Source organism: Cavia porcellus, unplaced genomic scaffold, assembly GCF_034190915.1.
Source record: "Cavia porcellus strain 051 isolate PalLab524CR breed Dunkin Hartley unplaced genomic scaffold, mCavPor4.1 scaffold_22, whole genome shotgun sequence".
Classification (NCBI taxonomy): Eukaryota; Metazoa; Chordata; class Mammalia; order Rodentia; family Caviidae; genus Cavia; species Cavia porcellus.
In genome coordinates, this window is record NW_026947505.1 from 16985937 (window position 1) to 17130115 (window position 144179).

Consider the following 144179-nt stretch of genomic DNA (forward strand, 5'->3'; position numbering starts at 1 on the left):
AAATTAGTAGCAAATTTTTTACAAACTGGCAAATTGTTATGGTGGATACCTTGTGTCAACCTGAGAGGTGTAGAAGCTTATCTAAGTAACTCAGCAGCTCTGTGTCCTGAGGTGTAGAGGACAAGGGTTATCCCTCTAGGATGTTGTTCACTGCCTCAGTGTGAGAAGGTCAGAGGTTTAACTAAGTGATTCAGCGGGGGGCCAGGGGTCCTAGTTGTAACATCCTCAGCCAGTGCCAGAGGAGGGCAGGCAGAGGGTGTGAGTGCTACACCCACCCAGGGGCGCAGCCTGCATACAGTTAAAGAGAAGGAACTGATTGCTTCTTCTTCAGAGGAGCTCCAAGCTTTGCTTTCGGCTTGGACATGGTCTCCTGGCTTCTGGCACAGACTGTTGGGCTTCTGCCTGGGACTCCTCAGCCTTGGTCATACGCTCGTCAGCCTTCCGTCACAGAGTCTTCAGGGTTCCATCGTAGACCCATCGACCTGATACAGACTAGCACTGGGCATTGCAGTCACTCCAGCCCTTGGACTGGACGCTTCTGCCTCCCGCATGTAGACACCCTTTCTGGGCTCCCTCATCCAACTCTGTGACTGACTGTTACAAGCCAATCTTGTAATTTCTTATACATTTGCATATCTTATATTATATCTGTTTCTCTAGCAAACCTAGATACAAAAATGATTGTAAAATTTGTGTAAAAGAAAAAAAAGATGTATAATAACAAAATGATTTTGAAAACTAAAAGTGCATTCTCAGGCCTTACACTGTTTAAGGTTTACCATCACCTACAGTAGTTGAGACTGTGTAGTGTTGTTTGAATGATAGTGAGATCAATAAAATAAAAGACTACAAGAAATAGACCTACGCACATGTAGCTAATTGATTTTTTACAAAAGTGCCGAGGTAACTCCATAGGGAAAAATAACATGTTTTTTCAACAAATGTTGGCATAGTTGGATCTCTTTATGGCAGTAAATTGTGTATCATATGCAAAATTATCTCAAATGGATCATAGACTTAAATGTTCAAATAAAATCCATAAAACCTTTACAGAAAATCAGAAGAAAACTTTTATAACTTTGGGTTAGAAAAATGCAACAAAAAATCACAATGAATTTGATACATTTGACTTCACCAAAATCAAAAACTGCAGCTTTAATAAAGATAGCATTAAGAAAATAAAGACAATCCATGGGCTGCTGGAAAATATTTGCAACACCTGTTTCAGACAAAAGAGTGAGTAAAAAATGTAGCCAGCAGCACTTACCGTAAGAAGTCAGGTAATTGACCATAAATTCAAGAAAAGATGCACAATATCACGCTGTCATAGAAATACAAAGTAAAACCAGTGAGACACCATGGTATCTTCATAGGATGACAGAGTTAAATTTTCTCAAGAATGTAGTGCAAATAAAGTCTCGTGCATGTCACATGGTGTATAAAAGGACATAAACACTTTGGAATACCTCCATTCTTATAAGGCAAAATATACACCCACCATATGACCCAGCAAATGTACTCCTAGGTTTTTAGCTAAAAGAAATAAAATGTGTGTATACAAAAAGCACAGATAAAGGTTTTATACATAACCTCAAACTGTTATATAGTTATATACAGTAATGCCTCAGTTCATGAATGCTTCTGTTTCACTGACAATTCGGTTTGCAAACAAGTGTTCAGCAAAATATTTTGCTTCCATTCACAAACTCCACAAACAGGACAGAGGGCATCTGCCTCACATGATCGTGAACTTGGCCATCTTCTCCAGAATCATGGAATGAATTAACTTTGTAAACAGAGATATCACTGTATATAATCATTTAAGATCAGTACAAAAAATAGGGAGTAATATTAGTTTAAGATGGAACTTGTTTGAACTAGAATTATTACTAATTATGTATACTTTTTTTCTTTTCTGTTTTAATTTTAAAGGGAGTAAAACAGGACAGTAAAGTGAAACAATACAAAACAGTGACAGGACAGTAGGAAATCAACAATCATCACTATATTACATATAGTTATTCTCTAAATAGCAGCCCAGGCCTGCAAAGTCAATCGAACAACATAAACGTCAGGTTACTTCCCTACTGCAATGACTGTAGTAATCATCATCTCAGCCTGTGTCGTGTCCTGTTGCTTACGGGGGAATGGGGCAGGGAGGCAGAGGTGCCTTCCTTGCTGCCTCTTCCTGGCAAGTATACCTTTTTTCCTACAGTAGGAAAATTATAAAAATTAGAGGATTTTACCTATATTCCATTTGAAGTTAAAGACTCAAAGTCCTAAATTCATTAGATTTTGTTATTTGAGAAATATTCAGCAATTTGGGTTTTTAAAGTGGTTCTCCTTTGTGTTGTATCTCTGTGTGCATTCTGACCATCTGTTTTCTCTCCTACTGAAATAAACCTGAAAATGCAAAGTCATATGAAACTAAGACTAGATTTTGATCACTAGATATATCAAGAAGTTAAATAAAATGTATGTGTAAAAGACAGGTGGTACTAACTCTAAGGTGGGCTTTGAGTTCAGGTTTGAGGAAGAGTAATCAATGGAAGAGAGCTGGGATGGGAATAAGTAGCAGGTGTTTTCCAAGCTCATCTTTTCTACGAGGGCAAACTTGGATGCTGTTACTTGTCAGAGAAGCAGTCCCCTAAGGTCCACGGTGAGCTCAGGCAAAGAGATGATCTCCAGATCAACCTGCAGGTAGGGACAGAACTGGCTGACAGAAGCTAGACGAGGTGACCAAAGGTTGGTGGGCACTCTTCAAAATCTGAATGAGATCAACTGGGGCCGACACCTGAAGTCACACAAACGCTTCAGTGACATCTAGGTCATTCCAATTCGGAAGACACAGACTACAGCATGCTTAGGACAGTCACAGGCTTTTCTGGCAGCACACTGGCAGGCAGTCGCACTTTTTGGATGAACAAGGACTGATTTGCCATGACTTTTTCCTTTGCTGAGAAAGAAGAAAGGAAGCACACACTTCCTGCATCTACTATGCGCTACTCGGAGGCACTTTCCTGTGACATCCCAGCTTATTCCCACTCTGCTCACATTTACCTAACTGTCACATGTACGAGACTGGTGCTTAGAAAAACTGTCACCTCCAGAGGCTCACATAGGAGGTCATTAGAGTAAAAAATTAAACTAAGATCTGTCTCCCTCCACAAATGGTCTTCTTTTTACATCTTTGCAAGGTTAGAAGGTCATTTATGTCAGTATGTCAAAAATTGATAGGACCATTATGGACTGAGATAGTCTCCCAGGAGATCAATTCAGAAGATGTCTAATGCATAAATATATAATGAGAATAAAACTAACACGAAAAAATAGAGGGCTGGATGTGGTGACATGTGTCTGTAATCCAGAGCCTGAGGCAGGAGGATCTAGACTGGACCTCTGAGACAATATCTCAAAGTAAAAAATGCAAAAGGGCTGAGTTCTGGAGCACTTGCCTCGAGGGGTGAGACCCTGGGTTTATTCCCAGTACTACAAAAAATAAAACCAAGCAAACAAAAGCAAGAGAAAGAAATCACTAGAGGTCTTTAACAACTTAGTACATTTTTTCATTAAATCCAAGAGTAACTTGGAAAGCTAAATTACATTTGATATTGCTTGATTGGCATAAATTGGTTCACTGATCTTTAGTACAATGTGCCTCTGTAACAGAGACTGGGGCAAGTAAAGTAGCATAGGTTTATAATCTCAGTTACTGGTGAGGCTAAGGTAGGAGGAGCCCAAGTTCAAGACCAGCCTGGGGGACTCAGTGACATCTTGTCTCACACATATAGATTATATCCCTACTTACGAGACTGGTCTAGGCACTGGGAATACAATAGCAAATAAAAATAAAGTCTCTGCTTTTGACAGAGTATTTTAAAAGGTAGAGGGTAGGAAATTAAAACATTGATTTAGTGACAACTTTAGAAATGAAAATGGAGGGTTTTTTTTTTTTAGAAAAAACAAATTGATTTATAGGATACACAATGTCACTGAAAACTCTGATGAATGTTTAAATGTTAAAAAGTTTATAACAGTAAAACTCACACTGCCATTAGTCTCTTCCAGAACAGTTTCCCTTCAGACACACTTACCCCATCCCTCTGGCACTTCCTGAAGCAGCTCTGGACGTCCTCTTTTCTGTGTCTCTCACAGTCACTTAGACCTTGGAGAAGAGCCAAGCACACGGAGCCTGATGAGGAGATCTGGTGAGGAAGGGGAAAGGGGACATGCTGTCGTGTTTTCAGGAGCCTGCCTTTCCACCGGATGGCATGCGGCGGCAGCAGTCACTGTGTTTTTGATCAGGCCTCATGAAGGCACTTGCAGACCTGCTTCAGAAAGTGGTGAGAGTGGTGGGGTATGTGTTCAGTGTGAACAGGAGCATCTGGAGGGGAAGCAATGGCAATATGCCATTTAACATGATCAATTCTTTTATTTATTTACATTTCCACTATCTAGTGGGATTGCACTTGGCACAATATTGCAAATCACTATACGATGCTTCAAAAATCTGCAGCCAGCTTGCTGTTATCCCTGAATGTCACTTACACAAGGTGAATCAGTGTTGAAAAACTAGGAATGTAATGCCAATAGCGTCCAAGGAAAGCTTATCCTGTAACATTCTGGAGTGAGCCTGCAGCTCCTCTTACCACAGAGGGCACTGAATTCCATGAAGATTTACTAAATCTCTGAACAAGCTGCATAAGCAAGAAATTGTGGTTGCATTTATTGAACTCATCTAACAAATGTCATTCAAGTGCATCTCTTCCTGGGAGACCCTAAACTGGCTTCTCTACCAATTTTATGATTTGTGTCAAACACTGACTTCCCCGTGGCTGATGTCAGGAAAAATGTGCCTATTCCCCGAAATCATTAGGGAATCACTCCCATAAACTCACACCAGGTGTTGGGCATTTTGCAAGGCTCTGTTATTTCTCTCTTTGCGAACAGGGCTCCATGCCCTTGACTATCTTGTTTAGTGTTTATTCTAGGACAGTTTTTGCCTGAAATACCAGAAGAAATAACTGGGCTAATGGTTGCAAATTAAAAGCCTTGTGGTTGTCTAAGAATTTTGATTCAAAACCCACTTATGTGAGATTTTACCCTGCCCTTGCCCTCTGATCCCCAATCCTTGCCAATACAAAATTTAAAAAAAATAATCTTTGTTACAGTGGAATTTCCCTGCTTTTGCTGAGATTGGGTAGATTGTTAGAGTAGATTGAAATCAGTTTCTGCCTTGAAGCAGTTTTGGTTTCAGAGGCTGGGTGGCTTATACCCTACACACACTAATCATTCTTCAGGCTTCTTGGGGGTGATGGGCAAAACCAGCCGTTCCCTGTACCTCAGTTTCCTTGTTTGAGTAAAAGGAGGACAATAACAGCACATGTACAGTAATGTTGCAAGATTAAAGGGCCTTCTTACCTGTGAGGTCCTAGAAAGTGCCTGGGAAGAACACACACTCAGTGCACATTAGCTCACTCCGAAGTGCCGGCTCTTTAGCTCTCCTCTCCTAACATCATTCTTCTTCCCAACACTGGCTTTCCTGGGATCGTGTTCCCTGACAAAGTCATACAAGACACACCACTGCCTTGGGTTTTCTTTCTGCAGTTTGGGCAGGTTGATCTCCAAGATTACAGTGAACCTGCAGTCAGAAGATCTAGCTGTGTGTCCCAGTTTTAACTATGGTACCTGCCAATGAGTTTGTCATTTTGACCTCCATAAACACTGTCTTTCATTTTAGTAAATGACAAAATGACTTGCTCTGAGAAATCACTTTCTCCACAAACGATGGTAAGGACTGACTGCGATATTTGCATGAACATGGCTTGCAACTGTAGAACTGTGTAAATCTGTATCTGTTGGAGGGCAGCCCTTATCTTTTCAGCCTCCTATTTGCATCACTGGAGACTGCTCTGCTACCGTAAGGCTTGAGGATGACAGGGACCTCTGCTGGCCTCCTCATGGGAGGCTGAACACCCAGGTTTCCAGCGGAAGGGAATTGGGTTCACGCAGGATGGACTCTTTTCCTCATGAGCTCCATGAACTCAGGCCAGGAGCATCCCATGCTCATTGTTTCTTTCCTCCTCTTAGCTTCTTGCTCCTCAGTTACCATAAGTTCATCCATTTCCCTGTCTTAGCTACATTTCCTCATCACTGGGACATAGCACCCAACACTACAATTTAAAGGAGTTAAGGTTTATTTAGGCTCCTGTTTTCAGTTCACATTCCATTGATTCCAAGACCAGATGGCATAAAAGGGGCATAGTGGAGGAAAAGCTGTTTGTGTTATGGGGGCTAGGAAGCAGAGAACAAAAGGAAATACAGGATGGGAGATACAGATGCCCTTCTGGGCTACATTCTTAAGAGACCTGTCTCTCCCAACTGGGACCCCACATCTTAGCAACAAGTCAGACATAGTGTTTCCACAGTCTGGTACATGAGGTCTTTGGGGAACATTCTTGAGTCATGACATCCCCCTTCTTTGTGCACAGGTCAATTTTGCTGTCTCTCTCTTGTCTCTCCTCTTTCTCTCTGTCTGTCTGTCTCTCTCTCTGTCTCTTCCCTATCACTTGATACAAAGACCAGCCTGCTAATCCTGCAGCAAGTTATAGTAGACTAGTGTGTTTGCTGTCTATCCTTAAGTTCAGCTGTCTTTACAATTTATCCCCAAAACTCGAGAGGAAGAAGTTTCCATTAGTGTTGGCTGAATGACCACCATAGCTTACAGACATCTTCACTTCTATGGATGATTGGGAACTGACGAAGAACAGTTTGTAAGCCTACTGTCTTTTGTCACAATCTGGAAAGAGACAGGGATGTCTTCTCACACCCTACCAAACTCCTCAATTTGTAGCAATATCTGATGGTTATCAATGTTATTTTCAAAGACTGTCCCTTTCATTCCCTTGCTGACGTTAAATCTTCAGAATGCAAAAGTGAATTTGGCAAGGTATAACTACATTCCATGTGAAAATAAAAAATGAGGAAAAGTCTATTTAGAGCCAAGAATTAAAACCTTTAACAAGAAACAGATCTTACTGCATTGAGCCACAGCCCCATTGTACTTTCACATTCTGTTGAGACCACAGTGTACTCTCTGTCTCTCTGTCCACATAACATACCACAAGCAGTAGAGGCTGGGTTAACACAGATTTTGTTTGCTATTAAAAACAATTCAAAAATAATAAGAATAACTGATACGCTTCACTGAATATCTATAGGACAAAATAAGCATGTAAAGCACTTGGCAACAGAGAAGATTGAAACCTGCATTCCACTGCTATCTCAAATCAATCAGAGAGACTGCATTCTGTGTAGTGGGACCTGGTCCCATCAGAAGGTTACCTGTGAAGCTTATAGATTCTGTTTCTATGGTTAAACCTTGACTGGTACAGATTTTAGCATTGCAAGTGGATCCATGGGGGAACCTTATGGGTAGCTTCTCTGAGTTGGTTTTATGTTACCTAAATAGATTCTCTGAGGTGACTGTATATTGAGTCACTGATGATCCTGTTACTGGTAATAAACTAATGAAGTGCAGTGATGAGCTCAATCTCGTGCAATTCATGATTGTATTCTTCACCATCCTGAAGCAGCTGTCCTGCAAGAAGGGTGGCAAGGTTTTTCTGAAGATTCACTTATGAATGACAACACAAGGGGCTGAGATAATATTACTGGAGAAAATTGTCCTGAATGTGGTATAGGTGTGATCAACATATACAATAAATGTTTAAGTTAAAACATTTTTATTACAGTAAAAGACACATTACTGTTAATCCTTCTCAAAATACCCCCTCATTTAGCCCATTGTAATTGCCATTTTATGAAGCAGGTCTACAAGTCCTCTTTTGTGAACATCTTTACAAGATACAATCAAAACTGTAGTGAATATAGTTGCTGAGTGCCATTCCATGAAAAGCAATGCTCCTAAACTTATTATGGTGCACATTCCTGCACATCATGCAAGGGTTCTGGCACCATGAGACTTCTAGCTTTTCCCCAAAGTCAAAATTGCCATGAAAAGTAAACATTTTGCGTGAACTCAGAACATCAAGCAAGACAGTCAGAATAGCACAACTGAAGACCCTTGTGAAAAAGAACTTCCAGAACTGCTTCAGAAAACAGCAAGAATGATGTGTTAAGTGTATTTTGAGAGAGATTAATAGCACTGTTTTTTACCATAATAATTTAAAAATTTTTAGCATTCACTGTATTTTTTGATCACAGCTTACATGTTTTATGTTGGTAACTACTAAGTAGGATTAGCTACTGATTGCTAGAATTTACAGATCTAAGAAGCAATGGGTTAGCATTGTGGTTACTCTTCTCTCCTAAGAGTAACCAGTGAAATTTCCAGCCCTTTATTCATGACTCATGATTCTGGTGCTCTTAGACATACTAATCGCCAAGTATGGAGAGCTTTCACAAACAGTATGGGGTCCGCAAAACTAAAAGTTGAGGTGCTACTTAGCTCTTTAGACAACTATGCCAGCAAATCGTCTGGTGAAGAATGGGTCACTATATTGGCTGGGTTCTAAGGGGAAAATGGACCAGGGGGAGCCAGGAGGAGAATGTCTGCAAAGTAGGAGACCTCCTAAGGCATCTCCTAGTTCTCCAGTCTGTGAACAAAACTACATCAAAACAATTCAGGCAGGACTGCTAATGGCCCAAAGTCTTCAGACATACAGGCATAGGTGATGCTATCAAGCAAAGAACCATTACCATCCACGTTAAAGCCACAAAATGCCTGAGCTAGTAAGCTTAAAAAGAAGAGAAGTTTATATTTTCAGTCAATGGTCAGTGGCCCAAAAGCAATGGCAGCACAGCTCATAAGGACAGAAGTGTGAGACACAGAAAGCTGCTCATTTCATGGTGGCTGGGAAGCAAAGAGAGAGGAAAAGGAGGGGTGAGGGCCCCGTATCCCCACCTCACTGAAAGATTTCAACTAGCTCCCACCTCTTACAGTTCTTGGTTTTGGTTTTTTTTTTTTTTTTTTTTGTCTTTTTTCCTTTTTATCGGTACCGGGGGTCGAACTCACAACTGCCTGCTTGCAAGGCAGGTGCTTATGCCACTGAGCTAAATCCCCAGCCCCTACCTCTTACAGTTCTACCAGCTCCCAGTAACACCACTGGGTTAGAGACCCGGCTTCTACCTCATGGGCATTTGGGGAACACTTATGCAAACTGCAGCACCATCCAAAGGACCTGCCGAGGACAAAGGGGTTAGGGAGTATCATGGAAGATAGATTTCTTCACCAGGTATGAAAATGTATTGAGCTATTAGGAAAAGATGGAAACTCAGTTTTCTTCCTTTCTTTCACCATATAACATGGCTCAGCCACAGCTACTACAGATAACAAGGTGAATATGTGCCACGTGGCTATAAGATGAAAATACAACACCTCAAGATGAATAAATGGGTTCTATATCTTCTTTGGAGTAAACGATTACCCTGTTTTCAGTTTTATGAGGAGTTTGTGGCATGATGTTAGACAGGAGCCTCTCTCGCTTTTATCTGTGAGCTTCACATGGTTGTAGGGAATGGATGTAGGTAGCAAGCTGAGCATGAGTGGGATGGAGAGGATTTGTACTGGGTCAGCTCAGCTAAGCTAAAACTACACTTCCCAGAACAACTTTCTGCGGATGCTCCTGCTACTCCCCTGTGAGCTTCCAGCAGCATCAGGGGGCTGCTGCCCATCCCTTCACCATGTTTTCCTTTAGCTTCTCTGACTCCCAGGTAGGTGTCGTCCAGCTTTGTCACAAAGGAACACATCACCAGTAAGAGGCTGAGGGTGAGTAAGCAACCTGAGTCCCGCTGATCAGGACTCCAGACGCCTTCACTTCCCTCAAGTCACACTTCTGTTTTTTGCTTCTGAACTTGGCCTCACTGACCTCAAGATTCAGCACAAAGCAGAGAACAGTTTGACTGAGACTGTTTGCCCAGATCCTATAATTGCATGTTATGCCACATCACACACATAGCATGGGAACACACACACACACACACACACACACACTCACACACACACTAGCCTCTAGCACAATATTTGGCAAGTCATGGGAACTCAAAACATATATTGAACTCAGACAGGAAATAGAATTAATTGAAGAGGTGGCTGGCATGAACATACTTAGCAGCTTAAAAGCAATACGAGTTTATTATCCCACAGCTCTACAGGTAAGAAGTAGAATACATATGGAATTTGTTGTTTCCAGTACTCAGAGGCTGAAATCAAGGTAAAAAGCAGGGTGGGCTCCTATATGGAGGTTCTGGAGGACATCTTGCACCCAAGTCTGCTTTGTGTTGTTCACAAAACAGAACTCTGTGGGTACTGGTTGTTCCTGGCTATTGGTAGGGGTAGTTCTCAGCCAGCACCTCCTGACCCATGGTCCCCTTTATCTTCAAAGCTAGAAATGACTCAAGTATTCAGCTAGACCCTCCTGAGTAATTTAGACCTTCTCTTTATCTTTAGACCAGCTAATTTGTCACCTTAATTACAAGTGTAGAGTCTCTTACATAGTACCTAGATTAGTATTTGATTTAGTAATCAAGTAGTAGGAATCTGGTGGAAGCATAGAAGTCACTTAATTCAGAGCCTGGTCACATTCAGTCCTCATTCTAGAGCTTAAAGCATAAGAGGGAGACCATAGAGGGGAAGGCAAGGCCAGGTCATAGACAGACAGACATCATGTCATGGAATAGAGTCTTCAGTTTATAGGCAATCAAGCAGATTTCAGTAGTTGGATTGTTGCATGAATAAAAAGAAGACTGGAAACTTATCATAGGTCAAGGATGAGATGAACCTGAACTATGAGAATGACAATAGAAATTAATAAAAAGTTCTACATTCCAGAAATGTACACACAGTAAAACAAAGAAGTGGGGAGTTCTGGAGAATTTCTAAGTTTGTGATGGCAAGAGGATACTGTCATACTTTGGTGTGGGCTGTTCTGGAGCTCAATGTATTTGGCACTTCACACATTTTGACTCAGAGGTGTTGTCCAGTACTCATTCTCCAATACTGGATGAGAAGGCCAGAACTTGTTGGTGTCATTGCCTCATGACTCATTTCCAGCCAACACAACTCTTGAGGTACTTGTCATTTGTGGTCTGGAAGCTTCCTGGAAGCCATTTGTGATGAGTATCGAGGCAGCACTGCACTGAGAGTTTGATGGTGATGCTGAGACATGACACACAGATCTTAGCGAGGCCAGCAGGGCATGAGAGCTTCTGATTTGGACAAAGAGCCTGCTAACGTACTTGAGATATTGCAGGAAATGCAAATCAATGTGTGTGTGTGTGTGTGTGTGTGTGTGTGTGTATGAGACAGAAGGCTTATTTTGTTTGGGGCGTTTGTTTGAACCTAGGGCACTGAGTTATATCCCGTCTTCTTTTATTAACTTAATTTAATTTTTAAAAATTGTGACACAGTCTCACTAAGTTGCCCAGGTGGGGTTATAATTTTGATCCTTCTACCCCACCCTGCTAGAATGATGGAATTAGAGGTATATGACACCAAGCCCAATCACTTTTTTTTTTTTTGACAAACCCAGTCACTTTGTTTTCATTTTTTTTTTTTTTGACGCGATAGTGACATAACAGTTTAGAAAGAGCAAAGGAGTAGTTTCATTGCAACATTTAAACACTGGAACTACTCAGAAATAAACAGGAAAATTGATACTCCCTAAAATTAGCTTATGTTGTTATGAGAAATCCAAATGGCAGACTCTTTGCACTAGGAATCTATAACGCAACTTGTTTATTATGCTGGTGGGATGGGGGACAATTAAAAGTGTCCAAATCACCATCCATGACTGAGCCTGAAACAGAAACTTACATACATTTTGTAAGCAGGAAGTACAAAAGCTGATAGCAGGTTATTACTTGATTGGTTCCTTACATTGCCAATCAGGTCATTCTAAATAGATTCACTCAAAAGGAATGGTTTATCATCATGTGGGAACATTCTGGGAAAGTGGGCAGGGGGATCTTGCAGGAAATGCAGTGTTAAAAGTGTCTTTGACTGGGCCAATCTGTTCTGGGCCTGAAGTCCTTGAGGCAACCAACACAGCTAACCTGAATCAGTGCATTATCTGGACATAGACAGTCATGGCTGATTGAAGTGAGCAGGCTTGCTGTGTGACAAACAGCAGGGGCATGGTCACAGTCCTCTAACTGACCTCTAGCGTTTCCTATGAAATACTTACGCTTGGTATTCTATAAGTGTGCCCTTATGCTATAATTGTACCCCAACATTACAAACCTCAGAGATTACTGGGTGGTCCTTAGTAACTGAGTATGCATGATTAGGTGGTTAACTCCAGAGATTATTTTGGATGCAAACTGCATCTGATTATAATATCAAATGACCTTTAACTGTGCTAGTTTTCCATTGCTCTCAAATTTAAGACTATAGATAATGGAGTTAAAGGAAAAGAAAAAAATGGAAGATATTTAGTAAATAAAGAATTGAGGCCATCTCTCTCTCTGCACTCCACATACATCATACCTTCACTTTTTCTGTTTTTGGCATCTGCAGTGTCGCATATAAAGAAAAACAGATACTAGGTAATAAGATTGAGAAATGAGCCACACAGCATAAACCACTCATAGGAGAATTAAAAAGTCCAGCAGCAACTGTAGAATCCTGCTGTCATTACTTACCCGCCGGAGGTTTTGTCTAGAGTAAAGGATTAATGACAGTGGTCAAACTCAGACTTTTCTAAAGTAGAAAGTTATCAGTGTTGATGATTGATCTTACAAGTTGTGAAGTATTTAGTGCATCTTAAGGAATTAGAATAGAAAATCAGTGTATCTTAATTAAAAACATAATTACAACACAAATTAATTGCATGCAGATACTGGATTTTCCTGCTGTTACAGGCATAGCTAGAAACTTCAGTTTTCTTCCTTAGAGCATTTTGATAATTCAATGTCACTTGTAATATTTCAACAAAGGGATAATCTTGTTAGAACTGTCTCCTCTTGAATCCGTTTTCCTCAGAAAGTTAAATATAGCACAGCTCTCTCTTACATGTGTCACACACATGCACCCCACAAAAGGCTTTTGTGCCCACTGCATTCATTCAAACTTGGACTTTAAGTACCTCTTCTTAATCCTCAGCTAAATAAACTGAAAATTCTTTGCATTTTTTTTCAAAGTCAAATTCCGATTTTTCTTTATTGCTCTTGGAAGAATATTTCTATTTCTTTCATTAAAAGTAAGCCACAAGGAAATGCGTTCCTCTGCACAGAGAATGGGAAGCAATCTGCTGGGTTAAACAGAGCCTTGAGAGGTCCACAGCTTGTTGAGCGCTGCAGGGCTGTTTCCCCGTTCACTGAAGAGCTGATGATGCGTGGCTGAGATGAGGGTTTCAGTGTGTGGTGGCTCATTCCTTCCTGACGTCTCATTTTGCTGCCACCCTTCTTGCTGTGGCCTTCATTACCTCTGACCTGGACTGTCCTAATGGCCCAGTAACTGATTTCCCCCAAATTGCTCTACTTCTGAACCAACAGCTTCAGAACATCCCTACAAGATCATTTCCCTTAAGAGCTGTGTGGACCCTGCCTCATCTCACTCCAAAGCTTGGTGAACGCACTCCAATACTTACCAGATTAGGCCCAACTGCTAGTCTGTTACCCTGAAAGCCCTTCCTGCCACCCTTGTTGAAACCTCCTCCTTGTCCTCCACCTTTCCTCTGTGCAATCATAGCCTCTCTCTTTGCTGTCTATCCAATCAGCTCTCCAGTCTCTTTGCCTCCATCATGGTCCCATTTCCTCCTCTATCAATTGCACGTCCATCTTAGACCAATGTTTGTGGATCAAACAAAGAAAATGCCACTGGCCACGCAGTCTCTTCCAACCATGACCCCTTCATTAACATCCTTCCCTGGCCACCATCCTGCCCTTCTTGTGTAAGCTGAGATCTTTTATTCTGACATCTTTATGTGGCATGTATCTTTTATACTGCTTCTTATTATGGTACTATTTGTGTGTTGATTTTTCCCTCAGAATAATGTTTTTTAATTCCTTTAATTCTTGCTCGTTTTGCAAAGGGAAAAGAATTCAACATCCAATTACAAAAGAAATGAATTATCATAACTAATTATAGTATTAAGTATGCTTTGAAAAATTATAATGGCCCTATTGGGAATTTCCCCATCAACTAGAAATTGTTAGCATAGTAGATTGCTATACACACACACACAGACACACACACACAGACACACACACACAGACACACACACACACACACACACACACACATATACTGGTTAGCTTAACATAACATCTGTCACATGGTTTGTGCTCAGTAGATGTTAGCTATTAGTATGATTATGGTAGCTTGATGAGAACAAGACTGTCAACTACTGGTTGCAATATTCACAAATGGCTGGTCCATCAAGTGATGTGGCTTTACAGTGGGTTTAAAATCATGTCTTTTCAGCAATGATAATCAATAGTCACAATATACTTATTATTTTTTATGAAATCACTCATGGGCTTGAAGAATGAATGGTATAGTGGTCAAGAGGGAACAATATAAATTCGGGTTGTGTGGTGTAGGAGTGGAGGGGGGCAGGGCGGTTCCCTTCACTCCATGGAGGTTCACTGAGCTGAATCTCCCATGTATTAGGGTGTCACAGCAAAGTGCGTACATGGTTAGCAGTAAAGTTTGAGTGCTTGGAGAACCCTTCTTCATTGAAGAAAGGAAGATGGGGGATGCTGGCATGGAGCCATGGCAGACGATTTTTAGAGGAGTTGACGGGGTCCAATGCAAAAACAATAGTTTGTAAATTAGTCTGTTTGGAACACAATGGGACAGAGCAGAGAATGGCATTTTCAACCTTAAATCTGTGTGACAGATCTAATTTTTAAGGTTTTTTTGGTCACTTTTAATATACAGGCACTCAGGATTCCAAAAAACATACTTCAAGGGTATTGTTTTCTGAGCCCCAACAGAGGGTAGCAATAACTATGTAAGCTGACTGGGGCCATATCTGGGCATTACTGTGGTTTCAGAATTAGATTGTTTTCACACTGAAAGAAATATACAATATCCCTTTCATCCTAGTTTGACAAATCAGACAACTAGCTATCCAAGAACTTTAAATTGTATAACCAAAATCACCCATCTGTAATCCTAGGCCATGAATAGGAAAATTAGGATCTCAAGTGTCGGCTCTGTAACAAAAGGACAAATGGATGATGTGAAACACCCACTGTAATTTAATAAAAACATCTGTGATAAAGTGTGTACAATTCTAAAATTACCCAGTGTAGGATTTTGCTGATGTCTTCAGTTATTTATTAATTCAGAAGGCTTTGAAACTGAGCTAATGTTAGAAAAATAAAACTGGAGACCACACTGGATCACCTCTGTCATAGAAAAAGTTATAAATATTTTCTTGGCAGATGTTTATAGAAAGATGTAAACCAAGGGGTCATGGCCATAGGAATATACCATTAAATATAGATGAAAATACTACCAAGTAGTCTGGAAAATATTACAATCCATCTTAACATTAATTTGACTTTTTTTTGTAAAAGAAAAATCTCAAACTCTTCCTTCTCTGTGACTTGTGGGAAGCCACCCAGCAGTCCTATTTACATTGTGTTAACAGACAGGCTAGGAACTAGGAGTTCCACGTTACCCATTCACTGTGTTAAGTTTTCAAAACATCTAGTCCTCAATGTCATTTTTTAGTACCTTATCTTTAAATTGCAAAACAGTATCACAAATAATTTTTAGGACATGATTAAGATTTGAAACAAACACTTGAGCAGGTTTCCAGGAGGCTTGCTGCTGCTGTGTTCTCTGTGGGGGTTGATGATGTCTTATAGAAACAGACCAAGAGTGTGACAAAGAGGTCTCCTCTTTGATCACGGGGACAAATCTCAGTGATCTTGTTTGGGAAAAGCTAGTTTGCAGGTTGTGGAGCCCGGGAAGGCTTGGGGGGGGGGGGTGATGAGCAGGCTGTGAGCTGAGCTCAGAGCAGGCGCCCTGGGAGGGAGGCCTGAAAAGAAAGAGTTCTCTTTGAGGAGGGGAAAGGTAAGCAGGAGGACTTGGGAGGAGCAAGGTTGGAGAAGGACAAAGATTGTTTCTGCACAGAACTTCAGCCAGGCTGTTCTGAGTTCTCTTCTTGACTCAGCTGTAAACTTGGCCCCCTTCTGTCTGGGCCTGCTGAGCCCAGAATCCCCTGTCCTGGGGGTCTGACCACTTGGGGTGCCATCAGCAAGAATCCTGCTGCCCTTGAAGCCTCCTCTTAGTTCCACCACTGATACCAACTCTGTTTGTTGGCTATGAATCCCCACTTGTCCTTGCTGTATTCGGGGTTGGGCTCTCTCCCCTCTCTCTCTGTCTTTCTCTGTCTCTCTATATATATCTCTGTCTCTGTTTCTCTCTCTCTCTCTCTCTCTCTCTCTCTCTCTCATTGTGGCAGTTTTGACATCTACTGCAAGAACAGAGTGGGGGGGGGGGGTAGGAGGAGCCGGAAGGAAGAGGAAGCAGAGGGAAAAGAATCGGCGATAAATGGGGTCAGATCAGGCAGGGACTCCAGGGCCATATTAAAGATTTCAGCCTCTGTTCAAAGAGAATGGAGAGGCATTGAAGAGTTCTAAGCCACATAGTGACATGATCAGATTTTCATTTTCGAAAGGTCATTCCTGCTTTTAACAAAGAGCAACAAATCCATCTTAAAAGTCCTTTGCAATATATAAAGGGACATGAAAGAAATTGAGCACACTGATACATATGCAAATCTGTATTGTAAGAGGCTGAGGCAGATCTGAGGGATTTGAAATCTTCTTCAGCCTGCAGCTATAAGCACATCTCCAATCTGCAGTCCCCAACTTTAGGATTGGCTGTGATTGTCTCAGCTAAAGAATTCCGCTGCTCCCTGGGGGTGCAGGGTGTAGGTCTGTGGTCCTAAGCTCAGTTCTTGGTATGAACTCTGGAGGGAAAGTGATTGTTCCCTCCAGTGATACAAGATTCTCTGTGAAGATACGGTGATGTTAAGACGTTATTTTGAGAAAGCTCTTTTTTAACATCCCACAGGTAACCTAGTGGGAGTGGGGATGAAGGCAGCGAGAGTTCATTAGCGACTGTAAGGTTTTAGGCAGAATGGATTCCCTGAGTTAGTAGTAGAAGAACATTTGTTGAGAGAAATAAAACAAAAGTAAGTCCTGGATAAAGAAAGGTCTAAGTGTTGCATATTGTGTAGCCATAAGTTAAGGGACTGGGAGAGAGAAGCAGGTACCTGAAGTCAGAGCTGATTCGCCCTGACAATGGACTCAAGATGGGAGAGGAAACTTGAGACCCAAAGGCCCTGGTGGAAGGTATATCATCCGGTCTCTCCACTGGCCATGAATCTACATGCTGGCGACGCCTAAGGGAACTAAGTGCATTGATGACCTTAGCGTCTTAGGAGAGCCTCTGTCCTCAAATACTGCTTCACTCTGATTCACAGAGATACACATACTCACATGTGTAGCTTCCCTTTGGCTTTTCAGAAGAGCACCTTAAAAATACTTCGTCCTGATGTTTAGAACTTGCCCCAAACACAAATACCTCATCTCCTCACTAAACCTGTCCCACCAATGATTTTGTGTTTCTTTTTTTGTTAAAAAAAATTTGCATATATTACCTTCCACAAGGTTTTCCTCTCTTGGGTTAGACATTGTTTTCGGTTCATGGTCAACTAATGAGCAGAACAGATAAAATGTCTAGCATGGGAATTAGGTAAATGTTGATAGGAAATGTTCAACTTTATGATTTGACTTCTTTCTTGGAGATTTTAGATTTTTTTCTGATTTTGTTCATGGTATGTTATCTGGTTCCATGGTGTTCCAAAATACGAGGAAGTATTTGACAGGTGGGAACCTGAATTGTGTTTAACAATGCTTTACCAATGAGTTATAGGGGCATTTGAAGAAAATGAGCTGGGTGTGCTTTTGTAGTCCATCTGTATGATTAACTGTGATACTAATGACAGCAAACAGAGGGCTTGCTGTCCTGCCAGTACAAGCCAATATTATAACATTAAGAAAATGTCTTTATAAAAGCAGGCTGTAGTCAAGACCTGCTAGCATGGTCATCACTAGATATCAGCATTTTAAAAAGCTGGAAAATTACTTAGCAAGAGTAACTAACATTACGTGGATTTTCCCCTCCCACCACTTGTTCTGTGGGTGGCAATCAGCAGGGGCTGATATGTGACAACTGACCTTTATAGAAATGAGTGAGCCTTAGAGCTGAGCATCGATTGGTAAGAATTTTGCTTTCATTTAGCAGAAGGAATTGTGATTTGCTATTTGGGTCAGAAAAGATTGACGCAATTAGAGTTTTAATTAGAAACATGTGAGTCTTAATTACCTGTTTGTTACTCCTGCTTGATGTCAGTGAAAATGATCCTGCTTGATTCTTAATCCATATTCCACCCCCAACCTACCTCCTATGGCCAGTTAAATTGATTGGATGAAAACCTAGAACAGTTAGTACTGGAAAATCACCTAATGGTAGAGGGAGTGTCACAGACTAAGAACATAAATAATTATATTATGGACCTCAGAAAACGGCTTGCTTTTGTGGGAGGTAGCTATTTAGAGGCATCTGAAGAGTCCTTTTGTGGTTTCACTGTAGGTAGATATGAAGTTGACTTGCAAAAAACAGCCATTTCCATTCCTACCATTTTGTTCCCAAATCTTGGAGTTTTTTAAACAGCCATACTGCAGCTCCAAGCATCGCCACCCTGGCTGGGACACTAGATGGCCTGTCTGGCTAAGGTAATGCTGGAGAATAAAACCCATGTGCCAGTGATACCATGAAATCCTAAAGAAAGCCAATCCTTCATCCATGCCCCCTTACACATACATGCACACACACGCATACACACGTACATACACAGCCCATACTTTACAACCTCACTGATCAGTATGATGCCTACTACATAGTTATAGACTGACAGGTTGATATGATGGAAAGAACTTGGCCCCAAGACCCAAGTCCCAGGATCACCCAAACTAACCTATGTGAAGGAGGCAATTGATAAAGGCTTCCTAAAAAGCCAAACGACTTAAATGCAGTAGCTCACTATTAACTCACTATTAATGCTTACCGAGTGTAACTATGTGCCTGTGCTAAATGCTTTTCCAATATTCAAATCTCAAGCCCACCTCTATAAAGTACTTGTCATTTTCCCTCTTTTCTAAGGAAGAAAATGAACTCCTTCACCTAAGTTATTTTGGTTAAGCCCACAAAGTTATCAAGTAGCTGAATCTTGGCTCTGCAACTCCACAGCCCAGACTTACAAACATTTCTTTAGACCCATAGGTTCATTTACAAGCTAGAGTGCATCAGCAATAGCCCATATTCTAGAGGATACAGGACAGAGAATACACATCAATAGTGGGAAACGCAAGGCCTGGAGCACGGGTGAAGGAGAGGCACAAGGCAGGCAGGGGCCAGCTACCCAGCATCCTCCAGTTGTTCTCCACTCTCTCATCACATCACCTTTTTCTCACTGTGACCATCTGGTTTCCCTTTGAGAAGGACCTCTGTGGTCGCTTCGGGTTCACACAGTGGGGTGATGGTCTCTCTCCACCTCAGCATCCCTAATTTAATCATAGCTGTGAAGTCCCTTTGACCATGTAAATGACCACATCCACAAGTTCTGAGCCTCAGGATGCGGATGTTTGGAAAGGTCATTATTTAGCTACCAAAACAATAAAAATCTAAGAAGCTATAAATCCAATCTTATGCCCAAATGGGAATGGTCATAATCCCCCAAAATGACAGTCATCTGCACTGCTCAGTGTGAGACATGACAATTATCACCATACTTAATATGTGCTCCTAATAACAGAGAAGACAGAAAGCAGTTACTAGGACAAAGTTTTGAAAACTTGTGTTTTCTTTTAACCAGTGATCTGAAAAGCTCATGTTTCTCTGCTTGCTCTGCTGTTTTTTAGGTCCAGTTCACAAAGGAGGGAAGGGCACAAGAAGGAGCCTTCCTGGTCCCTCACGGTGACTCCAGCCTCTTCTCCCCTCTCTCTACTCCACGACTGCGACTTGTTCCTTGACCATTCTGCATTCCTCTGCACTTCTGTCTGCAGCTGTTCCTGCTCCTGCTCCTGTTCCTGCTCTTGCTTGCTCCTGCTGAGTGTGTACACAATCTGTGGCTCTGCATAACGGTGTGGAGGCATCATGGTTGAATTTCTTTGTGCCTGTTCCTACATTAGATTATTCACGTTAGCTCCCTATTTAGCACTGCTCCTTGGAGCTTCCATGTGTGTATGCTGAGACTGAAGCTGGCTCCCTGCAGCAGAATTCCTAAAGCTTAAGCCAACCAGGCCTCCATCTTCCCCAGTGAAGAATCTGGGCTGTGTTCAGCTGGGCACTGACTCAGAGTCACCATCAGGGCCCAAGTCCCGCCATCTGTTCCTGCTGCATCAGACTTGGCCTTGTAGCACCTGGAGCACCACTGTACCTCTCCATGTCTGGCCCACATCTTAGGTGGAAGGCAAATGAGCCTGCAGGCAGAGGGCCCAGACTGCTGTCTTTACATAGCCCGGCCCCAGACCGCTCCGTGGGACTTCACCTGAACTTCGTCTGCTAGAACTAGGCCTATTGTGGCACCACAAATAAGGAGGCTTGGGGGAACTGCACAGTGCAGCCTTTTGGAGGTCCATTGGGAGAGGAAAACAAGGGAAGATGAGGTTGTGAATATTTCTATATGGCCGGGCCATGGCCCTTGATCAGTCTGCTCTAGGATGTCATGACCTGGATCCTTGGGTGCTTGAGGTGAAGAAACCCTTTATTATCTAAAGGAACCAGATAAGCAATTCTGAAGATGGATCAGTATGCCTAAAAGGGCCACCCCAAAAAGTCACAGTACCTGGAGATGTGTCAGAACTGCAATGCAATGAATGATGAAAAGTAGAATGTATTTATACCAAGACAACATTCCTAATGAAAATTCACTGGTATCATTATATTCTAATATGATGCAGTGCTATTAAAGAATGAAAGGATTTAAGGACAGAAGAGTGCTGCAGAGATGGCCTGGCTTCACTTTCTCACTGACGGATGAGGAAGCTAGCCAGGGCCGTGGTGACAGGACTTATTTACTTTTACAGCTGGTGAGTGACATCGCACAACCAGCGTCCAGGGGCCCATGGCCAGAACCAGCATCCAGCCCGCCTGCTGGGCTCCGTATTTACCCAGGGCCCTGCCCGAAGCCACCCAGCAGGCAGCTCACAGTCTCTGTCTTTCCTTTCACACTCGGAAGATAATTTCACACAACTATGACTTTCTCCAGCAGCACACGTTCTATTTATATTTATAATAAATGCAAATTGGATGCTAAGAAAGAAAATTTCTAAGCTCGAAGTGAGGAAAATCCAATGTTTGTATGTCTGTCTTAGTGATGGCTAGAATATATTCCATAGCTGACATAGCTACTTGATAAAAATACAAATAGGAACATCTTGAGACTGTTTATTTTTAAATACTAAAGATGCTAATATCTTCAGTGAACCACAAAATTAATAACACAAGTTGGATAGTTATGTTGCCATAGTAACTTCAAATTCAGGCTTGATTTTGATGTTGTTTATGTTCCTGCCTTTAAAAAAAAAATTCCTAATAGTTTTTCACTATTGAATTTTTAAATTTTACTTTCAAGAAAAAGAAAAAAAATGAAAACAACAGTACAAAATTTCAAAACAAGATTGTAGGAGATCGACAATGTTAGTACACCACACACTGTTACCTTCAAAATAGTTGCTGATGTTACAAGATAAAGGCATGAAAAATTGATCAAATGGTATAGGTATAAATCTTTCTTTTCAGTGAACTAATAGCAATTACTAGTATAACTATCTTAACTATTTTATTTGTGTGTATGTAATTTTTTTTTTTTTGCTTTTCTCTTTCTTCTTTTCTCCTTTCCTTCATCTTAGTTTCTCTCCCTTTCACTAGACCTATTGTACATTTTGGATCTTATTTACTCTTTCATCTTCTTACACTAAGGAGACAATACGATGTTGATACATGGGAGTCTGACTTACTTCACTGATGAGTATGGTCTCAAGTTGCATTCATTTCCCTATAAATGTCTTGAGTTTATCCTTCCTTATAGCTGAGTAATTCTCCAATGATTAAAAGACCACACTTGGTTGATAAGCATTTGGATTGTTTCCAAACTTTAGCTATTACAAATTGTGCTGCTATAAACTTGGGTGAACATGTATCACTGTGGTGTCATGTTTTCAATTCTTCTGGGAAAATACCCAGAAGGGGAATAGCTGGGTGGAACAGGACCACTAATCCTACCTTTTTGAGGAATCTCCTCACTGATTCTTATAGTAATTGTACCAATCTACAACTCCCACCAACAGTGAAGTGTTCCTTTTTCCACAAAGCCCCTCAAGCATTTGTTATTGGTTGATTTCTTGATGATCACCATTGTTACTAGGATGAGATGGAATCTCAGTGTTGTTTTGCTTTTCTCAAATGACCAATGAGGTTGAACATTTTTCGTATATTTATTTGCTATTTGTACTTCTTCATCTGAGAAGTTTGTATGTTCATCCAGCTGCTCAATTTTGAATTTGTGTCTTTGAACTTGGGAGTCATTTTTTTCAGTTCTTCATATGGTCTACATATAAGTCCTTTGTCAGAGGGACAGTTGGCTAAAATTTTTTTCCATTCTCTGGATTGTCATTTTTCTCTGTTGGTTATTTCTTTTGATGTACAAAAGCTTTTTAATAAGATAAGATTCTAGTTGTTGAGTTTTTGAAGTACTTCCTGTGCAGTCTGGGTTTTGTTCATGAATTCTCTGCCTACCCCTATGTCACACAAGATTTCTACCTAATTTCTCTCTATCTAGTAGATTTAATGTTTCTGTTTTAATATTTGGATCTTTGATCTATTTTGACTTTAGTTTAGTGCATGGTGATAGATATGGGTCTAGTTTTAGTCTTTGGTGTGTGTTTGTAGTTGTGTCTGCATCTTCTAATCTTTTTCACTGGTCCTTAGGTCCCTTGCCAGTATCATGCTGATTTTTATCATAGTAGCTTTGTAGTATAATTTTAAGTGAGGGATTATGATGCCTCCTGTCTTTCCTAGTTCTCTTCTGACTCCAGATGAATTTGAGGAATGCTTTATCTAGTTCTGTGAGGTATGCTAATGCTAATTTTCATCATAACTGTATTGTATCTGTTCAATCATTTTGGGAGCATGGCCATTTTCACTATGTTTGTTCTTCCTATCCACGAGCAAGGTATCCCTTTCCATTTTCTGATATCATCTTTGATCTTCTTTTTCAGAGTACTGTAATTTTAACTATATAGATCTTTACTTCCTTTGTTAGATTGATTTCTAAGTATTTCTTTTTTCCTTTTTTTGATGCTGTTTTGAAGGCTGTGGTTTCCCTAATTTCTTTCTCAGTGAGTTTTTTGTTTGTGTACAGGAAGGCTATTGACTTTTGAATGTTGTTTTTATATCCAGCTATGCTACTGAATTTATTTATTAACTCTAGAAGTCTTTTGGTGGAAATTTTGGGGTCTTTTATGTAGAATATCATCTGAGAATAATAATAGTTTAACTTCTTGCTTTCCTATTTTATTCCTTTTATTTCTCTCTCATCTTATTTCTCTGGCTAATGTTTCTACATCTATGTTGAATAGGAGTGGTGACAGTGGACATACTTGTGTTGGTCCTGACTTTAGAGTGAAAGTTTTCAGTTTTTGTCCATTTAGTATGATGTTGGCTATTGGCTCATCATAGATGGCTTTTATCAGATTGAGATAAAGACTTTGATTATTATTATTGATGTTTTTTAAAATTTTTTTTATCAGTACCGGGGATCAAACTCACGACAGCCTGCTTGCAAGGCAGGTGCTTATGCTGCTGAGCTAAATTCCCAGCCCCGCTATTGATGTTTTTAAAGAGAAAAATTTAGAACTTGTTTGATTTCTCATTTAGCTTTCTTTAAACATTAAACAAAATAGTCATAACAGTTTTCTGTATTTTAAAATAACTCTGTGTAATGGCAAGTATTAATTATTGCTTTGACATATTGTTTTAGTAAGTGAACTAATTTAGGAGTAGGACTTTAACATATGTGTATAGTAACTGTTAAATAAAAGATTAGTTGTGTGACCTTGGTAACGATCTGGACTTCATGTCTCTGTTCTTCAGCTTTGCCGTGGAGAGATCACCTCCTCAGAGCTTACGGGACTTCACAGAAAACATCTGCTTTGCATTGCATTGTTGGTCTGTAGCATTGTTATCACTGTCTCAGTCCAGGAAGCTGAGCCTGTAAGGATCATGAGTCAATGGGTTTATTACAGGAGTTAGACCTTTCACAGTTGTGTGGTAGACAAAGGCGCTAGGAACTTATGGTCTGATGGGGGACCTGGAGGATCCGAGGAGTCTGGATCCTGTTAATTAGAGAAATAACAACCATCCAGACTCAGGATGGGGCTCCCAAGATGAGCTGAGAGAGAGGTCTACACATGAAGTCTATGGATCCACAGATTTTGAGACAGTCTTTGAGCTTCTATTGGAAAACAGGGTCAGAAGTCAGGGACGACAGTTGGATGAACCAGAGAAATTTAAGTCAACCTTCTGAAAAGGAGGCTGCTGCGTAATTTTGGCCCCAAAATCCTGCCCAAGTTTCTCTTTTGCTCACTTTTTTACTTGGAACCATTCAAGGACACAGATTCCAGGAAAGACCCATTTAATTAGATAAGTAATAACACAATTTTAACAGTAGAAAAACACTACCTAACATGATGATGAGACCTTTGTTCTCCTCCCTCGGCTGTCACATAGCTCTTCTACATTCCACGCCCATTGTAAACAGCCTGAAATCCTTGGTGCAGTTGGTTAGGTAACAGTCACTTATGAAAACAGCTGAAGATTTCAGGACCATGTGGACAATCTCAAAGTGAAACTGTGGTCTAGAATTAACCTGACTATCGGCTCGCACCAGCCCCTCCCCGCTCACAGATGCCCAGGCTGTGGGAGAGAAGAGGAGGAGGATTTGCAGAAATGGGACAGCAAGCCAGAAGGGAAGGGGAGGCTGTGGGAGGAAGTAGCAGGTGGGAATGGGGAGTCAAGGGAGAGAGAGAGAGAGAGAGAGAGAGAGAGAGAGAGAGAGAGAGAGAGAGAGAGAGACTCCAGGAGATGGGATAATAGAAAATCAGGGATTTGGAATTAACAGTGAAACAGTGGTGAATATACAATCTGGTTGACTGTAAGTATTACCTAGGGAGCTTTTTTCATTATGATGCCATTGTTTATATAGCCAAGAAACACATTCACATATACAGTATTAAAGCCTTAGGATACATCAGATTTCCCTACAACGCACACCCCTCTCCAGCTTAGCAAACAAACACTGCCCAGTGTTGATACTCCCTGACCCTTGGGCTATCACCCCTCCCTTTAGTATCTCTATTATGTTAAATTTAGAGCCTAGAGATGTAAGATTTCTTTTAAAATGGAATGCAAAGTAGAAAACATGATGTGGACGAAGGCAGAGTGGATGGAGTTTGACAGAGCAACTTTTTTTCTGGGGAGAAATTTCACAGCTTTCTGCACACTCAGCATGACCTCCACCATCCTTCCACAGTGGCCAGTCCAGTGGTCCCTGGGCATACTGATAAACATCTATTACTCTGACTCCATCGTGTTATACTTCAGTGTCTCTTACACCAAATAACCTCATTCTATGGTTATTACAACCGAACCAGCAAAGTAACTTCTTCTTCCACTGGCACATTCTACAAATTAGAGACACTAACTGAGGTCATTCCTGTATGTAGAAATCCAGTATTTAATAGCCCTATTGAAGCCTGTTAAGTTTGTAAATGATAAGTTAGTGGGACCTTCCTGTAAAGAGGGATATTGTTCTGTGGCCTTTTCTGGGACTCCTAGATTGGTCTCTTAGGATTGCAAGTGCTAAGCTGCCAATAAATAGAAGTGAGTCATAAATAGAAGGAAAAGGATGTGGAGAGCAGACCGACACATGTGAGAGCAGCTGAGGCTGTGATTCCTTAAGGAAGGGCTTCCTTATCCGACTCTGAATCCTTCCCTGTGCCTTCCGCCTTGCCTGGCACTGAACTGTTTGTTGAATTGTTGCATTAAAACCAGACAGACATAATTGGTCAGCAAAGCCTCCACAGCTTTCTAGTTTAACCATGGTTTTCTATCATCTTCTTGATTCCAATTCCAGTGTTTGAGAACTGCAAGCAGAATGGAAATCCACAGAGAAATCTCTCCAGCATCCACATGTCTGCCAAAGGCGGTGGTGATTCAGCGGTGGCCTCCTGGAAGCCAATCATCCTCCAAGCCTCAGTTTTGTTGCCTCTAAAGCCTCCGAGATGAGCTGGCATTTTTCCCACCGAAGTCTTTGAACTAGTGTTGTCACAAGGCTCTGTAGTAATTCCTAGGACAGAGCCAACAGGAGTTGGGGTAACTGCTCCTCAGGCTCTGCTCACAATCCCAACAGATGAGAAAATGGTAGGCTAAACACAGACAATTCCCAGTCTGGTTGGGTCATCATGGCCTTCAGAAAAGGTTTTGTCATTTTCCCCCACGTTCCACATTTTTGGACGGATTTATTGTGGCGCATGGTCCTGGGCCTCACAGCCTATGCAGCAGTTAATAGATGCCAGTAGCAATTTCGTTTTCACAAACTGTGACAACCAAAACTATCTCCAGCTGTTCGGAAATGTTCCTTGGTGGCACATCTGTCCCAGTCATGAACAATTGCTATAAAGAATGTGCTTACAGTAGTTTTCTTTGAAACATTATTTATAAATCTGCTCATTAAGATACAGGTCCTAGGGGCCATCCCCAGAGCACTCAGAGGCCAGCATTTGTGCCTTAGAGCATTCAAAGAAAGTTTTCCCCTCTAACCTGCAGGAGTTTCTGGCCTTCGCTTTCATGAGATTTGTAACCCATTGTCTTTCCTGATTGTTGGAACAGGGACTTTTGTTTTTGCTATGTGGCTATCTGCTGGCCTCCTTGTCCCACTGACTCCACCCACATTTGACCTAGTCCCTACTTCCCTGGGGACGCCTAGTTCTCCGCACCACAGCCCACCAAGACCAAGGTGGAGAGACAGAACCCTGAGCTCGAAGAAGCGTCCACTGTGAACTAAATCAAAGCCCTTCTCTCAGAATTGATGCTACATCCGTAGAAACCTGTATGAGTCTTCACTCCTACTGTGTGTTTTGCCAGTGAATCTCTTTGAAATCCAGGCATTCTTACTACCAGTGCAGGCATTTTATACTTATGCCTGTACGTATGAACTATTTTAAAAGAATTTCTTTGAAGTATAGAAGCCCCTCTCCTCATGACTCCCATGTCTTGAAGGACAGGGCTTGAAGAGATCATAACCAACCCTTGCACAGATGCTTAGTATAATACTTTCCAAAATAAAATATGGGTGTCATAGGACACTGAAACTCCTCCCTGCACTGATCAATGTCCCTTTAACCCAACTGGCTAGCACAGTTTGGCCAGTCTTGGCATTTGTCATTCACATAAGTGTGGGCAAAGAAAGTTGTTATTATTATTTTTAGAAAGCTATTATTATTATGCCAATATTTTGCCTGGTAGAGGAGGCTCTTTATAAGTATATACCTCTTCATTTTAAGGTTAGGCTTAGCATAGTGTGTGGAGGAATGGTAAGCAGACATTTAAATTTAGATGGAGGATGAGATGTCTGGGCTTTAAATATAAAGTAAGGTTCTTTTTTTCTTTATAGCTAGACAGCCTCCTAAGATATTTCCGTGGGAACATCTTTGGTCTTAACATTCTCTGCTTCATGGAGTGCATGATTCATGGGTGCTATGTGATTGGCGAATTTGGGGATGGGACTCAAATGTTGTCAGAGTGTGGGTGGAGGTGGCTGCAGGATGTATAGTGTATTGATAATGGGTCCCCAGGGCCTGGAGAGACTAAGGCCTCCAATATCAGGAAATGAAAGAACAAAAACTCTCTAGAATTTAACAGAATCTGCCCTCAAATTCTGCTAAATGCTGATTCTGCCAGTATCAAGAGTTAATATTTATAAGGTGCTTACTACATACTGGATGGGCATACTCTCATCTAGTTCTCTCACCAGCCCTGGGAGGGAGGTGTCTGCTTCCCTCCATTGCTGTGGGGAAGACTCTGGTGTCTGTGCAGAGCCATGATTGGAATGGAGGCTTCTCCACTCTGGCATTAAGAGCTGCCTGGGCTTTGAAGAATTCACTTGCAAAGCACACTGTGGGAGTAAAGATTCATACAGGCTTCCACAGATGTAACACCAATCCATTCTGCAAGAAGGAGGCTAATTTAGTTCACAGTTTAAGCTTCTTCTGGCTCAGGACTCTGTGTCTGCCCACTGTGTTCTTGGTGGGCTGCACTGTGGAGTAGGGGACTGGGGAGAACATGGGTGAGACATCAGGGGGACCAGGAGTCCAGCAAGACAGCAGGGGTGAGCACCCCAGGGACCGGGGAGGCACAGTAGAGACCAAACTCTTTAAGCAGTTCAGAGCCACTTGATGGAGTTCTTTATACTGCCTTGGGTTTTCTCCTCCAAAATATTCTCTTTCATCTGAATTCATTCACTTAGAAGGGACGAGAAGAAGTCCATTCAAAGCAATTTCTTCCTGCTGGCTTCCCACAGGGAAGGCCTGGACTCCAGGGCCCTGTGAGCCCCTGGGAGAGTCCTTCAGTCAGCTCAGGGGAACAGAAGGTCAGGGCTAAAAGGGCAGCTGTTTGAAGAAGCAGCCTGGTTGCTTTGCTTAAGACAAGGGAGGTAGAAAGGGAAGGAGGGAGAAAAGGAAAGAGAACACGGTAAGAAGAGGAAGAAGGAGAGAAAGGAAAGAGAGGAGGGGTAAGGGAGGTAGGGAGCAGGACCAAGTGGTGTTCTGATTGGACCACACGATGTAGTGTCCAGTCAAGTAGACTGATGTTAGGATTTGCTTACCCTGGTCTACTCCAGACTTCTGTGATTCTATCTTTGAAATATTTTCTTCCCTTTGCTTTGGCTCTTCCTCCTCACCTGGTCTGGAACATATGGTTCCTCCAGAGGCAGGGTACAAAGGAAGGTGAGGTGACTTGTAGCTGCCAGAATCTTATAGAGTACATAGTATACAACCCTGAAACTCACGTTTCTCCATCAAAAATGCTAGTGAGAAGAACATAAAGTCAAGCTGTGCCTGGTTTTCAGACGCATCACGGGCCTGCATGGGGCACTCCCCCAAGATGAACAGAGCAGGGCTGCAAGGCTGGCATTGCATATCCCTATAGACACTGCTCCTCTTTTTCCTCTGTCCCCACAAGGTCATCTGCAAAGCACCTGCAATTCCTACAATCTGCCTTCAATGCAAGACTCGGGTGGCTGCTTTAGGGTCTCTTGTTGTTGCAGGGTGGTACACCTGCATCCCTCCATGGGGCAGAAATTGGGGCTCTAGTTGACCCACTTACGTTGGGGGCACAGAGCTGGGAAGAGCTCTTGCTAGGCTACACCACCCTGTGCTTTGTCAGCTCCCAGCTCCAGCACACATGGAGTGAATCTGTGGTGACCCCCGAGTTTGGGAAAGAGAACTCTAAAAATATCTACTACAGGGAGAAAGATGCTCAGAGATAAAGGGTAACAAAGGAAGCAGAAGTTCACCTTCTCGGGGACTCAAGTTCCAGAAAAAGAAAAAACAAACTGAAAGGACAGAAACTCAAATTTCTATTCACCCAAAAGAGAGCAGCCACCTCCAGAAACCCCGATGCTGTCGCTTGCTTTTGTATAACACCTGGATTTTAAAGAGTCCACCGATCTTTTCCATTTCAAAATCTTCCCCCTCGGAGCATCCACCCTGAATGGCCACCTCAGAGGTGAAGTCCTCCCTTTAAGAGGACTGAGCTAATTACACTCAGGTCTTATTCAAGTGATTCCTTTTATCCTGTGAACAGTGATCTCGGAAATGAGTTTAAGCGATTTCTGTGGAATTTTCCTAGACAGGGCACGATGACAGTAGAGCAAACCTAATTTCTGTGTCCAAATGTTGCCTATCCTTCCCATTATATTAGAAGTGTTTAAAAAAAAAGACCACCAGGATAACTTCATTGTAGCATTTCAAGTTTTGGAGGCATTAGAAAGGATTTAGCATAGGATTCAGTCTGTGGAGCCATAGTCCATATCTAGAGAAACCCAACGCTTCCGAATGAAGGAATGAAGTAGAAAAAGTCCAAAGGTGGGTGTGTATAACCTAAGACGTTGCTCTTTGCTTTCCATTGTGCCCGTGAGTAGGAAATAGGGGAAATCTTGCTTATGTTCTCTTGCTGTCCTCTTGCAGGATACACTTCAAACATCTCCTTTGCTCAGCTTCCCTGAACTTCTCGTCCTGTGCGAGCGCAGGATACCAGCTGTCAGCACTTAAGAGCTTGTAGAGGTCCCACCCTGCTCACCTGGGTCTAGTGTAGCACTGGGGACTTTGTTCACTGTCTCCATCTTAACTGTCTGTCCTGCTTACATCTTTCCCTGCCTCCTGCCCTGGACACCCTAAGCACAGGTTTCTACGACCATCTAGTGCCATTGTGTGAGACCCTTCCGGTCCTTGGCAAGAGAAAGAGATGAGGTCAATTTGTACACAGACAGGATGGAAAATGCCTACATGGCATGATTTTTTAAAAAGCAGTATACGTTCATAATACATCATTGTTACACTTTTTTTGAGGGGGACTACTCTCCTTCCTAGTTTCTCTTCCCTGATCACCTTCCCGTCTCTCTTTCCTCTATTTTACCCATTCATTTGTGAATAATTCCAATTTTCATATACAGAAACCACATGGTATTTAACTTTCTGTGTCTGAATTCTTTCACTTAACATTATGGCCTCAAGAACCATTCACTTTGCAGCAAATGGCGTGGCTTCATTCCTCAAGTGTCTAAATAATGTTCCGCTGTGTCTGTGGTGTGCATTCTCCTTAGCCATTGCTCTGCTGCTGGGAATCTGCACAGGTGGTTTCCAGAGCTTAGTTATCGTGAGTTGTTTCATAAAGTTAGGCTCTGGATTCAGAGTTCAGGGGTCTATTAAAGTAGTGAACTACCTTTGCGGTTTTGATTTAAACTTCAAAGCCAGCTACTTATGCCTATGTCGAGTTATCCCACTGGAGGCGAGATGACTCTCTCACGGTCCTGCCTATTTCCTGTCACACAGGATCACAGTCAAACTCCACAATCTTCCAGGCTCCACTTTTGTTATTTTTTCCAGTTCCCTACCCCATCCCTCTAGGTTGCCTGTGCTTTAGTGAGTGACACCAAGCGATCTTCATAGGCCAAATGCCCATGTATTTATTTACTTGAGAGTCAGGGCTGCAGGCTGCAGAAGGGATGTTTGGAAAGCACTTTGCAGCTTAGCAGCACCTGAGAATCCCTGGCTATCAGGAGGGGACACTTTGAGTACACTCAGGAGAGGTACCCTGAATTCTGTGAATGCTTGGATGAGTTTACATCCTCACCAACAATGTAGAAAAGGCTTCTTTTTCCACATCTCCTTACCAGGCTTCATTGGTTTTTTGCTTTCTTGATAGCCATTTGGACTGGGTTACAGTGGGGTCTCAGGGTTGTATTGATGGGTAGTTTTGATTTGCATCATTAACAGCTGATGATGAGGCGCATATTTTTCATGTGCATATGGGCCATTCCTACTTCTTCTGAAAGGGTCTGTTCAGTTAATCAGACCATTTTCAACTGGGTCATTTGTTATGGGAGGAGTTAACTTTAAAAAACTTTACATATGCTGGACATTACTGCTCTATTAGATAAATAGCTGGCAAAGGTCACACGAGAGCTGTTGTCTCTCACCTTATACTAAATCAAATGAAAACGGGACAAAGACTTATGAAAACCAGAAACTTTCAATTTGCTGGAAGACAACATAGGAAAACACTTGAAAGCACAGGCACAGGCAAGGAGAAGCCCACCAGCGGAAGAAAGACGCCAAGAATCGATAAATGAGACTCCATCAAACCGAATGCTTCTGCACAGAAAAAGAAACACCAGAGTGAAGAGACACCCTGCACGTGGTATGATGTTTTAAAAGCCCTGGAAGAGCCAGGTCTCTCAAGTTTATCACTCCAATAGAGTTAATCCGATATTTTAAAAGGCTTACGGGATAGAAAGAGCTTGGAGAAGCACGCCAGGGATGGAGACAGTGTTCATTCAGGGCGCGAAAAACCCTCAAGTTTCCCCGGGGCATTTTTCAGAATAGTCTTTCTCCTTCAACCTGCTCTCCTCCATTGTTCTGGACACTTTCTAGGAAAGTCTTGGTATCTGTTCTAATATTTATTACTTCTGATGAAGACAGGAAAGAGCGGAGACTTTTCCTCATCTTCGATTCACTCTTGAATCTTATTAATCTTAATGGAATTCACAAAATTAGATTTAACATCAGTTAAGCTTGATTGGTATCTTTGATTTAAAAAATATATAGAGTTGTACTTACTATTTCTTTGTCTTGAAAGAGTTATACCTAGGCCTCCTATATGATATGATATATTTCATATGTTTAAAGTTATTATGAAAATTGGGATGAAAACACAAAGAGCATCTTTAGTCAGTGAAAGCCTTTGGAATTTAAGCCTGATAAGCTGGAACCCAAAGACAAGATTGGCTCAGAGTATCTTTGTAATCCGGTTGTCTGAAAACAGGTCAGTGCTAGAATTTGATTCTAAACACCGGTGATATGAGAATTTCTGACTGCAGGTTAACATTTCAGGATACTTTGCCACGTCAACCATTAGAGACCAGCCAGTGCTAGAGCACAAAAATAAATATTACAGTTGCCATGGAAACAGAAATCACCTTGGAGATGATTAATACTAGTAAGAACAACAGGGCAGCCGCAGTCACATTGTTTCTGGCTGGATCGGGACAAATCAAAGAACGGCAAACATATGTAAAAAGGCCTAAGAGCCAAAGTCTTTTAGTTAGAATTATTATCGAAGTTTATTATCTGTGTGTAGGGGATTCTCCTAGGAAATAGTTACAGTTTTCATTTCCTGAATAACTTTTTACTAGATCTATTGTTAGAGGTCCTGAATGTCTCCTGGGTTGCAGTAGGGAAGGTTTGATAGGAAAAGTCCATTTTGTAAATGAATAAGCTCTTTTTAAAATTTTTCTATTTTTTGTTATTATGGGTTTTGACCTTTTGAAAATCTGTGACTCTAGATTATTTGATGTTTTAAATGTTTGTAGCTTTTAGAAAGATTGCTTACAAGTGCTGCAAATCATCAAATGCAGGATACTAACAGGGAGACAATTTCTTTTTAGAAAGAAATTGTTAGTGAATTAGCAAAAGAGAACTCAGTTACCTGTACAGACAATAAAAATATTTTTGATACATGGCATGGCATAGGTAGCGACTAGGTTGCCCTGGTTTTAAAAGACAATAAAATCATCAACAAACTGTCCCAGTAACACTCTTTCCTCAGAAAACTTAGTATTAAGGAGAAATAACAAAAGAAATAGCTTTTCTGAGGTTACGTATAAAGATATTAAAATTGAATAATGCCAAAGCTGATTGTTTTAAGGCTTGTGATTTACTTTGTAACACCTCTTCTTGGCCAAAGTGATGTTATTGCAGGTGTATCAGTAATGCTGAGTAACTTGGCCACTGTAACAGAAAATTGCTGGAGATCTCAGAGGTTTTACTTAATAAAGGGTATGACCCAATTCCAGTGAATCCAATTTGGCATTTCATTTACCAATATCAGCCTCACAGCAGGAGGTCATGTGCCTCTTAAAGAGGTCCAATAGCAACTACACAGTATCATCTATGAAATGTTTTTGTCGAAGAACCTAACTGACCATATGCAGGGTATATGTGGTTTATCTGCTTTAAGTAACACTGGTGTATTGGGAACTGATCCATACGATCCTATGATCAGATCCATATGAGATAGAAGAGTTGTCAGATAACACCAGAGGGATGGAATCAAGTCATTCCAGGGTGTGAAAAATGATGCAGGACAAAGGGCCTGGCTTTTTAAAAACAAAGACACTGTAATAAAAAAGAGATAGAGACAGAAGGAATCCAAGAGATGCTTAAGAAACAAATTAGCCAACTGTAACATGTGGACCTTATTTACACCCTGATATGAAGAAATCACTAGCAAATGAAAACTTACTAAACAACTGGGGGATACCAAGGGGTGTTTGAGAATACTGAAGAATTAACACTATTTTGGGTGGGATAAGAGTATTACAATTAAATTAAGACATCTGGGAACACAGGTATTTACAGATAAAATGGTCTGCCTCAGATTAGCTCAGGGTACAGTAGCCAAGGAGGTGAGGGCCACTTTTTAAAAACGTCTCTCATCGACAATGGAGACTTTGCTAGTAAGCATTAGAAATGAATTTCCATTGCTAAAAGTAGTGCTTGCTAAAGGCAAACTAGACTCGAGTGACTGTCTTCCACCGGTGACATCAGCGTAGCCAATGAGATTGCTGAACACTGTCTTTAGGCATGACTGTTTTATTTGTACCTACAGGTTTTACAGTCCAAGGACCCCTTTGATTTCATTCACCTTTTACCCTGAGGGATGGTACCGAATACTTTAAAATTGCCTCTGTTCATTTTCAAATAACTGAATTGTATAACTCTAGATTAGTAACTCTCTTCAGTAGGGTTCAGGGATCTCTGGGTTTCCCCAAGACCTAAAAGAGGTCTATGAGGTTAAAATTATTTTTCCTAATAATACTGAGGTATCGTGCATATGGAACAAACTTTTAAAAACTTACTTATTAATCAAATGTTTATATTAGTAATAAGATGTCTATATTGTCACAGTACTTGGTAGGATCCTTGCCTTCATTTTTTTAAAATTTTTGAAGGTAGTAAAAATGCAACAGCACAAGACAGAACAAAGCCAATCAAGACAATGCAGTGAAATTGTTACAGGATTTCACAGCAGGATACTAGGATAGTAGTAATATATACATGGTATATCTTTTTAACTTCATAATAGTTGTCCAGTCAATTAGGTATAGCAAAATCAAACCAAATATAGAACATTATAAAACCAATTGAGAATACTGAATAGAGCAAAAGAAACATAACAAAACAAAACAAAACAGTGAAAACAACCTTTGCCTTCAAACAGAAGATAGAAGGAAATCCCCCATATTTGCTATACTGCATATGGTCATCCTCCCAAGAGATGCTGAGACATCTATCCCCAGTAGCTATGGGGAGGGAGTGTTTGGTTTTTCAGCCCGTGAGGCAGTAGGCTCACAGGTAATGGTTCTCTTCCTAGTCCACAACTCTGGTGCTTACCAAGAAGGCAGGTGAATAAGCTGCCTGAGTCCCACAATGGCCAGATCTTGGGAGTTCTACCTTCATTATTAATGTCAAAAGACCAAATTATAATAATTTATTTAAGTGTCCTAATTGGCTTTTATTTGAGATTCACAAATTAGGGTAACATTTCTGTGCCAACCCCAAAAAGGAATGTAATCATTATGTACTACAAACATGTATGAATAAAAATAGAAATTAAAAGAATAAAAAATGAATTACGTCACAGAGGCATTTTCTCCCATAAACTGAGAAGAGAGGATGGTTTTACTTTATTTACTTTTGTTGAGCCCCATCTCACTGCCTATAATATTTCTAACTCAGCTGCCTGTAATATAATCAATTAATTAATTAATTGCATGAATGGTCCTTAGATCTCTTTCTCCTGGGAAATGAGGGGATGCAGGATGCTGATGTTAAAGGATGGAGACAGAGATGCGAAGAGGTGAGCAGGGAAGGCTGTGGCACAAGTCGTTATATATTAAAATTTATTCTAGGGCTCCGACGGGCCTAGGAAGAGGTCTGCTTTTCCCAGGCAGGTTTTTCTTGTGGAGCTAAGAATGTATACTCATTTGGGAGAACTTTTCCTTCCCCCTTCCCTCCTCTTGTTTCTTCTTTCTTTCCTTTCCTTTTTTCTTTTTTTGCTTTGAAATAATGATTTTAGTTTGCAGATCTACTGAGAAAGCAAAATATTGGAATATACTCAAATCTATTCATTTACAGGAGACCTGACTTAATAATTTTTGAGTTTCTGGGCTATCTCAGAAATGACCTTTTTCAAAATTGTTTGCTTTTGGTCTTCCTGGCCTGATCCAGTCTCTTTATTCTGCATCCACTGTTTGCACCTCCATGTCCCTCATGCAGGGGGTTCCCTGCACCCCTTAAAGTCTGGAGCCAGTCACAGAGGCAGGGGGATGACCATGCGCAAGTGGATGGTTACCATCCATAGCAGTGACTGAGCTAAGGTCCTGCTGGTAGTACAATGGCCATGTCATGTAGCAGGAGGGATGTGCTAAGTTTTGCAAGGTCCTTAAAAGACAGGACAACATCTTATTTGTTTTTGTTATTCAACCTATTAAATAAGCAACAGACTTTCAAAAAGTGGTGGCTGTCTGACTGTAGAATCATGAGGGCCATTTCACTAAGATATATAATTTCATTTTGTTTTAATGAGTTTTTTAATGTAGTGACCACATATTAGTATTTTATAAACAGTCAAATCATACAAATTTCAATGTATTTTAAAAAATTAAAGAAGGTATTAGAAGCAAAGGTGAATAATTTTAAATTTCAAATCAAAAGGAAAATCTAAATATGATTGAGAGGATTAAAAGACAAGGAAGAGTCCACAGGAAGATTAGATGCTGGGTGAGAAAAAGGGCCGGAGCTGATGCTGTAAGGACCCAGGACAGGGGTTGGAATGGTGAGGACACCATCACTGAGAAGAAGATGATGAAATGGACCAGGTTTAAAAGGAAATGTCTGGAGTTCAGGTTTGGATATGTTAAGCTTCATTTGTCAATGAGCCATCCTGCTGGAAAAGTCAGAGTTTGGGATAAAGGAAAGAGCCTGAGAATTGCAGGCATGAAATATGTTATTTTTAAAGTCAGCAGGTGAGCACAAATTCAGGAGAGAGAACAAAGGACGGATCCCAGGAGCATTCCAGTGTGAAGTGATGGTGAGAAAAGGGGAGACCAGCTGCACAGATTAAGAAGAAACTAGTGAAATATGAAAAAAAAAAAAATCCCAAAAGGATTTGGTGTGCTGGAAACGAGAACCAGGGAAAAGAAAGACAAAGAAGCAGGTAAATTAAAATGACAATAGAGAGTAAGAATATTCACATTTTCCCCGCTACTACTTTGATCCAGGTCTCAACTAAATTTTATTTTTTCTTTGCTTCCAGTATTTCCCAAATCGCTTTGCAGATCACCGCAGAGTTCATATTCCTAGTAAATCTTCTTGATATATTTATCTTACATTTAGGAAGCCTTGCACCAGGACAGGACTGTGCTCTTCAGCCTCGCTTCTATAGTTATCACTGATGTGCTCTCCAAGTTTCCAGGACAGTGTCTACTCCTCTGTACTCCTGGCAGGCCACATGTCCATCCTGAGAGAAATAGTTTGCTTCTTCCCAATTCTCAGTCTTTACCTTGGCTGCCACTTCCCTGTATAAGACTGTCCTTGAAACATGTCCTTGATTCATACATAATTCAAATTGTCTTATCCTGAGAGCATTATCTCTGTTTTAGGATTCCTTCAGGGTATCAAGGATAATGCAGGTTTCATAGTCAGTTCCCAATTCCATAAATAGAAATTGCATGACTATGCACAAAGTACCCAGGAGTCTTTTAAAAACATTTATTTGCTTAATTATGATTAATATTGCCAGGATTCTTTCCTACTCTATTTAGAAGAGGCAATATTTGCATGTGAAATTTTTATTTTTCCACTCTCCTGATATCTGCTTTTAGCTTCCATGTGTAAAATTTCATTCTATTTTAGGTTTACATCAGGAAATGAAGGTAATTTGCATAGTCAGGTAATATTGGAATTCCTGGGTGACCAGAATGAGGACTATATGCTGTACCAATTATAGCACCTTGGTAAATGGAACGTAATCAGCAACTCCCAAGAAACTTACTGTAGATGATCATTGCGAATTGTAAAGTCATGAAATTAAAAAACTGAGTGTACTTGGGTATTGTTTCATTGATGAAATGGAGGGCTCTCCTTTATTGCAAATAAGGCTTGGGACCTTTAGGATGAAAGGCATATATGAAACTCTCTCTCTCTCTCTCTCTCTCTCTCTCTCTCTCTCTCTCTCTATATATATATATATATATATATATATATATATATTCTAAAGGCCACTGGCCAATTCATCAAATATTGAATATGTGATTTGTTTTTTTTCTACTTTTGTTTTAAAAAAAAATATCCACAGCCTCTGGAATTGTTTTCCTCTTTTTTTTCTAGGATCAAACAGATAAGAGCATCACCATATCCATCTTCCTCGAGCTCCCTGCTGTGATTTACTGACCAGTCAATAGCTCACAACCCAGTGAAACTTAAAATTTTATAAGCAGCCACACAGATTCACCCCCGTTTACCAGACTCTTTAGCAGACTGATCCATAAGTAAATGATCATGATGTTTTTCTACAGTTTCTACTATGAAATAGGAAGTAACAAATTCCACCACCTTTCATTGGGAATCTAATATGCATGAGTACTGTGTAAAACCCCAGTATGTTAAAATTTATTCCACAATTTCTTTGGCTTCCCAGTATAGAAACAATTCGGTGACATACTTGGATTGGCAGAAAAGTCCATTCTGGCCAAGGAGACAAATCTTAGCTGAGTATGACGGTAAGGAGTCAGGGAACAAAAGCATCAAGCACAAAGGACATACTTAGATAAACTCCGCCTCTCACCTTCTCTGTGTCTTTGCATTGTAAATACACACTTACAATGGTGCTACCATTTCCTTGCAGAAAGTTCAATACTTAATTTTACCTTACTTCATCCTATCAGAGTACATAGTTGTTCAGAGAACATAGTTATAAAATACTTACCAAGTAGAATAAATAAAGTTGAAAGAGAAGAACACAAATGAATCACAGATTAAATACTAAGTATTTAAATTTCCGAGACCAGGCTCTACTTTTAGAATTAGACCTTTCTGGTGGAGTTTTGTAAAAATACACTCATTTTGTATCAGAATTTCGTAGTGTACATCACTTCCAGAAGAATTCTAGAGTAAGAAAAGAATGGTTTATATTACATTTACTTTATGAGTTGCTAAACATTTTGCTAGCTAATATAAAACAATGCAGTACTCACATGCCAATTTTGTTACTGAAGTAACTTAAGTAACATAAAGTAAGAGACTTCTGTCATATTTTTTAAAAGTGATGATGAGTATGTCACACAGTAAGGGATAATTACGCCCCATATTGAAATGTGGTTCTAGTTCTAAATGCCCTTAAGATTTTTTGCTCATTTATTTTTACTGAACCCTGCAACAGTAATATTGTATAATAAGAAATTCATAAAATTTAAGAGTCTTTAAAAAGTATTTCCTTAACTCTCCAACTAACTGATTAAAAGTTAAATTGGTGCCTGTGGTTACCAACATTGTAAGTGATAACACATTTGAAATTTAGAAATGTTTTAAGAAAAAATATACCTAATGAACACAGAAAATATCTGAGTGCAGAAAAAAGTGACTTTATAATTCACGTCTTCTCTAATGTTGGTCTATAGTATACACTTTTACACTTTCAGTATTTGTTTTTTGAGGTGCTTGAGATCAAGCCTGGGATCTTGTGCATACTGCGCAAATGCTGTACCCCTGAGCTATGGCTCTGGTCCTCAAACCCCAGTATTTCCAAGATGTGTTCAAAATCCCCACACTATATTTTATGCCAGAAATTATGGGTACTTCTGTCTCTACCAGCTCTAAGAAAGTCAAAATATAATAAGCAGATTCTCAGCATAATGTTTTTGTAAACCTGGGTTGACTCTTGCAGATAGAGTACCTAGGAGACATGGATGAAGGTTCTGATTCTGTCAATAACTTGTATGGTCAATAACATCCTGCTGCTTCTGAATGCCAGACGTTTACATTCCTACATCTCCCTTTTGTGCTACAAACAATGTGATCCTATTTACATCACCAACAACTGCATTTTAAACAAACAAACAAAAAAATCTCTAAATACAAACCTCTGAACTATACATCTTCCCAGGGACATAATGTATACTACTTTGTGATGAGAAAGAACCAGGAATTCATTATAAATTTTTCTTATTAAGTTACAAATTGAAGTGAAGGTAATTTTCTTAGTCATTTGTGAATAAAAGTAATACCCATAGAAATGGAAGCAATAAATGAACACATCAGGTCGAAGATTGTACATTCTGCCCAGCGTGCTGAAAATCACCACGTACAGAATGACAAGATCTTATGTGTAGACACTGCCTACCTCCTCTTCATTACCTATTTTCTCTTCATATATACTGGTAGTAAAAAAAACGAAATATAAATATGCAAAGGATCTAAAATATGTTTCAAGAAGAGGAACCAGCCAACTGCCAGTTAAAGTTTGACCTAGTTCTGTCCCTTTCACAGGCCCCATGCTTAGACAGACACTATTTTTAAATTACAGTGATATCAGTGCACCCGGCTCCTAATTCCTGCACTGAAACCAGAACACCCAGTCACCAGAATGTGACTGAATGTGCAGACAAGGAATCAGTGAAGGGACTAAGTTCAAAAGGAGGCCGTTATGGTCGGCCCTAATGAGGAGAGGCACAGGGATGGGCGAGACCACAGGGGACACAGCAAGGTGGCCATCTTGCAGCCGAGAAGAGGGTGCTCAAGGCAACCCACACACTGACCTGGGACTTCCAACCTCCAGAGCTGTGGACAGTAGACTGCATTGTTCTGCCACCCAGTGCATATTTTGTTAAAGCCCTACCAAACTAATACACCCTAGGGACAGCAGCATAGAGGCCTTAGGAATGACAGCTGGAGGCAGAGAGCCCGTGTTCCAGATTCCTAGAGTTTCCCTGGCAAAGAAATGAAGTCTCCAATCCTTTTCAATATTAATAAAACCTAAAGCACTATCTGTTGAGTAAAATGCACTTCTGTGGACTTTTGTGCCATTTATACAGAGAGAAGTGGTATACAGAGAGAAATCAATGAGTTACTTCAGTTTGAAATCAGATCACAAGTAACTTTAATCATCGATCAGGGGATTACACAGGTTTCTAAAGTTGAGTATTAAAGATATACATTGGAAAAGCTTAATATAAGCTCTAAAATAGCACTGCAGAGGGAATGAGGGGAAACACTGAAATTCACTGAAAGTAAGCGACAGTATAATCCATGCCCTACACGCACAAGCAGTGCTGGGGAAAAACTGATTAAGATCTTTGCACACCCTGAAATCATAATGGGTAGGTATATCACTAGCCGAGCTTAGCCTTGAATATTTATTTATTTATTAGTACTAAGGATTAAACCCAGGGCCTTGGCACTCAGCCACGTCTCCAATCCCCTTTTTTTATTTTGAGACAAGATCTTTTTAAGTTGCTAAGTTGTCTAAGTTGGTCTCAAATATGTGATCCTTGCTCCTCAGTAATATTTAAATATTTTAAGAGATGTATTTGTAGATTGGCAGATCTTTTCTTTTACTTTTTAAAAATGTTATTTTCTTTCTTTGAGTCATGCATGATATATATATACATATTTCTGTGGTGGGTTTAAAAGATTATTTTTGAGTTGCTTAAACAAGTTAACTCAAGATTTATCTTTACCTAGTCCCCTGTTAAGTGCCAGTATATCCGTCAGGATACAAAATTGTGCTTTAAAAATGTTTTTCTTTTTATTTAAATTACCCTCGTTTCTTCTAAATTATGTAGCTGGAAGCACATATCTGAGCCTAAGAGCTTTTACGATTGATGGCTGTTCTTAAACCAAACATAAGGCTTTACATATTTTACCGTCTCTCAAAAATTAACATTTCTTGCTTCAGAGAAATTATACTTTTAAAAAATTATGATACCTACATTAAGATGGTCAGTACTATGAAGATTATCAGTGTAAAAATAAATTGACAGTTGATGGGGCATGATATAAGTCGTGTCCCACCTCCCTTGAGGGCGCCTTCCACCCTCCTGAAGGCTGCTTCAGTGCTCTGAAGAAGCCCCTCTGGACGGAGGAGATGTCGAGGTTTGACAGAAATATATGGCAAAAGTTTACATTCTAAGAACAGCGCATCAAAGATGCACTGCCATTACCCCCCTCAGCATGCTCCCCTCACTTCAGACCACATTCCGCCACTCTGGCCACTTTCTGACGCAGTCCTGGAAGTCCTCTTTAGTGGGTGTCCTTAGTTGTGATGTCCTGGCGGCCTCCATATCCTGAAATGATTCAAAATACCTTTCACAGTCATTTTGACTTTGGAGAAGATCCAGAAGTTGTATGGTGCAAAGTCCAGTGTACAAGGTGGTTGACGACATGGGAGGTTTTTAAGAGCCTGCCTTCTTAGTGGAGGGCACTCAACCCTCCAGCATTCACCACACTTACCACATTTCATAAAGACATGAAAAAGAGGGCTTCAGAAATGCTTCTGGAAGTGGTAAGAACAATGCGATAAACGTGTCCCAAATGAGGGGGTGGTATTTTGATGGGGGTTAATAACAGTGTCCTTCACTGTAATAAACCTTAAAAATCGACACATTCATCACATATTTTGATCAAGTCTTGTATTAGATTTTTACAGTTGCTGTAACAAATTACCTCAGAGCTAATGAATTAAAACAAGACTTACTCTTTTACAGTTTTAGGAGTCAGAAGCCCAGATCTGTTTCACTGGGTTAAAGTCACAGTATTCAGCAGGGCTGGTACTGATTCCTTGAGAGGCTGAGAGGCAGTTAGGTCTCTAATTAGTAGAGTTTCTATCTCTTGACTCATGACCGCTTTCTCCAACTTCGAAGTTAGGGCTTTAGCAGCTCCCATTTCTCTCTGGTCACACTGCCACTCTTGTGGTCAGTTTCCACTGTCTTCCTCTCATCAGCATCCTTTTGATCAACTGGGCTCCCCTGAGTAATCTGAGATCCTCTCCCTATTGTAAAATCCTTAATGGCACCACAGTTGCAAGCCTACCTTGCCATACAAGATAGCCTTCACATGCTCCAAGGGTTGGGAAATGGACATATTTGAGGGGCCATTATTCATTCTACTACAGGTGACATAGGGAAGTTAGGCTGAGGTCAAACCTGAGAAAGCCTGCAGATGACACTTTCAGATAGTGACAGCATTTCTGTGGTAGTGTTCACTATGTGCCTACGATCACACCATTTTGGACGTTGTAAGGCATCAACTCATTTAATTTCTAGTCCTAGGAACAGGGCAGGAATGCCTTGGTACCCACTGAAATGTGTCTCAGCACATTGGGCATGTCACCGCCATGCCCTAGGCCATTCAACCCAAATAGCAGATCTAGGATTTATACCCACAGAAGCTGGTTTCATCACCTATGAGGTTGGCCACTCCCCTGTCATGCAGTTTCTGCTGCAAAGAGACACTGACAGGCAGTGCATCTTCATCTGAGAGCAGAGACTTTGGACTCCTGGGGTTAGGAAGTACTTGGTAGTTTTTTTTTTTTTTTTTTGTTTCCCACCTCGTGGCACAGCTGAGGAATCCACGATCTTTCTTGATATAAAAAATAAATTGAAATTGTGAAATTAAATGACATGCTCAAGGCTACATAACAGAGATGACAGAGCCACTGGAGGCATATGGTGCTTTTCACCTACCTAGTTTAAGGTGTCACTTGATCATGTGACATCATAGGCTGCACTGTGCCCCCAAAATTCCTATGGTAAAGTCCCAAGCTCTTGTCCCTCAGAGGGTGACCGTATTTGGAGACAGGCTCTTTAAAGAGGTCATTAAAGCTAAGTGAGTCCTATGGGAGGACCCTTATCCACAATAGCTGGTGTTCTATAAAGAGTGCCCAGCGATGGACATGCATGGAGGAAAGGCCATGTGAGGCCATGTGAGGACACGGGGACAGGCAGCCTTCCGCCAGCCAAGAAGAGCTCCCAGAGGACACCAAGCCTGATGACACCTTGGTCTGGGTCCCGTAGCCTCCAGAGTGATGAAAAAGTAAACCACATAGTCTGTGGTATTTCATTACTGCAGATCTAGCCAACTAACACACCCCGATGAATTACAGGCCTTTACACACTGCTAGCATGGAAGGTAGCTGGCCCATGATCTAGATTCCTGGAGTCTCCCAGAGGAAGATATAAAGCTTCTAAAATAATTTTTGATATTCATAAAAGCCCAAAGGAAAGTCCACAAAAAGGTGGTCTAACCAAAACTTCAAGTTTCATGTTTTTTTCTTTCCAGGTGGAATTATACTAAATCCATATGGTAGCACAAGCTGTCTCACATTAATCTGACACTTGTGATTAGGCATTTATGATTTTGAGCACTTAAAAATAGGAAAATTGTTTATCACTTAATAAGAAAGTTGATTGTTTGATAAAAACTCAGGCTTTTTGATGAAGACAGATTGAGTAGGAATCACTGCTCCAAGTTCCCAAGTTCTTTATTTGAATCTTGCAAGACCTAAGCTGCTTAATCCTCTTCATAGTTTTAGAGCTCTTTGGGAGGAATATAGAGCACATGACACAGCCTGAGTCATCTGTCACATGATGGGTGGTGAGCGCCACTGTTTTCAAACCTGGGAGTGTAGCTGACATTTGGTGAATGCTGTGTTAGGTTATTTTCCTGAAAGTCAGCAAAAAATGCAAACATCCCAATAAAACAAGAGACTAGACCTAGTTCTTGAACCTCATATATAAGCAAAATTTAAAAGCCAAGGCTTCAAATACAAACAGTTGAGTGTTAAGAACCTCAGTGAAAGGTATCTGAAAATCTGAAACGCAGTACTGTAAGGCAGAACTGTACATCTCATTTAAAAAATAACAGCAAAAGTATGAAGAACAGAAAATTCTATTAACAAGAGATTTTTATTAAATGCTTCATAATAAAATATTGAGCCCACTCTATCACGGTATACAGGTTGATGTTCTAATAAATAGCACAAGCAGCTGAGGGGAGCTCATGTTGGTATCACGGGGTGGAACTGTGGGGAGCTTCATGTACAAATATATCTTCCTCTGCTCTCCCATCACTGTACTGCTGTGTTCAGAGATGTTTAGGCTTTGGGAAAGACTCGTAATATTTCCTGAGTAATTCACTCAACAATTCTCAAAAAATATGTTACTTAATGGTACACATGACAGTTTCCAATGGATGTATCCATTTTAGTATTCAGCATCTCCAATAACTGAAAACTACAATTCTAAGTGTTCTATACCATAAGTCTTTGGAGTGGGCATAAGGCTCTCTAGCACAAGGTTAATTTCCAGGAAGCTTAGCAGGGACTACACTTTCTGGTGGAATGAGAAGGTGAGAAGAAATGTCAAGGGCAGCCCACTATTTTCCAAATAACAGGATCTAAGCCTATTGAAGGGGAATAAAGAGTGGGGATAAGTGGATTTTTGGATGGTAACAGATGACTGGAATAAAATATTGAGACACCTAACACCCTAACCAGCATAAAATTTGTCTTCACTCATTAGTCAACATTTTCTTCCAGCACATAATGACTTTAAGATAGCATTTCTACAAACTACATTGGCTCATTCATTTTGCAAGAATTATAATTCCGAATATCTAAAGTTATAGTAAATGGATTTTTAAAAATATTTATTCATTAATATGTCTGGCATTCTCAACTATGGCTCTTGACTTCATGGTTTCCTGGTTTAAAAAAAAACACTAAAACAAAACTCATGTTGAAAGAATACTATCTACCTACAGCTCATAGTAATATTCACTATCATCGTGCCAATCCTTATTACTGAGTTCCCATAGAACTAAACCAATCTGGCCAATTCACATTATTTAGATTTTTCTCCTTTATAGTAGTAATGTAACCAATTAAACAGTAAAACAATTTAAAGCAATTACTTAGAAAACTCCATTTTTAAGATGCTTTTACACTCAGTGATAATATATTGAGTACCTGGGCTGAATTTGGTACATACAGTCCACACTTTGGTACCCTGTTTCCCCTAATGAATCTTTCATTCTCTGACTATGACAACCAATGGGAAAATCTAAAAGTAAAGCAAAGTTTTAATTGCAATGCAAACATTTTTGTATTCACATCAGAAAAAAGAGATCATGCTTTCCAAAGATGGAAAAATAAAATCACAGCCTAAACATACAACCATCCCCATTACAGAATGAGGCAGCCAGTTCTAGTAACCCAGAGAGCATTCGTTTTAGAATGGTTACAACCAATGCCCGAAGATGGAAGCGCTGGTGAAAGTAGTTTTAAAATCTATCCCCTTGGAAAATGACATCTTTTACACGTTAAAACCTGGTTTCAGAAGTCCCTCGCTTCAGATTGTTACTCAAAAACTCGTCATGTTCAAAACTCAAGTTGTTATGAGATCTTGAAATCATAAGAAGCTTCTCCTTATTTGTAAAGTCCTTTTTGATGGCTGTTTGGGGCACAAGCAGCCTGTCCATCGGGTCCTCTTTGTTCTCCAGTTTCATGTAGCCTTTGCTGTTGCTCCGATCCAGCCGAGGCCAGCTGGGATGTTTCCGCTGTTCGGCTTGGACAGTTAGAGTGGAGGATCTGTCTAAGTCTAGGGATTTGGAGTGAGAGGAGAGCAGATGCAAGGATGTGTTGGATCCAAACTGTCTTCTGGCAGCTCCAGGTGACAAGAGCTGTCCAGCCCCAGGTCCAAGGGCCACAGAGGACTTGTACTGACTGGACAGTGACTCCCCAGTGGAATGATTCCTTGGGAGCCCCAAGCTGACGGGCTGGCAGGATTCAGCCTTGTTGGGCAGAGGGACCACAAGGGAGTCCATGGACAAATTCCTTGACCTGTCCTTGAGGTTATCAGCATCCTCAGTGATGTTGTCTATACTGGGCTCATCAATTACACAGTTATTCAGTTTGATCACGGGCAGCGTAAAAGCACTGATTGAGGAAGACACAATCGACTTGGTCTCGCATTTCTTGGAGCCGCTGCTCTTCTCCTCAGTCGTCTTGGGAGGAGGTGGATAAAGACCGAAGACAGACACAGAGCTGTCAGACAGCAAAGGGGGCATGAGATGGCCCAGACTCTTACTTTCGCTCAGCATGAGCTCGTCCTCTTCCACAGAGCTGTCCATCCGAAAGCTGCCCCGCAAACCTGAGAAAGAGGCCACCGTGTTGGCAGCCAGCCTGGAAGCACAGGAGCTCCCGTTCTGCTTCACTTCCTGCTCCCCCATCAAGCCAGCGTAGACACCATTTAGATGCTTCTGCTCCTTGATTCTCAGCGTGTGGATGTCAATGACCGTGGAGTAGATGTCCCTCATGTGTATGATTTTGGTCTCCTTGTCGCGGTTTTCATGCAGAATGGCATTCGCACAGATAAAAATGAAAATGCCAATCCCCATGGTGAAAGGGCCGAGCATTTTCATCTTATCAGAATGTAAATGCTGCTCAAAGAAGCGAACCACTACGCCACCCTGGTTGCGAATGACCTGGGTTTCGTTCGTCGACAGGGTTGTTTCAGCATCGATGAAATGTTCCTTCTGGGGCCAATACCCAAGGACAGCCATGGCGATCCCTATGATGGAGATCAGCACTCCTAAAATGAGGAAGAAACCAGATGGAGAGTAAAGCCGGATCTTGCCACGAACCACCACGACATCGGCCCGGGGCCGCCTCCGGACAGGTTTCTTCTCCTCGGCAGCGGCAGGAGAGGGGCTGAGGTTGACGTGGTGCTGGGATCGGGCAGAGTCTTGTCGTTTCAGGGCCGCCAGGCCAGTGATCACCCCGCCAGTGGCTATCATAGCTCGGCCTTTGTTCTGAAAACAAAGAAAACGGGTGATGATCAAAGTGTGTTCCTGCAGCAGGCTCACTGGTTCCGTTTAAGAACTGCTTAGGTGGGATTTCTGTTGCTACTGTTGTTTCATGCGATGAACCAGGGCAGAAAAATATGTCTTTAAAGGACACAGCTCTGACCGACATTTTGTTGATGGACTAATGGAAAATTGTGGAGATTTTAGTTTTGGGCTGAATGTTGTTAGTATTGGTGAAATGTGCGCTCAAGGTACCTTTTGTTTAAATAATTTTATTACATAAAGTAGTGGCCTAGGGATGACTCTATGTCTCTGTCTGTCTCTCTTTCTCTGTCACTCTAGTCCACATACATACACACACCATAATCATGGTTTTTTTTTTTTTTTTTTTTTTAATGGAAGAATAGAGTATTTAACAGGTCAAATACAAACCCCACACTTACAAAAAGCATGCACTCCAGCAATCTGGGCTTCCAGGCCCACTCTCGAGAAAGTCACCAGCGATCTCTTTGTGTCTCGTTCCCCGTCCCCATTTTCAGCTTTCTTATCTCTCTGCTCCTATGCATGTGACCACCCCTCCTCTCCTCTATCCTCCCCAGACTTGGATGACACTGAGTCCAGGTTCTACCCTGACCTCCCAGATGATTTTATTCCACTTGATTCTTTTCCCTGCACCTCAGTGTGAACCACCTCTCCCTCACAGACCCACCCTTGGCCACCTTCTCCTCTGCATTCATATCTACTACTCCTACACTTTCCACTACTTCCTTTATGCTGATGAGTCCCAAGTTTACATTGCAGCTCCTATCCTGAGTTTCAGCTTCACATTTTCAACTGCTCCTTGGAGGACACATGAATATCCATGCACCGCCAGCAAAGTTGAACTCAGCTTCCACCAGCTGTCCCTCCTGCCTTGTCTTACTCAGAATGGGGTCAGTTCCCAGGCGTGGCTCTTCACTGTTATCCTCCCCTTCCACTTCTCTCCACTTCCAAGCAGCTTCCACCTCTTATCTACCCCTCAGTTCCAATCCTGCTTTTCCCAGCCTAGTGCAACTTTTATTAACTCTGCACTGACTGTCAGAATAACTTCCTGACCTCCCAAAGTAACTCTTCCAATCTACACTTTTTCTTTTTTATAATCAAGTTATTAAGCACATAGCATAATAATTGTCCTATGACACACATCTGAGATACTTTAAAGTATCTCAGATACTCAGAGACATTCTAGACTACCTTAGTTTAATCTGGGGCTCCAGACCCACTCAGTTAACCTTATCTGCTTGCTTTAATTGCATACAACTGGAACCCAACTACAGCTTCGCCATCTGTACCCTACTCCATACTGCAACTTTGTTAAGAATGTTCCAGCTGTCCTGCCCAGATTGCTCCCCAGCCAGCTGCCATCTTTGCATCTTGACTTTTGGTCAGTCATTGATCCTCATAGTCCACTTCCTTTGCAAGATTCCCTCTGGATAACTCATCCCATATCCACCCAGGCTCTCATTCTTTAGAGCAATCAAACACATATTTTTATGGCACTTGACATACTATTGAGTTTTAATTTTTCCACATTTGTGGCCAAACATCAAATATAATTCATGTCTGATCATCAGAAACATTCACTATTGTGCCTTGCACAAGAACTATTTGCTAGAATTCTGAATAAAGGAGTCATTTTTTTCCCAGAATTTGCTGGATGACCATCATAATACTATATTCAATTTTTTACTAAAAACAATAGGAACATAATTAATTCCCCAACAGAAAGCTACATTTTATGAGTTGATAAAATATCTTATTTTATCCTGAATAATCCTCAAACTGCTAAGTTTGGTTGGTAGGGAAACAAAGGATATTTTAAGACCCACAAATTTCTGAGAGGGTGTTAAATCTCATCTTGCAGAATCAAGCTCTTCTTTTGAATTCCTACTTATTATGATTTCTGAATTGTGTTTAAATAACAGGGCTGTGGATGGTACACACAGTTATAGCAAGTTGGTGAATGAAGCCAGTCTTCAGTGGAATTATAACGAGGATTAAAAGAGTTTAAAGTTGGAAAAGCAAGCTAAATTGAAACCCATCACTCATCTATGAAATTTATCAGAGTATGCACACTACAGCTTAGACCTTTTTCAAAACTTGGTTAAAATGTAGTGTCAGCCTATGTTTTCTTGAAGCCAAACCAGTTCCAAATGTTGGAAGAAAATACTTAAATTAGATAGCACCCATCTAACCCAATTATTTCCATATGGTAGGATAAGGGTTTGCTCTGAAATCTTTCTGAATAGATGGATTTCAGAAAGAAAGGAAAACAAAGGCAAAAGCCTTTCGTTTGGTCGAGAAGCAACCACAATGAATTGCATTCCACACAATTCCAGTCCTCCAACATTTATTAAAACATTTTCTACTGGCAATGCCATTTTCCATTCCTGAGGTTGACAGAGGAAAGGGGGTTGGAACAGAAGAAAATATTTTAAGAATGATATGAGTATAGAAAGCTAGGATAGAGTGGGCTGCGGCTGGGCTTCTATGTAAGCCTGTACTGTAAGGAAATTGGGCTAGACAGGAAGAGGAAGCGGGGTAGTTTAACTGCAAAATTGTATAGAAAACGAGATCCAGAGCATTTCAAAAATAAGAAAAGAGAATAGGAAGAGTGAGGGAATCACAGTTTCTTCAGGGTGTCTTACTTGGCCAAGACTCCCATGAATCACCAAACTGAGGTCTGTTTCCAGGGCCCTCCTTTAATAGGATCCATAATACTCAGTGCTGGACAAGACCCTCTGTTATCTCTCACGGACCCAAACTAGCGCTCGAGGGAAGAGCAAAGGTGAACAAATCCAGTCACTGCTTCAAAAAGCTTGAAACCTAATGGAAGACCCAGTGCTGCTACCGAAGACAGAATGAGCTGATTTCCAGGATGGAAATTTCAGGCAGGAAGAACCTTCCCAGCAGGCTTCTTGTAGGAGGTAGCGTTTTCATGCTTATCACAGTGAATAATCAAGTTGGCATCCTTCCCAGTGATGGTCTAGAGAACTAACACAGGCTGGGCAGGGGAATGTAGCTTTCACATTCCTCTGCAGAGGAGCTGGAGTATGACACACATACTATTATCATTAGTTTGGGAAAATCAATCTCAACCAGTGGATGAATGCAATAGTGAGGGGCAGATATTGGGGAATTGCAAAGATACAGAGGCAGCTTCACTGAGGCCCAGAGAAACCATGAAATTGAAGGAGCGAGTGCACAGGCTTCAGTTTTGCTGTGCAGTGCCAGCTGGCCCAAAGTGTTCAGCATGTGTGGAGTCTGCCTGGATTGCTTCTAATATTTATACTGTGGAGCCACATGACCTCCATCCTGCATATACTTCTATCCCTGATTTGTTTTGTATGTGTTTTGGTTGTGGGGGCTGTAGTTGTTACCGAGCTTCCTTATTGCTCCTGAACTCTAACTAGAATCTCCCCTATGCACAACTCTTTTAGTGGACATCTCCAAACCTTCCCAAACTCTTCCCACAGGCCATTTCCAAAGGCTCTTGAACCACAGCAACAACCCCACTCCTGGTACCAAATTCTGTCATAGTTACTTTCTTCTCTCATAGTTGAGACCAAATACCTGATGTCCAAAGTTAGGAAAGGGAAAGTTTATTTCTTACAGGTTGGAGGTTTCAGTACATACTCAATTGGCTCCAAGGCAAAATGACACAGCTAGGGGGCAGTGGTTCATGGCTGCCCCTGCAGCAAAGTGCAAACACCAGGCAAGAGAGAAAAAAGCCACGCTTTCTTCCCACCATTACACTGTATACTGGCTCCACCCCTGGGAAGGTGTAGCACTCATACAACCAATCCAAGCACTAAACAATAAACCAATCACAAACCCTAGATCTGGCCGCCCATGACTGCATAAGGTTTGGTGGTATGAAGAATGTCACCTGAACGTAAACCATAACAGCTACAAAATGAATTCAAGGATAGCCTAAACTGCATAGTTAAACTCTGTCTCAAAAAGTAAAAAAGAAAAAAAAACTTAAAAAAGGAAAAAGAACAGCATTATCCATCGCATACTTCCTATGGTGAGGTACTGATCTAAGTGTTTTAGGTGCAAAAATAGCCTCACAATAACCCTGGAGGTGGTTCTAATAACGTGAACCCCTATTTTTCCAATGAGAAAGTTGAGGTTCTGAGTTTAGGTAACTTACTGAGTATCACATAGCTGGGGTGAGGGGTGGTTCCTGACGCCTGTGTTCATTTCTCCAATCAGAGTGACCATCTGAGGAAAGCCACAGAGCATGCATAAGACTGATGGCCTAACTTTGGGTGAGCATTGGCCTCTTCCATCTGTATAAATCCCTTTCGCTTTCTGCAGATGCAACCCTGAGAGGTCACTCACCCTTCCACTCTCCTCCTTTTTGGTATCACCCTTGGCAGGAAAGACAGAGGACTCATTTCCTTAACAATCCAGCTGAAGAGCTTTATAACATTTCATCTTGTGAACTTGGGTAGAGTCTGTACTTACCGACCTCTTTGGAGTCTGTTTTCCCAAAATTGTGTTGTGCTTCCCAGTTGTTGTTCCTCTGCATGTATTGTAAACCTAGCCTCCAATGCTTTGCCAAAACTTTTGAAAGTTGATAAAAACACACTGAGCAAAGCCTTGTGCTGTTCTACTCCAGACAGCCTCCTTGGTGGGCACTGTTTACCAGTTCACATATTCACTCACACAATTCATAAACACAGATACCTCATATTGCAGTCAGTAAAAAAGGCTCAACACCGGTTTCCTGGCCTGAAGATCAGAGTGAGCAGTAAGCATCTTTATGATGGGGTTGTCTAACTAGCTATAAATAAACCTAACAGAGAAGCAGCCACACTGCATGCATGCTTCCACAGTCCCCAAAAAGATGTTATGATTTTTGTCAAGAGCCAAGTTAGAAAAAGAAATATTGTATGTATTATAATGTTGGAGTACCTATCAATCATCTGTTTTTCCATAAAACAGCCACAATTTAACCAGCAAGATGCATCAAGATCATCAAGTTAAAAATCTGCAAAATACACCTTTCTCCCCACTGTGCGAACCAGGATACTGATGAGCTCTCTTCAGAGCTTGACCATGTTATAGGAATCTGAGATTCACTGTGGATCTCATTTGTGATTTTTCTTGCCACAGAGACATGCAGACTCTTGTATTCCTCCAAATCCTCTGATACTGCTTTACCCTCACTCTCATTTATTCTATGCTTTTCAGCCAAAACCTGTCTCCTGGACTGAGAGGATTCTCGACTTGTGCACCATGTATAACACTATTCCATACATGGTCTAACATTAGGGTTATCCTCTTTTTGTTCTGCTAGTAATTTTAAAAGCCTCATTGTTGCCTTTCACTCCTTTTATTAAGTACATTCTGGCATGTGCTTTTGTTGGCCCTAATCCATGCCACTTTTTCGAATTCTCATATTCTTAAAGGTTTGTTTCCATACACTTAGGATCTCCCCTGACCACTATTCTACCCTCATTGAAAGTATACATCAGATGTGGTTCTTTATGCATTCACACTTACTTACACCTGAGACAGTAATAATTAAGTAGACTTGCAAAGTTAGAGGTGTCAGTGGCCTCTGAATTTAGACAGTCCTTTTAGCCAATGAAGGAGCAGAAATGTTGTCTAAAATCAATCATTTTATTAGCAGAAACAACAGAATTAGTATCCAGCTTTTTCAATTCCCAGCCTAAGGTCCATTCTTGGCTCTAAGCTTCTTTTTCTACTATTTTACATGCAAGTTCAGTGCCTGGCCAAACATATGGGATGTAATAAATGCTCAGTAAGTATCTGTTGACCAGAAACGGATGTGACGAGGATTTGAGCATGATTGAAATGTCTGAGACACGAGGGATGCATTGCTAATAACACTCGGTCCCTGATTTCAAGAAGTATGGAGCCTGATGGGAAAGCAGGCAAAGTAAATATTTAAAATGAAACTGACTAACAGCTAGGATGGGTTTCTGGGAATAGCCCTCAGGAAGCTCTTCCACAGTATCTGGAAGCAGTGGCAGTTTCCGAGAATAGTGACAGTCAAGGAGACTTGGGCCACCAGCTGGAGTCTGCAGTGCAGACAGATCCTTATTGATCCTTGCTCCTGACTGTTCTTATTCTCTGATTTTCATCATCTTCCCACTTGAAATGTGCCTGTTATTTTTGATACAACTGACACTTGAGTATTAATCTATTTGAATTTTTATCCTCATTCAGAGACTTGAAACCTCACCACAACATAAGACTCTCTGCCCAAAGGAAGTAAAAATTAATCTGTGCCTTCAGGACCAAACAAAAGCATTATATAAGAATCCATGTGGTATCCACAAATGTGACAGATGGAAATATTTTCTGTTCAAGCTACAACAGTTTTAGGACTTTCATCCCAGTGGAAACATTTTAAACTTTTAGAATAGATTTTGAACCTATATCCTCATCAGCGTTGAAAGTGAAAATTCCTCTGAGTAACAAATAGTTTAATCATACAAACTTCAAAAGTGATGAGAGCAGAAACAATCTTTTGAATGGTAGCACAATGGTTTGGACCCTGCAATAAAAAGACAGGTGCCCACATCCTTTCTTAACCCCTGGACCGCCATGCAACCTCGGACACATTGTTAAACATTTATCTCAGTTCCTTCCTCTATAAATGACAAAAAAAAAAAAAAAAAAAAGCTCTTAAAAATACACAGTATAAAGCCAGATGTGGTGGCACACATCTGTAATCCCAGCACTCAGGAGACTGAGGCAAGAGAGTTGCTGTGAGTTTGAGGCCAGCCTGTGCTACAAGGTGAGCTCAAAACTAGCTGGAACTCCATAGCAAGATCCTATTTAAAAAAAAAAAAAAAACCACACACAAAAATCAAAAAACAAACAAAATTTACACAGTATACAGTACATGGATGAAGACGATCTGAGAATCTTAAAAATATATACCACTTAATAACCACACTTGAACAACCAAACTCTTGTAACCTCACTTTCCGTATCTGTAAAATAGAAATAGGAACAATACCTGCAGCACTGTTGTAAAGCAACAGATAAGGAAGACAAAGCAAAACTCAGTGTCTGGTAATTAATGTTGTTAACTAATGAGCTAGTGACATCAGCTGTGACTGATTTTTAAGGACAAAATGAAGTAACATACATGTTTCTTGAATGCAAAAAGTTCTTAACAACCAATCGCTGCTGTTAACTCTTCACTGTTCATATCATTCATTCTTTCATTGCTCAAGTAAGGCAAATCAAAAATATATTTTAGCTGAGGAGGTAGCTCAGTGGTAGAGCCTGGCATGTGTAAGGCCATGGGTTTGATCCCTTGCACCAAATCTATCTATAAATACACATATATTAATATATGAAATTAAATAATTCATGATGGCTCACTGTTCTTGAAGAGGAAGTCATGACTGAAAATTTGTTGATGGATTTAGAGTTAAAAACTGAATGAAGAACTAAGTATGGCTGTGCATGTCTATAATCCCAGAACTATCAAGTACAGCCTGAGCAATTTAGCAAGCCTGTGATTTAGCAAGACTCTGTCTCTAAATAAATAACTAACTAAATAAATGCTGGGGATATACAGCTCAGTGCAAAGACATTGGGTTCAATGCCCAGCACAAAATGAATCTGGATGAAGAAAGTGTATTTTAGTGGCAAAAGTATTCATATAATTTGATAGTTGCAGGTTGAGTTTACATAAGAGACCTTATAGAAAGAATACAGCACAGTTTACTTTTTAATTCAACCTATTTTATTTCTTCAAAACTGGAGGTGTCTTAAAACATAACCATAATAAAAACCCAAACCAGTTCATCTAATGATTTATCTTAATAATGCAAGTGGAGCAAAGGCATGAGTGATCCGATCAATTCTGCAAGCATCATTCTGTTGCCATTGAGATTTTTAGGCATAAAACTGCAAACACAGAGGAATGGACAGTCTGAGAATAGGGGAAATGTCAAAAGGGTGATATAATGTAAAAATTTTAAGTTTGCAAAATGTTAATTCTGTGGCAAGAGGTTTATGAATACTCAAAAAATCTTTGTTAGTCTTCCTTGGAGAGAACGGCTTCTTAATATTCAGTATAGCTCTATATTCCTATGAATGCTGGAGCTAAGAAGAAGTACTGAAAATCTCGGTAATTAGTAGAATGAGTCTCAAGTCATTAAATGTAACTTATGGTCAAGTAAACCTGAGTATGCAGACAATGCTAGGAATAGAGAAAATCCTTGAACATCTATACATGTTCACTGTAATTCCTTCAAACCTGTCAGCCTGAAACAGTGTAAAATATGGGCTCAAACCAATTATGAGCTATGCAGCAATGACATGGAACAACTGCTCTCCAAGGACTAAAAGTCATGAAGCCCTGAACACAGAAGTCTCTAGAAGAGCAAATAACAGACATGTAATGAGCTCAGAAAACACCCTGCTGCGACCCTGTGGGAGACATTTTCTGCAGGAACAGAAGAAATTAGAAGCTTATTTTCCCCAAAGTAGAAATATGCTTCCCACCCTTCATTGCAACTTTTCAAACCTGGACATGCTCTTAACAGTAACTGTCACATTCCCAGCAGGAAGGCGACTTAACCTAGTGCAAAGGAGCTATGCTAACGCAGTCCACGGTTTACCAAAATGTGGGACATTAGCCAAGATGTTCAAAATAAATAGTCGAGGCATAAAAAAATTCACAATTTGGACTTTTTACTAAGACTTCTCTACAGCACAACATGTATGCTAACCTCACTTAGAGGTATGGTGACTGTGATTTGCAGACAACAATGGAAAGGAATACTCTAATAAGCATTAATATTCTCTGCATTGATTTTATTACTGAAAAATTCTGAATACACTGTTGACTTCCTGCAGGACCAGGCAAAAAGCTGCAGGCCAAGAAGAGTAATTTCAAGTCTAGCTGCTCCACTTACTATCAAATGTCTGTGTTAGTATCCCGGATCTGCAAGCAACACATCTGTGTAGACACTGTTAAAGCTGCCAAAGGTCTTAGACTCTCGCCAAGACGAAACCATCCACCACCAGGACAAATCTGCCACATAAATACCATTGAGTTGTGCCACGTTTTATTCCATAGCACCAAGCTCTTCATTAAATTTCTTAAAATTTCTTAACCTTTCGAAGCTCAATTAGTAATAAAGCCTTTTTAAAATCCCTATAAAAATCACTGAACCACTAGAAAATGGTTCAAATTACTCCATTTTTACTGGAGAATTTTACCCCTGTCTCATAAATAAAATCAAAGCAGAATTGCCCATAAAGCATGATGTAATGATGTACAGTGTAGGGTCTTGGGAGGGAAGGTGAGAATAAATGTCCCACAATTTATGAAAAGGATGAATCTATTAGGCTTGGAAATAGAAAAATCCTTTAGTATTTAAGGGAAATATTTTATGAGTGTAGTTTTCAGAGAAATCCCACTAGTAAAAACCCAATGGCAAACACATTAGAAAGAAAGAAAGAAAAAAAGAAAGAAAGAAAGAAAGAAAAAGAAAGAGAAAAGAAAAGAAAAATAGGGAAGCTGTGGGGTGCAAGTAACTATTTGTTTTCATTTTCTTTCTCTTCTTCTTTCCATACGGTTAGCATAAGCAAGGTGAATTGAGAGCAATGCAGATTTTTCAATTTTCCATTTTAGAAAAGTATTTGTCAATCTGTTTGTTCCTCATCTGTCTCATACCTATTTGGAAGCTACTTGCTATAGACAATATTTGTGTCCCTCCAGCCCAAATTCACACACTGAAATCCTAGCTCCTGACGTGGAGCCCTTAGGATAGGAAATAGTTATGTCTTAGTCCATTTTGTATAGCTACAAGCCTGAGACTGAGTAATTAGAAAGAAGGGAAGTTTGTTATTGTATTTCTTTTTTTAAAATTTTATTTAAAGAGAAAAAGTAAAAAAACAGAAGGAGGGTACAAGTAATACAGAATTTCAAAAAAAATAAACAGTAAGAAATCACTAGTTAATAGATTACATATTATCATCTTAAAAATAGTTTATATAACAATACATAAAAGTATGTGGTAATCATGATTCCCCATTATATTGCTTTGAAGCCTTATAGTGTTTTCAGTCATTAATTGGAATGGTTTTATTCTGGGTTGTTTGATTTTACTGTCTGTGATGGTATGAGCTATTTTGAAGAAAACAAGACATCATAATAGCTAGTGCTGATTTAATATCATCTGGGTTTGAAGCCCCATTAAGCTTTTGTTCTTCTGTTATTGCATTTCTAGAGGCTGAGGAGACCAAGACCAAGGTGCTGTATCTTGATGCACCGTGACAGGCAGAGGGGTCATATACTAACGCAGGTCCTTCCTTCTCTTCTGACAAATCCACAAGTCCTATGCACTCATCTAACCCTAATGACAGTATGGCAAAGTCCCCACTTCAAAATCCCATCAGTCTTTGAGTTTAGGAATTAAGTTTCTAGCGCATGAATCTCTGGAGTACATGTTCAAACCACAGCGTCTTATGAAAGAGACCCAAGAAGTCCCCGCCCCCATGGCACCACAGGAAGACACAAAGAGACCACAAAGAGACCCGAACCAGGAAACTGAACCTGTCGGTGCCTCGTTATCAACTCCCCAGCTTCCAGAACTGTGCAGTGTAAAATTTTATTGTTTTTATCCAGAGTCTATATTATTTTTGTTACAGCAAACCAACTGAGCTAAGGTAGTTCTCAAGTTTATGATAAAAATAAAACAAGACAAAATAAAAACAAAAAAACTGTACAAGGTGGAACAGTTTACCTGACTTATGGCTTCTCTACTTTCCCTTCTCAAGGGTAAGCATGGGATTGGATTTCTTGTAGGTATTTTCAGAGATGGGAAGAGAGTATCTTCTGTTTCAGAACTGATATGCTCTTTATTTATTGAGAAAATCAGTCTTCTGCTAGAGAAATGTCTGGAAAATGTTTAATTTTTAAAAAACTTTTTTATTGTATCATTTAGCCAACATAAAATTTCCATTTTATGTGATCAACCTTATCCTCGAGTTCACTGATAGTTTTATGTAATCATTAGAAACGGTTTCTGTAATCATGAAAATATCTTGTTTCCTTGCAGTAATATCTTGTTTCCTTGCAGTAATTTTAGGTTTAATGCTGTACATCAGATCCATCTAGAATTTCTTTTTGTGTAAGATTCAAGGTAGAGATCTTTTATTTATAGGCAATCAATCTTGCTTCTCTTAGTTTGAAATACTTTTATAACAATTAATTTCATGTATTTGGACTTCCTAAAATGTTTGCTATGCATTTTGGTCAATATAAAGACAACTCTTACATTAATGTGTGTCTGATAGAACTAGAATGATACAATTTTTTGTATTATACCACATACTTGAATATCTGGTAAGACTAATTATTCTCATTATTCTTTGTCAAAAATTGTTTTCTATTCTTACATTACGTTGCAAATGAATTTTAGAATGTGATTTTTAGAAGTCTGGTCACTAACTTCTTTTGGATCAATAAAAAATCCATTCATAAATATAGGAAGAAACTGACATTATAGTGTTGTAGCAGTTTATCTAAAAAGTTTCATTTTATGTCAGTTTTTTTTTAACATAGACTTTTCTCATTTCTTATTACCTTTGTTTCTTGGGTATTGTCATATCCGGGTGTGCTTTCTTTTATTATCATCTCTATCTTCAAGGGATTGGCCAGATGTCTACTGATTACGTGCACTAATTGTATGCTAAGCTACTTCAGTAAACTTGATAAAGTTTAAAATATTTATTTCATACTTACAGGTTCTATAAATGCAGTTATATCACCGATGTTTTTGCCTCTCTTTTCCCCATCTTGAACCTACAATTGTGTCTTTCTAGCTGTGTCACTCAAGATCCCCAGCACAAAGTCGAACCACGGGGAGACGTGGGCATCCTGGCCTTGCCCCTGCACCTGCAGAGACACCGCTGCTTCCCTCCTGAAGGAGTCCATCAGTGCCTGCTTGACTAAGGTTTCTACCCAAGGTTCTAGGGGACAAACTTCACTGCCTCAGAGTCACTGCTGGAAAGGAAGCTCTTCGCCTGGAGAACAAGACAGAGGAGGTGCAAAGAGAGAGAAAGAGAAAAGAGAAGAAAAGAAAGAAAAAGAGAAAGTGGAGGATAAAGTAGGAAGAGAAGAAGAAAATTATGAACTGTTCATGGCAATGTTAAATATCTGGAAGCATGAATAACAATTATGTTTCCTTAAATGTCCTTACTTCTTTCCATCTCTTTAAAAAAACATTTATCTAGAGACAGGAACTTTCCTCCTTAGACTGTTTGGACTACTGAATCATTTACCAAGTATGTGAGCACAAAGGGTAAAAAATGAGAAGAAATGATTGGAAAGAAAGCTTAGACTTCAAGGAAAGCCTACCATAAATGTAACAGATGAAAGAAGCCATGTTTCTAAAAACATCAGAAATACAGATTACCATTTTATAAGCATATTTTTGGATCAGATTCAAAATACTTTTACATTCAAACACCTGCCATTCTTTACAATAGTTTGTTTCGCTGGTGGTTTCTTGTGAAAGGTAGCAATCCAAGAGAAAAGTGGAAGGGGATGAGTAGCCCATTTGTAAGAGAAAACATTGATATCTAACTCACAACTGAAAAGAGTAATGAGCAAAGGATTTCAAACTAAAAAAAAGCATGCATAAGTAAAAATACAACTTCACTAATAAACAAATACAAAAAAAAAGAGGGATTGATTTTGCCCATTGCTGGTGGAGAATAATGTAAGCGGCTTACAAGCTATCAAGGAGAGGCCAAAACGGTAGATTTTTTTTTAAAGTTAATTGGAGAACGATTTTCCCAAACTGGAACACCCATTCCCTTTTTCTTACATGAGAAACAAAACATAAAAGAGTAAAATAAAAGACAGCTGGAAGTAGGGAGTTAGAGCTTTCTCAAATATGAAGGGGATCAAGAGATGGGGGAAGGAGGTCACAGGGCGAGATGAAAGAAGGATTTAAAATGTGTACATGCACCAACTCTACACAAGAAATGCAAAATTACATACTACAAACATGCACCATAAGGAATATTTTTAAATATTCAAGAAAAGAATAAGTATGTTTTTTTAAAAAAGAAACAAACATTTCCTTTGTTCCTTCCATGAGTCTCACTTCTATAAACACCTCCTTTAGGAAGATACGGACTGGTACACATAACATGTATGAAGATATTCACTGCAGCTCTATAGTAGTAATGTTTACACCATGAGTTACGGTTTGTGTCTGGATGCCCCTTCAAAGCCTCATGTGGTCATGGGGGCAGGCTTCCAGAGTTTGTGATTGATTCATGGCCCAGTGCTGGGATTATGGGTGTGAGTGCTTCATCCACCCTAGGGTGGGTAGCCTACGTACAAAATAAGGGACAGAAAGAGCAGTCTTCTTTTTTTGCTGTTGGTGTTTTTGCTGTCTTCTGCTGCCATGAACTGTTGCCCTCTGCCATTAGTCACCCTGCTTTGGACACAACAGATTATGGACTGAAATCTCTACAATCTTTAATTTTGGGCATTGGGTATATTGTCTCAGCAATGAGAGAAAAGTAACCAAGATACCAAGGAAGCAACATAAAGGCCCAGCAACTAAAAATTGGCTACCTCAATAATGTTGCACCTGTATAGTGGACTATAACACAGATATTTTAAAAGGTTAATGTATTGTAACAAGGAAAATGTTCACATCATATTTTTAAGATTTCAAAAGAAATATAAAGAGTGAAAAATGCAGAGTATGTTCAGATACACACTACGATGATACAGAGGGTAACATCAAATTTAACTACGCTCATGCTTAAAGACTGGGATCAATGATAGGTCTCAGAACATCCATTTTGTAGCATATAACTGTCCTTCTGATCTACTGGCAAAGAATATGCACTGTTTTAATTTCATTTCTGCCTTGAAATGGTACTGAAATCCAGAGCAAAAGGAAAATGATACTAAAGTCTGGAAAATAAGAGTAAAAGACAGATCAAACTAGTCCACGCTTGGAGAATCCAGTGTGCTTGCTAACTTAAGAACAAGAGTAGTGCAGCCTTTTAGGCACAAAATCAAGATTAGAGGAAATAAGCATTGGCCGAAATCAGTAACCAAATTACTAGCTAAGTCAAACAAGCACAGGAAAGAAAAACTCTTGATATATCATAACTAAAAAACAGAAAACAACTGTGCCCACTTAGCAACACCTGCAGTTATTGGTCGCAAGGTAACATCAAGAATAAACTGAGTATTGGTTCCAGCCTTTGAGATGTTTATAATGTGGAATCTGTGTAAGGTGGACAATGTGAAGTGAAGAAGAAGCATGAATTCCACACTGGGAGCCTGGCTTCCCAGCACTGGGTCTTCCAGACTTATTCAAGGCTCTCTCCTGGTCTCCAGAGAAGGCGCTGCTTATTTTCTCTCCTGCTCAGAGAAGTTCTTGCTGTTTTCTGGTCTTCCTTGGTGCCAGTCTGTCCAGCAACTTCTGTAGCTCTGACCTATAACTCTGACTCACAGATGGAAAGAGGCTCGTTTTTGAGGATATCTCAGAGTTTCAGAGTGATTATTCTAAAGCACGCGTGCAGCCACTGACACAAAGCGCAAGTCCTCAGCTGCATTTATGAGTGGGGGCTCTGGAAAAGCTTTTTCCACTTAACCCAATTTGTATCTGTCCTCTCACAGAGATGATGGAGCAAGACTGCACTTTATTCAATCCTCAGGCCTTGAAAGTTGTTTCATGCTTCCGTTTCCCCTTCATCCTTCCTATGCTACACAGCTGTGTTTCCCCACGGCCCCATGAGGAGCAGGCCCCCGGGTGAGGGCCTTTTTGGCAGGGGTCTCACTGCAGGAGCTGGATGAGATGACCAGCAGACCACCCCATTTCTAGGCTTTTCCCTGCTTCCCCTCAACCTGAAGAATCAAGGTTATGCCTGACTTTGTTTCAAGGCATTAAAGTCCCCAGAGTTTATTTAAAATGAGTTTACACCAATGGTGAACAGGCCTATGAATTTAGGCCCTTCAACCTGAATTTTAAAAATGTATCCCACCTTGGTAGTTCTTCATCAAAGTCAAATACCAGTACGCTAGAATGTTGGGTTCTGTTATGTATAAAATTGTAAATATCCACTTAGCATTTTTGTTACACTTTGCAATCCCCCATGATACCAGACCCAAGACAGCCCCGACTCACTCCACCTGTTCTTTAGGTTTACTAAGTTACATACTAGACCTCAAGTTTCACTTTTAGTTGTTTGGAGATTAATCCAACTTTTGTTGGCTTATTCATATATTGGCTCTCTAAGTACAACTCCCCTGAAAAGTCGTCCTCAACATCCTTTTATGCAGACCAGCAAAGGGTTGGCGGACCTGGAATTTGTACGTAAGTAGCCGCTGGAACAAGTCTTCCAGCTCAGGTTCTGACTATACAATGTCTGCAGCCACTCCATCACTTCAAAGTGAAAATAATGTAGAAAATTATATTAAACAATCAACCCACACAGGTTTCAATGCCCTTTGTGCTGAACTATATTTATAAGGCATCTGGATTTTTTTGTTACTTTCCAAGTGATGAAAAAGATGCTTTTTTCTCCTTAAATCTGCATACGAAATGAAGTCACATAATTAAGTAAATCAAATAACACTCTCAATTCTTTTGAACAATGTTCATAATGGATTCAGATTTCTAGCTTAGCTTGATTGGAAAGGACAAAACCTTACTCATTTCTATTTACTTTTGCTTGTGTTGATTCAACTCCAAATCAATTATAATAACTTTGACCTTTCATGCTCCTTTACTTTAGAGACCCATGAGTTTTGTCTTAGACCTTTACTGTGTTTTACATGTATTTCTGGATCTCTGTTGAACACCAACCACATGCCAGAGCTCCATGGCTGAGTCTAATACCCTCTGTGCTTTTACTGCGTTTGCACACCTTGAAGCAAAGATTAAAAGCACTCTAGGCACAGGATGGAAGCATTCAAGGGGCTCAAAGGACAAAAGGAGGCGGGGATCTCTAGGGACACAGGAGTGAATGAACTCACAGGTTTTATAAAGAAGGTGATCCTCTGGATATTTTCAAAAAAGGGAGGAAGAAATGCAGAAGAACAGAAAAGAATTCTTTGCAGGGAAAAGAAAAAAGACAACCCATAGGTTTGATTTAGCTAGAGCCAAACTTGATGAGGTTTAGACTTAAGAGGCACAATTCCTAGCAGTAATGCTCACCCCAAAAATTCAGTGGTCAAATCTCTAGGTCCTGTTGGATGGGGAACTGGTCACTGTCACCGTCCCCGCCATGTGCTTGGTGGTGCTGGAATAGCAATTCCTTCCCCCAAAATAAGCTAAGGACTATCAACTACATCAAACATTTTAGGATTTGTTCAGATTTAAGTGGAATAGAGTTCACTAAACTATGGTCTACAGTCTCGGTAGGATCAAAGTAAATATTAGTTAAATGGTGACTTTTTAATAATGATGAACTCCAGAAAGGAAGAAATAACAAAGTTTTATGCTGAATCTTTCCCAAGTGCCAAGAAGTTCAAAATATTCATCTGGAGACTGAGAGGAAATATGCAAAGGAAGAGTAAAACTTAGAAAGGAGGAGGGAATTCGTATTTATTGATCCCTGATTCTTTTTCAGTAACTCAGTGTATATGATTGGATGTAGTCTTCAGAAAGATGGATGAAAACTGCCAAAATTGTCTCATTTCATTGAGACTTAAAGGGGGCCAGTAACTCCATGTCACATAGGAAGGAAGTAAAAAAGAGGGGATTCAAACCCAGATCCATGCAGCTTAAAGAACAAGCTCTTTGAGTGATAATATGCAAAATAGCAAATACGGGGGTTGCCCTCTGTCTTGGCTTTGAAGGCCAATATTGTTTTCACTGTTTTGCTTTGTTCTGATCAATTGTTTTGCTCTATTCAATATTTGTTTTGATTAGCTTTATAGTGTTCTGTTTTTGGTTTGATTTTGCTATACCTGATTGGATGGACAACCATTGTGAAGATAATAAGACATACTATGGCACCTATTACTGTTATCCCTGTATCCTGCTGTGAAGTTCTGTACCAGTTTCACTACCCTTGATTGGCTTTGTCCTGTCTTTTTTGTTGTATTTTACTATCTTTAAAATACAATAAAAAAAAAAGAACACGGTCTTTTTTCTTCACTACACTGCACATTAACAAAAAAAGAATTAGGAGAAGGAAGCATAGTTTAAAATCCTGACAGACAACAAAGACATGAGAAGAAGAAGGAAGAGTTTTGATTAAGAATTTAGAATTCAATAAGAAAAAATAAGCTATTTAAAGAAAGAATAACAAATGTTACTTACAGAAAGAAATCATAAGCATCTCTAAATTCCCTAGCATAGTGCCATGCCCTTGATAACTTGCAACTATTGATAGTGAGAAAATCAGCTCAACTTTTAACCTTTATAGGGACTCAGTGCTCTCTAACAACTGTATGTGAGAAATAAACACCTCCCAACAAAACATACACACACACACACACATACCACCCAGTGTACAAAGAAGGATCAGATACTGCAAAGCAAATGATGGCAACACATAAGCTAGTTAATTTTTTATGTATTTTACTATTTCAAGACACCATTTCTGATATTTTATCTCTTTATTGCTACAGATTGGACCATCTGTCTCCAAAGCTAAGAGAATATTAAAAACATGACATAAGCTTAAGATGGCTGATAATATTTTAAAGTCAATCATTTAACATATTTCATTATTTTCCCCTAAAGAGTCACATGAGGAGTAGAACCTAAGGAAATGCAATATCATCTTAGCAATGGTTGCATAAAAATTTTCTCTCTTTATACAGAGTAATTTGTCACTGTGTTTCTTTGTGGTCTTTTAATTATATGTTTCCCCAACTAATTCAGGTATATTCAAATAAATGAGTATGATGTAATCATTTTTAAAATGCATGAATCATCCATCGACAGGAGAAAATGTTCAATAAATATGATTCATATTAAAAACAACACAATGTGATAAACTGTGGCATATATCTCAGCTGTGCACACGCACACACACACAAAGAGCTGAAGAACAGAACAGCTACTGGAATGTGAGCAGTGGTCTATATTATAGTACTGATTCAGCAACACAAATAAATATAGAGGTTAAATATATGTATATATTCATCTATATTTTACCCTAAGTTTTCACTAAATATAATTTTAATTTTTCTCATCTATGACACACCACAAATAGATTACCTAAAATATAGTCCTGTTCATCTTTATTCTCAAAACCATGTATATCTTTATTCTCAAAGATTAAATTATTTTGTTGTGAAGTCAAGATCAACTTAAGAACTAAAATTATAAACTTACAGCTGGATCAGTCAACTAAATTGCAATATTCCTTGTGCAAATTATAGACACATTAACTTTTACTCTTATTAACAGATGAAGTAACGTTTTAGAAAATGACTTCAAAAAGGCCAACTGGCTCACTAGATTCCAGAAACATAATAAAAATACTCATGTAAGTTTTTAAGGTAATTGGTTAGAAGAACCCAAATTTCTCTGCTACAAAGGAAGCCATTCCTTTATTATTTTGTCCAGTCTTTAAAAATCCCAGGCGGGCAATGCCATCAGTCTTCTCTATAGGTTCTTCTGGTATGAGGTTATTTCTCTGTCTAGGAATCCACATTTCATCACAAACAATCAAAACATTCAGGTAAACACATAAAGGTATCACGATACCAGAAGGAGAAATAATTAGGCTCCTGCCTGCAGTTCAGAAGCAGCATTAAAGACCACAGTGAGCTATCACTTCACAGCTGTTAGAACTGCTACTACCAGAAAGATAAAAGACACACACTGGCCAGGGTGCGGAGTAAAGGAGCCTTGAAATACTATTGGTGAAAATATATATTAGCATAGATATTATGGGAAAAGTAGATAATAAAAGTCCTTGAGAAATAAAAACCAAAACTACTGTACTAATCAGCAATCCCATTTCTGGGTATAAAGCCAAAGGAAATGAAATCATTATACCAAAGAGCTAACTGCACACCACATTTAATACAGCTTTATCACGGTGGCCTAGATAGACAATCAAATATCTACTGACACATGAATGGATGAGTATTGTGCACATGCGCGCGTGCGCACACACACACACACACACACACACACACACACACACACACACACAGGCAGAGAAATATTACTCAGTCTTAAAAAAAGAAAGAGAAAGCCTTCCATTTGTTACATGAACTCAGAGAACATTATGTCAAGCAAAGTAAATCTGACCCAGCAAGAGAAGAACTGCATAATTTCAATTATATAGAGAATTAGAAAAAGTTGAATTCGTAACATAGAGTATAATAGTGATGGGGACAGGGAAGTGGTGATTCTGAAGAGCATAAAACTTCAGTTATGCAGAATGAGTTACCATACTTCCAGCGATATGACACACAAATCTAAAGTTAATAGTACTCCACATCTGCTAAGAAAGTTGATCTTAAATGTTCTTACAACACACACAAAAGGCAACTAGGTGAAGAAACCAGCTTGACAGCCAGTGTCACTTTGAAGGTGTACACATACGTCAAAACATTATGTTGGGCACCTGAAATACAGGAATGACTCAGTGATGGGCATATGTTGTGAGGTGACTTCCTCAGTGTAGGACATACTGACACAAACCTATATACACCATGGTCTATTGTAACTAGACTACAGACCAGGTATACATAGGAGACACCTGCAGGCATTCTGTGGTTTTATGTATGTATATGTATATAGCATACTCACACACATACATGGTATGCACATGTACACATATGGTACACACAGGAGCCTTTTTCTCCTACAACTACATGAACAAAACAACATGAGATGAAATAAAACACAAAAGAAATGATACAATTGAGAAAACTAGTGAAATGAGATCTGTGACACCGTCAGCATAATATGGCATCCTGTGAACTAATTTTAGTTAACAAGGAGTGTATTCTAAAATGAAACAAAGTGATGACATTTGTTATCAAGTGTGATGCACTGTACACGACTGTACTGTTATTTTGATATGACTAGGAGTACAGTAGGTTTGTTTATATCAACATCACCGCAAACACATGAGTAATGAATTGCATGTGACACTACACAGGACTACGATGTCACTAGGCCATAGGAATTGGGCAGCTCCATGATGATTTTATGGGACCACTGTCACACATGTGGCTCACCACTGTGTGCTGAAATATTACTCAGCACACAGGTGTGCACAACTTCACCTTGGAAAAGAACAATGCTAAGCAACATCAAGAAGTCTTGGGAGGGAGGAAAACAAGAAGTTTGGATCCCACAGGCTGCGCACCAATGGCTACTGGGCTGGGCAGCTGGCTGAGGCTGTGAGCATCTCTGAAATGCAAATTTAAGGGGCCACTTCTGCCTACTGACTACGAAGTCCTCGGCCAGGCGACTCCAGCAATCTGTTCTCAGCTGGCCCTCTGAAGGGTGCCGCTGCTGCCATCGAAATGTGAGAGCCACTGCGCTGGAGAAATTGTCAGCACAGACGCATCCTCCAAGGAAAGGAACCAGTGGTGGGAGGTGATTGCGGGCTGTGCTTCTTCTGATACAGGAAGGACTCCTGTTGAGGAGGGCAAGAAAGCGGGAAGACAAATGTTTCCTAAACCTGTGACATTAGGGACAGAGAGCTGACTCACTGCAGTCAGGGAAATGTGAGCAAAGAGACATGTGTCCTGTCCTGGCAGAAATTTCTAAGAGCAGGCATGTGAAGTGCCACAGTGAACCCTGCCATGGTGACCAGCACCCTTCTGGGTGGCGAAGAGCCAATCAGCTCAGGACAAAGCAGGGCACTGCTGGCCACACCACAATGGAGAGAATGAGTAAGAAACAGGCCTTTGTGGTTTGTGATCTACGATGGAAGAGTTGCTTCTTGCATATTTCCCATTCTTCCTGACACACGCAGGTCCTGGTATTGCATGAATGCTGTTTAAAATGAAAGAGAAGTTAAAATAACTTACAAATATACAGAGAGGTGCTGCTGGAAACCCTGATGGAACTTAACTGCCAGTGTTGATGGTTCCAGCAAATGGGACCTTCGGGAGATTACTTGGGAACGAGATTTAAATCTTTAAGCATTACACAGCATTTGTCCCTTCTGTCCTCCTGCGTGGCCGTACTCTTCCACACAGGGCCACAGCTGCACGGGGTAAGCCCTCACCAGCATCACTCGATCGTGGACCCATCGGCCTCCAGACTAGAAAACAAATTTCTGTGTTTCATAAATTACCCAGTCTGTGTTGTTTTATTATAGCGGCAAGAACCATCTTAAAACAGGTGGTGTCACTGGGGAGACATCTTCCTGTTTACTGTCAGGGCCTCCTGTTCCCAGAGCCAAAGGAAATTAAATTAACCAATTCCACAAAGATCCTGTCCCATTACTCCATTTCGTACCTCACCGTACTAATTCACAATAAAATCTCATGACTAATAATTGATCAGAGACTGAGGTCATCTGAAGAGATTACACATACTGCTTGTGTGACTCAGTACAAAACCAGGAGAAAGGAAATACCATACTACACCATTTCATGGCTAAATGTACCCCGAACTGACTAAAAGTTCAGGTCTTTACTTTTAATAGCTCCAATAACCGATTATTTTTCTGGAGCGAGAGTATTAGCCCTCTCTTCCTTACAGGTTGTTATGACCTAGACTGAATTTAAAAGGCTTATAAATGATACATTCATTGAATTAAAACTAGTAAACAGTAAAACCTCAGCTCTGGGACACTCCTTGATTTATGAGTGGCTCTAGGGGGAAAAAAAGCTGTAAGAATTTGTAGTCACTCTATTTAGAAGAAAAGCTTTCATTTTCATTAATTAGAATGGAAATATTTTAAAATATCCTTCTTAGAATGGAGTGCCTCATTCCAGTCTCTTCAAACAGTACTAAACACTAATTTAATTTTGTCTGGATGACTCAGAGTTGTTTGGCTTTGTTTTGATTGCAAATGTCAACTATGACATGGTTTTGTGCAATACTCTGACAGCTGTGTGAAAAGCAAGGTTCCTGAAGAAGTTTATGATCAAGAATAAGAAACTGGGCTGGGGCTGTAGCTCAGTGGTGAAGTGTGTACTCAGCATGAGTGAGGCTTTGGGTTCAACCCCTAGTGTGAGAAGGGAAGGCAAGGGAGAGGAGGGACGGAGGAGGGGAAGAGACAGAAAGAGCGGGGAGGAAATGACTTCATAGACACAGGTGCCACAAGCAAGTCCACAGGAGTCCAGAGGAGAAATGTGGAGTCCTCTGAGCCACCACCATCAGTGCAGCTGCTGCAGCTTCCCTCCCCAGGTCTTAGTTGTGGGTTCTAATTTTTTCTAGGCCCTAGAAATCAGGTAACAAGTAAACAGGTTTATTGATATCCTGTGCAAATTGAAGCCATCAAAGAGAGAATGAAGCCTTTGGGAATTCAACTATTTGACTTTCGACCCTTTGTATGAATACCACAAAAAAATCTGTTCTAGATTTACATTCCACATACAGTCTCACGAAGAGTCTTTTTTTCTTGTTTTGAACTTGCCAATGTATTTAAATTCCATCACATCTGAATCGTTCTTTCTGCATGCATGCATACGATGACAAATCAATTTCAGCCCAGATAGGAAAAACGGTTGATATTTTCATACTAATTTAAAAAGCACCATCGTTCAAGCTCACATTTTCTGATTTTCATTTTTTTTCAAACTCAGGTTATCAGAATAACTCAGCATCAAAAATACCTGAGTGAAATTTAAATGAGTCTTTCATTCATTCGCTCGTTTCATTTATTTATTTTCATGCATCTGGTGAAGTAGCTACGGAAAATTCCCCATGGTCCAGGGCTCTCCCGGGGCCAGGGAGAAAATGATGAGCTACTTGGACTTGATCTTCAATTCTCTGGATCTAAATCCTGAGTGAGGAATATAGACATTAAAAAAATAATAATTGCAAAAGCCATAGGTATTGGAGAAGGAAAAACAGAAAGACCTGCAACCCTGCGGGGTGCGGCAGGCACTGTGAGGATGGAACAAGGGAAGGTGGGATGGGCAGCTTGTGTGCAGGCTCCAGTGGTGGAGAACTCAGACCTGAACAAACTCACTGTGGTTTAAACAGGAAGTGAGAGGAAAGGTCATAGGGCGAGGTCACACGAGATCCCACAGGTCACACAAGATCCCCTAAGGACTGTATACTTTCCATTCAGAGCTATTTGCAGGAAGAGTTTAGTTCTGAATACTGTTGGTTCTCATATTCCTAGAGACTCACTATTAACTAACTGTATGTGTAGATATACACACAGAGCAATGTATAGTTTTGCACACAAGAGCAGTGCCATGCTCAAAAGGTACGCATTTAAAAAAGTATGAGCCATAATGACGGTCAAAACAAAACACAGTATTTGGATCGTCACACTTGAGTCAACTGCTGACTGATGAGTGTGACTGTAGAAGTAACTTTTGTTTTCTGACAGTATTACTTACTTTATAACTGAAAAACGCAGCGATTTATATGGACTAACTGTCAAACTTAATTTGCCATTAACAAAAAGACGGCTCTCAAAAGTCTTAACAAAAATCGGTGTAATTCTGACATTGAAAGTGTAAAATAGGGGAAATGTGATAATAGCTGGATAAGTATTCAGTATAAGATGCACTCTGAAGCCCTGGATGAGAAAAAGAGTTCAAGGTGTGATGGCCACCAAATTATTTCTAATTTAGTTTTCAAATGGTTCCTTTAAGTGAAGATGGCATTGGTGGTACAGCGGTGAGCGCAGCCTCCTTCCTTTAAGTAAAGATGACTGTCACTAACGATGCTTATCAAGCCTGGATGCCCTTACTTACACAAAGCACTGTAACTCCTCTACACCTCATGTCAGAGTGTTCCGATTAAGTACAGAACCACCGAGACTCCCAAGAATGGTCCTGTGGGCCGAGGAAGAGGAAGCGACTCACGGCACTTGGGCAGATTTCTCATAATTAAATACACTGTGAAAGCAGTGGTCACAGGAGTCCCAGTGTTCTTTCAAGATCCCTCATGTTGGGAGGACTTTAGCTCCTTGTTGTCCCCTAACTACTGACACATAGTTCACGTTTGAGCTCATTTCTTCATCAGGGAGTGATGTGATTCCTGAATAACAAAGCTGGCTATTGGCACGCTAAGCCCTCAGAATTGGGGAGGACAGGTTAAATGTTCATCTCTTCGGGTTTGAATTTTATCTTTTTGTCTTTGCAAGTACACAGGGAAGTGATCGTTTTTCCTGTGATCCTGTCACCTCCTCCTATGGTGCTTACTACGTGCTCCGTGGACAGACATTAAACTAAGCCCCTGCAGCCGACTTTTCTCCTCTCTGTGTCTCTTCATGTCCCAGCTCCCTGGCTTGCCCCTTTAGGATAAAACCTTTTCTCCTGCCTCCTCCAGTGCTCATTGGCAAGTATTTTTGTTCTAAGAAATTATGTTCTAGATGGGATGTTAGAGAAGGACGTTTAGTTCTGGTTGATTATCTAAGAAAAAAAAAGCAACAGAATCTTTTTTATGTATCCCCAACTAAATCACTTCCTACGAGTGAATAGGCTAAAGAGATTCTGTCTTTGTTTCCTTTATGTTTTGGTCCAAAAGTTGGATTAGAAATTCAGTATGCAGAATCTTGGAGACATAGGAGTAGACAGAGACTTTATGAACAAACCCAAACAGCACAGAAAACACTTCAAAGATTCAACAACTGGGATCTCATTTTACTAAAAAGCTTTTGTACATCAAAAGAAATCACCAACAGAGTTTAAAGAAAACCCATGGAGTGGGAAACAATTTTAGCCTACTGTCCCTCAGACAAAGGACTTCTATCTAGAACATATAAAGAATGGAAAAAACAATCAGACCCCCCAAACTCAAAGACACAATCCAAAAATGAGCAGCTAAGATGAACACACACTTCTCAGATGAAGAAATACAAATGGAAAATAAATACATGAAAAAATGTTCACCATCATTGGCACTCAAGAGATGCAAATTAAAGCAACATTGAGATCTCACCCCAGTAAGAATGGCTATCCTCAAGAAATCAACCAATAACAAATTCTGGCAGGGCTTGGGGACAAAAGGAACCCTTCTCCACTTTTGGTGGGAGTATAGAGTGGTGCAGTCACTATGGAAATCACTATGGAGATTCCTCAAAAAACCAGAATTAGAGATCCCATTCGACCCAGCTATTCCCCTGCTGAGTATTTTCCCAGAAGAATTGAAAACATGGTACCATAGTGATATATATTCACCCAAGTTTTTTTTTGTTTCTTTTTTTGGTACCAGGGATCAAACTCATGATTTAATGTTTGCCAGGCAGGCACTTGTGCCACTGAACTCTATCCTCAGCCACTGTTTACCTGGGTTGATAGCACCACAATTTGTAACAGCTAAATCTTGGAAACAATCCAAATGACCATCAATGAAGGAATGGATAAAAAAGTAGTATTTTTATACAATGGAGTATTACTCAGCTATAAAGAAGGATAAACTCAAGACATTTATAGGGAAATGGATGCAACTTGAGTCCATACGCATGATTCAAATAAATCAAACTCGCATGTGTAAACATCATATTGTCTTCCTAGTGTAAGAAGCTGAAAGAGTAAACAAGATCCAAAATGTACAGCAGGTGTAGTGAAAGGGAAAGAAACTGCTCAAAAGGAAAGAGAAACTGGGATAGAGGAAAAGAGAAAAGAAGGGAAAAGGAAAAAATATATATATATGTATTAGTTAAGATACTTATTACTTATACCACTAACGGCTATTAGTTCATTGAAAAAAAAGTTTGTGCCTATATTGATCAATGTTTCATGCCTGCTTCTTATTATATGGCAACTGCTTTGAAGATAACACACAATGTACTAACCATTGCTACTGTCCCACAATCTTGTTTCAAATTTTGTGCCACTATTTTCATTTCTTTAAAATAAAAAATGCCTAAGAAAATAATCTAAAAAAGAAAAGAAAACACTCAGTAAATTTTGGTCCCTAAAAAACCAGGTGTGATGAATAAGAACAAAGTATCATCTAGGCTCACATGGATATTTGCTAGTTTTCTGATTTATTGGGTCTCCTGCCTGAGTAGACTATAAACCCCAAGGGAACATTATCATCCACAAATTCCTAACATGGTGATGGGCACACAGCTTGCACTGAACAGTATTTACTGAATGAAGGTGAGGTCCAGAGAACTGGAGTTGGCCAAGGGAAGCTATGCAAGTCATTGCATGCCTCTGTTCTCATGAGGCTGTGAAACTTCAAGAGACAGTGTATGTGTACAGTGTTTTGCACTGAACTGTTTTATGTCCATGTGAGGAATTACTATCGCTTTTATAAGTACCATTAATGGAAATTCATCATCTTTACTGAAACGAGTAATCAGAAAATTAACCTGGAAATAATCTGGTAAAAATAATACTTTGAACATTTCCCCCTAGGGTCTCAAAATGTTCTATATATCAAATATTTTCCAGAAATTGTGGCCTTTTCATATTTTCAGTCATAATTATATTAATTTTATTATGACTTTTATTTTGGAAGCAGAATCAAGATTTTCTTATTGCTTTCTTCATAGTAAATTAGATTTAACAATTTTTCCATACTAATTGCCACTGAAATACTCCCAAAAGCATAAAATAAGTAACCCTGTAAGAGACAGAAATTAGTCCCCAAATTATATTCATTAATTAGCACTGGAGTCTAGTGTGAAGATGCAAAGTTTTTCTCAGAAGAGAGAATATAATGACATTGTAATCAGTTCCAAAGCTTTAAGGTAGCAACAAGCCTGATAGGTTCCATGTACAGAAATGAGGCCAAAGTTTCCAGGACACAGAGTTGAGAAAAGCCTGGAAAGATGTCCGGAGGCTGGACATCTGGCAGCCTACATAAGAAGGGCTTGCCTCAGTACGTGTTTAAGCAGGTCAATGCCACTCTGTGATCATTAATATCTGTATTACTTGGGCAGCTGCGAGGCTGATGGACCACAAATTGACACAGATGTAAGTACGATGTGGACCAGGTAAGAGGTATCAGAGGCTTGGACCAGAGTTGTGACAGGACAGGAGATTCTGACTAGAACACAACAGAACGGAACAGACTACAGGATGCAGTACAAATGTTCCACAGAAGGGGTGAAGGAAGAGAATCAAGGACAGTTCCATATCCCTGGCTGGGAGGATGGCTGTGCCATTTACAGAGTCAGGGGATGACCGAGAGGAGAAAGATACACCTGCACTGGAGGGCAGCTTTAGGATCCAAGAATCCAGACTTGGGGATGTGAAGTGTGAGATGCCTGAGAAATACACTGCTATGGGAGTGCAGACTCCAGGGAACGCCTTGAACTCTGTTCCGATGTCTCACAGGCACGGCAGTAACCAACTCTTAACACAAAGGAGATAAATGAGAAATCCAAGGAGCAGGGCTTTGAAGGTAGGTGCAAGGTCAAGATCCTGGCTGGAATACAGATTCAGAGGCATCCGTATACAGTCCACGTGTAAACTGGGAAATTCCTCAAACCTGTGGTCACAGATATGCGGGAATGTAAATGAGGAACTACTGGTATTGGATTCTGAAATTTCCATCATGGATTACTTTGCGAACAAAATCTTCTGAACATGACTATTCACAAGTAATTTATGCACATGTATAAAAGATAGCTAGGAATACATGTTCATTTCTCACTGAATACAGAATTAATGAAGCATCAAAGTTTTGCCTTAAGATATGTATCTTCACATTTACAAAATTGATGTGAGAACACTTAAGAAATCATTTATCTTTAATTATATATTCCCGAACCTTGGTTTAAAAGTCTAACTACAGATCTTCTGAGTAAGGAAGATTATAGGTAACTTCTAAACCAACATTCGACCCTGAGTCTCATCGCTATTCCTGTACAATTCATTCCTGAAGCCATTTTGTGAGGCTGAGCAAAACAAAAATTCACAGCAGAGTCGGGGTGCCCAGGGACAGAGAGTACAGTGTCACCACCTGGGGGATGTGCACCCAGAGGGGATGCGTCCTTAGCTCCTGTCTGAGCAGAGTAAACAGGGAAGGGGCTTCATGGTGTCCAGGTACCTGCTCTTTAAGCCCAGGGTGAGCAAGAAATGCCTCTGTGCAGCGCTGTGGACCAGCATGAAGTGTCAGAAGCTGAGGGTGGTGACACGGGTGCCCCGAGGGAAGGACAAGGTGGCCTGATGTGGCTGAGAAGACCAGGGCAGCAAAAGGAAGGAACGGCACTGCAGGGCATCCCAGTGGGGACAGCAGCACCAGAAGTGAGTGGGCAGGATGAGGCCTCTGAGCGGCAACATCACAGGCTGACAGCAGTGAGTACCGCTATCACCCGGATCGAGGGTTCAAACAGCACTCTCCACTCTCCACTGAGGAATCAGCCTTCCAGGGGAACAGGCAAGTTCAGAGCTGAACCAGAAAAATACAAGATGAGCTCACAACTTGGTCCCAAACAAAACAAGACAAGACCAAACCAAACCAAATCAAAAAGGCAAGGAAATGCTCAAAGAATGAAACAGAATGATAAATGGTGGCATATGTCAAACAGTCATTGCAGCCAGCTTCAATAAGCTCCCACCAGTCAAATACAGGACCACCAAGCATCAAATAATTAAAGCATGAAACCTAATAAAACAAACTAACAAATGTATAAACTGAAAGCTTAAGAAGAAATGAAATATGGACATAAATTCCAAGTACCCTCTCACAAAAACACTTAGTGGTTAAGAATGGAAAACAACTTATAGACACTCCCTAATCACATGATCAAAGACACCTTCTCTGGCCCAGCAGGATCTGAAACCATGGTTTACCTGACTTAATCAGAATGCAGTGCCACTTCCGAAACTATCCTGACAACCCCTGAATCTGGCACCAGGGCCATGTCAATCAAACCCAAACTGAGAGGCACTCAAAAACATACCCGGCCTTCCAAGTTCATTAAGTCAAGAGAAGACAGAGGGAACATGCTAGATTTAAGGGACAGTAATAAAGCATGGTCATTAAATATTACTTGGGTGCACCAGTCTACACTCCCACCAACAGTGGAGAAATGTTCCTTTTCCCCCATAGCCTCATCAACATTTGTTATCAGTTGATTTCTTGATGGCAGCCATTCTTTTCTGAGTGAGATGAAATCTCAATGCTGTTTAATTTGCATTCTCAAATGACAAATGATGGTGAACATTTCTTCATGTATTCATTTTTCATTTGCATATCTTCATCTGAGAAATGTGTGTTCATCTCAGATGCCCATTTTTGGAGAGGGTCTTTGAATTGAGGGGGTCTGATGTTTCTCAGTTCTTTGTATGTTCTGGATATAAGTCCTTTGTTTGAAGGGTTGCTGACTAAAATTCTTTCCCATTCTGTGAGTTTTCATTTAACTTTATTGATTTCTTTTGAAGTGTAAAAACTTTTTAATAAGATGAGATCCCAGTTGTTGATTCTTTGAAGTACTTCCCATGGGGTTTGCATTTTGTTCATGAATTCTTTGCCTACCCCTGTCTCTAAGCTTTCTATTTACCTTGTCTTACAGTGGATTTGGTGCTTCTGTTTTAATATTTAGATCTTTGATCCATTTTGATTTTAGTCCATGGTGATAAGACATGAGTCTAGTTTGTCTTCCGCATGTGGAAAGCCAATTTTTCCAACACCAATTATTAAAGAGGCTATCTTTCTTCCAGTGAACATGTTTATGTATAATAGATATTGAGATAATGAAAGGGGAAGTGTTTTAAAGGATATAACTGTATGTATGTTTAAGTGTGCTAGATAACCATGCTACTAAGTTTTTGTTAGTTCAAACACAATGGTTTGTACTGTCATTGTTTGTCCACTTTTTATGCTTTGATTTTGTAACTTGAACAACTACTTCTAAGATAACAATATGTGATTTATCAATTCGTGATTTCCTATTGTTTTTTTTTAATTTTGTATTATTTTTACCTTTTTTCTGTTTTGCTTTTTTTCCACAAAAAATATGTTTTGAGTTGGGTCATCATTCAGACAACTGGCAAAGTCTGAGTGGAATCCAATGCTTAGATAATAGTAATATACCAGTGTTAACACTTTGTATTTGATGCTTATATTGTTATGTAGAGGATCCCTTTGTAAGAAATACTAAAATATTTTGAAGTGAAGGTATTTACTTTCAAGTAGTTTAGGAAAACCGATATCAAGCTATGCTTGCAAAATTTCTGTGACCATGATATAAAAGTGGAATTGATTTATCTCAGAATTCCAATCTACTCATCAAAACGCTTGGCTTGGAACAAACCTCAAGTATCAACTGAAGCCAATATATTGATTTTCCAAAACTTCTGCTGAAGGCAGGTAGCTTCCCTCTAATGGCTACATCTTATAATTCCTAGAACCCCAGAGCTACAACACTAAATAACTTACACTTAATTAAATAAGAAGGTCATGGCCTCCAAAGTCAATCATCACAATTAAGACATAAATTCATTATGCTTCACTTGGGCTTTTGCAGTAATCTTTCTTGTCATGCTGGGTGTTTGAATAACAGACTTGGCAATCCATGAGGAGAAACATCTCACTGTGCATGGGTCCTAAACATCATGACATTACAGTGTGTGAAATCCTTCACCAAGCAGACTGGTGATGATGATGAGGGTGATGATATGGTTTCACAGAAATACGAGATTTTGTTGGAACAATTCTTTCTGTATTTAAGCAATGGCTACATAGTCTCTTTCCACGTAAACCTTTAGGAAATGCACACAATTACCCTGAGACTTTAAACAAATTCTAACTAAGGCACAAGTATCATTGGGACTTTAAACAAATTCTAAAACATAAAAAGGAAACGTTAATGTTCAAGGACTTTCTATCACTCCACACATTTTTAATCCATTTGTATTTTTGAAGGTCTTTTATATGTCTTTTACTGAAGAGCTTCTAAAGCGTTAAGATGAGACCCAAGCAGTAATGCCAAAACCATGAAGTTGGCTTCCAACTCTTCTATAACCCGTGTGGCCCACACAGGGAATTCCTGCTCTTGGCGGACTTACACAGAGGTTCTGACCCAGCAACTCACAAAAGTCTGCCCCAGGGATAAGATAAAATTCAATCCCTCTGCTCCACTAAGACACACGCAGCTTCAAAATACATGATATGGAGCCCAGCATTTTATTTTAAAAAATGCATTATGTAATGCTACTGTTACAGTCATACTATATGAATGGCAATAGGTATAATACAACTTAAAATTAAAAATCAACTTCTATGCTTTTCTGATATCTGAAGATTTTGACCTACTTCCAGAATACGATTCCTTGTTTTTACAGCAGCAGTGGATTATTATTAAAAAACAAAGAGAAAGAGATCTTTTCATACATAAAGCATAATACCCCAGAGGGGAAAAATGCCTTAAAGATCACACAGTGATTCACTATAATTAATGTTGGCCTCTCAGATGCTAAGTCACTGGCTTTTAAGATGCTAAATTATCCTCGCCTTTTATATAACTACCTGCTACACATGAAGCATTTTCTGTCCATCAAATCTCTGAACTTCAGCCAATCCTGCCACAGACAGGATGGGGGGACACATTACCAAGGAGAACTAAGCAGGGCTGTCACTCTGCACTGCCTCCAGGAGCCTACCAGACCAAGCAGCTATAAGTGACAAGCCTGTGCAGAGAAGCCGGGCATGGCCTAGGGCCCCGTTTACCTTGAGCTCATTTATTTAAAATTATTTCTGACTCCATAAAAGAATTTACTTCATGCAGAGGAAGGTATGCTAGTGGAGAAGAGGAAGCATAAAATCACTTAAATAAATATTAAGCAGAGTCTTTGAGGTATCATGTGCCAGTTCATGTCTTATGGGAAGCAAATATGAAGACAGAAATAGGAGATGGCTGGGTAAACACTCATGATAGATAAGGAGAGAGAGGCTGAGGAAGTCCAAGACCACCATGAAGGCCTGGCGCCCAGGAAAGGAAAGAGAGAGGAGAAGGAGGAGCCTCGAAGGCATGTAGCTCTGAGATGGCCTGTTGGAGGACTCTGTGAGGCGAGAATTGGGCTGGCCAATTCTCTATTCCTCTGTTGCAGTTTATATCTAGATTTCCCCCTACAGCCTCATGCAGTCATAAACAGGACCTTGGGGCAGGGTGACTGGATTATAGGGGCTTAGAGCTGACTTGCAGTCAGGACGTGGGTCCTGGTCTGAAGAAGCAGGCCACTGTGGGCTTGGCCCAGAAGGTTCCATCTCTTTTCCTCCCCAGCCCCTCACCTTCCTGTCTGCCATACTGTGAGCAGCTCTCCTCACCATGCCCCTCTGGATTGTGCTCTGCCTGGAAGCCAGCTGACTGTGGACTGAAATGTGAGCTGAAACACCTCTCCTCTTCTAAACTGTGAATGTCAGACACTGTATCTCAGAGACAAAAAAAAAAAATGACTAAGACAAAGACATCCACCATGCTCAATCACTGGCTGAGAGCAGTCCAGAGCCACTGGGACCCTGAGGGAATGGATGACAGATCAGATGATGTGGCACTTACAGGCAGTTGGCCAGCTCCTCCTACCTTGGGTTCTGTCCTGCAGTGAGGTCTAAACAGTGTCCCCCCATCAAAGGCTTCAGCACAGAAACAACTTGCAAAACAGCAAGTGCATGCGACACTAGCCTTTCGAATCAGTCTACTACTGCCTCACAGCCTTTCAAGGTTCCCCAGCATCTAGTCCTCCAGCAGAGCGCGTTCAGCCTTTCACGATCTGGAGCCCGATTTTCCAGCCAAGTGCACCTTGTACTCTTCTCCACGTACCTACCTCTGCCCTGGCCACACACAGCACCCCAGCTTTCACACGTGCCTCACCTCTTCCCGCTGACTTTTCACATGCCTCTTTTTTGGCCTGTCTGCAACCCCTTAACTCAATGTAAGCTGCAGTACCAGCCAAATCCCTTCTGGACTCCAGGGCCAGGTGGAAGCTGAGGACAGGAGTCAAGGCAAGTAGATAGAAGGAGACTGAGCTCAGAGGATACGGGACAGAGGTCGGAGCAATGCCAGAGATTCCTGCCGCTCTAAGAAGAGGCTTATCATAGACTTTCTCCAACATCAAGAGCAGTTTCAGAAAAAACTTGGGCAGGTGCCTCATGAGGCAAAAAACTTGGAATGTCTTTCACCAGGAATGTCTTCCTGGCAAGTTCCTGCTTATCCCGCAATGCCCCAAATGGTTTCTAAAGCCCATGCTGTCTGTTCTGCCCCATCCATCAGAGTTAACAACTCCTTCCTCCAGGCCATGTATTAGGTATTTGGAGCCATTTAGTGTACCCTGGAATTCCTTTTATATTTCTGCCCCTTATAGCTTTATATTCCTTGGCCATGACTTCTCAGCCTTTGCAAGCCATGTAAACATTATGCCAGTATAGCTGTTGTTCAGAAATAAGGAAGATAGAAGGTAGCAAAGTGAGAGAAAAGGTCTGAGATGCAGTCTCTTAAATTTGCTTCAAAAGAGAATAAACTTCATATACAATGGAGTACTATTCTGCCATAAAGGGTAAACTTGCGACATTTCTAGCTACATGGATGCACCTTGAGACCACACTCTTAGGTAAAACCAATTGGACATACCTGTTCGAATACTGCATTGTTTCTCTAGGGCAAGAAAATTAAACTGTAAACAAGGGTCAAAATGTGTAACAGATATTGAAAAATGGGAAAGCAATGTCCAAATGGGGAGGGGAACAATGGAGGATGGAGAGGGAAAGGAAGGAAGGTAGAAGAAAAAAAGAATAAAAAGAAAACTGGAAACAAAGCTTATATAAATAAAGAGAGGTTAAAGGAAGGGGAGAGGAATGGAGGAAAAGGTAAAATAGAACATGTATAAGCACATACTCCCTATGGTGGATGTTATCATCATGGGTATCTAAAATTTACCAACAACAACTTTAAATGTAGCAAATTTCAAAGTTTGAGAGAGTCAAAATCACTTCATGTGATCCTTTATATGCTCTTTCCATTTCTTGAATATTACTTGTGGTCTGATTTGGCAAATAAATTACCTGTCTATTTCGGGTTTTTCCCCCCTTCTAGATGGAGTACAACTTGAAGGCTTAAATCTCTGCAGTGTGTTAAGTATAACTGGCACTCATGGTATTGATCAAATCAATATCTTTATGGACACAGATGTAAAGGGATATACATAAATGAAGCTAACTTACTGAGACAATTATTCTGAAGATACATACCTGAGGCAAGGTTTTGGTCTCAAATTATCTAGATCATTATTTTAATTCTCCTTGATGACCTTTGTAAGTACAGACAAAATACATCTCCTGATCATTAGCAATTCTGTTATTGCAAGACCTTTGTCTGAATGAGAAGCTATTAATCCCAGTGCAGAGCACGTGTGATCTTTCATCATCATGATCTCAAATCATGTGCCAACATGAACCGAATCTCTGGATTAAAGAAAACATTAGGCTATATTTCTTCCAGTTAGGCTTGCTTCTATCACTGCATTTCAGTAGGTGTTTAAAACACATTTCTGCATTTTCAGATGAGAGGTCAGGTTTCTCTGCCTTTTTCCATCTCATCACTGGCACATGCTTATTACAGTACCATGAGACTTCCAGGGCATAATTATAATGTTAGAGGCTTTTACATTATGAAATGAAGGTTTCACTCTATCTATATAAAAACATAATAAATGCTACATTAAAATCAGGTCCAAAGTGCTCTAAACCAAGAAAATCACATTATAAAGCTCTTGAGGTATGTTTAACACCTAGCAGAGGAGGAAAAAACAGCTTAGGCATGAGCTTTGTTACGAAAACTACAAAGAAAGTTTAACAACCACTGAAAGTCACCCTCAAGAGATCAAAGAAAGCCTGCAGTAATCTAAAGTACAGAGACAATCAGCACCAACTACTCTAAGATTTTGTTCTTATAGGAAAGGAGAAAGATCATTAGTTGGGATGGATGCACAATTAAGGAGAAGGGGTTGGCTTCTGGATTTTGTTTCTGGCAATAAGGCCAATGGAGTAGAAATAAACTATTTCTGGGGAGCAAAACCTGAGAGTGAATTTCTATGGAACTCAAGACATGACACATCAGATAGAGCCCATAAAAGCATGTCTGGAAAGTGGAAACCACATAAGAAAAACTACTGCTATACCTATTAACAGAAATGGGCATCACAAGCATAATGCTGAATGAAAACACCTAGTTTTGCTTATATTAAAAACATTTATTATGAAAAAAAAGTACGAGACTACACAAAAGATCTCTTAAAGGACACAAACGTGAAAATCAAGGTGATATAAATGAAAACTCTGGGTATTATCTGGGGGAGGGAGAGGATCAGTACATATACAGGCTTCAGAAATTTTCAAAGGATCTAGTTTTAAACTGGATAGTGTTTGTTATGTTATTATTCTTTAAATTGCACATATACTTGACATTTAGCCTTTACAAATGTGGAACATTAGATACAGGTTTTAAAGTTAAATATAAATAAGACAGAAAAAGACTTGGCTGTATTATAAAGTAATGGAGAACAGCCCAGGAAAAAAGTTAAATACTGGAAATATGAAAAGACAGGGATCTAATAGAGCCAGACCCTGAAAGAGAAATGACTTATGGCTTTTGAGGGGATGGTATGACTTTGGAGATGAGAGCCATCGACTCCCAGAAGTTGGGGTATGTTCAAAGGTGAAGATAAGCTTGCATACATTTGAAGTGGATGGAACTGCTATTGTTTGATTAAAAAAAAAAGACAAAGAAAAAACAATCAAACATTAGTAATTTCATCAGGACATTCAATATGTGGAGAAGCAACCAGTGGCGAGGTAGTAACTGCGTACAGTATCTGTCATCTAGATCAACAAGTGGCCCCATCTATGCCCGTCAGCAGTGGGGTGGGAGCCTTGGGACAAGAGTGAGGGTCTACAGCTCAGCAGTGGACTGGACACCACTGGTGATGGCATCAGTTCACCAACTTGCACCATCTTCTCCAGCAGCACTGAGCAAACCAGTTACTTGAGGCAAACAAAGCAAGCGACTCATTTGCGAGGCTGTGAACCAGGTAACTTACTACTCATTCGCAGTTAGAATGACTGACACAAAGTCAACTAACGGGAAGAAAACCGTAAGAAGAAACCAAAACAAAATCGCTATAGCAGTTGGATTTAAATGCTAAGCATAATTTCTAAGCATTTCTGAAATAAGGAGCTATTCAAAAACCATGGAATGATCCACACCTTTCTACTATAAAAATACATGTTGTCAAAGATTATATATTTCTTAATCAACTTCTGTAACTTTAAGCATTTAATTCGCTTCTGTTAGCAACACTGATCATATGTTGGTCACTTTAATTATTTAAAAAAGACACAGATATCATTTATCAAAATTAAAATAATACAAATCCTTCAGAACAGTATCTAGAGTTTACTGGGTGTTATGGCTTGTATCTAGATGCCCCCTCAAAGCCTGATGTACTCATAGGTGGAAGTTTGCAAAGGCGGCTAGATCCAGGATGTGTGACTATGGGTTAAGAGTGTGTGATAACTACTCTATTGGTTGGATTAGTACAGTTTTGGGCATGGATACAGAAAGGTCCACCCTGGGTATGGGTGGCACCAAACCAATAGGTCTATGACCTGAGTGGAATAAAAGGGGAAGAGAGGTTTGATGCTGGTACTTTGATGCCTCCTATCTGCCATGCTTCGGATTGTTTTTCCTCTGCCACGGTGCTCTGCCTTGGAGCCAGCAGACTATGGATAAAAACCTCTACAACTGTGAGCTAAAATAAACCTTTTCTCCTTTAACTTGTAGGTGCTGGACACTTTGTTCCAACAGTGTGAAAATAACTAAGACACTTGGTATGACACTTGGTTATTTTCTCTGGTCAAATATCTTGTCTAAACATCAGAAGGTAAAAAAACCCTATGATCTACTGTCATCGAAATTAACTATTAATTATTTAATAAATGTCTTACTACATTTTTATCAACAAAGTTCCACTTAGTAATTAGTGATCATTAATGAAGTTACATCACAAATCTCTCAGAATGGGGGAGTTGTATTCTGAGCAACATGCTTTTCCCACAGTGCTGCTGCACTTAGAGATATAAAGAGTAATAGCAGTGATGCAAATAATATTATAGGGTCAAAAGATTGAGATCAGGAACAAGGATCCAGAAGGAAAAATGGGAAAAGTGACACGGGGATAGAGGAAAGAAATGAGAATATTCTTGGATATTTACATAGGTTGGATTTTTATAATAACTGAAGAATATACTACATAAATAAGATTTCTAATAGCAGAAGGTAATATTCTACTTCCTCTAGAAAACATATAATAAGCTTTGTATGTCAACTTTCCATAAAATGAGATAAACTGAAAATCTAAGCCTTATAGAAATTTCTTGAGTTGTTATGAGTTCTTTAAATTGTACATGTTACATTTCATTTTTGCTTCTGAAGCATATTTCCATAGATAAATAGAAAAGTCTTTGACTATGCTGAAAAATTGGAGCCAAAGGAAAGAGGAAATACTGAAGGCACAGAAAGATGGATAATTAATACAGCCAGGTCCTAGAAGAGAAACGAAATGATGGACTCTTGAGGTGGTTAAATGAATACTGGCTCCTCCTAGTAGAAAGCTGGGTGCAGAGAAGGCAGGAGAAACATCCAAATAAATTGCTAATAGATTGAATGAGTTGCTAATAGATTGCTAATAATTGCTAATAGATTGCTAATAAATTGAATGAGATGAAATCACCAAAACTGCAGCTTCAAAGAGGTTTAAAAAAATCAGCTATTCTGCATGATCAATCTAATAAGCCAAAATTATTGCCCACAAATTACTGTTTGGGACGTAGTAGGTAATCAGTACATGAAGCATGTCCTGATGAACACAACTGATGAACTCAAATATTAAGCTTATTTAGGTTGATTAGGCCATCCACATAACTCTCATAAGTATAATAAAAAGTGCCTTTGTAGGTCCTACTTAGTTACTAATACATCCTTAGTAATATGTAAATAGATAAATCTATTGTAGTTACAGACTTGTTTCATTTGGATCTACTAAATCTACACTTTTTACTCAATTTATTTCCACTTTTCAAGCACACTGTTGTAATCTTTCCGCTGTAGGTATAGAATTTCAATTTTATTCTTAGAAAACATTGTTTGTTTCACTTTATTGTTTTCATCATCTTAATTATTCTAAGAATGTAAGCTTTTTCCTTATTTATTCTGGGAAACACTTTTTGCATAATCCTCCATTTGCTTATTACATGAATTATTTTGATGGCAACTTAGAATTTTTTCCCTGATCAAAACACTTCATAAACTCTTTTTGAAAATTTTTGTCATAGAAATAAAACCAATAGCCATTAACATTTTAATGTAACTATCGGCATGTAAAGTAAACCCACCACAGCCAAGTTTAGAATACAAACACCAGAGGACAAATTATAATCTATCGGACAGGCAGGCAAAGGAATACTCCTTAGATTTAAAGAGGTCTTTAAAATCAGAGGTTGGAAATGGAAAAATAAGACACCAACAGTCAATTTACAAAAGAGAAAATCCAAAAAAACTCATAAACACATATACAATATTGTACTGATTAAAGAAATGCTAACTAAGGCAGTGAGATATCACTTTCACTATCAAACTTACACACGAAAACATCTGAAAAGACTGCAGTGGGAGGGTGTGGGATAAGGGTGGAGTTGGTAGAATAAGGCAGACAAACTTTCAGAGCAACCTTGCAATACTTACGCAGCCTTAAAAACACATACATCCTTAGGCCTAAGGAGTTATTCGTCAGGGACACAAAAATATATCTATCAGAATGCCTGCTTACAACACTGTTCGATGTGGTGAAACAACAGAAAGAACGAAATGAATCTTCAATAGGGATTGATTAAAAAATGTATCGTTCAGCTGAAGAATGAATTGGATGAGGCCAATAAAAAGTGTATCTCATCAACACAAGACGATGGCTGGGCGAGTGAACGAAAAAGAAAGATACCAATCAGCATAAGGCCTGCACACAAGAAAGGCAATTAGGTAAGACAGAAATAGACAAAAAACCTGAAATATCCATAACAAAAAATCAGTTAGTACACAGCAGGGTTCTACCAAGAGAGGCATCCTCATGCCCTACCTATTTGCAGGAATGACAAGGAGCCCAGATCCAGATAGGAAAGTTTCAGGTAATGGCAAGGCCCAGGGGCATTTTGGACCTGGATACAGGTCACATCATTTTATAGCTGTTTTATTTACTTGGGTTTTTTCCGTAACAACTGTGGGGTCAGGTGGAGCAGTAGGAAGACCTTACAAGGCCATTCCAGTGCTGCAGCTGGAATTATTTCAGAGTTTGGGGCCTGGAGAGTCGAGCACACTAAAAGGTGTCAAGAATAGTTTAACCACTGACTCAGCAAAATGACAAGATAGCCTATCTTTGCCTGGGGCACCAAGTCTGGGGCTAAGAAGAATCTAAATTAAACTCTCCATCAGGTATAAAAAGCTTAGGGGATTATAGTTAAAAAACAAACTGATCCTAGTCTGAAACCCCAGAAAACATAGTGGAAATAAATAAGTACAGCACAGGAGAAATAGCCGTAAGGCAGGACCCACATAAGCAAACAGTCCCAATTAAAGATGAGCTCACTATAAAAATAAAAGGCACAGGAGGTAAGCTGACATTACAGCAAAATCAGAATAATCCTCAATTCATACCTCAGGAAGTGGAAATAACAACAAAAGAAAGTTTTAAGTGAGTACAAAAGTAAAAAGAGAATTAGAAGAACTAAAAGACATAAAAAATAGCACACTATGGAAAAAACTGGTGAATTAAAACAAAATCTGCAGAGTGAAAAAGGCAATATGCATTATTGTGAGCTTACATTGAGAGAAAGCTACAGATGAATCCACGCTATGGTGGAAGTATTGTACTGCAAGATGGTCCTGAAGAAAATGCTGGGAATACAGAACTGGAGTGCCAGAGATGAGCAGACAGAAGCACAAGGTCCAGGCTGTTTACCTAAGACTTTGAAAAAGCATAGTAGACAGACTAGGATAGAGGTACGGTAATTCAAAGAGATAGAGCTGATCAAAAAATAATAAGTAATCAGATTGAAAAAGTATAGGAAGTCTTGAGAAGAAATTTTAAAAGATTATTAGTCAGTACAGCAAAACTACCAAGTGCAAAACAAGGTAGAAATCTTGAAAATAATTAGGAAAAATATGAAAGTTCAAAATACAGAAGAACAACACTGAGATTGAGAACAGACTTCCAATAAGGACAGGTAGAATCAGAAGTGGACACTCGGGTGATAAAACCGTTAGCCACTGGGGCTGGGGATTTAGTTCAGTGGCATAAGCAACTGCCTTGAAAGCAGGCAGTCGTGAGTTCGATCCCTGGTACCGATAAAAATGAAAAAGACAAAAAAAAAAAAAAAAAAAAACCAATAACAACAAAACCGTTAGCCACCGCAGACCTCACTGAACCACCAGCTCAGGGAGAGGGAAAAGCAAGGTATTTTCAGACAAGAGGAGACTGAGTTCATACTCACTGATGGTCAGTGAAGTAAAAACGAGATGACAAATGTTGGTTAGAAGGAAACTGAACCATTAAAGAAAAAAAATTACATGAAATATGAGAAGTGATAGAGAACTGAGAAAATATAAACAAATGAGTAAATCGCAGGAAGAATCTGTCTATAAAATATAAATAATCCAGTGATGAATTTGAGAAAATAAAAGCTGGAGGCAGTAGAAGGTGGAATTAAGTTATTATAAAGTCCTTGTGTTATGTACAGGAAGGCAGCACTATCTGGTGACTTCAGATTGTTTAGTTAAAACTTGATTTAAACATTTAGGGGAAATCGGCTGAAATATATTACTTTTATAATAATAAAATATGTAACTTTCAAAGCAGCAGAAAAAATAAAAGCCTAGGAAAAGGTAACCAAAGCAGTAAGTCAACATATAAAAATGCCAATGAAAAAAGAACAGAAAATAGGGAAGAAATAAATCCTAATGAATTCCTCATCATAACAAAGGCCCCTAAAATAAATTTTACCAGTTTAAAGACAAAGATTTTCAGATTGGATTAAACAGAAAAACAAAGTTAAAACAGGAAAGACACAAAGAAGTGGGAAAATAAAGCTGAAATATCAATATTAAGATCACACAAAATAGACCGCAAAGGGAAAAAAAGTATTAAGGATAAAAAGTTATTACATAATGACATGGAATAATTTAGAACTAGAATAAAATAATGTCAGATCTGTATCCATCTGAAAACATGGAGAAAAGCAAAATGAACTAGACCTAAAACTACTAGGTGCTAGTGAGGATGTAAACTGGAAGCTGCCATTAATTTACAATCCTACTTTCAAGTGTAAGTCCCAGAGAAATCTTACATGCAGGCACAATGTGCTGCAGTACCATTTCTAATATAGAAAAATTGGAAGCAAATTAACTGCCCATCAGTAGGGATAAATGATATACTCATCTCATCCAAGACTACAGAGCAGTTTAAATAATCAACTAGAGATACAGGGACCCATCTGGTTAAATACCCAAATATGGTACTTACTGACAAAGTGGGCAGGGAACATATGGAGTACCACTTGCGTAAATTTTAAAATACACAGGGCAATCTTCTAAATAAGCATTATATACCTAATAAGGTTTATAAAGGAACAATCAAGGTACCAGTCACCTCTGAGGATGGATGGAGGAGCACAGAAAGCGGTGGAGAGGTGTCGCCAGCACCTCTGGTACACATTATTTAATATAATATCTTTTGTAAATGAGAAGGGAACCAAGTTATGGGGGTGGAGGACATAAAAAGAATTCAGATGTGTTTTCTACAGGTACCAATTCCCCCCGAGAAATGTAACCATTAAGTATTGCAAACATAGGCTGATAAAAATAAAAATTTTAAAAACTATTTTTAAAGTATTTCTATAAGGCTAAATGGTAAATGAAGTCCAAGTAATGGGCATGTGGGTGTTTTTGAGTCTTTGTAGATTTTTGTACACTGAAGAATTTCACTATTAAACATAAAATGTGAGATCAAAAAGCATATTGTAATTCCATTTGTGTTAAATACATTACAAAAGGGGAAATTTACCCTTAGACTATGATAATCTTGAACATGTAAATAAATGTGTACATTCGTGTATATAAATCTATTTTTTGTATTTTTTATCAAAAGGTATATGCTCAAAATATGAATAGCATCAATAAAGACAAAAAATTGGTTTTGATTTACTTTAAAATTTTTTCTCAATTATATTTTTTAAAGTATCTTTTCATAAAACTAAAATAACAACAAAAGCCAATCTTTTATTTCCTCTTGAGAATGTTTTTACAATATTTATCTCATGAATTTTGTGTATTCTGGTTTTGTTTTTTTAAAAAAAGCTAGTCAGAATCTGTAACAAGTTGAGCGATTTTGCAAAGCTCTAACAAAAATATCAGCAAACAAAAATACATCAGCAAAAAGCTGTTGTAAAATATTTCTCCTAAATCTTTTTCTCGTGTCATCACCCACATTTGGAGAACATCCATTGCTCGCCAGGAATTGCTGGCCTTGTGTCCAGAGAGGCTGGAGACATTAACTGGATAAATAAAAAATCTGAGAGTGAAGACATCTTTAAGAAGCTTCAGTTGATTCTCTTAAGCTTGTGTGCCAGCTCATAGCTGAAGGATGTCTAATCCTTTTTAGTGACTCTGATTCTAACACCAGATGTTGTCATTATTCTCCTATTTACTTCAGCAAGTGCCAAAGTACTGAGCTCTGGCCATTAAAAACACCTCAAGCTGGATATGGATGCCTCTTTTGAACTGCCATCACGAAGTGACTATCTTAAATGATCAGAGTGTTACCATCTCAACACATTCAACCACTGTTCAGGGTAACACCTGTCTCAAATTCAGTCTGGCTTCATCTAGCTGGAGTTGCCTCTCTGGCTGTATAACAATCTAGTCCAGCGTACCTAAGGAGGAGGGTTCATCATCATCAGCAGCATGATGAAAAACTTCTCCAGAAGACTGGTCAATCTAAAAATAATTACTATGAACATAAGTTGAGTGTTTTCCACATTTTACTTATTTTTAAAGATCACTTCTTAATATCACGTTTAGAGGGTCTTTTTTTTTTTAAATTACTTAAATGAGTACTTAAGATTCTCACCCAGGACCTGAAACACTTTTAGGGTTATTTTCGATCGAATGAGCTGTTTACATAACGACTCCCTCTGAGAAAACGATTTGTGAGAGTTCTTCCAAGCATCCCTTCACAGGTCTGCTATTAATGTTTCAGGTCATATAACAGAACACACTGTCCGCTGCTGGCGATTAGAACTGCTTTTCCATAGCCTCTAAACTGCAGATTGATTCTGACACATTTCAGCAGGCTGGCATTTCAAGTAAGGGTTCTGTCTACTTGGGGAAGGGAAAAATTACCGAAGTGACCCTCTCCCAGGTAATTTAATCTAGCTGTAAGAAATAGAACCAATCCAACCAGCATAACTCTGTAGCGTGTAAGAATTTTTTTTGGAGAATGGAGAGGAAGAGGTAACTTTTTTTTTTCTAATCCCACATGCAGAAAGAAATTATGAAGATAAATATTGAACATACCTAGTACATAGTTCCCAAGTGCTTACTATTTACAAGATATTGTAGTGTTCTGAAAATAATATAAGACAAAAAGAAAGGACCAGAATCCCAGTTTGGCTGTAGCATGGGCCAGCTGGGTGGCCTTGGGCGGACCATGTCACTATTCCTGACCTTCATTTCCACAGCTGAGAAGTGAAGGCAGCAGATAACATGAACTTTCTGATCCACTGTGTTATATAACTTTCGAATCGTATGATTCACTAAAGGGCCTTGAGACATTTGCAAGAGGTAAGTAAATCATGCCCACTAAACTCTTTACCCTGCATCATACCCTCTATTCCAAAAAAAGAGCTTCTAATACCTATGACTGTTAGAAGCTTGAGAACATAAATTCTATCTTAACTTCAATGCTCTGCATCTACCTTTTGACATCTTAACAAATGCCAAAAAAATAAATTAGCAAGGGTGCTGTCAGCCAGACATGGAGAAAAAAAGAGAATCCCTGCCAAAATCTGTCCTCCCACATACAAAGAAACTGGTAATTGGAAGTAAGAGGAATCCCCCACTCCCAGAGCAGACTGTGCAGAGGCGGGCACCCCTGCCAATACCCCAGCCTCTGCCAGAGCAGCAGTGTGGGGAAAGAAGAAAGCTCTCCCATTCCTGCTACTCCGGGTATATACAGGGATGCATTCCAGGTCCTGGCAGGAATCTGCTGGAAGAAGTATGCATTCCCTTCTGTGGGAGTGCAAGGGAATTTCAGTATGACAGTTGTGAAGCAGCAAAAACCGTGTCAAGCCTTGATCAAGACTCCTTCCTGCTTACCAGGTCTGCATTTCTCACTAAGCAGTCTCGGGTTTGCAGACACAAGGCCAGGCTCAGGAGCAGCATGCCAGCTGCTTTGATAAACAGTAGTCCAGATCCAAATCTCTGGGGGTTGGTAAAAGATCTCTGAGAAAAGGACAAAGATTGATTTCAAACTTTGGTAATGCAATCGCAAGTCCAGGCAACTAAATCACTAAATACAAACAGGGATGGTCTTCATGGTGACTCCACTGCAACCGCAGAGCAGTGTACACCCATGGGAGTGGAAACTCACTCATCATTTTAGACTAGTAAAGAGCCATGTGAGGTGTGCAATCTGGAAGGTCCAGGCAGGAAGAAAAGCCCTTCCTCAGAAGGTGCAGCAAGACTCCAATAGCTAAATTGCAGCTGGAGATGTTTCCAATGTAATTTTACAGAGCACATGAACAATACAGAATATGCTCCCTTGACCAAACAGAATGGGGTTCCTTTGAAGAAACCACAGTTTAAAATGGTTACCGAGGTAACTAAATGATGCCTTGGTCATCACCATAGTGCTGAGGAAACTGTATATTGTTTCCTTGTTTTACATGACAGACATGAAAAATAACCTTCCTGAAAAAGGACCCTTGAGATGGTTGTTTTTAGCTGAAAACTAGTCTAAAGGTTATGCTTATGTGGAAAATGACAAAACACTGGCTTATTTTGCAGCTGGGGAAATGTGATCCCAAGGCAGGCTGGCCTGCTAATGTGATCCTTGGTCAGGTCCTTGTGTGATGGGCATTGACACCGGTGGCCGTGAGACTGACTTATACCATCCGTCAACTGCACAGCCACCTCTGATGCCCAGGCCAGTCATTCCCAGGCCACAAGCAATGGCATGGCTCCATCTGTTGAACAATGTCTTCCACTGAACTTCTGTAGTGCCAGGGACACACCTTTTTAAATAGCACTGTGTTGTTAGATTAGAGCCCCTCGGCCCTTTGGGTATTTCTCTCTCAAGGGACCAAGTTCCTTAAAGTCCAGGACAGTAAAAGGGGGTAATACCCACCCTCGCTTCCCTGTTCCTGTCATCTATTACAGAGTACCACGTTCAAACCCAGATTCTAGCTTTCTTGTTATCTACTAATCCCCCGGGTCTATTCCCTAGTGATGTTTGCATGATTTGTTCACTTGTAATTCTGCTAGTTAATTCCATCCACTTACTCTGATTCTTATCTGTCTGACCCAATCTTACAGAATCCTAGCTTTATCCAACTGTGAAGTTATTAACTACAAACTACACATTACAAAATGGGCTTCTTATGACAAAACTAAAAATGAGTGAGAAGCCAAGATGAAAGACATGTCAACAACTCACAATCAGTGAGGGGTACAGTTTTTTAAAAAGTTATGTGTACAAAGTGCTAGAAAATACATATGTGCAGCCAGGTGTGGTAGTGCGTGCTGTGATACTAGCAATCTGGAAGGCGGTGGCGGGAGAATCACAAATCTGAGCCCAGATTGGGCAATGTGACAAATCAGTGAGACCTTGTCACAAAGAAAAAATGCAAAAAGGCTGGGTATGTAGCTCAGTGTGAAGATCTTGGTTCTATCCCCAGGACAGAAAGTGAGGGATAGAGAGAGAAAGAGAGAGAGTGGAAGAAGGGGGAGGGAAGGGAATATATGTGTGCCAAAGTGTGGCATGGTAAGAGGGCAGGTGAAGGAGGAATGATTTCAGTCACGTGTGGTTCAGTGTTGTTTCTAAGACGAAGAGATGAAGAGGCTCTGCCTAAGACAAGTAGATGTTAGCTCAACAAAGAAGAGAGGAAACAAGAAGGAACCATCAGTTCAAAGCATGGAATCATGAGTGAGTGCCTGCCATGTTGGGATTGAAGCACTAAAGCATGTCGGGATATGATGGTGAGGAGATCTGAGCAGGACACGGGCCACAAAGCGCAAGGCACAGCAAACTTACAAGGCTGAGCTTCGTTATGAAACCAACCTGAGACACTGAAGAGTATTTCTGCCCAGGCAGCCAGGCAGTGGGTAGGCAGAAGGTGAGCCCAGGGGAGCAAGACTGCTGTAATAATCTGGGCAAGAAAAGACAAAGGCCTGCATGAAGCCACAGCACTTGTGATGGGTAAGGACGTGGTGCTGAAATGGCAGAGGGCACTGTAAAAGCACAGGGACTTCTTAGGTGGGGACAGAAGAGTGGTGAGGGAGAGGTAAGATGCGATTTCGGGTATCTGGTTAAAGCATATTTCTAGATAATAACAGCACCTGCCACTTATTACACAGGCCAGACACTGTTTCCCAAATGACTTGGATGTATCACCTCAAGTAAGCAATGTACATGGAGATTGGTGTCCATCTGACAGAGGAGGAAAATGAGACAAGGAGGATAAATGATTGACATAAGGTCACTGAGCCATTAATTGCAAAGCAAGATTCCGACTCCAGAAGCCTTGTACCAACCCTCTGGATAAAGGATCCTAAAGGAAGGGGCTGGGGATTTAGCTCAGCAGCATAAGCGCTTGCCTTGCAAGCGCAGAGTCCTGAGTTCGATCCCTGGTACCAATTTAAAAAAAAAAAAAAAAAAGAATCCTAAAGGAAGTTTAAAGGAAGCAAGAAGGCAAAGTGGTGAGTTTTGCTCTATAGACCCTGGGTCTCTTTTTCTACAGCTTGTGTCATCTGTAAGAGATCTCCAGAAACAGAAAGGGCTAGAGACATGATTCTGGGATCAACAGGCAGGTTGTTGGCTAGAGGTATATTTTGGGGACCTTCAGTGTGGATGTAGGTGCCTGTTGGAGTTTTGGTGTGGAAGGGTTTACAGTTTGAAAGGAGGGGAGGGAGAAAGGGAGGAGCTTTAACCTCTGCCTCTACCTGAAGCCTAATGTCTCAGGCTCCCGATTCCCTTTCACTGCCAAATAACACAGTACATAATTCTGTCAATAGTGGGACATGATGCAGAGCGAGATCTGTGAAGAAAGTGGTAGCATTAATAGCTTCTGCAAACAGGCCTGAAGTTATGGTTGTCTTTATCCTTTGAATGTAAAAATAAAACAAAGCCCACCAGATATAATCAGACAACACGATCATTGGTGACTTTTAAAGCATGCCGTGCTTTGCTTCTTTCTCCATCTCTTGCACCTCTCCTGTGCAGAAGCTCTGGCTGCAACACAGAGAGATACCCAGCCCTGCTCTGTGGGGCTGCCATTCTGGGGTGCGGGCGGGAAGCAGGAAGTCAGCAGTTGCACCAGGAAGTGGTAACTTTGGATGCAGTGTTGTAAGCCTGGGCTAATCCATCCCCCCAAAGTCACTAGACAAGGTCTGAAGACCTTTTTATTGCTACAACTTGGGTTGGGGCATCTAGGAGGTGGAGGCACAAGTGGAACTAAACACCCTACAACGCACAGGACTGACCCCGACCACAAAGTGTGCAGGCCCAGTTATTCATGGGGTGGAGGTTGGAAGTGAAGGGGAGCTGGCCAAGGTCACAGCGGTCGCCACCACACTGCTGGGTGCTCTGAGAACAGGAGCAGCCTCACAAACATCAGCACTGAAGTAACCACCAGGCTAGTGGGTGGACAGCTGATTTTAGCTGACATCTGCCCCTTGCCAGGTAGTATTTTTTCACAGCCTCCATCCATTACCAGTATTGGTAAATACTAGTAGAAGCGATGCAGCCTCCTCTCTGCTAGTAGAAGCAAAACAGTCAAGCAGTGAGGGGGAAAAAAGGAAGCACAGGATGTGTACATTAAAGTGTGCAAAGAACACTAATGTTGGGCTGGGGATAATTTAGCTCAGCAGCATAAGCACCTGCCTGGCAAGTGAAAGGTCGGGAGTTTGATGCCCGGTACCAAAAAAAAAAAAAAAAAAAAAAAAAAAAAAAAAAAACACATACTAATGCTTGTTAAAGCTTTTTCATCCACTTCTTGATTTCACAACTGTGAAATAGCCAGTGCTAGTCTTACTGCAAATTCAAAAGTGGTTCACAGAGATCAAGTGGCAACTTCAGACCGTGCAGAGGTCCTCAGAATCCAAGTCACTCTCCCACTCCTGCTCCCTGGGCAACACTGGCCTACAGGACGCAGGTCACAGTACTGTGATATGCCCAAAGGCACACTGATTAGCTGACCAAAATGGGCCACGTTTGAATGTGCTACAGCCGCAGTGTCGGAGCATCAGAATGCTTCCTGGTGAAACGTGATGGTTGGAGCTAGAACAAGATGGTACTGAAATAATCAAAACTGTATCATTTGTAACCCTATCTATCAGGCCCCAATGTTTTGTAAATCAAAGAAAAGTGAAATGTGTCCCTACTAATTAAAAAAAAAAAAAACTCCAAAAAAATAGTTGAAAGCTATGAAGCATTTCACCTTTTCATATCTTTTTAAAAACAGAGAAAGCACTTAAAGTAATTCTCAGTTAACCAGGACATCTAAGAAACCAAAGTACTTACTTCTGGTCATTCTTGACCAATACATAACCAACATGCATGCAAAAGAACTTCTATTAGTAACCTCTGTGTGTCAACATGAACAGTTTTTACAAAGCTAAACCTTCATAAGTGTGTTAACAAACCTGATGGAGTTTCTAGAACTCTCTTGAAGCAATAGAGACTCCCATACATGAAGTGAGTCCAACAAATCTTGAATTAAACCCTTTACTTAGCATAGATCACTAGAAAATTTCATGAGACATCCTACAATTTCTCAGATCCCTTCAAGTTCATGGACTTCTCAGAATCAAATGTTTGGTATTAAAATCTGGCCTGTGATCTTCTATTATTCTCTCAAATTAGTAGTTCTCAAAATTCTAACAAGCTCCGACACTGTTTTCCTCCCATCCAAAATTCTTGGTCAGAAGGTTCTGGAATCTATCTTAACTTTATATGTCACTTTTGAGCTTATAACATCTTTTTCTTTTGGTCTCAAATTGTTTTTTTTAATATGATGATAGAGCTGCAGGTTAGGAAAGGAGCAATCTAATGTCAGAAGAGTAAGAACTGTGGTGACAGACCCCTCAACTGAGCTCATGTTCTCTCACTTTTCTAGAATGTTGTAAAATACTACCCTATGGATTACTATTACCTCACACAGTGCAGTGGTAAGCATGAGAAAGCATAAATCCCTTAGCGGTGTGTGCAGAGCGCATACCTACACATGCTAGCCACTTTCCTTTCCTGAAAGTTGTCCCTCAAGTTCTAAAACACTTGCTCGTCACAGCCCTTTATGTTGGAAAGGCCACCTTCCCACTGGGGCACACGTACACAGAAGAGGTGGTCCGTGAACCAAAGTTCCGCGGCCCAGTGCTCCTTCAGTCTCCTGTCATTGTCATCCTCACCAAGGGCCTTCACCACCCTTCCCACAATCCTGCTCTTTGGACTCTGGTCAGCAGCATATTACCACTGTGGGCTAAAAATTTGGGGAGTCTGCCTAGTTCTGCTTTCACGCACATCCCGCTGTGTGTCTGGGGACCAATCCCAAAGCTTTGTTTCTCCCATTTATAGAATCAGGGGACTCCATTTTAGATCATCAGGTCTATTCAAATTCAACACTTATCAAAAGATAAGGAAAACACCACTGCCTTATCTAAAGGTAATAAAGCTACCACAACAATGGAATGTAATTATTTTCATATTATTTTATATTTTATACAGAGTGAATTTTATCTTATTTGCTAAATCATTTCTCCTAAAACAGAGAAGCATTTTTTTCTTTGTCTGGCTTCTTCTTAAACATAATTGGTGCTTAAATTATTGCTATATGGTGATAGGGAATGAGTTAAATGGACTTTTAACACATATCTGCAGTGGCTGATGTAATTCACATAAAATGGAGAAACTGTATTTCAGTAAGTACATTTTCATGCTTTCCATTTTCAATCTCAGCAATGTTAGTGTATATAACTGGTTAAGGCATATACTTTTAAGTTATTTAATTATTTTAAAAATCAAACGTATAGTTATAAATATACATTAATAAGTGGTCCTTAGTTCTCGTCACAAGATAGAGAAAGCATTATCATCAAATTCGAATCTCATCAACAGAAACAGAAATTATCTAGGCAATGAATTGCTGCATCTTAAGGATAGATCTCTTGTTCTTTAACAATTCAGTCTGAGGATTATCAATTTAGCAAACATTTATATTGGTAATACCCCAAAGCTGTAGCTTAAGCACATTGCTTTTCACCCAATTTTTCCCAAAGGAGTAAATTCTGATTTCTCAGAAATCATTTTGAAAGCCACTTGATAGCCATTAATCCACGTGTTCCCTTCTCCACAGTATTCCCTAGTCCCATTCACAGTTCCCTAGTTCCAGCTTCTTGATGCAGCTTTACTGGATGCCTAAAACCTCAACTCCAATTCTTTTTTTGTGGATTACAGATTACAGATATGGTATTGCCCACAGGTTTTCCACTAGTTCATGATATAATAAAGTCACTGGACTTTAGTTTTTGAGACAGCCACCTTCATTTTGCAGGACGATGGCACTGGAATGGATCAGACAGGTCAAGCCCTTCTGGAATTAATACTTACGACAGAGGCCCTCTTCCCCTCTCACCTCAACAGCATGCAAGGATTCCTGATGCATGGGCTGCAAAGGAGCCCACGCTTCCCCACAAAGGCAACAGAGGTTCTCTACAGACGAGCACCTGGGGGTGCTGCTGAGGACCCTCAAAAAGTGGGCTTTCGTGCAAAGCCAGTGAAGAAAAGGGCACATTCCTTTTCAGTCATTTTAAAATAACGTTTTAATGTAAGGTGAATTCATTTGATTTGAAAATGTTACCATTTCCTATCAATTCATGTAACACTCAGTGTGCTGGTTTGTTTGGTTGGGGGATTTTTAAAAATTTGGTAAAAAGAAAAAGGAAAATTTTAATGCCAATCACCTGTAATAGCTCTGAAAGACAAGTTTCCTTTCTGGACTGAGGACTGATGCTTAGAAGGGGGAGTGACTGGGGCAATTTTACATCTATGTGGGACTGAAAAAAAAAACGGACATCTAAAATGAAGCAGAAAGTTTTGCATATCACTTTCATTACAGATCCGGGGGATCCTCATTCCCCCTTGGCAGTCTGCATGGCAGACAGTGACACAGCTGCCCTCGTAGACCCCGGTGCTAGCTACCCAGGTGCATGCTTGGGACGGTTATCACTGGCTCTGCGGAAGCAGCTCGGTCCACTGAAGTTGGCCATACCCCCACCCCTTCATCAGAGAAGACCTCAAAACCCACAGATGCTGCCCCCAAGAAGTGGCTCCCATGTCCTCCTCCCACCCTGTGCCTCAATGAGCAGGACTCACTCTGTCCAGGCTCCTCGTTCCACTGTATTAGAGGTCCTTTATCCCTCAGGTTGGGATTATCTCAGAGAATAAAAACTCAAATGCTCTTTCAACAGATAACTGTCCCTTCCAAACTGAATGTGAGCTCTCCTCTACGCCTTGATGCCCACCAAGGTACAGGCAAGTAAAGTAACAAGAAATTTCTAGGTAATTCAAGTTTAGGAATCCCCTTAAAAGAACAATTGTCCTCCGAATACCAATGTTTCAGGCAAATGAGTTTTCTACCTCAGCTGGAGAATAATTTTCTCATCTGTCTAGTTTGCATTTCAAAGCATGTCCAAAGGCCCAAAGGTACCTCTTAAAAACTCATCTAAGAGTTCTGGCATTGATTTATAATAACGTGCAAGTTTACATAGCATTGTGAGTTGGTAATACTCAGACTTACAGGTTTTCAAATAGAAAAATGGCACAGAAGATGACAGGTTACAAGGTTATAAACCTCCTTTGAGTTCAAGCAGAACACAATGTAAGTTTAAAATTACAGAAGGGCAAAGCAAATTAATTTTTGCTCTAGACAATGAGGCTTCTAATTAAGGGCCTTTTCTTTTGGGGATCTGGGTGAAGAAGAAAGGACTGGAGGAGTGGAGAATAATCCTGCTAAAGTCATCTGCTCTATAAAACCATCTCTCAAGTGGTTTTTTTTTTTGTTTTTGTTTTTTTGTTTTTTTTTTTTTGTCTTTTTCTTTTTTATCAGTACCAGGGATCGAACTCAAGATTGCCTGCTTGCAAGGCAGGCGCTTAGGCCGCTGAGCTAAATCCCCAGCCCCTCTCAAGTGGTTTTCATAGTGCACGTTTTGTTCTGCCTCAGGTTAAGTCCTTACTTTCAGGGACTTTGAATCGGAAAAATAAGATAGCTACTTTTTTACTCCATGTAACAACAACAACAATAAAAATGAACTGAGAAATCCTCAACAGTAAGTTCTGTTCAGAGTTTAAATGAACTCTGATAGAATTCAGATTAGGAACAGGACCCTAAGCAGCCCATCCATGGGCATTCAGCTCTGGGCTCTGCTGCCCAAGTCAGTGGTGACCGTGGCTCACTGGGCTGAGACATGAAGACCAGTGTTACGAGGGCTTCATCACTAAACACCCTAAATGCACAAGCATGAAACACAATTTTGACTAAGCAAATCCTTTTTAAGTCTGATTTCCTTTTTTCTATTTTTTCCCATATTTATATCCAAAAGACGACTTAAAATCATGGAATGGTCTTTCTGCCTTTCCACCACTGGATGAAACACTGTGACAGAGATAAACCTAGCGACAAAGGTAATAAACAAAGATAACCATTCATAGCAGAAGAAAAGCAAAAACCTGAAATGAACACTCTCAAGCTCTAAAAAGGAAAAAGTTCCTTTAGAAAATATTACAAGATAATTAGCTGCCCGTTACCAAGTTCACCACAGTGTAACTTGATCATTTCAAAGCTTGATAGATAGTATCAAAATATCTTGTGATACATCTGGGAACATGCTCTTCCTTTCCGATCAAGGCGATTATAGTTGTAACAAGAATATTTCTATTAATTAGAAGCACAGGCTAGTAATATCATCTAGCCTTTAGAGAAGTGTGCTTTAAAAATGTTTTCATATCAGGATGAGTGCTTTTATCAATTAAAAATATCTACTCATGAAGGTTAAATTTATTTCTTATAAAATGCTGATTAAAGCCGATTTGTAATGTTGAGAAAGTACTTATGAAGAAATTTCTTCTCTCGTATTATTTGACTTAATTATGCTTATGCTTTAATTGTCAGATCATTCAGAAAATAAGAAAGTGGAATATAACCTTTCTATTCATAATGAAAACAGTATTCACCACTTCTTGATATTTTATCTCCATTAGAACCAAATATGATTTACCAAATACTAAAAATTAAAAGAAAACCAGGAGCACTGACTGGATTTTAAGCACACAGCTTGTACTATACTAATCATAATTTTTCAAAGAAAGCCAGAAAGCCATACCTGGATACACAGCTGAGTTATACTTGCGAGGGGAACCAGATTACTTGCTACTACCAGGCACTCAAATGTTTAACCTTCAGTTTTACTAGGATGGCTTCAAAGATCCTTCACCACACCACAATGAGGAAGGCTGAGGGCAGGACTGGCTTATCCACCACTGGCACCTGGCGGGCTGAGTTTGGAACACCAGCACCCTGGACTTGCTGTCCCAGGGTTGAGTTCTCTCCAGGCTGGTGCCGCTGACTTCTCAGCAATCAGGAGAATGAGTCTCAGCGTTAGCTGGCTCTGCCTATGGACTAGCTAGTGTCCTTGACTGCTGTGATACTGTCCTGGCAGATGCTTTAGACCCCTAAGGAATCCCTTGGAGTCACCATCCCAGGTCAGTGTAATCAACAAATTCAATAACCCTGAAGGAAACCACAAGACCACAAGGAGTCAAACACAACACAGCAACACACCTGGCCATGGCTGCCACTGACTCCCCAGATGAGATGACTCCCTCCCCGGCCTAGAGTGGGCAGGGGTCCAGTCACAGACAACAGCACCAGTGCTCCTGCTCGGTGCAGCTGCCTTGCCCCCTCTAGAGGATGAAAGAAGTTCCTAGATCCAGGGTGGGGTTACTTTCTGGGAGAGTGCACCTACAGGTCCCCGAAGGGCAGGCACTCAACCCTGAATCAACAGAGCAGGCCTGATTTGGGGGTTCCCTTTGCACTCTCCACTCAACTTTTTGCTGTCTCCTGGACATATTAAGTCCATCTTTTCTGCTTATATCCCAGGATGTGGGATGGAGACCAAATCTCTGACAACACATACAGAGTTACCTGCTGTCATGAGCAAAACTCCTTGAAAGACCAGGAAAGTACAACCAATTTGCCCCCAAAAGGCAGAAGACTCCACAGAAAACATGCTAGAATTCCAGGGGGACCCAGAAGAGTGAAAGGCCTCTTCCCCAGGAAGGATTTCCCACCTAGCAGCGCTAACAGCTCCTGCACGTAGAAGATGTGTGCAGAGCTCATCCATATGGCAGTGAATGGAGAAATGGAAGCCAGGAGACCAGAACCAACACTGGATAGTGTTCACTTCCTGCCACTCACCACACCAGATCCTTTACTTCTATGACCTTTTCTGTCCACCCCAGCAACCTTCTAAGGAAGTTAAATTGTTCCACACTAAACTGGGCTCAGCAAGGTGACACAATTTGCCCAAGGGCTCACTGCTCTTAATGGGTGACACTCAAAGTCTGATATCCAAATTATCCCTACCAGTAGGCTCTTCTTTTGAAACAAAAAATCTCATTTAAATCATATATAACCCAGATAAACCAAAAGTTGACTGTGTATTTTTAAAACTGTGTTTGAAGAAGAGCCACATCAGGAAGGCAGCAGATGGCAGTGGGTTTCGGAGTGAATGAAAGAGGAAATGAGAGATCACAGCTGAATCCCACCAGAGATGAGATCCCATTCAAAGAAGGTCCCGGCAGGATGGTAGCCAACCCTTGGAGGCGAAGCTGCAGTTAACAATTCCCCAAATTCTCTGCTATAAGCTGTGGGAATAAAGCACAAAAACCAAATAACCTTTTTTCTTTCGGTCCCTATACTTGTGTTTTAGAAGACACTCAACTTTCTATTTGTGTGTCTCAAAAGAACAAACAAAAACAATTCTCCAGGTATGATACCAAGCTACCATGTCTGTCTGGCAAAACTGCTTCGGGACTGTCCCTCGGTGTTCTGCAGTTTCTTCAGAAAGATGGCTGACACTGTCCCTGGAGGAAAGCAAATGAAGTTCCCAGTATGGTGCCCCAAGGCCAATCCAGGTCCTTCACCCAGCTTTGGCCCTGGACACACACATCTAAGAATCATTAGAAAAGTCTTCTATGAACAGGAGAGCAGCTCCATTCTGCTCCTCTGAAGTTTCATGTGATTCTCCACTGTGTTCGCCTGCAGAAAATCAGACATGTCCTCTCAGGGGCCACCAATGTCATACACAGAATAGGCGAAGGGAAGCTCCCAAGGGAAGAAGCAAAACCCAACCCCCAACAACAGGTGTCTTTTCAATCTTAATGAGCCGAATGCATTCATAATGAAAGCCAGGGTAATCGTCAGTCTTCCACTAGCTTTCAAGTCCTTCTCTTTCAAATTATACACTTTCTTTCCAATATCCTGAAAACTATCACAAAAATAATACATGAACAGGTAATAAAATAGCAAGTGCATTAAGAGTACAAAGATACACTAAGTTGAAAGGCAGAAGTAGCTGCTAGTAGATTAATCATCACATAATACTGACACTGATCTTCAGATGAGCTATGTATCATTCTTTTAGTGTGAAGGGATGACTTATAGGTCTATTCTGTCCTAAAAGTATCAAGGGGTAGGACATAAACTTCAAGAAAATATTTTCAGTAATCTTTAATCCCATTTCACTCAAAACTGTGTATCTGGGTTATACTGGTGGATTGAAAAAAGAAACCAAATCTTCAAATGGGCTCAGGAAAGACCATGTAGAAACAAAGCTTTATTGCTTATAGCACTTACCTCCCATTAACATCACACCTTGCTTTTCTCTGATCTCTAGAACTGCTACTTTGTGTTTCTTTAGCCTTCTCTAAAGCAAAAACCCCCCAAAACATGCCCCTGAGCCTCCATCTTTGTTTGGTCTATATTCTCTTTACAGCTATATTGACAACTAATGCCTCAAATTTATATCTCAATACCAAATTTCACCTGGGCTCCAGACTCACCTGTCCGAATGTCTACTTAGATGTGTCTCACAGGCATCTCAGAACCAGTGTCCAAAACTGAACTCATGAGTTGCACCCAGGAAGAATCTTCCTCATCTGTACAATCCTGCCAGCACCCACGCCTTCGCTTGGGCCACAGTCTCCTAGACCACAATTCCCCATGTGCTATCAGTTACCAATGCTGCTGGTGCCCTCTCCAAAGCCATCTTATCTTTGTCCACTTCTCTGCAACATCACTGCATCGCACAGCTGGAGGCCCTGCTGTCTCTCCTTCGTGCATTCTCGCCTCCACCAACTCCTTCACCACAAAACCACTGGACCGGGCTGCCTTCCATCAGTCACCCACTGCTCTCAAGGTATTGAACGATGGTACTGCTCTCCTGCTGTCCACTCTGCTCGGCTCCTTTTGACCCAGCAAAAAGGCTTTCTTTCCATTTCTCAGAAATACCAAACTCCTTCCTTCCTTCAATGGTCCTCCATGGATTTTTTTCCTCTGGCTCTTTTCCTCTTCACATTAGTTCCTCTGGCCTCTAGTCTCAACTTAGAAGTTATTTCCTGTGAAGGCATTCTTCAACCATGTTTGTGGTACTGGCCACACTTACAATCACATAGTTATTGATGGTGTAACTGTTTCTCTGCCTCTACCCCGAGTTTAAAAGCTCTGCCCACCCTGTTTACGTCTATTCTCTTGCATCACATGCAAGAAACACAGCAGGGCTTCCTGAGGATGACCAAATGAATGCTGGTTCAAACAGGCTTTCTAGGCATTCTCCAGCTCCTCAATCCTGACAGCCGTGGTTCCTGTAAGGTAGCTGAAGTCAGCCCAAATGTTACAGCTTTACTTTAACACACGTGTGTCACCTACATGACTCAAGGGCCATGATCAGGGACAGAAAAGTATTGATTTAAACCCTGCACCTAAGTGAGCTGCCTTTCCACCCCTCAGATTTTTTTCACTCATCTGAAAAATTCTCTTTGCAGTTCTCACACTGATTTCCTGAATACACAGTGCTCTGAACCCACAACAAAACTTTGTCCACAACCAGATTACAACACCTCCCATTTGGCCTTGTCATTCTCCAAATCAGTGTCACTTTCATTTGACACCATGGGATCTAAGAATCTTGGCTTAGAGTTCAGGTTCATCAGGCAGGGCTCAGAGCTGCTGAATACAGACCTCCAGACTTCTCCAAAGCACGTTTCCGTCTGAAATTTCAGAGGGCTGTGAGGACAGAGCCCAGGAAAGCTCCCTGATGTCAGGATCTGGTGGGTGCTTCTCGCTCGCAAGGTCCAGAGCGCCCTTGTTCCATCACTGTAGCCTCCAACGGCCCCGGCATGCTGAGCCAATTCCCACCTCATATACTGTCTCCTCCTGGCCTCTGGGCTTCCTGTTCCTCCTGCCCAACAGCTCCTTCCAAGTCAGTGCAATGCTTTCTTCTCTTGGTTCATTCAAGTCACTTTTCCTTGTCAGACATCATCCTTAAAGATAAAGATGCTGGGGGCTGGGGATTTAGCTCAGCGGCATAAGCACCTGCCTTGCAAGCAGGCAGTCGTGAGTTCGATCCCTGGTACCGAAAAAAAGACAAAAAAAAAAAAAAGATACTGTGCTATCTTCATCCCAACTCCTTCTGTCCTTAGTTGCTTCTTTATTTTTCTTTTCACTGTCATAACAACTTGTATGTGTACTATCTGTATCCTCAAGCTGGAATGAAAGGGTATCAAGACAGAATTTTTGTTACAGTCCCCGTAACATTTCCAGCATCTACAGGAATACATAGTAATTGCTCTGAAAATATTTACTGCATGAATAAGTGAAGGAAAGAATGAGGGATCTTGTAGCAGAAATCAAGATGGGAGGAGCCCTGAGACTCTTCCAAGCCAATGAGCAAAAGGATGTGAAAGTCAGGGCAAGATGAAGCTAGACAGACTTCGAGGTGAGCTTAGGTCACTGTGCCAGGGCAGCGGGACTGGGGCGCAGCCCGGCCTGTGGGACGTTGAAGCAGGAAGGGCTGGGTGCAGGTTCTGCAGGTAGGGATGAGTCCCCAGGGCCTGCCAAGCAGGCCAGCCGCTGGGTCTTCTGCCAGGTGAGCACACAAGCCTCAGCAGCTGGGCCAGGAGAACGGCGACTCCCTCGGGCAGCCTCTGTGGAAATGACAGTCAGGACGCAGGTGGCTCTCCGTTACCTGGAGACAGATGGCGTGTGCTGCCTTGTTCATCTGTCTTCCTTTTGTAATCCACCTTTTAAAATCACTTAACTAAATTCCACATTTAAGGCCTTCAGTTTCACTAATCACACCCTTACACACTCTCCAAACTTACACTCAGGGAGTCTCCAGCACCATCTTATTTCCAAGCTCTGACTTTTGGGGTGAGCACTTCGAATCTCACCTGATGACTCTCTAACCTTTCCATTCCTTCAGGGAAGCCTGTTTTCCTCCCAGCACCAAACACAGCAGCAGGAATTTGGGATGTTCTCAACAAACACTGAACGATTCAGTAAGTGTATTTTGAAATTGAGCTCCCAAAAAACACTGAGCTAGATATTTATTAACAAGCATCACTAAGTCTATGTTATTATCATTTCATGTTCAATTATGCACATTCTGGCAGCAAAGTTTTGAATTAAAGTTGCAGGATTGGGGAACATACACAAAAAAGAACCAGATGATGCTAACAAAATAATGTATCTAAAAAGTGGACTTTTCAGAGATTTCTATTTATACTAGGAAAAAGACATATACATAGAAAAAGTGATTATACTCTTGTTACTTTAATTTTAAATATTTCAATCCTTAACATGTTAAATACTATCTACATTATGATTATTACTTAGAGTGCAGTTAATGTATCTAAAGTTTTTTCAAATTATTTGGTCTTATTATAAAAATACCATGTTTAAATGTGATTTTCTGAGGGTACGTTTTCTCTCAACATACAGAATATTTGATGTAATTAATTCAACAAACATCTACCAAGTTCATACAAGTCACATGCTAGGCACTGCATAAAAATATATAAGCTTCAAATAACTAAAACATCTGTGGTAGACTTACAAAGCCATGCACAGTCTACTGAGATTTACATTTATTTACACTTATGCACACTTGTATTACATGTGGTTTTCCATGCATTTATGTTTACACATACTTATATTACTACTTTTATTTACATTGCAACTCCTTCGAAGGCGGGCATCCTGTGTATAAGATGTCTTTGGTCAAAGAGTGACACGTGATGCGTCTTGAGCAGAACCACAAAGGAATCCACAATCACAGCGAGGTAGCAGTCTACACACTGAGCCTCACTTCCACTTTTAATACATGGCCTCAAACATCTTGCTCAGCCTTCTAGCAGCGTCCCAGGGCAAAGTCTCTGCCCTTCCTTCCTCCTCCAGTGCACAGCAGGCTGGCGCGTCCATGTCTTACAGACAACAGCCTGAAGCCCCAGGGCTTTCCTGACCTCCCTCAAGGAACTCGGACACCCTGGCTTTCCCCCACCTCAAGCACTTTCTTCTCCTCAAGCTGCTTTGCATCTTTCTGTGCTTACAATTTGTCATTTCCATCCAGAAGCCAAATCCACACAACCTTTGTTTTGATTTCTACCTGAGCCCCAGTTATGAGCACACAACTTATTTTGCATCACTTATCAATTAATGAACTTCTTTTCAGTCTCCATCGTTTGGTTCACTATTTTATGCATCTCATCAAAACTTTCACATGTCTTATCAGTAAAGGAATAATAAATACATAGGACATGGCTTCCTTCACAGTTCTTTACGCTATCACTAAGACATTTCACATTTCACAAAATGGGTCACAAGTATAGTTTAACAGTATCTATTGACTCAATCTCCCTAAAGAATTATTTGTTAAGCAAATGATATGAATAGTTGTGTCCAAAATTACCAGCTGAGATCCATAGAAGTTCTATTGCTTTTCCTCAACTAATACAAGAAAACTAAAATAATTCTTATTTTAGAGGTGAATTATTGTTACAGAAAAAATAGTAGTCTTTTTGAAAAGTTGAAACCGACAGGCAAAATGCCTGAGAATGATTTTTGCAGTAAGTCTGCAGCAGTAATAGTTCCCTTGTAGTCTCAGGCAGTGTTTTGAGATAACAAAAACCTACAGACATCTAAATATGACCCACATTCTCCTTCTTGAGAAAAAAGTCCAAGTTTACCACTATGGAAACGGGACACCATAACATGGTTCACATTTCTTTGAAAAAGAGTAAAAACAGGGAATTGTGGCTCTTTCTTTGATTTGTGGTTGAAAAATTAAAGACTCACCAAGGAGAGGTTGTCCAAAGGACAATCAATCAAGTGCTTTGATACCTTACTTCCTGGTCACCACCTGGGATTCTTCCAAAACCAGAACAGGTGCAGACCAGGGCCACAGGCTCCACTGGCCACACGTACAGCACCTGCGATGCCAGGACCGTCTCCAAGGCTGCAGGTGCGGGTAGTTGGAGGACAGGCTTCACAACTGGGGCTCTCAACCCAAAGTCCCGCCTCTCCCAGGCTGTTCCACACCAGGTCTGAAGGGTCCCCACCAGAGAAGAAGACTGCTGGCTCTCAAGAAATCGCTCGCCAGCTCATTTTGTCTCTACTGGGTTTGACTGGGACACATCTGTAAGCTTTAAAACGTGAAGTGAAGGGTTTACCACAATATTCTACTCATCTATATCCTACAAGAGGGTTCTGGGAAGCAAAAGAACACAATGGGCAGCTAGCATAAAGTAGTACTGAGTTTTATTCTGTTTTGTTTTGCTTTGTTTGATTTTATTGTGTGTGATGGGATGGTCTTCTACTTTGAAGAAAACAAGAGACGTTATGGTAGCCATTGTTAATTTCCTGTTGTCTTGTTTGAAGTCCTGTATGGGTTGCATTATTTTGTTTTGATTTGCTTTGTTGTTTTGGTTTGCTTTGGTTTGGCTTTATTCTCTTTAAAATAAAAAATATTTTTAAAAAATAGAATTTGTCTGGAATGGTAGCTGTTCTTATTTAAAAACAAAAATGAAGCCAAAGGGCCAGGGATTTAGCTCAGTGGCATACGCATCTGCCTTGCAAGTGCGTGGTCATGAGTTCGATCCCCAGTACCAAAAAAAGAAAAGAAGCCAAAACCAAGTTGGCAAGCATGGTGAGGGGTATTTACATAAACTATCAGTCACCTTCACTCATGACATTAAATAGAGAGTCTTAAAACCATCATCACCTCTGACCCAGGAACTACCCTTCTCTAGATCTTGCTGAAGCAATAATGTGATAGCAATATGTAAGGTGGAATGCACACATATGTGTAACTTTTGTCTTTTAAAGAAAGCATTGATCTGAAATCTAACTGAAAATTTTCTCAACGTGCTATTTGAAACATAAATATCTGCAAACAGCCTAAAGGTTTAATTTTAAGGAAACAGTTAATAAATTATGATACATTCGTATAATCCAATTATATTCAGACATTAATAAAGTTGTCTAGAGATTGGAAAATATATAGGGTAGGCAAACAGAACAGGTTATCTTAATTACTGAAAAACTTATTTAAAAATAAGGAAGAAGAAAATGCCAAAATGTTATGGGTGACTTTGGGTTGTAAGATTACAGATATATACAGATATACAGATATACAGATATACAGATATATATATATATATATATATATACAGATATATTAAGTTAATTTTTAACTTAATGAATTTTCTAAAATTTCTAATGGAAACAGGTAATATTTGGTGGTTAGAAATAATAATATCACTTCAGAAACTCTAATAACTAGTGTAGTACAAATATTTACACTTATATGCCCACTGAATCGATCTGACTTGTATTCCCAAGTGCACCAAAGTCTGTCTCTTGCCTACGCCAACATCAGCTTTGAGAAAATACCAATAGTCTCTGGATTCACCCTGCCTTGCTGAAGAAAGATGCTGATTTTTGGAAGGAAAATATTTGCTTTTCAGCACTTCTGTGATTAGCTCACTATTTGCAAAACAGCTTGCGTTATTTTTGTTTCATTAATCTCCAATATCTTTTCATATCCCCACCTTCACTGTATTATGATCATCTGTTTACATCTGGCTGCTTTATTACATTACGTACCTTGATCCTGTTTCAAAAATCTCACAAAACAATGGGAACAAAAACGTGAACATCGCCTGCCTTCTAGATGGGTCAAACATCCCCACAACTGGCTACCGTAAGTGACAACTGCTTTTTTATCAACAGCGCTAGCCTCTTCGAGTCTTGCCTCCTTCTAACATGCTTTATGAAGATACAGAGTCACAGGATTATGCTTGTTTTAATCCAGAGGCAGCTCTCTCCTGAACCATCCAATACAAGCCTAAGTTCTACCAGGAATGTCCTTCTTACCGAGATGCCTTTATCTCTCCATGGTGCACATCTTCTCTCACTGCAAACAATGCACTCAACCACAGGTGAGTGCCAGTGTCCTTGGCAGGAAGGCAGAGAGGTTCTTTGACCTTCCTGGACTCCCTTCCTCTCTCCTCTCTGCCTATGCATACCCATCAGAACTCACCTCCTCCCAGAAGCCTCTCCTGGTTGGCTTTGGGCATTTTTAGATGGCCCCGTTCCTTTCAGTGGCCATAAAATTTATTTTCAGCTGGTGCTATTAAGTTTGACTTTCACAACACTAGCTAGCACTGTGCTCTTGACGGCACTCTGAAAGAGGCTTCCAACTCTAAAATCTAAGTATCCTATTGTGTTGTTTTAAAAGTTTTATGCATGGTTGTTTTACTTCTCCAAATAGGCTGTAAGAGTCTCACAAATGTGTCTATTTTCATTTACCTTCTCGATATCCTTCTTCTCCTCTCTCTCACACACACACACACACACATGCACACACACACATTTACTACATTCAACACGTGCTAGTTTTCTCTCTTCTCTGCTTTCTCCCTTCCTTCCCTCTCTGGATCTCTTATTTTTCTTATTTCATAGGGTAAGGTATCTATATGTAAAAAGGTAACTTCAGGCCATCGCTGTTGGCAGACATCCCTTCTCTTTAACGGAAATCGGTGACTAAAATTAAGCTTTGCGAACATCTGACTTGCTGACGTATCTATCCTGCATAATGACAGAGACCCTGAACCGAGCAGGGAAACCTTTAGACTATTAAGTGCTCAGCTGAAGCCGAATACAATCCTGCTGGACAAACAATCTGCTCTGATTTCACCCTTGTATGTCTCCAAAGGGAGCTTACTATTTTCCTTTCCAACCAGGCACCTCTCTGACTTCCCAAATTCTATCCCTCTCTTTGAACTGACCTATCCTGTTAGGACCAGAAGGACTCCTGAACGGGCCTGTGGATTCATACAGATGTGGCATTCCATGCCATCTCCAGCTCGGGCATGTAAATTTAACCTTTCCCTATGCATACAGGGCAGGAGATATGTGCCCAAACCCAGTGCTGCAATGAAGATTTTGTGAGATTGTGTATCCAAGGCATCCAGCAGATGCTCTACAGATGTAAGCTCTTCTTTCCCTCACAGTGCTGACAGCTAAGACAATCCTCTCTCCCTCGGAGGAGCTGCCCATTTCATATTTTTATTGATTTATGCCAGGAAGAGTATTTAAAGCCAGGGCAGATGGTAGAGTTCCAGTTCTCTGATCAACAATCCATCCCCATTTGTTCTATTGATCTGTCCACCTGTTCAACTTCCTGATACTGCCCCAGTCCCCTTTCTTGTCCCCACTGTCAACCAAGCCCCAAACCCAGAATCTAAGGCACTCCTGTCCAGTTGTCGCTGAGTATGGATACACTGCACCCTCGCCCTGCTAACCTCTGTTCTGCACATTCTGTCCGATCTGGATGTCCAGCACTCTGGCTGCATGAGAAGCCCTGCTGAGCCTGTCCAGTTAGGTCTGCTGTGCTGGATTCTGACCTTGGGCTTGAGAGATAGCACAGAGCGGTTAAAAACAAGCTGTGTCAAACTGCTTGGTTTTAAATACAGCTTTATCACTTAATAACTGCAAAGCTTTAAGTATGTGATCATCTCCCCTTCCAGGGCTCTTGTGAAGTTTAAATAATAAAAAGAATTTAACATGTACAACTTGGGACCTGCCTTCCCAGGTAGGTCTCTAACAGAATCAATTCTACACCTGTCCCTACCACCACACACATGGCTATTTCTCCCGCTGGCCCAGCCTGTCTCCCTGTGCTGGTCCCTTCTGATCCATTTCATTCTACAAGCCCTGCAATGAACACAGATGCACCTTCATCCCAACATTCCGCCTCACCAGTGTTTCACAGTGGGGCTCACACTTTCTTTGGCCAACATTCTAATCCGGGACCAATCATTTTATGTCTCTTAAGTGATGTCCCAAATCTGTGCCTGGAGCGCTCCTCTTCCATCTCCAACAAATCCAATGAATTTAGATAAACAGCAGTTCTGTGGTCCTCACTTCACTTCCCTCTTTAAAATTTCACTGGCCCTACAAAGCCCCAAGAGTCTTCAATGTCATGACTGCCACGCTGCGCAAGGCTTCCAAAAGCAAAAATCACTGGGCTGGAAATAAAGCACACAGCTATTTACTAAAAGCACACAGATATGGAGACAGCATCAATTCCGCAGTGAGTAATATGATAGAAACCACACTCCTTTTGAAGTTCAGAGCAGAAGGCATTATTTCATCACTGAGCTTCACCTTGGTTGGAAGAAAAGGCCCACTTCTGGGATTTGGTTGTCTCTGAGCACCTGCGCTGCCTCTAAATGTAAACTCCACATCCGTATGCTGGACAGAGCACTTATCTCCTAAGCACCCGTACTGTTTATTTGACAGTGTCATTTGCTTGGAGAACCATAACTCTACGTGATCTTGACAGAACCCATTTTCCTCATGCAGCCATCACCAGGACCCTACGCATACAGGGCTGGATGCAAGCTTTAGCCTGAGACTATCGGAAGCACTCTTATCAATCGGATCAGGAAGCAACAGGATCTCTCTTTCTTATGGATTCTATCGCAAGAGCCTGGGCTTAGAATTAGAACAGTGGTTCATCTCTGCACATACCAAGAGGACCTTAGAGTAAAGCTGACTGTGAGAAAAACAGAATTGAGAAACGACGAGAGAACTCTGAAAAAAGTCACATGAGTCTCTGATGCTAGTGATGACAGAATCAAGATCATCTCTGAATTTTTCATTTGCATTGGCCAATGAATTCTTTTTTTAACCTAATTAAATTTAGGTTCTTTATGCTGATAATCAAATGAATCCCGATAACTCTCTTCGACAAGAATACAGGGTACAGTGATTCTAAGGGGTATCTGACCACTTTTGGTGCCATTAATGTCCAGGACAGCCCGAGGAAGATACAAGTGGAATTACTGCATAAATCCACAGCTTCACACCTTGCTACATTCCTATGCCTTCTGTGTAATTTCACCTCTGGTGACAAAGTTTCCAAAATACAACCTGGTCCTAGAATCCATCCTACTAATTAAGAGTTCAATTACTCAAAATTCCTCACCTGTATAGGAAATGTAGATTACTTCTTTTTTCTAGATGTACCCAAAGTTCTTGGAAGAGGCCTAAAGGATCTGTGATCATCACCTCCCCAGAATTCTGCTGGGAAGGTAGCAGAAGTTAGGTCAGAAGGAAGCACAGAACAAGAGCAACCAAGAGTGAACATCGATAATCCAACTTCAGGATGTCAGGAGGTCTCAATCTCACCATGGAAGATTCTTGTCTTTCCAAATGGAAAGTTTTACTCTGACATTTAACCTTCTCCAAACTCCAACACCAACCCAATCTCTTTCATCTCTTTACTTGGGGTTTCCAAAGCATACTGTAGCACTCCTATCTCTATAAATTCTGCAAAAAGGCAGCGGAGTGTAGGGGTGCAAATGCGCTGTACTGGTCTTTGCTTCGCTTTACTGGCTTCCTGCTCTAATTACCGCTGAGAATGTTCTGAAAATCAACTGCCATTATTTGTGAAACGTTGTGGAAAACCATCAAGTACCAAGTTAAAATTGGCATCTCTTGTTTCATTAACTCAAATAATCAGTGATGGACCAGTCACCCAGGACCAGATCTCCTTCATTTTCTGGCATGACCCTTTTCCTACATCTGACGCATCGTCCAGCCTGCTCCCTTCAACCCTAACTCTACAAACTGCAACCCCACATACAGACACTCACACTCTGATTTCATCCTGGCCTTAATTCCACCGGAAGTCACTAACACAACATTTTAAGGGAATGCAAATGTCACCAATCCAAAGATTTTATTCCACAGCTGAGGGCACCAAGGACCACAACATTCAAGGACCTTGTCACAAGCAGTGATCAGGTCAAGATGACAAGCTTCCCATCCAGATCCTTCATGACCCTCAGCCCAGCCTGCATTGGTTTTCTGAAATCTGGAAACACTAGAAGTACAAGGTGCACTGTGGCACATTTACCAGACCCGGCCCCCAAGCCTCCCTCGTGCAAGGCAGCCTAGCAAGTGCTCACCAAGCAATGTCCTTTGAGGGGTGACCATGTACCAGATGTTAGCAGAAAACACATGCCTTAATTCCAGGAGGAAGCGGGTACACATGTGACAAAACTGCAAATACTCTGTAATAAAATGAAGGATCTGTCTCACTGAAGGTTTGTTTTTCGGTCCCTACACAAATCTTACCAAATTTAGTTTGCTTAACAAAGACTCCCTGTACTGTCTCTTATTTATATGAAATGTATCAGAAAACTGCTTCCTCTTTTGAGTTCTACATCCTGTTTAATAAGCACTATGAGAACTCTGTGCTTACTAGGAGACTTACTATTTTTTTATCTTCTAATTTCGTAAAAGGTGACATCTGTTTGCATCTTTGGCTTTACCTATTTCTGTAAACTTTGTATGAATTTCTTTTCCTTTATGCTAACAGTCTCTGTGGGAATGACACAGTTTAACCAATTAGTTCAGATACACTCCCCTGTACCTTAGTAGTTATCTTTCTCTTTCCAATAAGCTATTGTCAAAATTCCAAAACTACACAAGTCCAAATATAGCAATCTAACTCTTGGAGCATTCAAAGGCATCACTAAGAATCCCTCTAAGTTATAACAAATGCAGCCATTCCACTGGAAAATGACCATTTCTGATTCAATCTTTCAGACTGCAGATAAATTCAGACACTTTATTTAATTAGACCTGACCCAAAAGCAACAGGTGAAGGACTGCTCCCCAAAATGCCTAGAAATTACAAACAGACTTCCTACGAACAACTTTCCCTTTACCAACGGCTTTCCCAGGATAGACACAAAGATAATTATAACCAGGGTTCCAAATTATAGCTAAATTAGTCTCATTATTATGAGCTCTCTAGTAAGACTTTGTCAGGGAAAAAGTATTCCTAAGAGTTTAATACTACATGCATTTTTCATAGTAAAAACTCAAAACATTAAATTGCTAAAACATTCAGCATAGATTCCACTTATTTGAAGCATTATTTTATGTTTAGAAATAAGCATCACTTGAGCTGTTTGAAAAACATGAAAACACAATCAGAAGCCTTGGTATAGATAAACACTAGTAGGAAATAGAGCTCTAAGACTTCACCGTCTTTTCTCAAACTGGAAAATGTGGTCTGGTATTAGTAGCCAAATAACTCACCAAAGGTCATTTCATGTGGTTCTGTGTAACTGAAAATGAAAAATCATTAAAGGAACTAGCTTTCATAAGAGATCGGTAGTATTTACACATGAAACGTGCAGAACGCATACCTCTGAACTCTGCTGGACAGCAAAACCAAAAGAGTTCAATACTCTTACTGAAAAATAAGAGTATTTGTTGATTTCTGAACTGTTGTTCAGATACTTCTGAAGGTCTTCAGAAGGAAAGACAAGGGGAGCACAACACGTTTAGTTTTGTAACACACCAGATTAAGGTTTACAAGGGCTACTTCCAATTTCTCCAGATAATTAATACAGACAGACACACATACACACACACATATATGGAATTGGATGGGGCAGCTGCCTTTCTCGCTGACATTATGTGAGATACTGATACTGAACAATGAACCGTTTTTATTACACACACGCTCACGCACACACACGCAACTTCTCTAAATCTGAGTAAACACACATAGAAAGCCTGCACCTACACAACAGGAAGTGTGGGCTCCAACAATTCGGAATCGCGGAAGAATGCTTCACGAAGTGGGTCGTGCGAGCCCTGCGTCCTTTCTTTAGGGGAGCGCCCACGCGGGGACACGCACGTGCGGAACCACCGCTGCCCTCCGCCTCCGCCACCCGGCTGGCGGCGCCCACCTGCGCTGCCCGAGACAAAGGCGGCGTCGCGCGTGGAGACCGCGGGCGCTGCGGAGCTGGGGCTGCCCCCCGGGGTCCGGAACCCCGGCGGGCTCGGCGGTGTCCCCAAACTTCGGGAGCCCTCTCGCCTAACTCGGGAGCCGGCGAAGCGGCAGCGAGCGGGGACGCCCCGTGCCCAGCGAGGTCCCCGGCCCCGCCCCGCGCGCCCCCTCACCTGCGCGGCGCGGGCCTGGGCTCCGGCGGCTCTGCTCTTCTGCTCCCGGGCGGTGGGGACGTCGGGCGCTCTGGGGACTGCGCGGCGGGGCCGGGGCGTCAGCGGGGACCTCGACGACGGCGGGCGGCGGCGCCCTGGCTCTCCATCTCGGCGGGCGCGGGGGGCGCAGGGGGCTGCGGGGAGGCGCGGGGCGAGCGCGCGGCCAGCGAGGTGGGGCGCGGTTCAGGCGTGGCCCCGCCGCCGGGAGACAAAAGCGACCCGGCCCGCGAGGGAAAGTTTTCTGCTTCGCTCCCCGCGATCCCCGCCGGACACCCTCGCCCTAAACCGCGCACCGGCGCGCGGAGGCGGAGGCGGCTCCCTCGGTGTGGCCCCGCGGCGGGGACCCGGGACGGCGGTGACCGCGCTTCCCGCGCCGAGACCCCGACCCCGCCGCCGCGCGCCCGGGCGCGGAGTTCACTTCAGAGACCCTAAGCCCGCGGACCAAACCCGGCTCGGCGAACGAGGCACCGCGCTCAGGCGCTGCTCTCCGGACCGAGGCCGGCGCGCGGGACCGACACACCCACCGCCTGCCCGGCCGCGGGACCCGGAGCCAGAGCCGAGACCTGCGCGCCCGGACCCCGCAGCCGCGCGCGAAGCCCCAGCCGAGCCCAGCTCGCTCTGAGCAGGCGCCGCAGGACCCTCGCTCCACGCCCCTCGGCCGCTTCCTTATCAGGTGGCGCCTGGCGGGTCGGGGTCCCCCTGGCGGCTGCGCCGGTGCTGCGCTGCAGAAGCCGACGGCCCCGAGCGGACAGGGTGACACCACCGGGACCACAGCGCTCAGTGCGCAGCAAAGCAAGGGCTCCGGTCCAGGGGAGCCGCGCGGGGGCGAAGTCCTGGGCGGGGCCTGGAGCGAGTCGGACGCGGGGGCACAGTTGAGCCATGCTGAGTTTAACTGCAAACATCAACGCCACAGAGAGGCTCAGGTTATCCTTTTTCTTTTTTCTTTATTTATTTTGCCTCCAAATACCAGTGAGTACTAACTACCGTGTTCATACACTGTGAGATAACATGGTAGTTACCTCCAGCTCTGCAGACAGAAGGTCGATCCAGTACCTAAAGTTTTACATAAACCTCTGGATACTGGATATAGTCCCCTGACAGCGCAAGCCTGGTCCCCTGTATGCGGGTGTGGGAAATAAACCGGTGTGTCCCTCGGTGTTGTCTAGTGATTGGCAAGCAGGCAAATACGGTGTTTTGGTACAGTGTATGTGTGTCCCGCGTAGGGGCGTCTGACTAGTTTTCAAGAAAAGTCTGTTTCTGGAGATAGAAAATGTATTGGGCTTGTTGTATGTGGGTGTGGAGGGGCAAAGGTCGTTCCATGAAAAATTCCACATGGAAACGAAATCTAGAAAATCACACCTGGCAGTGAGGAGAGACAGTAGAAAAACATAAAGGAAAGGAGAGCAAACTAAAGAAGTTGGAACGAGGTGGAGAGATGTCAACCCTGTGGATTATCTACAGCTCTAATTTTATTCACCCTGCATCTACCCCTGGTCGTCTTTAACTCACAGCTGCTCAGGTCTCTTTGGATTTCTTCTATATTTGTCAAGGAATCCCATCAAAGGAGCAGGAGTCCACGGGGCTCTCCTTTTGGCCGCTGCCTTTACATTTTATAAAGATACCCCGAAGCCACGTTTCTGTATGAAGCTCCTGCGAGAAGACACATCCCGTAGCCCTTAGTAGCTTCCTCGGGGAAGAATAATAGACTCATAGTGTGCACAGAGATCATTTAACATGACACCCTATATAAAACAGGCAGCGAACCATTTAAAATAGTCGTCTAGACATTTTAGGCGCAGAACGGTTGAACCGGCCTCAGAATGGAATGGAAGAGGACACAAGCACATTCCTATGGCCGTTTACAGTGATATTTCACTTCTCAACTTAGATTTCAGTGATTCAAACAAAAAAGAAGGAAGATGCACTAGATAAGATCAGCAAAAGAAAATTATAAGTAGAGGCAAATCTGCAATTCAGTAGTCCAGAAACGCCCATGACATTAGTTACAAATCTTTCTCCAGCATCCAGTGCTCATGGCAGGCGAGCTCGGGTAAATTATTTAATCTTCGCTAATGGCCAATGTTTTTCCATCTGAGAAGAAACCAGGAGTATGCAGTGCCAGTAATGGATTTTGAATTTAGCTCCACATCTGCTTTGGAAATAATGGCTGGGAATCAACTGTTTCTTACCTCTCACCGTCAAAAGCGGCACAGTAATGTGTTTCACACATAATTATTTTTTGGTGTGTCCTAAGTAGTGTAGATCTCCACTAGAATAATCTCATGTTAGAAGAACACAAAGTGGAAGGAGTAAGTCTCCCTATAATCTAAGTCCCTAATAATCAAAGAACTTGAACTAGATTTCTTTTATTTCTTGGGTATAGAACCAAAGCACCTATTCCAAATGTTATGCAATTCATTGAATTATATATAGGCTTATTAGTTATGTAGTTCCTGTACTCATATACTTGGAAACACACACTCGCACATAGGTATGCACACCACACTTATCTTAATGTTATTACTCAGTCAACGCGTTCAACATAGCAAACTTCGAAGAAATAAGCATATTGATCTGACCACTGGTAGAGACCTCTTATCAGTGACTCAACCAAGGATTAACTTGAGAAAAATCCCCAGTTATAAAGACCATTATTGTCACTCTTGGCACACTATAAATGTAAGCCTACTAAGTGGCAGTGGGATTTTCATTATGTAAGCATACATTGGAATGAAAATGTTTATTCTTTAACAGATTGGGCAACAAGGCGAAGAGAAAGCTTTGAAGATGTTTTTGTGAAATTATACCCTCTTTTTAGCCAGAATGTAACCCTTCGTCTCCCAAGACCAGCTCTCAATCAGAAAATAAAAATGTCTTCAATGGAAAACAAATGGAATTGTTTGTGAGAGCTTTGTCTGAATTATCTTCCTCCAGCTGTGAAGTAAATTGATTTAAAGTCCCCCAGGTTCCATGATGATAGTCATGGCTGTTGCTTCAAGATAGGAAGCAAAGAAGGTAAGGAACAAGAAAGTGATCTTGCTGATTTCACACTGAAAATAAAGAGAGATGAAAGAAAAGTGACAGAAATACAAGAGAAAGCTAAAGCTAATGGAAATGCATTTTAAAAAATTAAAGTCATTTTTACTTCACTGTGATTTTTGAAGAACTTTGTCATTTTTCTTTTTTTACTATGTACAATTGACTGATAATTCAAAGATTTAGCAGCAAAAAGATACTGCAAATTTCTTTTCTGTCCATCAAATATTTGAGTGAGGATGCTAATCGCTCTGAAATAGATGTTTTATAATATTAAACCCTGCCTTAGTTACTTTTTACTCATCGCTGAGACAAAATACCTGAAGCCCAAAGCTGGGAAAGGAAAGATTTATTTCTTACAGTTTTTGGAGGTTTCAGTCCACACTCGGTTGGCTCCCAGGCAGGTGGGCATGGCTGGGCCACCTTTTCATGGTGGCTGCAAACCGCAAAGAGGAACCAGCAAAGAGCAAGACACAGCTTCTTCCTGCCATTACATCACATCCTGGCTCCAACCTAACTGGGTGTAGCACTAACACCATCAATCCAAGCACTATACAATGAACGAATAACAAATGCACAATTCAAACTCACAAGGCCTGGGGGACACAGACATAAACGATGACAAACCCTGAACTGCTACTTAAGTATTTTATAAATTCAGTATTAACTTCTTTATTGGGTTAGAAACCCAATTAAATTCCTTGTGCCTGAGGTCATGACAGCATGTCATTTAAAAATGTTAGAAGAAGCACATGTTTTCTCTTCTTAAGCCCCAGTTCTTTCCTCTAGATAGATTTGCTTTTGTTTGAATGGAAAGATCACATCTTTGTCACTTTTCTGATCTCCAGGACAGAATACCCAATATACACCTGCACTGAAAGGCGAGAAAGTTTATTTTGACTCCTGGTTGCAGAGTCTCAGTTCACAATCTGCTGTCTGAAACCAGAGCTGGTATTGTGGAAGAGCGTGCTGCTCAGGTCAGGAAACTGGGAGAGAAGAGAGGAGCAGAGGAGGGAGATGAATTGGCCCAGGTCATGCCCTTGGTGCCCCAATTCTTCTTAAAAGGTCTCATTTTCTAACAGCAAGTCAACTGTATGCCTCCATGATTCAACTGCCTTCCAAAATCCCTGCCTGTGAGGCAGTGAGGGCTTTGGAGGGCATTCTTATTCCCAACCGTAATTGCTCACCTCATGGCTGGGAGCAATTCAAGAAGTACTTTTTCAAAACATTCTGATCATCAATGGCCCATTCCCTGCCTGGATACCAGCACCACACATAGCCACTACTGGAGTGGGGACAGCCAGACCCAAGCCTCTCTCCCTGAGTCAGCGTCATTTGTGGACTGTGTGGGAGGAGAACAAGGCCTCACCAGGAAGGGATCCCCACCTGGAAATCATATCATTTTCATTGTTTTGTTGGGCTGGGTTTTGTTCTCTTTCGTTTTGTTTGATTATGTTAAATCTAATGGCATGTGTAGCTATTTAAAAGACAGATTATGGTAGCCATTTTGGATTTACTGTTGGCTTGTTTTGAAGTCCTTTATTGCGTTGATTGTTTTGCTTTTATTGTTTGTATTCTATTCTGTTTAATTTTTGCTATGTTGGAGGTATCTGCAGCTCTTTTGAAGACAACAAAAGATATTATGGTTACTATTGTTGATTTCGTAAAGTTTTGAAATCCTATATCACTTAAACAGGTTTGTTTTGATTGGTTTTATCCTGTTTTGCTTTCTTTAGTTTTATCCTGTTTAAAATAATTCTTAAAAAACATATTCTGATCGTGTGTTTTAAGAGTTTACTCACAGAAAGCAGAGGTGAAATATGATCGCGCCCACCTGTTCTGCTGTCCGTGGTACTGAACCACTTTTGGTTCTACAGCACCTGGCCGCTTAAAGTGATTGGAGGACCCAGAGGCCTGTTACTGCTGGGGGAACTGTTAGAATACAAGGATGTCAGGCAATGATCTAGATCTACTGAATCTTGCTTTGCAACCCAATAGCATTTTCAAGGAATTCTTTTGCATATTAAATTTGTGAAGTGCTGCGCTAGAACGTGGCTCCTGTTGTCCTATGACTTGCTGTCTGCTTCTGCAAACTTTCAGTCCCCTCCACAAACACAGCTGGCATCTTGTCATTTTAGCTACATATCACTTGTTCCTGGCAGTGTTCTGTTGCACTGAAAGCTTAGCCTTGAACAAACAGGTGGGCTAATTCCCACCTTCTATGGATCATTCTGAATTGTATTGTTCTCATCTGTAAAGTGCCAATCATGTACTCTCTTCTTGTGACATGGTTTTAAATATTTAACACCAATGAACACAGTAGTTGTAAACTATTTCACCTTGCACATATTAGACGTTCAACAAATCTCTCAACAACTACATAAGTGCTACACACTCAACCCAAGAAGGATGTTCTCTCAGTATGACCTGGTCAGGCACAGTGGAGACATACTATAAAGCAATTACTCTTCAACTTCTACTCAATCAAAACAACACATTCTTAACTGCGTAATACATTAGAATTTAAAACTCCACTGAATCTTTCAGTTTAGGATTTTTCCATGCACAAAATGATCTAGAATAAAGAAAGACAGTTTTTTTTTTCCTGGTGACTACATTAGATCTATTTTTATTAAATTAGAGCAACACAACTTGGCATTTTGAGTTCTAAAATGTTTATAAATATCTGGATGTCTTAATTCTACAATCACCAGAAATGTTTACACATGTACAGCTGACTTTGTAAACAGTAATCATTTATACTTATGTCTAGACCCTAATTAAGCCAAAATGCTGGTAAAATAGAATGCAGTTTAAATGATGCTCTTTAGGGGTCCCAGGAATACTCTTTCACACATTATTTTAGAACATGAAAAATGCTGACATTCACTGTTCAAAAGAAACTTCAGCCCTGATAGTATGTGCTGCTGCCATAGTCATTTAATAAACTGTATGTCCTGGTCAACGCCTATAATCCCAGCACCGAGGCAGGAGGATTGCAGTTTCAAGCCCAGTCTGGGCAACTTAACAACTCACCAAGACCTTGTATCAAAGTAAAAATAGGGGCTGGGGGTTTAGCTCAGCGGCATAAGCACCTGCCTTGCAAGCAGGCGGTTGTGAGTTCGATCCCCGGTACCCATAAAAATGAAAAAAAGACCAAAAAAAAAAAAACAAAGTAAAAATAAAACTTCAAAAAAGAACTGGGGATGTAACTCAGTGTGAAAGTGCTAGTTTCAATCTCCAGTATGAAAATAAATTAAATGACTTTTGACCCTAGAGATTGTTACCAACCAGCTGGTGGGCTCTTCTCTCAACTCAGAAAGAGAGTCAACAGAAGACTGAGTAAATGCATTTGTGGTAGAGCAAGAGCAGAAAGCAGCATTTATTATAAAGTAGAAGCAAAAATCTCTCAGGTGAGTGTTCCTAGGAGGGCGCCTGAAAAGCATTGCCAAGGGAACTCTTTTGTCTAGGGTTGTCTAACCCCAAAACGACTCCATCTCAGCCAAATCAAGATCAACTTATCATGTTGTAATTGGTGGAGTTTGACATAGCAGTGGGCCTATAGGAGCTTGGAGTGTGAAGCAGGTCTTTAGAGGAGTGTGAGTATCTTGTAGCTGGGCAGGAAAATTCTATCATTCTGCTGAGACCTTTGTTTGTGGAGCCTCTAACTATCCTAACCTTGGTCCCTGGAGCGTTCTGACTCTCTGTTTCACTCAGCCTCCTGGCCTGGTTACCTGTCCTGTCTGCAGATCTCCCCTTGCAAGAAGATTTCACTTCATGGGTCAGTGTCACTCTGGGAGATTTTCTTTGCTTCCTGTAGGTCCCTGCTTGGTTGACCTCAGTGATCACTGTTGGGATCCTCTTGTTAAGTTAGCAAAATGACAAACTGACCTTAGAAATCAGGACCTAAGCCCAAGCACACAGTACAGAGGTCTCATGGTTCATTCTGGCCAAGTGTCTTGTTATCTCCCTGCTTCAAGGTCACTACTTACTGTGCCACTGCTGGTCTTGAAACACCTGTTCTTCTAAGGGAATGTAATAACTTTCAGCAAGTCAGTTGTTACATTCAATTTTAATGCGTTACAGTCAACTTTTAAAGTTACTGGATGATAACTTTCTAATATATCCGACACCATTTTTTGCTGATCCTTTGTTTTTTAGTTTATGGACCAAGTCAAGTACCTGGCTGAAGATTGTATAAGCAGAGTGGCAGGCTATTACCAGGAATCTGGCCTTCTTATTCAGAGTTCAGTGCTTATTCAAAAATGTGAATACTTAATTACTTAAAATATGAATTCCATTGGGTTCTTTAAATTGCCCAGGTAATAAAAATATCATATCCCTGGAAGTGTATGCATTTCAACAGCCTTACCACATCTCCACATCAAAGGAAATGGCCTTGCAGTAAAGTGCAAACAGATTCAGTTTTATAGTGTCCACTTATCAATTTGGAGAACATCCGCATAATGTGTCTGACACTGTATTCAATCAAGTAGTATAAAAATGAATATGTCAGGGTCTTCATGCATTTTGAGGTCTAGTGTTTGGGGCACTTGCATAAGCAAATAAGCACAAAATAAGAAGTTCACAAAATGCTGATATAAAGAAAATGTCACCAGAAGTTTCAAAGACATGGAGAGTCATTGTAGGAAATTGGGTACAACATGAGACCATAATATTAAGTGAAATAAATCAGACATATGAGCTTAAATATCTCATGATTTCTATTATATGAGAAACCTAAAAACACAAAGAAAGAGCAAATGAAAAGATAATAGGAAGCAAGGAGACAGATCTTTCTAAGAGGAAGGGGACCAAGAGATGGAGGGAGGAGAAAGGGAAAGAGGACGAAAAGAAGAATTAAGATGTGTTTGTTGTGTGCATGTACCAACTTCCCATGAGAAATAGAAACATTATGTACTACAAACATGTACTAATAAAGAAAATGATTTAAAAATGAGACAGGACTTTGAGGATGGAGGTGAAGAGGAGAGATACGTACAACTGATTTAGCCTTTGCTAACTGGAAAGAGTTGGGATGATAGCCAAGTTTCTGCATTAGGGTTTTGGATTTTTCTTCTTCATGTTACCAAACAGCCCCAGAAACTCTACACCAAGAAGGCAAAATTTCTTGTACAAAATTTCCATGAATCATGCATGACACTGATTACTTTTATGCTTAAATACAAAATAAAGATATGATTGAAGGATTAAATTTCTAGTAGGTTGAAAATTCCCCAGACTTATCACATTTCACTCCATTCATTTCTACATCAGAATTGGCCACCTTTCAAAACATATGGTCCCTGTCTGTGAAGAACTTTTTGTTTTCCCCTTCTTGGTTCTCACTGTGTATCCCTTGCTGTCTTGTTCATTTGTGAGTCTTAGGCTCCCTCCGTGTAAACTGTTTGAGATAAGTCCTGTGTCTTCTACTTCCTGCATAGCTGCAGATAACATTTGGGTGCCAGGCGTTGTCTGAATGTGTGGCCTCATCCTATGTCTGTTCTCTTTTTCATGAGAGGTGTCAAGGATGTAATATTTTTGGACTATATAAAAGAAATAGTAGGAGAGAGAGAGAGAGAGAGAGAGAGAGAGAGAGAGAGAGAGAGAGAGAGAGAGACAGAGACACAGAGACACAGAGAGTGAATGTGGGACCTAGGTTGTTTTTATGAGTCAGACCTTTCTTGTGAAAGAAAAAATTAAAAAAGAAACTAAACCAGGCCAGACACTGGTGTTTCAAGTTAAGTGACTATACATTCAGAAGAAAAAGTAGTATAGAAGGTTTGACACCGGAGCCTAATACTGTCCCCCAATATCCCAAATTGCCAGAATTTTTACTCTAGGTGACAAGGAAGATGAAAAAAGTTTCCTTTTAAACTAAAGTGTACTTTTCCTTATTGATACATTTTAAACAAGCAGTAAGTTTAACCATTTCCTTTTTGTTACTTATTACCAAATAACAAAGTAATAATTAAAACTATTTACTTATCTAGTGATGGACTGAGGAAAAATTTTTTACCAGATTTGTGATATTTAATGTACAAAAAGTTTTTCAAGAGAAAAGCCTAATCTTTAATAAATGAATCAAGTAGAGGGAAAAATGGTTGCATGCCAAAATGCAGAAGTTGAGAAAATTAGTAGTCATGAATTGCTTAATGACAGGGAAATTTTCTGAGAAATTCATCATCAGGCAGTCTAGCAGTTGTGTGGACATCACCATGTAGTTATCAAACCGCAGTGATGCAGCCTGCTATGTACCTGGGCTCTGCGGTACAACTTCCTGCGTCCACACTGTAAATTTCCACGATGCGTTACCATGCTGGGTACTGGAGGCAGCTGTACCACAATGGTGTTTGTGTGCCAAATCTATCCAAACACATAAAAAGTAAAGAAAATGTGGTACAAAAGATAAAAATAGTGGACCTGTGTAACCGCCAAACACTGAGCTCTGAAGCTGCCCTAACCTATTTTAAATTTTGTCTATCTTAGATGGTAAATTAATCTTAGTTCACTGTAATATTTTTACGTTATGAACTTTATTGAAATTTTTAACGTTTGCCTCTTTTTCCATAGCACTTGGCTTAAAATGCGTACAACTATACAAAAATATTTTCATTCTTCATGTGATTATTCTAAAGGCTTTTATTCATAAACTTATTTCATTTACTCTATTATTTTATGAAAAAATAACAAAATTTCCTAATGATGAGGACAGTAATAGTTAATACAGTGTATGTTGTTATTTTCCAGATAGTTATTTAGAGTACAAGACAGAAACCAAAAAAATTCTTACAAAAAGGAAGCAAACACATTATAACACAAAACTTTGTTTTTAATGATCTAAGATAAACTGGTAGTAAAAACTAAGATTTGAACAAATACATGGTAAGATTAATTTATCATTTAAAAAAGAAAAAATTTAAAATCAGTTCAGTGAAGGTGGCTTCAGGGTAGTGTTTAGAAGTCCACAGTCATTACACAGGAATGTCCCAGAGCATAATCAGACTTACAACTAATTTAACATTCCTTTTTCTATTGGAAAGGTAATCCTCATTCCTCAAGTGGTTGTCACATCACTTTTGTCTTCCTGTCAACTTCTTATTAATTCCTTAAAATATTAACACATGGCAATAAGGAGATGAGAGAGAGAGAGAGACAGAGAGACAGAGAGAGAGGTTTCACCGTTTATCCAAATATGCAAGAGCAACATTCTTTTATAGTGTTCAATAAAGTGTGTATGTACTGGCAGGTTTCTCCTTTACTTATTGATCATTATCTCATTAAAAAGTTTGCAATTACTTTTTTGATTTTGGGAAAGAAGACATGTTATATTGATACATAGTACTGGAGCTCAGAGATTCTAACTTACCTAGGATGCGGCACCCAGTAAATGCTATAAGTGGCACAAGAATACAGGTTTCCAGTCTTTATGCTCCATGCTTTTTTACACAAAAATGCTCTGCTGTGGTGTGTCTGTCAACCAAAGGTCCATTGTGTTAAAGGCTTGGTTGCCAGCTGTGATTCCATTGATGGTGATGGGACACTTGGAAGGCACATCCTGGTAGAAGAAAGCTAGATCATTGGAGATTTGTCCTTGAAGGGCATGGTGGGAACATAATGACTCTCTCTCTCTCTCTCTCTCTCTCTCTCTCTCTCTCTCTCTCTGTCTTTCTCTGTCTGTCTTTCTCTGTCTCTCTATGTCTATCTCTGTCTCTATGTCTGTCTCTGTCTCTCTGTATCTCTTGCTCTGAATCTGTCTCTCTGTCTCTGTCTCTCTCCATCTCTGGTTCTGTCTCTGTATCTGTCTGTTTGTCTGTGTCTCTCACACACACACGTACATACACACATACACACACTCTGGGTGAGTTATGTGAGTGGACCATCCCACAATGTCTTACAATGTGATGTGCTGTGCTGCCACAGGCTCAAAAGCAATGAGGCCAACAGGTGAGGGACTGAAACCTCTGAAGCCCTGTGTGAAGTCAACTTTCCTCTTTCTAAGTTGATTACCTCAGTTACTTTGTCACAGCAATAGAACTGACCTTCTTGTAGCATGGTTATATAGCAACAGAATAGTTTGTCCTCGGATTCTGCAGGTCAAAATAGATGGGAGATGGCTTCCCGATCCGCAGTTTTACTGGGTGGTTGAAGGTTTTTACTAGTATATACTTTCAATGCATAACATTTACACTTATTTTGGGAGATTGGTGTGTACATATGACTTGCCCCTTAAAATAATTTTATTAGTATATGTTTGTGATTCATAGTGATTACATTCAGCTTTGGAGATTGATACGTATGATACTGCACCTGGATCATTTATATCTTAATCATTTTCCTGCCCTACTGTCTTTCCCTTTCCTCTAACTTAACATGCTCCAAAAAGTTTGCCTTTCTTTTAGAAGGAATCATTTAAGACTAAAATGAAAAGATGTCTTACTAAACAGTTTTAAAACTCACCTGAGTTGTAAAAGATAAAACAGAAAATTTCAAAAGAATCCTACATTTCCATCTAGTGATTTGCTTTATTCCTCTAGTTCTCAGTGCAGTAGATAGAAAGGTGAAAGTCCGCTTTTCTCAGTACAAGTGACATTTAATAAATGTGTTTGAGTCACTTACAAAATGGGAAGCTAAGCAACATTGAGATGAGTCACTAAGCTTTGAAAACATATGAAATATTAACTAGCATCTGCAAGCCAGTGGCTGCCAGATTGTTCTCTTATTTCTTCCCTCCAGTGTCAATGTAAGTGGCTTCTTTACAGCAAAGAGACCGACTCATTTATAAAAGGGGCATAGAAATGAGAGCAGAGCACTTGTGAATTCTATCTTCGGGGAGAAAAGAACAAAACTAGTCAATTTCCTGTTTCATGAAACAAAACACTACCAGATCCAACCAACTAAAGGAGGAGGTTATTTTGGCTCATGGTTTCAGTTCAGGCAGAGCTGATTCCAAGGAGGAGATGGCACAGCAGAGATGCACAGTGAAGGAAAGCTGCTCACCGCGCAGTGGCCAGGAAGTAAAGAGAGAAAGGAGGAGCCAGGAAAGGGTTGTTCCCTTCCAGGCCACACCCCCGCGACCAGCCTCTTCTTACCACAGACTACCTACCAGTCATTCAATCATAAAGTAACCCATCAGTGGATTAATCTGCTAATGAGTATTGTACCCCTATAATCCAATCACCATCCAAAGGCCCTCCATCTGAACATATGAGGCTTTTGGGGGAATGTTCTGGATCCAAACCATAATTCCCAAGAAGACTGTGGAACCTCTGGTACCATCTACAGGAATTTCAGAAACAGCAAACTTGGGACGTCAGCTTTTAATTCCTTCATCCAAAATTTCATGAGTCCCTACTATTATGCTACAGGCTAATCAGCTTCACTTTTCATGATTTAGAGTCAAGATGGGCAGATTATTTATATTTATATTATATAATAATAAATGCTGTGATGGAAAATAAAGTAAGGTAACGGGTTACAGTGTGATCTAGGGTGGGAGATGGTTTTAGGGGAAATGTTTGCAAACATCTGCTGTAGGCAGCCTAGGCAAGGAGACAAAAAGTGAAGAGACTCTGAGATATTGTGTTCTGGTAACATTTGGGAGCCAATCAGAGGGCCAGCACGGCTGGGCAGATGTGGGAGAGGATGCACAGTGAGAGGAGGAGGGGAAAGAGCCAGAGCACGCAGGGGCATGGCCATCCACGACTTGTGGAACTCAAGCTTCCACTGGAGATGTGATTAGAAACCAAAGAAGAAATGGAGACAGGTGAGTGACATGACCTTGTTTATTTATAAGGTCGTGTCATACAATCTGATTTGCATTGTCCCACTTCCAAGACTGTGGGAAGATTTTTGAATGACTACAACTTGAACCAAAAGAAAAAAAAGTCAGAAGGAAAATAGGTTGCAGAGAGGAGACACTGCAGAATTTTAATTTAATTTAATCCCTCGTAATTTGCTATGCAAACTTCCCAGAGAAATGTAAAAGAAATGTCTGCCTCTGAACTGCAAGGATGCCCACTGCCCAGATAACAGCTCACACAAGACCAGCTTGTTGAGGAAATGAGTTTGCGGAGTTTAGCTAGAGCAGGGAGGGACTGGCAGGCTTCAGCACCACCAAGGTCGCCATCGCTCTTACCTCACATGCTGGGTTACTGGGTCACAGAACACGAATTAAGCAGCAAAAGTAGGATCAAAAGCAAGAAAGGTCCTTGGGAAATACTGTGTGGACTCCGTTCCCATCCCCCCCTCATCAGAAAACTCCGAGGGCCTCAGCAAGCACAGACAGGCTGGGTGGTGGCTGACCTGCTGCTGGGCACGCAGCCTCAGGACCTGGCGGGGACCACTGGACAGCTACGCGATGGCCCACCGCAGGACGCAGTTACCTTGCCAGGGTTTGGAAGACAACGACATTACGGGTTTCTCCAGACATGCACCGTGTCATGCCGCTTCATTCCTGGTGTGAGATGGCATTGTAACTGCCACCAGGATAAGGTTCTCCTGCTTCTCCTTGAGGGTTTCTGCTGCTACCTCCTCTTCCTGTCCTCTGGCCCCAAAGCTCCTTTTTCTTTCTGTGTAGGTCACACTTCCTAGTTCCACTAAGTAGGGCTCCCCAGGCTGCCTCATTGAAGCACAGTTTCCTTTCATTGCCTGATAGGTTTGTATTTTTTCTTTTAGAACATGGAATTCCTTGATAGTGACAGCATCATGTGATCACTGCTTTTTCCACTAGGGAAGGGTACATGTCTTTTTAGTGTCCTCTTAAACTGTGTGGACAAACCCAGAATGGGTCATAGAAGAGTCGTGGGCATCATTCAAGTTGAAAAACCAAGACATCAATGACAGCAACGTAGGTTGCATCACTTTGGTGACATGTGGCCCCTCAGGAACTACACCAGGGGGTCCCTAGGGTGCAGTGTCTGAAGTACAATTTATCTCAGAATCCACCCTGCACAGATTGCTGAAGACAGAGTCTTCAAAGGTAGACATGTGGTTTTCACAGTCAGTTCTATCCCCAAGAGAGGTGACACTCTGGAATACCATGTTTTAAAGAGAACAAATGTTTCAGACACCATTTTCAGCATATGGACATCTCTGTGTCCGATGGTTCTGTGAACCTCCGTGACTCTCAGGCCTTTAAGACAGTTATTTGGACCCATTCTGGCTTCATTTATTTTCTTTTCCTGTTCTTCAGCCCTGTGCTCCCAAGAATATACTTGAGACAGTTAATGTGCAAATTGACAAAGGCCAGTCAGGAAAGCTGATTTGATTTTTAGAGTAAATTTGAGGATTATACAACCTGAGTGAAAAGTCGGTAGAAAATCTCAGCTGAAACCTTCATTCATTGCTGTAAAATGAATGCAAATCATGCCAGTCAGAGTTGTGCCTTAATTTGTTATAATTGCAATGATAGAAACTGGAACTTTACTCCTGGAAATCCATTTCAAACTGTAAAAATATCAGACTAATAACCTAAATAATTAAAACAGAAATGCATGTGTTAAATATTAGATGTTCTCCAGATTTGACCAATTGCATATAGACAGAAAAAATTGAGAGTCAAATTGAGACCAGATTATCTGGCTCTATTAGTGGTGATGGAAATGTACTAATTGTCTTCCAAAGTGCAGAATTACCACATGAAAGCTGAACTGGAAAATACTGTGGCCCAAATCATCCCACTCCTTCTTGCTCCAATCACTGAGCTCTAAGCTACTGCAGAAAGAAAGGCTGGAGGCAAACAGGGTATCAGGATTCCTGAAAACAGAGTATTTCAATGGTAAACGCAAACAAAAGAAAAGGATTTGTTCTAACAGCTTACTCTGCTTTTGGCTCATAGAAACACGACAAAACAAAATTCAAATGTTTCAACCCCCTCCAATATTTGATTTTAAATAATTATTAAGGAAAACCAAAACCAGGTATGTCTTATCGTAAGCAATCCTTTTGTCTGGGATTCATGAATATGATAGCCCTGAGAGTTTAGAATAAAGACACATCTGTGCTAAGAAAGCTATGCAGAGCAATTTATTTTCTTTTCTACTCATGGAAGCTGGGAAATTCTTCAAAATAAAGGCCTCCTCTTTAAAATGCTTAACTTTTAACTCCATGAACATGGAGATCCTAAGGCACTTTGGAAGGCTCCGCTCTAGGAAAAAGCGAATTTCATGTTCCTCCATGCTTTCCATCCTAAGTGCAGCTACACACCCACTGTGTCATCTTATCCTTGACTTGCTTTAGCACTTGTGTTGATAGAGTGAGCATCAGAGTTCCTCTCCTGGAAGGAATTTGTAAGCATAAATACGAGAACTGATGGTCACTAATGGCAGGGAGGAGGTTGTACTTAAGGTAAGAAAAGTCATAAAGGGAAGTGGTCTCTATTTGAAACCTTTTAAATTGTGAGTTATCTAAGTCCATTTCATGCTATCACTGAGTATGTGAGACAGGAAACAAACACCGATGTTTTGGTTTGCAGTTATGGAGGCCAAGAAGTCCAAGATCAAGGCACTAGGGCCATCTATGCTGCATCATCACAGATCACAGACCCCCAGCAGAGGGGGTAAGGACTGAGAGAGAAAGCACCGCCTCCACCCAGCTCCTTCTGACAGTGTTGACCCACTGGGAGGCACAGAGCCCTCCTGGCCTGATGACCCCTGTAGGGACCCCCTCCCAAGGCTCTTGCATTGGGGACATTTTCCACTGTGAGTTTTGGAGGATATGAAAACATTCAAGCCACAGAACGAATTGCACTTGTGGTTTTAAAATAAGATAAGGAAGACCACTGAAGGAATTTTAATGAGCTTTTACTCATAAAGCCTTAATATCTTCACTCATTAATATAGCTCCTTGGCTGGAGTTGATTCCTCTTTTTTATATAAATCAACCATATTAAATTTTAATTGAGCCATCTTCTTGTCTCAAAACTTCCATGGCTGCCTAGGACAACAATATAAAATGAAAATTATTCAGCTTGTAGTGACACCTGCATATGTTTTCTACCTTTCTGGCCTTTATCTATCTATCACTCTTCTCATGGCACCGACGAAACTGCCTTCTGTGATATCCTAACAGTTAACTCGGGAATAGGGCATGATTACAACACATGACAGGTACGGAGAATTCTCTAGTGCTCACTGTGCAAATCTGTGCCATTTTTCTTCCTGAGTTCCCTGTGTTCACAGGTGAAGTCATGAAGCCCAATTTCTTTGGTAGCACAAGGGCACAGCTGACAACTTTGTTCTTCCCTGCTGTGAGGAGGAACTCAGAAGCTCAGCTTCTGTATTTATTCGCTCGATGAACAGGTGTGACGGGCCTGCCAGGAGCCAGGTACTAGTGACTCAAAGGCATGTCAAATCCTGCTGTCTCCCAGGGCTATGTGGGGGAGACTTTGGATGTTCTCTCTCTCCACATATCCCTCAAACCAATCTAGCTCATGATTTCATCTAAGACTTAACGTAGGGGCTGTTATTCCCTAACTCTGTGTTATCCAGAGTAACACAGCTCCTGGGGGTTTCACCTAAGCACCCCTGCATAAGGGCTTCCCATGGCAGAAAAGCTGAACCGTGTGCACAGTGCCTGACAGGAAGTACCTCAGTGATGCCCTTGACTTGACTTAAGAGGCTGGTGAATTTGGGAAGCCTGCTTTGTGTTACCCCAGACTCCTTTTTATAACGCATCTCCCTCTGTGGGTGAGCCCCATGCCTGTGCTTTCACCTCCACCTCTGTGCAGGTGTCAATGACTGAGTTTTGCTTAGAATTCCTCCACTTACCAACTCCCCTCCTCCTGTGAAAGTCAATTTAGCACTCACTTACTATGCCCTTATTGGTCATTGACCACGTGCTCATTGCCCCATGGTAAGAGGGTTCCATTTTGATCATATGAGGTTTGGAGTCACGCACAAGTCATATTGCAAGACATCGCCCCTGTTTATCAAGTTAAAATGCATTAGCAATGCTTGCTCGTCTTTCGGAACACGATTACTTGCAGTCTGAGGTTTTACCGTACTTGGGCTGGGGAGCATGTCTGCAGAGAGGGATTGCTCCTGAGGGGCCAGAGGAAGTCAGAAACAAGTGTCTTTGGAGACGGTTTTCATTGTAACATGTTAAGAAAATGAATCTAGACTGCAGAATTCGATTTCAAGATTTTGTCAGTATGCAACAAATAAAGATACACTTGGAGGAACAAAACTGGGAGGAAAAAATATCACACCAGTTGTAGCTCTTACTGGCTTGGCTTTGTAATGGCTTGAATGTGTCCCCTCCAAAAGTCATGTTGATGCATGTGCCCCAATGTGGTGGTGTCGAGGGATGGGCCATGCAGGAGATGGTTAGTCACCACCAGGAAGGAGAGTTCCAGCAGTGGCTTGTGCTGCGTGCCTGTGAGAGGTCTGGCACTAGCTGGCCTCTCCTACTCTTCCCCATTTCTGCTGTGTGAGGACACAACATTCACATCTCCAGAAGATGCAGCAGAAAGAGACTGGATGCTCTGCCAGGATGAACCTGCCAGTGCCTTGATTTTGCACCACTCAGCCTCTGAAACAGTGAAGTAAGAACTCTGCTCCTTTTAAATTACCCCTACTCAGGTACCGAGTTATAGCAACAACAGACTGCAACAGAGTGGTTAGAGAAGAATTTCTTTGTGTATCACCAAAATTTCTGCACTAACATTTGTAATTTTGTACTGAGAAAATGTCCTTGTCAAAAGGACAAAGAAAACAAAGGGCAGAAAAGCTCTCTCCACAAAGGGAGGTTCAGTGAGCCCCGTACTCAGGGAAGCTATCAGGGTACAAGCGATTCCTTGGCTCTTTGTCAGTGATTTCTTCCAGGGATGGAAATTTTTCTTCTACCATTTTTCTCCACTTGGTGGCCAAGTATTAGTAGTCCTAGCTCCTCACTCTCTCTCCAACTATGCTTTTTATCCTTTACCCTTGGGACCAAGCTTTTGCCACCATGGATCAACAATCATCATTTGACTTCAGGGTCGAACGTGTGAATCAGGACAGTACCGGAGAACTAGATCCAGGGCAGGGGTCGCTTTGTCCTGGTCAAAAAAATTTAACACAGTCTGGTACAATCAGAGAGCATGTTTTCTTTGTCTTGGTGGTGATTTGTGATACATGTAGGTGATTCTCTTAAAATCCTAAGGTATAGAGTTTTTGGGGGTGACTCTGGTACTTGGGAAGAATGAGCCTTCAGCAAAGTAAAATATTTTTTAAATTTAAAATTTCATGTATTTGAAAAAATTCAGAATGCTATTGATAGATAATATATTCCTGAAATTGCCTTTTATATTAGATTTAATATAAAGTTGCACAAAAACCCAAAAGTACACAAAAAATCAATAGCAATAATCCTAGAAGTGATTAAATTCCATCTTCATTTCAAAATCATTGGTCTTTTTTCTGAAGTTTTCAAAATGAGTTCCATGATTCTTTCTAGAAAAATCTAGTTTTGTTCCTAGTACAGTTGAACCAATGCTCCCCAACAATGATCTAAATTTTCAGGGTTCAACTGCAGCACTATTTACCAAATCATGGCTAGTATTTCCTTTCTTTTTCATGCTCTATAAAGTTTCATAATTTTATAGGGGTTCAATAACATTTTATTGTTACCTTTCAGGAAAGTTGTTTGGCTTCTTGATGTAGATCAAGAATAGTTAAAATCATTAAGATACTGAGTTATATATGAAACTATGTATTTAATATTGGGTATAAGATTTCTTATTTATTTCATTTTTTCTTTTAATAATATAGTCTCAATTTCCCAGGTGTCATTAAAGAATATAGATGTTTATTTTGGATGTTATAGAAGTCTTTCTAGATGATAGGATATTTCATAGTTTTAGAAGGAGAGTTTTAGAAGGAGAGAGCAAGCAAAAACCCTCTATGATTCACCTTTGAAGTCAGTTCTAAAGAGATTAAGCTTCAAATAATTAAAAATGTGATTGCAAGATACTAAAGCTAATAGCTAAATTCTTAGCTAAAATTAATTAAAAATGGGTCTTAATTCACTGATTACTGGGCAAATCATATTTTATATCTTTACGTTAATTTTCTCAGAGCTGGTGCTCATTACACATAATACCCAACAACAACTCATTATGATTCCAAAACATTTTTCCTGAGGTTTGAAAGCAATATCTTGCTCAAAACTTTTAAAAAGGTTCCAAAATTTCTCATCCTGGATGATTTTTTTGATTTGTTGTTTATTTGTCAGACACAGGGTCCTTTGAGAATCTGCTGGAAGCTATGGCACCTCAATTCCAGATAAAGACAGATAAAACCATATCCAAAGTGTCTCCTGATGCTTATGCAGGGTTCACTGACAGCTTGATATGCTACCATAGACCACTCTGAAGCTCTAAATACCTGACTCAAAGGAAAGGTCAATAATTCTGTTAAAGTTAAGCCACACGTCTACATTTTTGCTTTGTAGCAAATATTCATTTCCTTGCCAAGATTAATCAATTGCTGGGATAACAGGAAAAACTCATAAATATTTGAAGTTTATTAAACTAAGTTTATTAAAGTGTTTGAGTGTGGCAAGAATATAATTCTGCATTGTGCTATGTGAGTCAGTTAATAAGTCCAAGAAAATTGAAGGCACAGGAGAAAGCCATACTTTCGTCATTGATTTTCTGAGGGACTCTCAGGGCTGTTCCCAGATATTTAGCAACAACCCACAATCCTAACAAACCTCCCCCTTACATACTGCCACAAATACCGCTTGCAGTTCACGCCTTCCAAAACACTAATGGGTCCTCAGGCACTGACAGGTGAAACCCAGGCCTCACTATGAAGCACTAACTACACACATGCCCCTATTTCCCTACCACAGACATCACACACCTGAATGTCTTCGTTCATTTTATATAACTTAAAAATTATTGGAATTTTAAGTCATGGCAAGCTTCAACTAACTAAAGTAGATTTCATTTACTTTTGAGGCAAGTAAAGCCTGATTTTATGCTATTTTTTTTCTAGAAATCTGTTCAGTGTGTTTTTAAATGACAGAAATCAATCACGTAAACCTGACTTGAACTAAAAGCAAAAATAAATAAATAAATAAAAAATAAAGCATTCTTGTATATCTTTCTCCTAAGTCATTAAGGTTTGACCATTTTGCATTGCCCATAGGATAGTCTGAATTATAAACTGACTGAAGAATTCTAACTTCCTGTGCAAAGCAGAGTTAATCACATTAATTATTATCTCTAAACTTTTTCTTTCCTTATCGAGAGCAAACTGTCAAACAGTGCACAAAACATTAGCTCTTGCAATGGCAATAGAAACACCAAAATGACACCCAAGATTTAAAGGCAGATTTATTTATGTCAAGTGGCACTGATTGGGATCATTCCCAGAATATCAGGCCCTGATCTCTAGTGGTCTAGGGCTTATGTGGGATAAGCAAGCAGGAGGTACACAGATAGAATGGCTTGTCAGTTGAGGATTGGTTTATACAGTGTACGTCATAGTGACCAGCTATGCATCATAGTGACCAGTCGTTTCTAAGAAACAAAAGTAACGGGAACTATAATAGGAACTATTAAACAAACTGAAGTATACTGGCTAGGGTAGGGGGAAGCATCTTCTGTTACACACTGAAAATTTATAGAATCAAAATTGTTAGAGACACATAAACATTCATGCACCTTACTCTACTGAAAGCATTATAATGTCTCCAGGATCATTTTTTATTCCAAACAGATTTCATTCAAGGATAACATACCCTGACTAGAGGCAAGGCCAGCTACACTGGGGAAATCTAGCATCAGATAAACATAGGATCAAGAGACTGAGGCACAACTAGCTTCAACTAACATAACTTCAATTTCATCATAAAGCATACAGAAAACTGGCCACAATAACAGGAAAGTTGATGCTAAGGTATTTATAAAAAAGTTTCAAAATGATATAAACAAAAATATTACAAGAATAGCATATTAGATCAGGCCTAGTATTTGCTTCTTTTTAGAGTTTCCAAGAAAGTTTTATGGAATTAAAATATAAAATTGTGAGAATGCATTGCAGTTTAGACATGAAAGCTCTCCTCAAACCCTCATGAACTCAGAGGTAGGACTTCTGGATGGTGAGTGGATGATGCTATGGTGCTGAGTGGATTAATTCACTGACAAGTTGATAACTAAAAATGCTGTCTGGAAAGGTGGCATGTTTGGAAAACACTTCCGGGTCACTGGAAGGGCAAATCTCGATATCTGACCCCTTCCTTCTCTCTCTGCTTCCCGGTCAACTGCTAAGCAGCCTTCCTGCTCCCTGTATTCCACTGTGCCCTTTCTGCTTTGGAGCCAGAACCCTATGAATTGAGTCCTCTAAAACTATGAGCCAAAATTAACTAATTCTCCTTTAAATGTGGGAATTGAAAATTTTGTCCCAGTAACAAGAAATGGACAAAGACTAAATCCTGATTATGCCTTAACTCTTCTTATTTTTGCTTCATTAATTCACATTTGTGGTAATCAGAATAATGAACCTCCCCTAAAACACTCACAATACCATCCATACTCTCAATACTGTGAAAACCAAGTATGTTATATTTTAGGGCAATGGGGAATTAAGGTTGTAGATGGAATTAAGATTCCTAATCCATTCATTTTGAGATGAGGCAGTTATCCTGGATTACTCAAGGAGACCCATCGCTATATAATCATCAGGATTCTTATAAGACAGGAAAGCAGATTAGTCAAAGTCTGAAAAAGATGCACTGCTTCTAGTTTTGAAGATGGTACAAGGGACCACAAGCAAAAGAATGATTAAAAAAAAAATAGGGGGACAACAGGTTTTCCCTACAGTCTCCAGATGGAAGCAGCCCTGTGTACACTTTGATCTCAGTCCAGTGAATCTCCTTTTAGACTTCTGGCTCCAGAACTGTAAGGTAATAATTTCCTGTTAAATCTTGAAGTGTGTTATGGTGGTAGCAGAAATCTAATATAGTATTACTGAACATGAATTGTGTAACCATCTCTGAATTACCAAACTGGTATAAGTCCTGCTCCTAACCTCGGGATATTCAGTGGAGGACAATAGTATACTATTACTGAGTGAGTTCAACAAAGAAACTTTCATGGCATTAACGGTCCCCTGACATGTTAAGTGCTACTTTAGTAGTGTATACTCAAAAATAAAAACTGAGAGAGACAGACTTAGGGATGTATGCAGACAGACTTAGGGATGTATGTAGACAGACTTAGGGATGTATGTAGACAGACTTAGGGATGTTCGTAACTCAGTAAAGCCTTCATCAGGAGTAGTACCTCGATGGCCAGACTACTGATGTCATTTCTTCTCCATGTAATTATCTCTTATGGAGGGTAACAGTATGAATTCCATTTTATAAAAGAGAGACTTGGAAAAGAGAAATAGAGAAGAAAGGAAAGAAGTATAATCATGAATTTAGGTGCTAGTGCAATTGGTAGATGACAACTATTCTTGGCACTGTTACATCAACATTTCCCAACTAGTGGTTTGTGCCAGGCTGGTCTTACAGTCTTTACTGGTGCTGTTAGGCATGTGATGGTTTAGTTAAGAGTTAGTTGCAATATATATAGAGGACTACATAGCTGTGTTGTAACTAATATTATGTTAACTCTTCGTGAGTATAAACATTGTCTCACACATAAGGTGACTGGGAGCCAATACCGAGCAAAGATCTTCACCAGATTGTCTAGCAAGGTGCAAGTTGCATACTTTGTGTGGAAGAGTTAAGTTTGAAAAAAGCATATTACACATTCAGATTCTGATATATGCACAGAGAAGTACTACCTTCCTCCTTGGGCACCCACTGACAGCAATTTTCTTTCCCTTCTGGCATAAACACAAGAAGTACGGCCAGAGAGCTTCCTGTCTGGTGTTCAGACGCGATTCCCAGGTGTGTGGAAAGAACAGGAGTGGCAGGTGCTCGCTCTCTGCTAATGTGAACAAGTAAATTTTAGGGGCTGCTTGAATTGACCATGCCCAGTATTTTGGGTACTGAGGTTCCTAGCTTTGCATTTGCATTCTAGAGCTGGTCCAGAGCATTGCTTCCTGAGCAAGCCTGATGGCCACTTTTTCAGCTGGAAATGACTGTCCTGGCTCCTGTAAAGCTAGGACTATGTAGTTTGTAGGAATAAAGGATTTTTCCCCTTGTTACTATTTTTAAATAAAAATTACCATAAAGTACCTTTAACTTATGTAAAATACATAAATATTAAATCCATTATCAAAAATGTTTCCACTCTTTCAGTGGATACCACTGCAATTGGTGTCCTCTTTTTGAAAAGAAAACTTCATGGAGAGAATCCAGGGCACTAGTTGCAGTCTTTAAAGGCTGTGTTATATGGTGCCTAAATGCAGACACATCTAGATTCACACCCTAGGCCTTCCACGTGTGATCCCTGTCACATGACCCTCATCTTCATTGTCTGCAAAGCAGCTTTACTAGAAAATATCTTGTAAGTGTTTTTTTAATAACTAAAGAGATAATCCATGTAAAGTACTTAATACATTGAATTAATAAATGTTAGCTTTTAATAGCTGAAACATAGTAATCCACTGACATGGGATACATATTTGATCATGTTTGTCTACAATACTTTAGGCTGATGTTGGCTGAAGACTTGCATGAATTAATGAATGTATCTTTGATTTGTTTAAGTCTATGACATGTAATAAATACACAACTCTTCACCAGCAGAACACAGGTAGCCCACTGTTGGGAAGATTCTCTAGTGGAATTGGCTCTTTGATGATTGTAGGATTGGGCTCAGCCATCGTAGTGACAGTCCATACATACTGGAGAACTGGGAGGGTCAGAAATGGAACTGGCCATTTGGGTAGAGTTTTCTGCTTTTTAAATGTATTTATGCACAAGAGGAGAGAACCCACAACCTTGGCCTCGTTTCCAGTCACCCTGGAGATGGCAGATTTGCTAACTGACTGCGTGCTGACCATTTGGCTCACCCACAGGAACATAAAAACCATCTTGAGACAAATAGCAGCTGGCAGCCTGACCCTTTGATACTGTCGGGTCTTGGCCCAATCCCTGCAGGCCAGACACAAAGGCTACTGATGTCGCCAAGCATTTTTGCAAATATTATAAATCTTTGAAATGAAAACAGTTGATTGATAAACAACATGTTGTCCTTTTCACAGTGGGCATGCGTGTTTGCCATCTGCTGGTAACAGATTTGTCTACTGTAAACACGACCTGGCCATCCACATTTCTCGGCCTTTCTCCAGTGACCACACTGCTGGTAAATATGAAAAGAACTGCCCCATGAGGAGGAGACTCTGGGCCTCTGCGCGGGAGCTGCTACCCATTTCTGTAGGTCTTCAAGAAAGGAGAAACAGTTCATATTGAATGACTGCTTTGTTCCGGTCTCTCAGTGAGATACTCTATATTCCTGAAGCTCTGTAAATGTTCCCAATAGCCCTGAGTAGGTAGTAAAATCATCCCTGTGTACAGAGGGAGGAGATGAATCTCAGCAAGACCAAGATCATGGAATGAATAAATCATATAATTAGGAAACTCACTTAGCTCTGCTAATTCCAAACCCTTTGCTATTTCTCCTATGCTCCTATGCTGCCCCAGGACCTTGGTTATCTCACCTGTAAGATGAGCTAGGTGCAGCATTCATGTGTTCCAGGAAAGAATTGAAAAAACAAGAACCAAATGCCATGCCTTTTCATCCTTTCTGGTTTTTTTTTTTTTTTTTTTTTTAGAGGTTTTTATTTAATAACATGCCCACTCCTCATGGGGCAGGGCGGCACGGGCTTTCACGGACACAGCGTGTGTTCAGATGTGCTCTCCTCTTCCCCCTCCTCCTCCCACTCTCCTGGGACTTGGGCAGGGCTGTGCTCCTTCCCTTCAATATATATTCTTGGCAAGGTGGGAGACAGAAGCCGCTTAAAGCCTGACAGTTTCCCACTTCCCTAAAGCCTCACTCTGACATTCATGAGAAGGGCACCAGGCTGGCTCTTCAGAGTTAATGCAGTAAGGTGGAAGGGCCTCCCCAGAGCAGGAGTTTTGCATGCAGAAGCCTGAGCACAGCTCTGAGGCACAGACCAGTGCTGGAGCAGCTGAGTAGCGGTCCCCTGGCTCGGGAAAGCCCGGGTCTGCAGCACCAACTTCACAGCCTTGAGAAGCTGCCTGGGCTTGCTTGTGGTGAGGAAGTGGGGCTGCCTGGGCTCGAGGCAAGGCCAAGGAAGAGCTGGATCCGAGATGCTCTCCCCTGGATACGTCAGTATCATGCAGACTCCCTTGATTCTCACACAGCCTTCTATGACTAAAACCACATTTCTCACCTGAATCACTGTGTAGGAGTTTAGAGCAGGGTTTGTGCTGGTTTAAAATAATAAATAAATGTGATATTTCCTGCCACCAGAGTTTGCAGACTGAATCACACCTGCTCTATGATATTGGACATGACTCAAACCTTTGTCTGAGGCATATGGAGACTTCACTGAAACCTAGCTTCCTTTTGTTTATAACCTGTCACCGGCCCCCTTTCCAAGAGGTAATTTCAAAGGAATTAAGAACAAGCTACACAAAGTTCTATATTGAAAGTGAGCTTCGGTAGAATTGCAAATTGTGCCAAGCATATTCAACGGTATCATTGCCAGTAGTCACCCAGGATATACCCACACATAAAGGGTTTAATGTCTTGACACTAGGTCATGCTTAGTTTACAGAACACATTTTAGCATTTTATTATTTTTGTGGGTGAAGGAGCGCTCGGCAGCATCAGCTTTGGTCAAGTTCTAGGGTCTAGATCTTAAGTAGGTGGGAGGAACATCAATCTCTGCTTTATTATGTATACTTCCTAACTTACACACCCTTAACAAGTACACTGTTGCATGTATCCAATGTCACAGGAAGAGTTTTTAATGCTAAAAACTTCTAGGAAAACCTCAGTTATAATTCTAATACATATGAGTTTAATTCCCAGCAGGTTTGCTTTCCTACTCTACCAAAAGGTGGATTCACATCACCTTAGCACTCTTCAAGCTTGTCACCCCCTTTACACACGCGTGCACACACACACACACACACACACACACACACACACACACACACACACACAGAATTTAGGGCCATATCTTGTACTTTATTGAGGAAATAAGCAAAATAGACACAGTGCTTAAGTGACAACAACCAAATGTACCAAACCGCTAGGCTTTCTTGTCCTTTTCTGCAATAGCACCGTGGCTCCGGGGGTCTGAATCCTGTCCCCTGAGGCACGTAAAGACTTCTCTATGTCCGCTGCCCAGGGCCCCAGGCTCTCGGAAGCTCATTTCCTCTCCTCCTCACAGCAGAACTTTCCAAACACCTCTCCACCCACACAGCCTACGGTTCCTCACCCCCCAGGTTCTCCTCAGCCTGCTGGGGTCGCAAATCGTCCCCAAGCACTCTTATCATTACAAATGTCCCCATGTCTCCAGCTCTGCGGTTACTTCTCTGCTCGCAACTTCAGCTCTCGGCATGCTGTACAACACGGTGGAGTATTTCGGGAACACTGCGCTTGTGTGCTTTCCCGCCACATCAGCTGGTGTCTTCCCCAGTCTCTTTTCCAACTCCTTCCCTGGCTAATCCTAAATGTTGGACAGCCAAGGATGCTTCCTCTGCCTCTGCTTCTGCCCTGTGCAGATTCACACGCACAGGTGACTGACTGATACTTCCATTTGAATATGTAATGTTAGAATGGGGAGGGGAGGAGGAGCTGAAGGGCGTGCAGGATAAGGGGGAAAAAGTTGTATCAAAAACAGGAACAAATTCTCTATAACGATGTGATCATTATGTAAAAACCTAAAATGTACCAACAAAATCTAATGGAGAAAAGTTAAATTTAAAAAATGAATATGGGGTGTTCCTCTTGATACTATTCCATACAGATGCCTGCCTTGCCCTGTCTTTTCCTTCTCAGTAGTTGGCATCACTTTCTATGATCTTCATCCCTCCAAACAGAAACTAGGAGCTTTACTCCATTCTACTCTTTCTTCCCCTTTCCACACCAGAATCCTGACAGTTCCGCTCCTGAAAACAATCCAAGTGTGACACCCCCGCTGTCCTTCATCGCCATCCTCATCCAGCAATCCTGATTGTGTTTTGCTTATTGCTGTAGCCTCATGATTGATCTCTTGTGTGTACTTTTACGCCCACACAGGCCACCTTCCGAACAACAAAGAGACACTCTGAGGTGTACATCAGATCATCTCCCTTCCATCATCAGTGAAGACTTGTGATGTTCTTCTCAGTGCCTCGGCACCGTCATCCTCT

At 40.7% G+C, this 144179-nt stretch overlaps 1 protein-coding gene across 2 annotated transcripts; it reads right to left on the reverse strand.

Moving 5' to 3' along the window:
- Window positions 1-44890: 44890 nt before the first annotated feature.
- Tmem200a (transmembrane protein 200A) lies at window positions 44891-116966 on the reverse strand. 2 transcript variants are annotated; one of them, XM_063232865.1, is made up of 2 exons: window positions 116832-116966; window positions 44891-47814 (listed from the first exon to the last, which is right to left on the reverse strand). In XM_063232865.1, exon 2 carries the CDS (start codon window positions 47797-47799, stop codon window positions 46324-46326), a length of 1476 nt encoding a protein of 491 aa, XP_063088935.1. In that variant the 5' UTR covers window positions 47800-47814; window positions 116832-116966; the 3' UTR covers window positions 44891-46323. The 2 variants fall into 2 exon arrangements, with proteins under 2 accessions (XP_063088935.1, XP_063088936.1); XM_063232866.1 differs by lacking the exon at window positions 116832-116966 and adding an exon at window positions 116452-116742.
- Window positions 116967-144179: the final 27213 nt, after the last annotated feature.

Bases quoted from the DNA above. Each gene is read 5' to 3' on its own strand.
- Tmem200a (XM_063232865.1), bottom strand. From the start codon at position 47,799: ATGATAGCCACTGGCGGGGTGATCACTGGCCTGGCGGCCCTGAAACGA.